The sequence below is a fragment of the Hypanus sabinus genome, chromosome 7 (genome assembly GCF_030144855.1).
Source record: "Hypanus sabinus isolate sHypSab1 chromosome 7, sHypSab1.hap1, whole genome shotgun sequence".
NCBI lineage: Eukaryota > Metazoa > Chordata > Chondrichthyes > Myliobatiformes > Dasyatidae > Hypanus > Hypanus sabinus.
Genome location: NC_082712.1, coordinates 20933092 through 21077270, shown reverse-complemented (window position 1 = coordinate 21077270; position 144179 = coordinate 20933092). Strand labels below are relative to the sequence as shown.

General features: G+C 46.4%; 1 protein-coding gene across 1 annotated transcript; it reads left to right on the top strand.

Annotated features, from left to right (window-relative positions):
- Positions 1-70648: 70648 nt before the first annotated feature.
- LOC132396604 (15-hydroxyprostaglandin dehydrogenase [NAD(+)]-like) lies at positions 70649-135093 on the top strand. The gene is made up of 7 exons (XM_059974291.1): positions 70649-70911; positions 71650-71773; positions 74894-75000; positions 85076-85172; positions 127667-127743; positions 130438-130601; positions 134723-135093. The coding sequence occupies exons 1-7, from the start codon at positions 70819-70821 to the stop codon at positions 134859-134861; spliced, it is 801 nt and encodes a 266-aa protein (XP_059830274.1). The 5' UTR covers positions 70649-70818; the 3' UTR covers positions 134862-135093.
- Positions 135094-144179: the final 9086 nt, after the last annotated feature.

The window sequence follows — 144179 nt, the reverse complement described above, 5'->3', positions numbered from 1 at the left end:
AGCACTTCCCTTAGACATGGGGGAACATCCTACCCCATCAACTCCCTTGCACATAGGGGATATTTTTGCCCCATCACTTCCTTTGGATAGAGGGGAACATCATATCCCATCACCTCCTTTGGACATAGGGGAACATCCTATCCCATCACCTCCTTTGGACATAGTGTAACATCCTACCCCTTCACCTCCTTTGGACATAGGGGAACAACCTACCCTATCACGTCCTTTGGACATAGTGGAACATCCTACCTCATCACCTCCCTTAGACATAGGGGAACATCGTACCGCAGCACTTCCCATGGATATGGGGGAGCATCCTACCCCATCACCTCCCTTGGACTTAGGGGAACATCGTACCGCAGCACTTCCCATGGATATGGGGGAGCATCCTACCCCATCACCTCCCTTGCACATAGGGGAAATTTCTACCCCATCACTTCCTTTTGACATAGGGATCATCCTAAGCCATTACTTACCTTGGACATATTGGAATTTCCTACCCCATCACGTCCCTTGGACATGGGGGAACATCCCACCTCATCACTTCCCTTGGACATAGGGGAACATCAAACCCCATCACCTCCCTTGCACATAGGGGAACTTCCTACACAATCACCTCCTTTGGACATAGGGGAACATCTTACCCCATCACCTCCATTGCACATTGGGGAAATTTCTACCCCATCACCTCCTTTGGACATAGGAGAAGATCCTATCCCATCATCTCCCATGGATAGGGGAACATCCTACCCCATCACTTCCCTTGCACATAGGGGTATTTCCTACCCAATCACATCCTTTGGACATCGGGGAAATTTCTACCCCATCACCTCCTTTGGACATGGAGGATCAACCTATCCCATTATGGCCCTTGGACATAGGGGAACATCCTACCCCATCACCTGGACTACGCATAGGGGAAATTTCTACCCCATCCACCTCCTTTGAACAGAGGGGAACTTCCTACCCCATCACCAACTTTGGACATAGTGAAACATCCTACCCCATGAACTCTCTTGCACATAGGGGAACATCCGACCCCATCAACTCCCTAGGACAAAGGGGAACATCCAACCCCATCACTTCCTTTTGACATAGTGGAACATCCTAACCTATCACTTCCCTTGGACATAGGGGAATTTCCTACCCCATCACTTCCTTTTTACATAGGGAACATTCTATGACATTACTTACCTTGGACATATTGGAATTTCCTACCCCATCATGTCCCTTGGACATAGGGGATCATCCGATCCCATCACCTCCCTTGGACATAGGGGAACATCCTACCCTATCACCACCCTTGCACATGGGGGAACTCCCTACCCTAAAACCTCCTTTGGACAGAGGGGAACTTCCTACACTATCACCTCCTTTGAACATAGTGAAACATCCCACCCCATCACCTCCATTGCATATATTGGAAATTTCAACCCCATCACCTCCTTTGGACATAGGGGAACATCCTACCAAATCTCTTCCCTTGGACATAGGTGAACCTCCTGCACGATCACTTCCCTTGGACATAGTGAAACATACTACCCCATCACCTCCTTTGGACATAGGGGAATTTCTTACAGCATCACCTCCCTTGGACATAGGGGAACATCCTACCCAATCAGCTCCCTTGGACATGGGGGAAATTTCTACACCATCACCTCCTTTGCACATGGAGGATCATGCTATCCCATTAGGGGAACATAGGGGAACATCCTACCCCATCACCTCCATTACACATATTGGAATTTCCTACCCCATCATGTCCCTTGGACATAGGGGAACATCCGACCCCATCACCTCCCTTGGACATAGGGGAACATCCTACCCTATCACCACCCTTGCACATGGGGGAACTCCCTACCCTAAAACCTCCTTTGGACAGAGGGGAACTTCCTACACTATCACCTCCTTTGAACATAGTGAAACATCCCACCCCATCACCTCCATTGCATATATTGGAAATTTCAACCCCATCACCTCCTTTGGACATAGGGGAACATCCTACCAAATCTCTTCCCTTGGACATAGGTGAACCTCCTGCACGATCACTTCCCTTGGACATAGTGAAACATACTACCCCATCACCTCCTTTGGACATAGGGGAATTTCTTACAGCATCACCTCCCTTGGACATAGGGGAACATCCTACCCAATCAGCTCCCTTGGACATGGGGGAAATTTCTACACCATCACCTCCTTTGCACATGGAGGATCATGCTATCCCATTAGGGGAACATAGGGGAACATCCTACCCCATCACCTCCATTACACATATTGGAATTTCCTACCCCATCATGTCCCTTGGACATAGGGGAACATCCGACCCCATCACCTCCCTTGGACATAGGGGAACATCCTACCCTATCACCACCCTTGCACATGGGGGAACTCCCTACCCTAAAACCTCCTTTGGACAGAGGGGAACTTCCTACACTATCACCTCCTTTGAACATAGTGAAACATCCCACCCCATCACCTCCATTGCATATATTGGAAATTTCAACCCCATCACCTCCTTTGCACATGGAGGATCATGCTATCCCATTAGGGGAACATAGGGGAACATCCTACCCCATCACCTCCATTACACATATTGGAATTTCCTACCCCATCATGTCCCTTGGACATAGGGGAACATCCGACCCCATCACCTCCCTTGGACATAGGGGAACATCCTACCCTATCACCACCCTTGCACATGGGGGAACTCCCTACCCTATCACCTCCTTTGGACAGAGGGGAACTTCCTACGCTATCACCTACCTTAGACATAGGAGAACATCCTACCCCAACACCTCCCTTGCACATATTGGAAATTTCAACCCCATCACCTCCTTTGGACAGATGGGAAAATCCTATCACATCACCTCCATTTGACATAGGGGAACATCCTACCCCATCACATCTCTTGGATATAAGGGAACACCCAACCTCATCACTTCCCTTGGACATGCAGGAACATCCTACCCCATCACTTCCCTTGGAAATAGGGAAATATCCTACCTCAGCACTTCCCTTAGACATGGGGGAACATCCTACCCCATCAACTCCCTTGCACATAGGGGATATTTTTGCCCCATCACTTCCTTTGGATAGAGGGGAACATCATATCCCATCACCTCCTTTGGACATAGGGGAACATCCTATCCCATCACCTCCTTTGGACATAGTGTAACATCCTACCCCTTCACCTCCTTTGGACATAGGGGAACAACCTACCCTATCACGTCCTTTGGACATAGTGGAACATCCTACCTCATCACCTCCCTTAGACATAGGGGAACATCGTACCGCAGCACTTCCCATGGATATGGGGGAGCATCCTACCCCATCACCTCCCTTGGACTTAGGGGAACATCGTACCGCAGCACTTCCCATGGATATGGGGGAGCATCCTACCCCATCACCTCCCTTGCACATAGGGGAAATTTCTACCCCATCACTTCCTTTTGACATAGGGATCATCCTAAGCCATTACTTACCTTGGACATATTGGAATTTCCTACCCCATCACGTCCCTTGGACATGGGGGAACATCCCACCTCATCACTTCCCTTGGACATAGGGGAACATCAAACCCCATCACCTCCCTTGCACATAGGGGAACTTCCTACACAATCACCTCCTTTGGACATAGGGGAACATCTTACCCCATCACCTCCATTGCACATTGGGGAAATTTCTACCCCATCACCTCCTTTGGACATAGGAGAAGATCCTATCCCATCATCTCCCATGGATAGGGGAACATCCTACCCCATCACTTCCCTTGCACATAGGGGTATTTCCTACCCAATCACATCCTTTGGACATCGGGGAAATTTCTACCCCATCACCTCCTTTGGACATGGAGGATCAACCTATCCCATTATGGCCCTTGGACATAGGGGAACATCCTACCCCATCACCTGGACTACGCATAGGGGAAATTTCTACCCCATCCACCTCCTTTGAACAGAGGGGAACTTCCTACCCCATCACCAACTTTGGACATAGTGAAACATCCTACCCCATGAACTCTCTTGCACATAGGGGAACATCCGACCCCATCAACTCCCTAGGACAAAGGGGAACATCCAACCCCATCACTTCCTTTTGACATAGTGGAACATCCTAACCTATCACTTCCCTTGGACATAGGGGAATTTCCTACCCCATCACTTCCTTTTTACATAGGGAACATTCTATGACATTACTTACCTTGGACATATTGGAATTTCCTACCCCATCATGTCCCTTGGACATAGGGGAACATCCGATCCCATCACCTCCCTTGGACATAGGGGAACATCCTACCCTATCACCACCCTTGCACATGGGGGAACTCCCTACCCTAAAACCTCCTTTGGACAGAGGGGAACTTCCTACACTATCACCTCCTTTGAACATAGTGAAACATCCCACCCCATCACCTCCATTGCATATATTGGAAATTTCAACCCCATCACCTCCTTTGGACATAGGGGAACATCCTACCAAATCTCTTCCCTTGGACATAGGTGAACCTCCTGCACGATCACTTCCCTTGGACATAGTGAAACATACTACCCCATCACCTCCTTTGGACATAGGGGAATTTCTTACAGCATCACCTCCCTTGGACATAGGGGAACATCCTACCCAATCAGCTCCCTTGGACATGGGGGAAATTTCTACACCATCACCTCCTTTGCACATGGAGGATCATGCTATCCCATTAGGGGAACATAGGGGAACATCCTACCCCATCACCTCCATTACACATATTGGAATTTCCTACCCCATCATGTCCCTTGGACATAGGGGAACATCCGACCCCATCACCTCCCTTGGACATAGGGGAACATCCTACCCTATCACCACCCTTGCACATGGGGGAACTCCCTACCCTAAAACCTCCTTTGGACAGAGGGGAACTTCCTACACTATCACCTCCTTTGAACATAGTGAAACATCCCACCCCATCACCTCCATTGCATATATTGGAAATTTCAACCCCATCACCTCCTTTGGACATAGGGGAACATCCTACCAAATCTCTTCCCTTGGACATAGGTGAACCTCCTGCACGATCACTTCCCTTGGACATAGTGAAACATACTACCCCATCACCTCCTTTGGACATAGGGGAATTTCTTACAGCATCACCTCCCTTGGACATAGGGGAACATCCTACCCAATCAGCTCCCTTGGACATGGGGGAAATTTCTACACCATCACCTCCTTTGCACATGGAGGATCATGCTATCCCATTAGGGGAACATAGGGGAACATCCTACCCCATCACCTCCATTACACATATTGGAATTTCCTACCCCATCATGTCCCTTGGACATAGGGGAACATCCGACCCCATCACCTCCCTTGGACATAGGGGAACATCCTACCCTATCACCACCCTTGCACATGGGGGAACTCCCTACCCTAAAACCTCCTTTGGACAGAGGGGAACTTCCTACACTATCACCTCCTTTGAACATAGTGAAACATCCCACCCCATCACCTCCATTGCATATATTGGAAATTTCAACCCCATCACCTCCTTTGCACATGGAGGATCATGCTATCCCATTAGGGGAACATAGGGGAACATCCTACCCCATCACCTCCATTACACATATTGGAATTTCCTACCCCATCATGTCCCTTGGACATAGGGGAACATCCGACCCCATCACCTCCCTTGGACATAGGGGAACATCCTACCCTATCACCACCCTTGCACATGGGGGAACTCCCTACCCTATCACCTCCTTTGGACAGAGGGGAACTTCCTACGCTATCACCTACCTTAGACATAGGAGAACATCCTACCCCAACACCTCCCTTGCACATATTGGAAATTTCAACCCCATCACCTCCTTTGGACAGATGGGAAAATCCTATCACATCACCTCCATTTGACATAGGGGAACATCCTACCCCATCACATCTCTTGGATATAAGGGAACACCCAACCTCATCACTTCCCTTGGACATGCAGGAACATCCTACCCCATCACTTCCCTTGGAAATAGGGAAATATCCTACCTCAGCACTTCCCTTAGACATGGGGGAACATCCTACCCCATCAACTCCCTTGCACATAGGGGATATTTCTGCCCCATCACTTCCTTTGGACAGAGGGGAACATCATAACCCATCACCTCCTTTGGACATAGGGGAACATCCTATCCCATCACCTCCTTTGGACATAGTGTAACATCCTACCCCATCACCTCCTTTGGACAAAGGGGAACATCCTACCCTATCACGTCCTTTGGACATAGTGGAACATCCTACCTCATCACCTCCCTTGGACATAGGGGAACATCGTACCGCAGCACTTCCCATGGATATGGGGGAGCATCCTACCCCATCACCTCCCTTGGACATAGGGGAACATCGTACCGCAGCACTTCCCATGGATATGGGGGAACATCCTACCCCATCACCTCCCTTGGACATAGGGGAACATCGTACCGCAGCACTTCCCATGGATATGGGGGAGCATCCTACCCCATCACCTCCCTTGCACATAGGGGAAATTTCTACCCCATCACTTCATTTGACATAGGGATCATCCTAAGCCATTACTTACCTTGGACATATTGGAATTTCCTACCCCATCACGTCCCTTGGACATAGGGGAACATCCCACCTCATCACTTCCCTTGGACATAGGGGAACATCAAACCCCATCACCTCCATTGCACATAGGGGAACTTCCTACACAATCACCTCCTTTGGACATAGGGGAACATCCAACCACATTACTTCCCTTAGACATAGGGGAACATCTTACCCCATCACCTCCATTGCACATTGGGGAAATTTCTACCCCATCACCTCTTTTGGACATAGGGGAAGATCCTATCCCATCACCTCCTTTGGACATAGTGTAACATCCTACCCCATCACCTGCTTTGGACATAGGGGAACATCCTACCCTACCACGTCCTTTGGACATAGTGGAACATCCTACCTCATCACCTCCCTTGGACTTAGGGGAACATCGTACCGCAGCACTTCCCATGGATATGGGGGAGCATCCTACCCCATCACCTCCCTTGGACATAGGGGAACATCGTACCGCAGCACTTCCCATGGATATGGGGGGCATCCTACCCCATCACCTCCCTTGCACATAGGGGAAATTTCTACCCCATCACTTCCTTTTGACATAGGGATCATCCTAAGCCATTACTTACCTTGGACATATTGGAATTTCCTACCCCATCACTTCCCTTGGACATAGGGGAACATCAAACCCCATCACCTCCCTTGCACATAGGGGAACTTCCTACACAATCACCTCCTTTGGACATAGGGGAACATCCAACCACATTACTTCCCTTAGACATAGGGGAACATCTTACCCCATCACCTCCATTGCACTTGGGGAAATTTCTACCCCATCACCTCCTTTGGACATAGGGGAAGATCCTACCCCATCATCTCCCATGGATAGGGGAACATCCTACCCCATCACTTCCCTTGCACATAGGGGTATTTCCTACCCAATCACATCCTTTGGACATCGGGGAAATTTCTACCCCATCACCTCCTTTGGACATGGAGGATCAACCTATCCCATTATGGCCCTTGGACATAGGGGAACATCCTATGCCATCACCTGGACTACACATAGGGGAAATTTCTACCCCATCCACCTCCTTTGAACAGAAGGGAACTTCCTACTCCATCACCAACTTTGGACATAGTGAAACATCCTACCCCATGAAATCTCTTGCACATAGGGGAACATCCGACCCCATCAACTCCCTAGGACATAGGGGAACATCCAACCCCATCACTTCCTTTCGACATAGTGGAACATCCTAACCTATCACTTCCCTTGGACATAGGGGAATTTCCTACCCCATCACTTCCTTTTTACATAGGGAACATTCTATGACATTACTTACCTTGGACATATTGGAATTTCCTACCCCATCATGTCCCTTGGACATAGGGGAACATCCGACCCCATCACCTCCCTTGGACATAGGGGAACATCCTACCCTATCACCACCCTTGCACATGGGGGAACTCCCTACCCTAAAACCTCCTTTGGACAGAGGGGAACTTCCTACACTATCACCTCCTTTGAACATAGTGAAACATCCCACCCCATCACCTCCATTGCATATATTGGAAATTTCAACCCCATCACCTCCTTTGGACATAGGGGAACATCCTACCAAATCTCTTCCCTTGGACATAGGTGAACCTCCTGCACGATCACTTCCCTTGGACATAGTGAAACATACTACCCCATCACCTCCTTTGGACATAGGGGAATTTCTTACAGCATCACCTCCCTTGGACATAGGGGAACATCCTACCCAATCAGCTCCCTTGGACATGGGGGAAATTTCTACACCATCACCTCCTTTGCACATGGAGGATCATGCTATCCCATTAGGGGAACATAGGGGAACATCCTACCCCATCACCTCCATTACACATAGGGGAAGTTTCTACCCCATCACCTCCTTTGGACATAGAGGAACATCCTACCCCATCACCTCCCTTGGACATAGGGGAACATCCTACCCTATCACCACCCTTGCACATGGGGGAACTCCCTACCCTATCACCTCCTTTGGACAGAGGGGAACTTCCTACACTATCACCTCCTTTGAACATAGTGAAACATCCCACCCCATCACCTCCATTGCATATATTGGAAATTTCAACCCCATCACCTCCTTTGGACATAGGGGAACATCCTACCAAATCTCTTCCCTTGGACATAGGTGAACCTCCTGCACGATCACTTCCCTTGGACATAGTGAAACATACTACCCCATCACCTCCTTTGGACATAGGGGAATTTCTTACAGCATCACCTCCCTTGGACATAGGGGAACATCCTACCCAATCAGCTCCCTTGGACATGGGGGAAATTTCTACACCATCACCTCCTTTGCACATGGAGGATCATGCTATCCCATTAGGGGAACATAGGGGAACATCCTACCCCATCACCTCCATTACACATATTGGAATTTCCTACCCCATCATGTCCCTTGGACATAGGGGAACATCCGACCCCATCACCTCCCTTGGACATAGGGGAACATCCTACCCTATCACCACCCTTGCACATGGGGGAACTCCCTACCCTAAAACCTCCTTTGGACAGAGGGGAACTTCCTACACTATCACCTCCTTTGAACATAGTGAAACATCCCACCCCATCACCTCCATTGCATATATTGGAAATTTCAACCCCATCACCTCCTTTGCACATGGAGGATCATGCTATCCCATTAGGGGAACATAGGGGAACATCCTACCCCATCACCTCCATTACACATATTGGAATTTCCTACCCCATCATGTCCCTTGGACATAGGGGAACATCCGACCCCATCACCTCCCTTGGACATAGGGGAACATCCTACCCTATCACCACCCTTGCACATGGGGGAACTCCCTACCCTATCACCTCCTTTGGACAGAGGGGAACTTCCTACGCTATCACCTACCTTAGACATAGGAGAACATCCTACCCCAACACCTCCCTTGCACATATTGGAAATTTCAACCCCATCACCTCCTTTGGACAGATGGGAAAATCCTATCACATCACCTCCATTTGACATAGGGGAACATCCTACCCCATCACATCTCTTGGATATAAGGGAACACCCAACCTCATCACTTCCCTTGGACATGCAGGAACATCCTACCCCATCACTTCCCTTGGAAATAGGGAAATATCCTACCTCAGCACTTCCCTTAGACATGGGGGAACATCCTACCCCATCAACTCCCTTGCACATAGGGGATATTTCTGCCCCATCACTTCCTTTGGACAGAGGGGAACATCATAACCCATCACCTCCTTTGGACATAGGGGAACATCCTATCCCATCACCTCCTTTGGACATAGTGTAACATCCTACCCCATCACCTCCTTTGGACAAAGGGGAACATCCTACCCTATCACGTCCTTTGGACATAGTGGAACATCCTACCTCATCACCTCCCTTGGACATAGGGGAACATCGTACCGCAGCACTTCCCATGGATATGGGGGAGCATCCTACCCCATCACCTCCCTTGGACATAGGGGAACATCGTACCGCAGCACTTCCCATGGATATGGGGGAACATCCTACCCCATCACCTCCCTTGGACATAGGGGAACATCGTACCGCAGCACTTCCCATGGATATGGGGGAGCATCCTACCCCATCACCTCCCTTGCACATAGGGGAAATTTCTACCCCATCACTTCATTTGACATAGGGATCATCCTAAGCCATTACTTACCTTGGACATATTGGAATTTCCTACCCCATCACGTCCCTTGGACATAGGGGAACATCCCACCTCATCACTTCCCTTGGACATAGGGGAACATCAAACCCCATCACCTCCATTGCACATAGGGGAACTTCCTACACAATCACCTCCTTTGGACATAGGGGAACATCCAACCACATTACTTCCCTTAGACATAGGGGAACATCTTACCCCATCACCTCCATTGCACATTGGGGAAATTTCTACCCCATCACCTCTTTTGGACATAGGGGAAGATCCTATCCCATCACCTCCTTTGGACATAGTGTAACATCCTACCCCATCACCTGCTTTGGACATAGGGGAACATCCTACCCTACCACGTCCTTTGGACATAGTGGAACATCCTACCTCATCACCTCCCTTGGACTTAGGGGAACATCGTACCGCAGCACTTCCCATGGATATGGGGGAGCATCCTACCCCATCACCTCCCTTGGACATAGGGGAACATCGTACCGCAGCACTTCCCATGGATATGGGGGGCATCCTACCCCATCACCTCCCTTGCACATAGGGGAAATTTCTACCCCATCACTTCCTTTTGACATAGGGATCATCCTAAGCCATTACTTACCTTGGACATATTGGAATTTCCTACCCCATCACTTCCCTTGGACATAGGGGAACATCAAACCCCATCACCTCCCTTGCACATAGGGGAACTTCCTACACAATCACCTCCTTTGGACATAGGGGAACATCCAACCACATTACTTCCCTTAGACATAGGGGAACATCTTACCCCATCACCTCCATTGCACTTGGGGAAATTTCTACCCCATCACCTCCTTTGGACATAGGGGAAGATCCTACCCCATCATCTCCCATGGATAGGGGAACATCCTACCCCATCACTTCCCTTGCACATAGGGGTATTTCCTACCCAATCACATCCTTTGGACATCGGGGAAATTTCTACCCCATCACCTCCTTTGGACATGGAGGATCAACCTATCCCATTATGGCCCTTGGACATAGGGGAACATCCTATGCCATCACCTGGACTACACATAGGGGAAATTTCTACCCCATCCACCTCCTTTGAACAGAAGGGAACTTCCTACTCCATCACCAACTTTGGACATAGTGAAACATCCTACCCCATGAAATCTCTTGCACATAGGGGAACATCCGACCCCATCAACTCCCTAGGACATAGGGGAACATCCAACCCCATCACTTCCTTTCGACATAGTGGAACATCCTAACCTATCACTTCCCTTGGACATAGGGGAATTTCCTACCCCATCACTTCCTTTTTACATAGGGAACATTCTATGACATTACTTACCTTGGACATATTGGAATTTCCTACCCCATCATGTCCCTTGGACATAGGGGAACATCCGACCCCATCACCTCCCTTGGACATAGGGGAACATCCTACCCTATCACCACCCTTGCACATGGGGGAACTCCCTACCCTAAAACCTCCTTTGGACAGAGGGGAACTTCCTACACTATCACCTCCTTTGAACATAGTGAAACATCCCACCCCATCACCTCCATTGCATATATTGGAAATTTCAACCCCATCACCTCCTTTGGACATAGGGGAACATCCTACCAAATCTCTTCCCTTGGACATAGGTGAACCTCCTGCACGATCACTTCCCTTGGACATAGTGAAACATACTACCCCATCACCTCCTTTGGACATAGGGGAATTTCTTACAGCATCACCTCCCTTGGACATAGGGGAACATCCTACCCAATCAGCTCCCTTGGACATGGGGGAAATTTCTACACCATCACCTCCTTTGCACATGGAGGATCATGCTATCCCATTAGGGGAACATAGGGGAACATCCTACCCCATCACCTCCATTACACATAGGGGAAGTTTCTACCCCATCACCTCCTTTGGACATAGAGGAACATCCTACCCCATCACCTCCCTTGGACATAGGGGAACATCCTACCCTATCACCACCCTTGCACATGGGGGAACTCCCTACCCTATCACCTCCTTTGGACAGAGGGGAACTTCCTACACCATCACCTCCTTTGGACATAGTGAAACATCCTACACCATCATCTCCTTTGGACATATGGGAACATCCTACGCTATCACCTACCTTAGACATAGGAGAACATCCTACCCCAACACCTCCCTTGCACATATTGGAAATTTCAACCCCATCACCTCCTTTGGACAGATGGGAAAATCCTATCACATCACCTCCATTTGACATAGGGGAACATCCTACCCCATCACATCTCTTGGATATAAGGGAACACCCAACCTCATCACTTCCCTTGGACATGCAGGAACATCCTACCCGATCACTTCCCTTGGAAATAGGGAAATATCCTACCTCAGCACTTCCCTTAGACATGGGGGAACATCCTACCCCATCAACTCCCTTGCACATAGGGGATATTTCTGCCCCATCACTTCCTTTGGACAGAGGGGAACATCATAACCCATCACCTCCTTTGGACATAGGGGAACATCCTATCCCATCACCTCCTTTGGACATAGTGTAACATCCTACCCCATCACCTCCTTTGGACATAGGGGAACATCCTACCCTATCACGTCCTTTGGACATAGTGGAACATCCTACCTCATCACCTCCCTTGGACATAGGGGAACATCGTACCGCAGCACTTCCCATGGATATGGGGGAGCATCCTACCCCATCACCTCCCTTGGACATAGGGGAACATCGTACCGCAGCACTTCCCATGGATATGGGGGAACATCCTACCCCATCACCTCCCTTGGACATAGGGGAACATCGTACCGCAGCACATCCCTTGGATATGGGGGAGCATCCTACCCCATCACCTCCCTTGCACATAGGGGAAATTTCTACCCCATCACTTCATTTGACATAGGGATCATCCTAAGCCATTACTTACCTTGGACATATTGGAATTTCCTACCCCATCACGTCCCTTGGACATAGGGGAACATCCCACCTCATCACTTCCCTTGGACATAGGGGAACATCAAACCCCATCACCTCCCTTGCACATAGGGGAACTTCCTACACAATCACCTCCTTTGGACATAGGGGAACATCCAACCACATTACTTCCCTTAGACATAGGGGAACATCTTACCCCATCACCTCCATTGCACATTGGGGAAATTTCTACCCCATCACCTCCTTTGGACATAGGGGAAGATCCTATCCCATCACCTCCTTTGGACATAGTGTAACATCCTACCCCATCACCTGCTTTGGACATAGGGGAACATCCTACCCTATCACGTCCTTTGGACATAGTGGAACATCCTACCTCATCACCTCCCTTGGACTTAGGGGAACATCGTACCGCAGCACTTCCCATGGATATGGGGGAGCATCCTACCCCATCACCTCCCTTGGACATAGGGGAACATCGTACCGCAGCACTTCCCATGGATATGGGGGGCATCCTACCCCATCACCTCCCTTGCACATAGGGGAAATTTCTACCCCATCACTTCCTTTTGACATAGGGATCATCCTAAGCCATTACTTACCTTGGACATATTGGAATTTCCTACCCCATCACTTCCCTTGGACATAGGGGAACATCAAACCCCATCACCTCCCTTGCACATAGGGGAACTTCCTACACAATCACCTCCTTTGGACATAGGGGAACATCCAACCACATTACTTCCCTTAGACATAGGGGAACATCTTACCCCATCACCTCCATTGCACTTGGGGGCACTCCCTACCCTATCACCTCCTTTGGACAGAGGGGAACATCCTACACTATCACCTCCTTTGGACATAGTGAAACATCCCACCCCATCACCTCCATTGCATATATTGGAAATTTCAACCCCATCACCTCCTTTGGACAGAGGTGAACCTCCTGCACGATCACTTCCCTTGGACATAGTGAAACATCTTACCCCATCACCTCCTTTGGACATAGGGGAATTTCTTACAGCATCACCTCTCTTGGACATAGGGGAACATCCTACCCAATCAGCTCCCTTGGACATGGGGGAAATTTCTACACCATCACTTCCTTTGCACATGGAGGATCATGCTATCCCATTAGGAGAACATAGGGGAACATCCTACCCCATCACCTCCATTACACTTAGGGGAAGTTTCTACCCCATCACCTCCTTTGGACATAGAGGAACATCCTACCCCATCACCTCCCTTGGACATAGGGGAACATCCTACCCTATCACCACCCTTGCACATGGGGGAACTCCCTGCCCTATCACCTCCTTTGGACAGAGGGGAACTTCCTACACCATCACCTCCTTTGGACATAGTGAAACATCCCACACCATCATCTCCTTTGGACATATGGGAACATCCTACGCTATCACCTACCTTAGACATAGGAGAACATCCTACCCCAACACCTCCCTTGCACATATTGGAAATTTCAACCCCATCAGCTCCTTTGGACAGATGGGAAAATCCTATCACATCACCTCCATTTGACATAGGGGAACATCCTACCCCATCACATCTCTTGGATATAAGGGAACACCCAACCTCATCACTTCTCTTGGACATGCAGGAACATCCTACCCCATCACTTCCCTTGGAAATAGGGAAATATCCTACCTCAGCACTTCCCTTAGACATGGCGGAACATCCTACCCCATCAACTCCCTTGCACATAAGGGATATTTCTGCCCCATCACTTCCTTTGGACAGAGGGGAACATCATATCCCATCACCTCCTTTGGACATAGGGGAACATCCTATCCCATCACCTCCTTTGGACATAGTGTAACATCCTACCCCTTCACCTCCTTTGGACATAGGGGAACATCCTACCCTATCACGTCCTTTGGACATAGTGGAACATCCTACCTCATCACCTCCCTTGGACATAGGGGAACATCTTACCGCAGCACTTCCCATGGATATGGGGGAGCATCCTACCCCATCACCTCCCTTGCACATAGGGGAAATTTCTACCCCATCACTTCCTTTTGACATAGGGATCATCCTAAGCCATTACTTACCTTGGACATATTGGAATTTCCTACCCCATCACGTCCCTTGGACATAGGGGAACATCCCACCTCATCACTTCCCTTGGACATAGGGGAACATCAAACCCCATCACCTCCCTTGCACATAGGGGAACTTCCTACACAATCACCTCCTTTGGACATAGGGGAACATCCAACCACATTACTTCCCTTAGACATAGGGGAACATCTTACCCCATCACCTCCATTGCACTTGGGGAAATTTCTACCCCATCACCTCCTTTGGACATAGGGGAAGATCCTACCCCATCATCTCCCATGGATAGGGGAACATCCTACCCCATCACTTCCTTTCGACATAGTGGAACATCCTAACCCAGGGGTCAGCAACCTTTACCACTGAAAGAGCCACTTGGACCCGTTTCCCACAGAAAAGAAAACACTGGGAGCCGCAAAACCCGTTTGACATTTAAAATGAAATAACACTGCATACAACGTTTTTTTTGCCTTTATGCTATGTATAAACAAACTATAATGTGTTGCATTTATGAAATTGATGAACTCCTGCAGAGAAAACGAAATTACATTTCTGCATGCAACAAAAACATTTTGAACTCCGAAAAAAAGACGTTGGGTTGAAAGTTACTTTTAAGTAAAATATTCAATGTCTATTTGAGTCCTTCTTGTATTTATGAAAAACGCCGAACTTAAATTTTCCGCCAGCAGCAAACCAAAAATAACGTCAGCCAGCTGTCATCCTGAAAAATGAAAGGACTATTTCACTGAACTATGAAAAAATATGAATATAAGTAAAATAATAGGCAATTAAAATATTTATCATACTTGGTTAATGGGATTTCTGCTCCTGGACCTCAGCGCACAGCGTCTGCACATCAGGGCTGTATGATGTCACCTTCATCTTTACACAGGATCGCAAGCTGTCATCTGTGAGGTTTTCAATATCACTCCATTTGTGTTTCTGAGCAAGAACGGCCTTCTGACGGGCAACATCTTCAAGGTCTGCTGTCAAGCGTCTAAACTTGGACACCCATATGTCTTTGTCGGCTATGTCGGCCAGTTCCATCTCAAGATCAAGATCACACCTGCCAATGCAGTCGTATTCAGTAGGGAAGGATCGATGCTTAAGGGAGTGACCGGGAAGGATAATGTGTTTTTTTCCTCTCTGAACTCACAGAAGCGTTTCCCAAACGATGTTTGCATTGCGATGATTGCAGAATGTAAATACTCCGAAATTATCATGTCGTGACCTTGTTTGAACTCTCTCAAATTGGGGAAGTGAGACAAAGTGCCTTTCTGTAAATCTCTGGCAAGCACTGTCAACTTGCGCTCGAATGCCAAAACATCCTCCAACATGTGCAGGGCTGTACGTCCTTTCCCCTGAAGAGCTGTGTTCAGCGTGTTCAGGTGCGCTGTCATGTCTACCATGAAGTGTAGCTTTTCCAGCCACTCTGGCTGTTCCAGCTCAGGAAAGGTGAGCCCTTTGCTGCCCAGGAAAGTTTTCACTTCTTCCAGACACGCGACAAAGCGTTTCAGCACCTTCCGTCTGGACAGCCAGCGATAAAAACACGTTGTAGCGGTGTCAGTAAACTGCAGTCAAAGATAGCTTTATTCGAACTAAACAGCCTTGCTTTTAAGCCTCCCTCAACCCAGCCCCCATGGACGCAGATGCTGCAAAAGACGCGTACTCACAAACCCCCGTAGGCTATCTCCCTTAGCCGGAATGCTGGCTAATTGTGAGCCGTTTCGGATGTGGCAGGAAATGTGTCGCTACACTTAGGTTGTACAAGATCACCATAATTACATTTCAAAAGCTAACAAACTAACATAAAATACATTTTAATTAAATACTGACCAATTATTTCCCAAAGCCACAGGGAGCCGCAGCACAGAGGTGAAAGAGCCACAAATGGCTCGGGAGCCGCAGGTTGCCGACCCCCGTCCTAACCTATCACTTCCCTTGGACATAGGGGAACTTCCTACCCCATCACTTCCTTTTTACATAGGGAACATTCTACGACATTACTTACCTTGGACATATTGGAATTTCCTACCCCATCATGTCCCTTGGACATAGGGGAACATCCGACCCCATCACCTCCCTTGGACATAGGGGAACATCCTACCCTATCACCACCCTTGCACATGGGGGAACTCCCTACCCTATCACCTCCTTTGGACATAGTGAAACATCCCACCCCATCACCTCCATTGCATATATTGGAAATTTCAACCCCATCACCTCCTTTGGACATAGGGGAACATCCTACCAAATCTCTTCCCTTGGACATAGGTGAACCTCCTGCACGATCACTTCCCTTGGACATAGTGAAACATACTACCCCATCACCTCCTTTGGACATAGGGGAATTTCTTACAGCATCACCTCCCTTGGACATAGGGGAACATCCTACCCAATCAGCTCCCTTGGACATGGGGGAAATTTCTACACCATCACCTCCTTTGCACATGGAGGATCATGCTATCCCATTAGGGGAACATAGGGGAACATCCTACCCCATCACCTCCATTACACATAGGGGAAGTTTCTACCCCATCACCTCCTTTTGACATAGAGGAACATCCTACCCCATCACCTCCCTTGGACATAGGGGAACATCCTACCCCATCACCTCCTTTTGACATAGAGGAACATCCTACCCCATCACTTCCCTTGGACATACTGGAACTTCCTACGCCATCACATCCCTTGGCCAAATTGGAACATCCTACCCCATCACCTCCTTTGGACATAGGGGAATTGCCTACCCCACCAACTCCCTTGGACATAGGGGAACATTCTACCGCATCACCTCGCTTGGACATAGGGGAACATCCCAGCACATCACTTCCCATGGACATAGTGGAAAATCCCACCCCAGCACTTCCTTGGACATCGGGGATCATCCTACCCCTTAAACTCCTTTGGACATAGTGGAACATCCTACCACATCACCTTCCTTGGAGATATGGGAACTTCATACCCGATCACCTCCCTTGGACATAGTGGAACATCCTACCCCATCACATCCCTTGGACATAGGGGAACAATTTACAAAATCACTTCCTTTGGACATAAGGGAACGTCCTACCCCATCAGTTCCCTAGGACAGAGAGAAACATCCTACCCCATCACATCCTTTGGACAAAGGGGTACATCCTGCGCCATCACCTCCCTTGGACATAGGGGAACATCCTATTCCATCACCTCCTTTGGACATAGGGGAAGATCCTACCCCATCACTTCCCTTGGACATAGGGGATCATCCTACCCCTTAACCTCCTTTGGACATGGTGGAACATCCTACCCCATCACTTCCCTTGGACATAGGGGAATATCCTACCCCTTAACCTCCTTTGCACATAGTGGAAGTTTCTACCCCATCACCTCGTTTGGACAGAGGGGACATCCTATCATATCATTTCCCTTGGACATAGGGGAACTTCCTACCACATCACTTCCCTTGGACATCAGGGAAAATCCTACCCCAACTCCTCCCTTGGACATAGGGGATGTTTCTACACCATCACCTCCTTTGGACATAGGGGAAAATCCAACCCCAGCACTCCTCTTGCACAAAGATGAATATCCTTCCCCATCACTTCCCTTGGACATTGGTGAACAACCTACCCCATCATTTCCCTTGCACATAGGGGAACTTCCTACTCCATCATATCCTTTGGAGTTAGCGGAACATCCTACCCCATCACTTCCCTTGGACATCAGGGAATATCCTACACCTTCACCTCCCTTGGACATAGGGGAACATCCTACCCCATCACCTCCTGTGGACATAGTGGAACTTCCAACCCCATCACTTCCTTTGCAGAAAGTGGAACATCCTACCCCATCACTTCCCTTGGACATAGGGGAACATCCGACCACATTACTTCCCTTAGACATAGGGGAACTTCCTACCCCATCACTTCCTTTTGACATAGGGAACATTCTACAACATTACTTACCTTGGACATATTGGAATTTCCTACCCCATCACTTCCCTTGGACATAGGGGAACATCCTACCCCATCACATCCCTTGGACATAGGGGAACATCCGACCCCATCTCCTCCTTTGGATATAGTGGACGTTTCTGCCCCATCACCTCCCTTGGACATAGGGGAACATCCTACCCTATCACCACGCTTGCACATGGGGGAACTCCCTTCCCTATCACCTCCTTTGGACAGAGGGGAACTCCCTACCCTATCACCTCCTTTGGACAGAGGGGAACATCCCACACCATCATCTCCTTTGGACATATGGGAACATCCTACGCTATCACCTACCTTAGACATAGGAGAACATCCTACCCCAACACCTCCCTTGCACATATTGGAAATCTCAACCCCATCACCTCCTTTGGACAGATGGGAAAATCCTATCACATCACCTCCATTTGACATAGGGGAACATCCTACCCCATCACATCTCTTGGATATAAGGGAACACCCAACCTCATCACTTCCCTTGGACATGCAGGAACATCCTACCCCATCACTTCCCTTGGAAATAGAGAAATATCCTACCTCAGCACTTCCCTTAGACATGGGGGAACATCCTACCCCATCAACTCCCTTGCACATAGGGGATATTTCTGCCCCATCACTTCCTTTGGACAGAGGGGAACATCATATCCCATCACCTCCTTTGGACATAGGGGAACATCCTATCCCATCACCTCCTTTGGACATAGGGGGCATCCTACCCCAGCACTTCCTTTGGACATGGAGTAACATCCTACCCCATCACCTCCCTTGCACATAGGGAAACATCCTACCCTATCACGTCCTTTGGACATAGGGGAACATCCTACCTCATCACCTCCCTTGGACATAGGGGAACATCGTACCGCAGCACTTACCATGGATATGGGGGAGCATCCTACCCCATCACCTCCCTTGCACATAGGGGAAATTTCTACCCCATCACTTCCTATTGACATAGGGATCATCCTAAGCCATTACTTAACTTGGACATATTGGAATTTCCTACCTCATCACGTCCCTTGGACATAGGGGAACATCCCACCTCATCACTTCCCTTGGACATGCAGGAACATCCAACCCCATCACATCCCTTGGACATAGGGGAACATCAAACCCATCACCTCCCTTGGACACAGGTGAACATCCTAACCCATCACATCCCTTGGACATAGGGGAACATCCAATCCCATCACCTCCCTTGCACATAGGGGAACTTCCTACACAATCACCTCCTTTGGACATAGGGGAACATCCTACCCCACCACCTCCTTTGGACATAGGGGAACATCCTACAGCATCATCTCCCTTGGACATCAGGGAAAATCCTACCCCATCACCTCCTTTGGACATAGGGGATGTTTCTACTCCATCATCTCCTTTGGACATAGGGGAAAATCCAACCCCAACACTCCTCTTGCACAAAGTTGAACATCCTTCCCCATTACTTCTCTTGGACATTGGGGAACATCCTATCCCATCACTTCCCTTGGACATAGGGGAACAACCTACCCCATCATTTCCCTTGCACATAGGGGAACTTCCTACTCCATCATCTCCTTTGGAGTTAGGGGAAAATCCTACCCCATCACTTCCCTTAGACATCGGGGAATATCCTACCCCATCAGCTCCCTTGGACATAGGGGAACAACTTACCTCATCACTACCCTCGGACATAGCGGAACATCCTACCCCATCTCTGCCCTCGGACATAGGGGAACTTTCTACCTCATCACCTCCTTTGGACATGGAGGATCATCCTATCCCATTATGGCCCTTGGACATAGGGGAACATCCTACCCCATCACCTGGATTACACATAGGGGAAATTTCTACCCCATCCACTTCCTTTGAACAGAGGGGAACTTCCTACCCCATCACCAACTTTGGACATAGTGAAACATCCTACCCCATCAACTCTCTTGCACATAGGGGAACATCCGACCCCATCACCTCCCTAGGACATAGGGGAACATCCTACCCCATCACCTCCTTTGGACATAGTGGAACATCCAACCCCATCACTTCCCTTGCAGAAAGTGGAACATCCTAACCTATCACTTCCCTTGGACATAGGGGAACTTCCTACCCCATCACTTCCTTTTGACATAGGGAACATTCAACGCCATTACTTACCTTGGACATATTGGAATTTCCTACCCCATCACTTCCCTTGGACATAGGGGAACATCTCACCTCATCAATTCCCTTGGACATGCAGGAACATCCTACCCCATCACTTGCCTTGGACATAGGGGAACATCCTACCCCATCACTTCCCTTGGACATAGGGGAACATCCGACCCCATCTCCTCCTTTGGATATAGTGGAAGTTCCTGCCCCATCACCTCCTTTGGACATAGGGGAACAACCTACCCCATTACCTCCCTTGCACATAGGGGAACATATTATCCCATAACCTCCCTTGGACATCGGGGAACACCATACCCCATCATCTCCCTTGCACAAAGGTGAAATTAATACCCCATCATCTCCTTTGGACATAGGGGAATTTCCAAACTCATCACTTCCCTTGGACATTTGGGAACATGCTACTCTATCACCTCCCTTGCATATATTGGAAATTTCAACCCAATCACCTCCTTTGGACAAGGGGAACAGCCTAACCCATCACCTCCCTTGGATATAGGGGCACATCCTACCGCATCACCTCCCTCGGTCATAGGGTATCTTCATACCCCATCACTTCCCTTGAACATAGGGGAACTTCCTAAGCAATCACCTCCTTTGGATATAGCGGAACATCCTACCCCTTCACCTCGCTTGGACATAGGGGATCTTCCTACCCAATGACATCCTTTGGACACAGGGGATCATCCCACCGCTTAACCTCCTTTGGACATAGTGGAACATCCTACCCCATCAACTTCCTTGGAAATAGGGGAATATCCTACCCCATGACCTCCCTTGGACATAGGGGAAAGTCCTACCCCATCACCTCCCTTGGAAATAGGGGAACACCCTACCACATCACCTTCCTTGCACATAGGGGATCATCCTGCCCCATCACTTCCCTTGGACATAGGGGGTCATCCTACCCCTTAATCTCCTTTGCACATACTGGAACATCCTATGCCATCACCTTCCTTGGAAATATGGGAACATCCTACCCCATCATCTCCTTGGACATAGGGGAACATCCTTCCCCATCACCTCCTTTGGACATAGGGGATCCTCCTACCCCAACACTTCCCTTGCACGAAGGGAAACGTCCTACCCAATCACCTCCTATGAACACAGGGGAACATCCTACCCCATCTCCTCCCTTCGACATAGGGTAACTTCCTACCTCAACACTTCCCTTGAACATAGGGGAACTTCCTAAGCAATCACCTCCTTTGGACATAGCGGAACATCCTACCCCTTCACCTCGCTTGGACATAGGGGATCTTCCTACCCAATGACATCCTTTGGACACAGGGGATCATCCCACCGTTTAACCTCCTTTGGACATAGTGGAACATCCTACCCCATCAACTTTCTTTGAAATAGGAGTATATGCTACCCCATCACCTCCCTTGGATATAGGGGGAAATCCTACCTCATCACCTCCCTTAGAAATAGTGGATCCTCCTACCTCAACACTTCCCTTGCACTTAGGGGAACTTCCTACCCAATCACCTCCTTTGGACAAGGGGAACAGCCTAACCCATCACCTCCCTTGGATATAGGGGAACATCCTACCCCATCACCTCCCTCGGACAGAGGGTAACTTCCTACCCCATCACTTTCCTTGCACATAGGGAAACTTCCTACCAAATGACATCCTTTGGACATAGGGGATCATCCTACCCCAACACTTCCTTGGACATCGGGGAACATCCCACGCCAGCACATCCCTTGGACACAGGGGATCATCCCACCGCTTAACCTCCTTTGGACATAGTGGAACATGCTACCCCATCAACTCCCTTGGACATCGGGGAACATCCTACCCCAGCACATCCCTTGGACACAGGGGATCATCCCACCGCTTAACCTCCTTTGGACATAGTGGAACATCCTACCCCATCACTTCCCATGCTCATAGGAGAAATCCCTACAAAATCACATCCTTTGGACATAGGGGAACATCCTACCTCATTACCTCTCTTGGACATAGGGGAACATCCTACCCATCACCTCCCTTGGAAATCGGGGAACAGCCTACCCCATCATCTCCATTGCACATAGGTGAACTTCCTACCCCATCATCTCCTTTGGGCATAGGGGAACTTCATACCCCATCACTTCCCTTGCACATAGGGGAACTTCCTACCCAATGACATCCTTTGAACATAGGGGATCATCCTACCCCATCAATTCCTTGGACATCGGGGAACATCCCACGCCAGCACATCCCTTGGACACAGGGGATCATCCCACCGCTTAACCTCCTTTGGACATAGCAGAACATCCTACCCCACCAACTTCCTTGGAAGTAGGGGATTATCCTACCCCATGACCTCCCTTGGACATAGGGGAAAGTCCTACCCCATCACCTTCCTTGGAAATAGGGGAATACCCTACCGCATCACCTTCCTTGGACATAGAAGATCATCCTGCCCCATCACTTCCCTTGGACATAGGGGGTCATCCTACCCATAATCTCCTTTGGACATACTGGAACATCCTATGCCATCACCTTCCTTGGAAATATGGGAACATCCTACCCCATCATCTACTTGGACATAGGGGATCCTCCTACCTCAACACTTCCCTTGCACTTAGGGGAACTTCCTACCCCATCATCTCCCTTGCACATAGGTGAACATCCTACCCCATCACTTCCCATGCTCATAGGAGAAATCCCTACAAAATCACATCCTTTGGACATAGGGGAACATCCTACCTCATTACCTCTCTTGGACATAGGGGAACAGCCTACCCCATCATCTCCCTTGCACATAGGTGAACTTCCTACCCCATCACATCATTTGGATAGAGGGGAACATCCTACACCATCACTTCCCATGGACATAGGGGAACATCCGACCACTTAACCTCCTTTGGACATAGTGAAACAACCTACCCCATCACTTCCTGTGCATATAGGGGAACTTCCTACCCAATCACATCCTTTGGACATAGGGGAACATCCTACCCTATTACCTCTCTTGGACATAGGTGAACATCCTACCCCATCACATCCCTTGGACATAAGGGAACATCCTACTCGATCACTTCCCTTGGACATAGTGAAACATCCTACCCCATCACCTCCTTTGGACAAGGGGAACAGCCTAACCCATCACCTCCCTTGGATATAGGGGAACATCCTACCCCATCACCTCCCTTGGTCATAGGGTAACTTCCTACCCCATCACTTTCCTTGCACATAGGGAAACTTCCTACCAAATGACATCCTTTGGACATAGGGGATCTTCCTACCCCAACACTTCCTTGGACATCGGGGAACATCCCACGCCAGCACATCCCTTGGACACAGGGGATCATCCCACCGCTTAACCTCCTTTGGACATAGTGGAACATGCTACCCCATCAACTTCCTTGGACATCGGGGAACATCCTACCCCAGCACATCCCTTGGATATAGGGGAACATCCTACCCCATCACCTCCCTCGGTCATAGGGTAACTTCCTACCCCATCACTTTCCTTGCACATAGGGAAACTTCCTCCCAAATGACATCCCTTGGACACAGGGGATCATCCCACCGATTAACCTCCTTTGGACATAGTGGAACATCCTACCCCATCACTTCCCATGCTCATAGGAGAAATCCCTACAAAATCACATCCTTTGGACATAGGGGAACATCCTACCTCATTACCTCTCTTGGACATAGGGGAACATCCTACCCATCACCTCCCTTGGAAATCGGGGAACAGCCTACCCCATCATCTCCCTTGCACATAGGTGAACTTCCTACCCCATCATCTCCTTTGGGCATAGGGGAACTTCCTACCTCATCAATTCCCTTGGACATAGGGGAACATCCTACTCCACCACCTCCCTTGCATATATAGGAAATTTCAACCCCATCACATCCTTTGGATAGAGGGGAACATCCTACACCATCACTTCCCATGGACATAGGGGAACATCCGACCGCTTAACCTCCTTTGGACATAGTGGAACAACGTACCCCATCACTTCCAGTGCATATAGGGGAACTTCCTACCCAATCACATCCTTTGGACATAGGGGAACATCCTACCCTATTACCTCTCTTGGACATAGGTGAACATCCTACCCCATCACATCCCTTGGACATAAGGGAACATCCTACTCGATCACTTCCCTTGGACATAGTGAAACATCCTACCCCATCACCTCCTTTGGACATAGGGGAATTTCTTACAGCATCACCTCCCTTGGACAAAAGGGAACATCCTACTCGATCACTTCCCTTGGACATAGTGAAACATCCTACCCCATCACCTCCTTTGGACATAGGGGAATTTCTTACAGCATCACCTCCCTTGGACAAAAGGGAACATCCTACCCCATCATCTTCCATAGACATAGGGGAAATTTCTACCCCATTACCTCCTTTGGACATGGAGGATCATCCTATCCCTAAAACTCCCTTGGACATAGGGGAACATCCTACCCCATCACCTCCCTTGCACATAGCGAACTTCCTATCTCATCACATCCCTTGGACAGAGGGGAACATCCTACCCCATCAGTTCCCTTGGACAAAGGGGAACATCCTACTCGATCACTTCCCTTGGACATAGGGGAACATCCTACCCTATTACCTCTCTTGGACATAGGTGAACATCCTACCCCATCACATCCCTTGGACATAAGGGAACATCCTACTCGATCACTTCCCTTGGACATAGTGAAACATCCTACCCCATCACCTCCTTTGGACATAGGGGAATTTCTTACAGCATCACCTCCCTTGGACAAAAGGGAACATCCTACCCCATCATCTTCCATAGACATAGGGGAAATTTCTACCCCATTACCTCCTTTGGACATGGAGGATCATCCTATCCCTAAAACTCCCTTGGACATAGGGGAACATCCTACCCCATCACCTCCCTTGCACATAGCGAACTTCCTATCTCATCACATCCCTTGGACAGAGGGGAACATCCTACCCCATCAGTTCCCTTGGACAAAGGGGAACATCCGAACCCATTACTCCCCTTCGACATAGGGTAACATGCTACCCCATCACCGCTCTTGGTCATAGGGGAAATTTCTACTCCATCACCTCCTTTGGACAGAGGGGAGCATCGATTCCCATGACCTCCTTTGGACATAGGGGAGTATCCAACCCCATCACATCCCTTGGACAGAGGGGAACATCCTACCCCATCACATCCCTTGGAGAAAGTGGAACATCCTTCCCCATCACCTACTTTGGACATAAGGGAATTTCCTACCCCATCAACACCCTTGGACATAGGGGAACATCCTACTGCATCACCTTCCTTGGACATAGGGGATCATCCTGCCCCATCACTTCCCTTGGACATAGGGGGTCATCCTACCCCTTAACCTCCTTTGGACATAATGGAACAGCCTATACCATCACCTTCCTTGGTAATATGGGAATATCCTACCCCATCATCTCCTTGGATATAGGGGAACATCCTACCCCATCACCTCACTTGGACATAGGGGAATTTCTTACAGCATCACCTCCCTTGGACAAAAGGGAACATCCTACTCGATCACTTCCCTTGGACATAGTGAAACATCCTACCCCATCACCTCCTTTGGACATAGGGGAATTTCTTACAGCATCACCTCCCTTGGACAAAAGGGAACATCCTACCCCATCATCTTCCATAGACATAGGGGAAATTTCTACCCCATTACCTCCTTTGGACATGGAGGATCATCCTATCCCTAAAACTCCCTTGGACATAGGGGAACATCCTACCCCATCACCTCCCTTGCACATAGCGAACTTCCTATCTCATCACATCCCTTGGACAGAGGGGAACATCCTACCCCATCAGTTCCCTTGGACAAAGGGGAACATCCTACTCGATCACTTCCCTTGGACATAGGGGAACATCCTACCCTATTACCTCTCTTGGACATAGGTGAACATCCTACCCCATCACATCCCTTGGACATAAGGGAACATCCTACTCGATCACTTCCCTTGGACATAGTGAAACATCCTACCCCATCACCTCCTTTGGACATAGGGGAATTTCTTACAGCATCACCTCCCTTGGACAAAAGGGAACATCCTACCCCATCATCTTCCATAGACATAGGGGAAATTTCTACCCCATTACCTCCTTTGGACATGGAGGATCATCCTATCCCTAAAACTCCCTTGGACATAGGGGAACATCCTACCCCATCACCTCCCTTGCACATAGCGAACTTCCTATCTCATCACATCCCTTGGACAGAGGGGAACATCCTACCCCATCAGTTCCCTTGGACAAAGGGGAACATCCGAACCCATTACTCCCCTTCGACATAGGGTAACATGCTACCCCATCACCGCTCTTGGTCATAGGGGAAATTTCTACTCCATCACCTCCTTTGGACAGAGGGGAGCATCGATTCCCATGACCTCCTTTGGACATAGGGGAGTATCCAACCCCATCACATCCCTTGGACAGAGGGGAACATCCTACCCCATCACATCCCTTGGAGAAAGTGGAACATCCTTCCCCATCACCTACTTTGGACATAAGGGAATTTCCTACCCCATCAACACCCTTGGACATAGGGGAACATCCTACTGCATCACCTTCCTTGGACATAGGGGATCATCCTGCCCCATCACTTCCCTTGGACATAGGGGGTCATCCTACCCCTTAACCTCCTTTGGACATAATGGAACAGCCTATACCATCACCTTCCTTGGTAATATGGGAATATCCTACCCCATCATCTCCTTGGATATAGGGGAACATCCTACCCCATCACCTCACTTGGACATAGGGGAACTTCCTACCCAATGACATCCTTTGGACATAGGGGATCATCCTACTCCATCACTTCCTTGGACATCGGGGAACATCCCACCCCAGCACATCCCTTGGACACAGGGGATCATCCCACCACTTAAACTCTTTGGACATAGTGGAACATCCTACCCCATCAACTTCCTTGGACATAGGGGAAAAACCTACCCCATCACCTCCCTTGGAAATAGGGGATCACCCTACCGCATCACCTTCCTTGGACATAGGAGATCATCCTGCCCCATCCCTTGGACATAGGGGGTCATCCTACCCATAATCTCCTTTGGACATACTGGAACATCCTATGCCATCACCTTCCTTGGAAATATGGGAACATCCTACCCCATCATCTCCTTGGACATAGGGGAACATCCTTCCCCATCACCTCCTTTGGACATAGGGGATCCTCCTACCCCAACACTTCCCTTGCACAAAGGGAAACGTCCTACCCAATCACCTCCTATGAACGCAGGGGAACATCCTACCCCATCTCCTCCCTTCAACATAGGGTAACTTCCTACCTCAACACTTCCCTCGCACATAGGGGAACTTCCTACACAATCACCTCCTTTGGACAAGGGGAACAGCCTAACCCATCACTTCCCTTGGATATAGGGGAACATCCTACCCCAGCACATCCCTTGGACACAGGGGATCATCCCTCCGCTTAAACTCCTTTGGACATATTGGAACATGCTACCCCATCAACTTCCTTGGACATAGGGGAAAATCCTACCCCATCACCTCCCTTGGAAATAGGGGATCCTCCTACCTCAACACTTCCCTCGCACATAGGGGAACTTCCTATCCAATCACATCCTTTGGACATAGGGGAACATCCTACCCTATTACCTCTCTTGGACATAGGTGAACATCCTACCCCATCACATCCCTTGGACATAAGGGAACATCCTACTCGATCACTTCCCTTGGACATAGTGAAACATCCTACCCCATCACCTCCTTTGGACATAGGGGAATTTCTTACAGCATCACCTCCCTTGGACAAAAGGGAACATCCTACTCGATCACTTCCCTTGGACATAGTGAAACATCCTACCCCATCACCTCCTTTGGACATAGGGGAATTTCTTACAGCATCACCTCCCTTGGACAAAAGGGAACATCCTACCCCATCATCTTCCATAGACATAGGGGAAATTTCTACCCCATTACCTCCTTTGGACATGGAGGATCATCCTATCCCTAAAACTCCCTTGGACATAGGGGAACATCCTACCCCATCACCTCCCTTGCACATAGCGAACTTCCTATCTCATCACATCCCTTGGACAGAGGGGAACATCCTACCCCATCAGTTCCCTTGGACAAAGGGGAACATCCTACTCGATCACTTCCCTTGGACATAGGGGAACATCCTACCCTATTACCTCTCTTGGACATAGGTGAACATCCTACCCCATCACATCCCTTGGACATAAGGGAACATCCTACTCGATCACTTCCCTTGGACATAGTGAAACATCCTACCCCATCACCTCCTTTGGACATAAGGGAACATCCTACTCGATCACTTCCCTTGGACATAGTGAAACATCCTACCCCATCACCTCCTTTGGACATAGGGGAATTTCTTACAGCATCACTTCCCTTGGATATAGGGGAACATCCTACCCCAGCACATCCCTTGGACACAGGGGATCATCCCTCCGCTTAAACTCCTTTGGACATATTGGAACATGCTACCCCATCAACTTCCTTGGACATAGGGGAAAATCCTACCCCATCACCTCCCTTGGAAATAGGGGATCCTCCTACCTCAACACTTCCCTCGCACATAGGGGAACTTCCTACCCAATCACATCCTTTGGACATAGGGGAACATCCTACCCTATTACCTCTCTTGGACATAGGTGAACATCCTACCCCATCACATCCCTTGGACATAAGGGAACATCCTACTCGATCACTTCCCTTGGACATAGTGAAACATCCTACCCCATCACCTCCTTTGGACATAGGGGAATTTCTTACAGCATCACCTCCCTTGGACAAAAGGGAACATCCTACTCGATCACTTCCCTTGGACATAGTGAAACATCCTACCCCATCACCTCCTTTGGACATAGGGGAATTTCTTACAGCATCACCTCCCTTGGACAAAAGGGAACATCCTACCCCATCATCTTCCATAGACATAGGGGAAATTTCTACCCCATTACCTCCTTTGGACATGGAGGATCATCCTATCCCTAAAACTCCCTTGGACATAGGGGAACATCCTACCCCATCACCTCCCTTGCACATAGCGAACTTCCTATCTCATCACATCCCTTGGACAGAGGGGAACATCCTACCCCATCAGTTTCCTTGGACAAAGGGGAACATCCTACTCGATCACTTCCCTTGGACATAGGGGAACATCCTACCCTATTACCTCTCTTGGACATAGGTGAACATCCTACCCCATCACATCCCTTGGACATAAGGGAACATCCTACTCGATCACTTCCCTTGGACATAGTGAAACATCCTACCCCATCACCTCCTTTGGACATAGGGGAACATCCTACTGCATCACCTTCCTTGGACATAGGGGATCATCCTGCCCCATCACTTCCCTTGGACATAGGGGGTCATCCTACCCCTTAACCTCCTTTGGACATAATGGAACAGCCTATACCATCACCTTCCTTGGTAATATGGGAATATCCTACCCCATCATCTCCTTGGATATAGGGGAACATCCTACCCCATCACCTCACTTGGACATAGGGGAACTTCCTACCCAATGACATCCTTTGGACATAGGGGATCATCCTACTCCATCACTTCCTTGGACATCGGGGAACATCCCACCCCAGCACATCCCTTGGACACAGGGGATCATCCCACCACTTAAACTCTTTGGACATGGTGGAACATCCTACCCCATCAACTTCCTTGGACATAGGGGAAAAACCTACCCCATCACCTCCCTTGGAAATAGGGGATCACCCTACCGCATCACCTTCCTTGGACATAGGAGATCATCCTGCCCCATCCCTTGGACATAGGGGGTCATCCTACCCATAATCTCCTTTGGACATACTGGAACCCTATGCCATCACCTTCCTTGGAAATATGGGAACATCCTACCCCATCATCTCCTTGGACATAGGGGAACATCCTTCCCCATCACCTCCTTTGGACATAGGGGATCCTCCTACCCCAACACTTCCCTTGCACAAAGGGAAACGTCCTACCCAATCACCTCCTATGAACGCAGGGGAACATCCTACCCCATCTCCTCCCTTCAACATAGGGTAACTTCCTACCTCAACACTTCCCTCGCACATAGGGGAACTTCCTACACAATCACCTCCTTTGGACAAGGGGAACAGCCTAACCCATCACTTCCCTTGGATATAGGGGAACATCCTACCCCAGCACATCCCTTGGACACAGGGGATCATCCCTCCGCTTAAACTCCTTTGGACATATTGGAACATGCTACCCCATCAACTTCCTTGGACATAGGGGAAAATCCTACCCCATCACCTCCCTTGGAAATAGGGGATCCTCCTACCTCAACACTTCCCTCGCACATAGGGGAACTTCCTACCCAATCACATCCTTTGGACATAGGGGAACATCCTACCCTATTACCTCTCTTGGACATAGGTGAACATCCTACCCCATCACATCCCTTGGACATAAGGGAACATCCTACTCGATCACTTCCCTTGGACATAGTGAAACATCCTACCCCATCACCTCCTTTGGACATAGGGGAATTTCTTACAGCATCACCTCCCTTGGACAAAAGGGAACATCCTACTCGATCACTTCCCTTGGACATAGTGAAACATCCTACCCCATCACCTCCTTTGGACATAGGGGAATTTCTTACAGCATCACCTCCCTTGGACAAAAGGGAACATCCTACCCCATCATCTTCCATAGACATAGGGGAAATTTCTACCCCATTACCTCCTTTGGACATGGAGGATCATCCTATCCCTAAAACTCCCTTGGACATAGGGGAACATCCTACCCCATCACCTCCCTTGCACATAGCGAACTTCCTATCTCATCACCTCCCTTGGACATAGGGGAACATCCTACCCCATCTCCTCCCTTCAACATAGGGTAACTTCCTACCTCAACACTTCCCTCGCACATAGGGGAACTTCCTACACAATCACCTCCTTTGGACAAGGGGAACAGCCTAACCCATCACTTCCCTTGGATATAGGGGAACATCCTACCCCAGCACATCCCTTGGACACAGGGGATCATCCCTCCGCTTAAACTCCTTTGGACATATTGGAACATGCTACCCCATCAACTTCCTTGGACATAGGGGAAAATCCTACCCCATCACCTCCCTTGGAAATAGGGGATCCTCCTACCTCAACACTTCCCTCGCACATAGGGGAACTTCCTACCCAATCACATCCTTTGGACATAGGGGAACATCCTACCCTATTACCTCTCTTGGACATAGGTGAACATCCTACCCCATCACATCCCTTGGACATAAGGGAACATCCTACTCGATCACTTCCCTTGGACATAGTGAAACATCCTACCCCATCACCTCCTTTGGACATAGGGGAATTTCTTACAGCATCACCTCCCTTGGACAAAAGGGAACATCCTACTCGATCACTTCCCTTGGACATAGTGAAACATCCTACCCCATCACCTCCTTTGGACATAGGGGAATTTCTTACAGCATCACCTCCCTTGGACAAAAGGGAACATCCTACCCCATCATCTTCCATAGACATAGGGGAAATTTCTACCCCATTACCTCCTTTGGACATGGAGGATCATCCTATCCCTAAAACTCCCTTGGACATAGGGGAACATCCTACCCCATCACCTCCCTTGCACATAGCGAACTTCCTATCTCATCACATCCCTTGGACAGAGGGGAACATCCTACCCCATCAGTTCCCTTGGACAAAGGGGAACATCCTACTCGATCACTTCCCTTGGACATAGGGGAACATCCTACCCTATTACCTCTCTTGGACATAGGTGAACATCCTACCCCATCACATCCCTTGGACATAAGGGAACATCCTACTCGATCACTTCCCTTGGACATAGTGAAACATCCTACCCCATCACCTCCTTTGGACATAGGGGAATTTCTTACAGCATCACCTCCCTTGGACAAAAGGGAACATCCTACCCCATCATCTTCCATAGACATAGGGGAAATTTCTACCCCATTACCTCCTTTGGACATGGAGGATCATCCTATCCCTAAAACTCCCTTGGACATAGGGGAACATCCTACCCCATCACCTCCCTTGCACATAGCGAACTTCCTATCTCATCACATCCCTTGGACAGAGGGGAACATCCTACCCCATCAGTTCCCTTGGACAAAGGGGAACATCCGAACCCATTACTCCCCTTCGACATAGGGTAACATGCTACCCCATCACCGCTCTTGGTCATAGGGGAAATTTCTACTCCATCACCTCCTTTGGACAGAGGGGAGCATCGATTCCCATGACCTCCTTTGGACATAGGGGAGTATCCAACCCCATCACATCCCTTGGACAGAGGGGAACATCCTACCCCATCACATCCCTTGGAGAAAGTGGAACATCCTTCCCCATCACCTACTTTGGACATAAGGGAATTTCCTACCCCATCAACACCCTTGGACATAGGGGAACATCCTACTGCATCACCTTCCTTGGACATAGGGGATCATCCTGCCCCATCACTTCCCTTGGACATAGGGGGTCATCCTACCCCTTAACCTCCTTTGGACATAATGGAACAGCCTATACCATCACCTTCCTTGGTAATATGGGAATATCCTACCCCATCATCTCCTTGGATATAGGGGAACATCCTACCCCATCACCTCACTTGGACATAGGGGAACTTCCTACCCAATGACATCCTTTGGACATAGGGGATCATCCTACTCCATCACTTCCTTGGACATCGGGGAACATCCCACCCCAGCACATCCCTTGGACACAGGGGATCATCCCACCACTTAAACTCTTTGGACATAGTGGAACATCCTACCCCATCAACTTCCTTGGACATAGGGGAAAAACCTACCCCATCACCTCCCTTGGAAATAGGGGATCACCCTACCGCATCACCTTCCTTGGACATAGGAGATCATCCTGCCCCATCCCTTGGACATAGGGGGTCATCCTACCCATAATCTCCTTTGGACATACTGGAACATCCTATGCCATCACCTTCCTTGGAAATATGGGAACATCCTACCCCATCATCTCCTTGGACATAGGGGAACATCCTTCCCCATCACCTCCTTTGGACATAGGGGATCCTCCTACCCCAACACTTCCCTTGCACAAAGGGAAACGTCCTACCCAATCACCTCCTATGAACGCAGGGGAACATCCTACCCCATCTCCTCCCTTCAACATAGGGTAACTTCCTACCTCAACACTTCCCTCGCACATAGGGGAACTTCCTACACAATCACCTCCTTTGGACAAGGGGAACAGCCTAACCCATCACTTCCCTTGGAAAAATGGGAATATCCTACCCCATCATCTCCTTGGATATAGGGGAACATCCTACCCCATCACCTCACTTGGACATAGGGGAACTTCCTACCCAATGACATCCTTTGGACATAGGGGATCATCCTACTCCATCACTTCCTTGGACATCGGGGAACATCCCACCCCAGCACATCCCTTGGACACAGGGGATCATCCCACCGCTTAAACTCTTTGGACATAGTGGAACATCCTACCCCATCAACTTCCTTGGAAATAGGGGAATATCCTACCCCATCACCTCTCTTGGACATAGGGGAAAATCCTACCCCATCACCTCCCTTGGAAATAGGGGATCCTCCTACCTCAACACTTCCCTCGCACATAGTGGAAATTCCTACACAATCACCTCCTTTGGACAAGGGGAACAGCCTAACCCATCACTTCCCTTGGATATAGGGGAACATCCTACCCCAGCACATCCCTTGGACACAGGGGATCATCCCTCCGCTTAAACTCCTTTGGACATATTGGAACATGCTACCCCATCAACTTCCTTGCATATCGGGCAACATCCCACCCCAGCACGTCCCTTGGACACAGGGGATCATCCCACTGCTTAACCTCCTTTGGACATATTGAAACATCCTACCGCATCACCTCTTTTGGACATAGAGGGATTTCTTACAGCATCGCCTCCCATGCACATAAGGGAACATCCTACCCCATCATCTTCCTTAGACATAGGGGAAATTTCTAACCCATTACCTCCTTTGGACATGGAGGATCATCCTATCCCTAAAACTCCCTTGGACATAGGGGAACATCCTACCCCATCCCCTCCCTTGCACATAGCGAAATTACTACCTCATCACATCCCTTGGACAGAGGGGAACATCCTACCCCATCACTTCCCATGGACATAGGTGGTCATCCTACCCCGTAATCTCCTTTGGACATAGTGGAACATCCTATGCCATCACCTTCCTTGGAAATATGGGAATATCCTACCCCATCATCTCTTGGACATAGGGGAACATCCTACCCCATCACCTCCTTTGGACATAGGGGATCCTCCTACCCCAACACTTCCCTTGCACGAAGAAGAAATTCTTACCCAATCACCTCCTATGGACACAGGCGAACATCCTACTCCATCACCTACCTTGGACATAGGGTAACTTCCTACCCCAACACTTCCCTTGAACATAGAGGAACTTCCTAAGCAATCACCTCCTTTGGACATAGGGGAACATCCTACCTCATCACCTCACTTGCACATAGGGGAACTTCCTACCCAATGACATCCTTTGGACATAGGGGATCATCCTACTCCATGGCTTCCTTGGACATCGGGGAACATCCCACCCCAGCACAGCCTTTGGACACAGGGGATCATCCTACCGCTTAACCTCCTTTGGACATAGAGGAACATCCTACCCCATCAGCTTCCTTGGAAATAGGGGAATATCCTACCCCATCACCTCCCTTGGACATAGGGGAAAGTCCTACCCCATCACCTCCCTTGGAAATAGGGGAACACCCTACCACATCACCTTCCTTGGACATAGGGGATCATCCTGCCCCATCACTTCCCTTGGACATATGTGATCATCCAACCCCGTAATCTCCTTTGGACATAGTGGAACATCCTATTCCATCACCTTCCTTGGAAATATGGGAATATCCTACCCCATCATCTCTTGGACATAGGGGAACATCCAGCCCCACCTCCTCTTTTGGACATAGGGGATCCTCCTACCCCAACACTTCCCTTGCACGAAGGAGAACTTCCTACCCAATCACCTCCTATGGATACAGGGGAACATCCTACTCCATCACCTCCCTTGAACATAGGGGAACTTCCTAAGCAATCTCCTCCTTTGGACATAGGGGAACATCCTACCCCATCACCTCGCTTGGACATAGGGGAACTTCCTACCCAATGACATCCTTTGGACATAGGGGATCATCCTACTCCATCACTTCCTTTGGACATAGCGGAACATCCTACCCCTTCACCTCGCTTGGACATAGGGGATCTTCCTACCCAATGACATCCTTTGGTCACAGGGGATCATCCCACCGCTTAACCTCCTTTGGACATAGTGGAACATCCTACCCCATCAACTTCCTTTGAAATAGGAGTATATGCTACCCCATCACCTCCCTTGGATATAGGGGAAAATCCTACCTCATCACCTCCCTTAGAAATAGTGGATCCTCCTACCTCAACACTTCCCTTGCACTTAGGGGAACTTCCTACCCAATCACCTCCTTTGGACAAGGGGAACAGCCTAACCCATCACCTCCCTTGGATATAGGGGAACATCCTACCCCATCACCTCCCTCGGACATAGGGTAACTTCCTACCCCATCACCTTCCTTGCACATAGGGAAACTTCCTACCAAATGACATCCTTTGGACATAGGGGATCATCCTACCCCAACACTTCCTTGGACATCGGGGAACATCCCACGCCAGCACATCCCTTGGACACAGGGGATCATCCCACCGCTTAACCTCCTTTGGACATAGTGGAACATGCTACCCCATCAACTTCCTTGGACATCGAAGAACATCCTACCCCAGCACATCCCTTGGACACAGGGGATCATCCCACCGCTTAACCTCCTTTGGACATAGTGGAACATCCTACCCCATCACTTCCCATGCTCATAGGAGAAATCCCTACAAAATCACATCCTTTGGACATAGGGGAAGATCCTACCTCATTACCTCTCTTGGACATAGGGGAACATCATACCCATCACCTCCCTTGGAAATCGGGGAACAGCCTACCCCATCATCTCCCTTGCACATAGGTGAACTTCCTACCCCATCATCTCCTTTGGGCATAGGGGAACTTCCTACCTCATCAATTCCCTTGGACATAGGGGAACATCCAACTCCACCACCTCCCTTGCATATATAGGAAATTTCAACCCCATCACATCCTTTGGATAGAGGGGAACATCCTACACCATCACTTCCCATGGACATAGGGGAACATCCGACCGCTTAACCTCCTTTGGACATAGTGGAACAACCTACCCCATCACTTCCCGTGCATATAGTGGAACTTCCTACCCAATCACATCCTTTGGACATAGGGGAATTTCTTACAGCATCACCTCCCTTGGACAAAAGGGAACATCCTACCCCATCATCTTCCATAGACATAGGGGAAATTTCTACCCCATTACCTCCTTTGGACATGGAGGATCATCCTATCCCTAAAACTCCCTTGGACATAGGGGAACATCCTACCCCATCCCCTCCCTTGCACATAGCGAACTTCCTACCTCATCACATCCCTTGGACAGAGGGGAACATCCTACCCCATCACTTCCCTTGGACAAAGGGGAACATCCGAACCCATTACTCCCCTTCGACATAGGGTAACATGCTACCCCATCACATCTCTTGGAGAAAGTGGAACATCCTTCCCCATCACCTACTTTGGACAGAAGGGAATTTCCTACCCCATCAACACCCTTGGACATAGGGGAACATCCTACTGCATCACTTCCTTGGACATCGGGGAACATCCCACCCCATCGCATCCCTTGGACAGAGGGGAACATCCTACCCCATCACATCCCTTGGAGAAAGTGGAACATCCTTCCCCATCACCTACTTTGGACAGAAGGGAATTTCCTACCCCATCAACACCCTTGGACATAGGGGAACATCCTACTGCATCACTTCCTTGGACATCGGGGAACATCCCACCCCAGCACATCCCTTGGACACAGGGGATCATCCCACCGCTTAACCTCCTTTGGACATAGGGGATCATCCTGCCCCATCACTTCCCTTGGACATAGGGGGTCATCCTACCCCTTAACCTCCTTTGGACATAATGGAACAGCCTATACCATCACCTTCCTTGGTAATATGGGAATATCCTACCCCATCATCTCCTTGGATATAGGGGAACATCCTACCCCATCACCTCACTTGGACATAGGGGAACTTCCTACCCAATGACATCCTTTGGACATAGGGGATCATCCTACTCCATCACTTCCTTGGACATCGGGGAACATCCCACCCCAGCACATCCCTTGGACACAGGGGATCATCCCACCACTTAAACTCTTTGGACATAGTGGAACATCCTACTCCATCATCTTCCTTGGACATAGGGGAAAATCCTACCCCATCACCTCCCTTGGAAATAGGGGATCCTCCTACCTCAACACTTCCCTCGCACATAGGGGAACTTCCTACCCAATCACATCCTTTGGACATAGGGGAACATCCTACCCTATTACCTCTCTTGGACATAGTGAAACATCCTACCCCATCACCTCCTTTGGACATAGGGGAATTTCTTACAGCATCACCTCCCTTGGACAAAAGGGAACATCCTACCCCATCATCTTCCATAGACATAGGGGAAATTTCTACCCCATTACCTCCTTTGGACATGGAGGATCATCCTATCCCTAAAACTCCCTTGGACATAGGGGAACATCCTACCCCATCCCCTCCCTTGCACATAGCGAACTTCCTACCTCATCACATCCCTTGGACAAAGGGGAACATCCGAACCCATTACTCCCCTTCGACATAGGGTAACATGCTACCCCATCACCTCTCTTGGACATAGGGGAAATTTCTACTCCATCACCTCCTTTGGACAGAGGGGAGCATCCATTCCCATGACCTCCTTTGGACATAGGGGAGTATCCAACCCCATCACATCCCTTGGACAGAGGGGAACATCCTACCCCATCACATCCCTTGGAGAAAGTGGAACATCCTTCCCCATCACCTACTTTGGACATAAGGGAATTTCCTACCCCATCAACACCCTTGGACATAGGGGAACACCCTACCGCATCACCTTCCTTGGACATAGGGGATCATCCTGTCCCATCACTTCCCTTGGACATAGGGGGTCATCCTACCCTTAACCTCCTTTGGACATAATGGAACAGCCTATACCATCACCTTCCTTGGTAATATGGGAATATCCTACCCCATCATCTCCTTGGATATAGGGGAACATCCTACCCCATCACCTCACTTGGACATAGGGGAACTTCCTACCCAATGACATCCTTTGGACATAGGGGATCATCCTACTCCATCACTTCCTTGGACATCGGGGAACATCCCACCCCAGCACATCCCTTGGACACAGGGGATCATCCCACCACTTAAACTCTTTGGACATAGTGGAACATCCTACTCCATCAACTTCCTTGGACATAGGGGAAAATCCTACCCCATCACCTCCCTTGGAAATAGGGGATCCTCCTACCTCAACACTTCCCTCGCACATAGGGGAACTTTCTACACAATCACCTCCTTTGGACAAGGGGAACAGCCTAACCCATCACTTCCCTTGGATATAGGGGAACATCCTACCCCAGCACATCCCTTGGACACAGGGGATCATCCCTCCGCTTAAACTCCTTTGGACATATTGGAACATGCTACCCCATCAACTTCCTTGCATATCGGGCAACATCCCACCCCAGCACGTCCCTTGGACACAGGGGATCATCCCACCGCTTAACCTCCTTTGGACATATTGAAACATCCTACCGCATCACCTCCTTTGGACATAGAGGAATTTCTTACAGCATCACCTCCCATGCACATAAGGGAACATCCTACCCCATCATCTTCCTTAGACATAGGGGAAATTTCTAACCCATTACCACCTTTGGACATGGAGGATCGTCCTGTCCCTAAAACTCCCTTGGACATATGGGAACATCCTACACCATCCCCTCCCTTGCACATAGCGAACTTCCTACCTCATCACATCCCTTGGACAGAGGGGAACATCCTACCCCATCACTTCCCTTGGACATAGGGGATCATCCTGCCCCATCACTTACCATGGACATAGGTGTTCAACCTACCCCGTAATCTCCTTTGGACATAGTGGAACATCCTATGCCATCACCTTCCTTGGAAATATGGGAATATCCTACCCCATCATCTCTTGGACATAGGGGAACATCCTACCCCATCACCTCCTTTGGACATAGGGGATCCTCCTACCCCAACACTTCCCTTGTATGAAGAAGAAATTCTTACCCAATCACCTCCTTTGGACATAGGGGAACATCCTACCTCATCACCTCACTTGCACATAGGGGAACTTCCTACCCAATGACATCCTTTGGACATAGGGGATCATCCTACTCCATGACTTCCTTGGACATCGGGGAACATCCCACCCCAGCACAGCCTTTGGACACAGGGGATCATCCTACCGCTTAACCTCCTTTGGACATAGAGGAACATCCTACCCCATCAGCTTCCTTGGAAATAGGGGAATATCCTACCCCATCACCTCCCTTGGACATAGGGGAAAGTCCTACCCCATCACCTCCCTTGGAAATAGGGGAACACCCTACCGCATCACCTTCCTTGGACATAGGGGATAATCCTGCCCCATCACTTCTCTTGGACATATGTGATCATCCAACCCCGTAATCTCCTTTGGACATAGTGGAACATCCTATTCCATCACCTTCCTTGGAAATAGGGGAACATCCAACCCCATCTCCTCCTTTGGACATAGGGGATCCTCCTACCCCAACACTTCCCTTGCACGAAGGAGAACTTCCTACCCAATCACCTCATATGGATACAGGGGAACATCCTACTCCATCACCTCCCTTGAACATTGGGGAACTTCCTAAGCAATCTCCTCCTTTGGACATAGGGGAACATCCTACCCCATCACCTCGCTTGGACATAGGGGAAATTCCTACCCAATGACATCCTTTGGACATAGGGGATCATCCTACTCCATCACTTCCTTGGACATCAGGGAACATCCCACCCCAGCACAGCCTTTGGACACAGGGGATCATCCCACCGCTTAACCTCCTTTGGACATAGAGGAACATCCTACCCCATCAGCTTCCTTGGAAATAGGGGAATATCCTACCCCATCAACTCCCTTGGAAATAGGGGAACACCCTACCACATCACCTTCCTTGCACATAGGGGATCATCCTGCCCAATCACTTCCCTTGGACATAGGGGGTCATCCTACCCCTTAATCTCCTTTGCACATACTGGAACATCCTGTGCAATCACCTTCTTTGGAAATATGGGAATATCCTACCCCATCATCTCCTTGGACATAGGGGAACATCCTACCCCATCACCTCCCTCGGACATAGGGTTACTTCCTACCCCAACACTTCCCTTGCACGAAGGGAAACTTACTACCCAATCAACTCCTATGGTCACAGGGGAACATCCTACCCCATCACCTCACTTGGATATAGGGTAACTTCCTACCTCAACACTTCCCTTGAACATAGGGGAACTTCCTAAGCAATCACCTCCTTTGGACATAGGGGAACATCCTACCCCATCACCTCGCTTGGACATAGGGGAACTTCCTACCCAATGACATCCTTTGGACACAGGGGATCATCCCACCGTTTAACCTCCTTTGGACATAGTGGAACATCCTATCCCATCAACTACCTTCGAAATAGGAGTATATCCTACCCCATCACATCCCTTGGATATAGGGGAAAATCTTACCCCATCACCTCCCTTAGAAATAGGGGATCCTCCTACCTCAACACTTCCCTTGCACATAGGGGAACTTCCTAAGCAATCACCTCCTTTAGACAAGGGGAACAGCCTAACCCATCACCTCCCTTGGATATAGGGGAACATCCTAAGCCATCACCTCCCTCAGACATAGGGTAACTTCCTACCCCATCACTTCCTTGGACATCGGGGAACATCCCACGCCAGCACATCCCTTGGACACAGGGGATCATCCCACCGCTTAACTTCCTTTGGACATAGCGGAACATCCTACCCCATCAACTTCCTTGGAAGTAGGGGAATATCCTACCCCATGACCTCCTTTGGACATAGGGGAAAGTCCTACCCCATCACCTCCCTTGGAAATAGGGGAACACCCTACCGCATCACCTTCCTTGGACATAGGGGATCATCCTGCCCCATCACTTCCCTTGAACATAGGCGAACTTCCTAAGCAATCTCCTCCTTTGGACATAGTGGAACATCCTACCCCATCACCTCACTTGGACATAGGGGAACTTCCTACCCAATGACATCCTTTGGACATAGGGGATCATCCTACTCCATCACTTCCTTGGACATCGGGGAACACCCCAACCCCGCACATCCCTTTGACACAGGGGATCATTCCACCGCTTAACCTCCTTTGGACATAGTGGAACATCCCACCCCATCACCTCCCTTGGAAATAGGGGATCCTCCTACCTCAACACTTCCCTTGCACATAGAGGAACTTCCTACCCAATCATCTCTTTTGGACAAGGGGAACAGCCTAACACATCACCTCCCTTGGATATAGGGGAACATCATACCCCAGCACATCCCTTGGACACAGGGGATCATCCCACCGCTAAAACTCCTTTGGACATAGTGAAACATGCTACCCCATCAAATTCCTTGGACATCGGCCAACATCCCACCCCAGCACATGCCTTGGACATAAGGGAACATCCTACCCCATCATCTTCCATAGACATAGGGGAAATTTCTACCCCATTAGCTCCTTTGGACATGGAGGTTCATCCTATCCCTAAAACTCCCTTGGACATAGGGGAACATCCTACCCCATCCCCTCCCTTGGACATAGCGAACTTCCTACCTCATCATATCCCTTGGACAGAGGGGAACATCCTACCCCATCACTTCCCTTGGACATAGGGGATCATCCTACTCCATCACTTCCTTGGACATCGGGGAGCATCCCACCCCAGCACAGCCTTAGGACACAGGGGATCATCCCACCGCTTAACCTCCTTTGGACATAGAGGAACATCCTTCCCAAACAGCTTCCTTGGAAATACGGGAATATCCTACCCCATCACCTCCCTTGGACATAGGGGAAAGTCCTACCACATCACCTCCCTTGGAAATAGGGGAACACCCTACCTCATCACCTTCCTTGGACATAATGGATCATCCTGCCCCATCACGTCCCTTGGACATGGGAGGTCATCCTACCCCTTAATCTCCTTTGGACATACTGGAACATCCTATGCCATCACCTTCCTTGGAAATATGGGAACATCCTACCCCATCATCTCCTTGGACATAGGGAAACTTCCTACCCAAACACCTCCTATGGACACAGGGGAACATCCTACCCCATCACCTCTTTTGGACAAGGGGAACATCCTACCCCATCACCTCCCTCTGACATAGGGTAACTACCTACCCCATCACTTCCCTTGCACATAGAGGAACTTCCTACCCAATGACATCCTTTGGACATAATGGATCATCCTACCCCATCACTTCCTTGGACATCAGGGAACATCCCACGCCAGCACATCCCTTGGACACAGGGGATCATCCCACCGCTTAACCTCCTTTGGACATAGCGGAACATCCTACGCCATCAACTTCCTTGGAAGTAGGGGAATATCCTACCCCATCACCTCCCTTGGAAATAGGGAACACCCTACCGCATCACCTTCCTTGGACATAGGGGATCATCCTGCCCCATCACTTCCCTTGAACATAGGCGAACTTCCTAAGCAATCTCCTCCTTTGGACATAGTGGAACATCCTACCCCATCACCTCACTTGGACATAGGGGAACTTCCTACCCAATGACATCCTTTGGACATTGGGGATCATCCTACTCCATCACTTCCTTGGACATCGGGGAACATCCCACCCCAGCACATCCCTTTGACACAGGGGATCATTCCACCGCTTAACCTCCTTTGGACATAGTGGAACATCCTACCCCATCAACTTCCTTGCAAATAGGGGAATATCCTACCCCATCACCTCTCTTGGACATAGGAGAAAATCCTACCCCATCACCTCCTTGGATATAGGGGATCCTCCTACCTCAACACTTCCCTTGCTCATAGGGGAACTTCCTACCCAATCACCTCCTTTGGACAAGGGGAACAGCCTAACCCATCACCTCCCTTGGATATAGGGGTACATCCTACCCCAGCACATGCCTTGGACACAGGGGATCATCCCACCGCTTAAACTCCTTTGGACATAGTGGAACATGCTACCCCATCAACTTCCTTGGACATCGTGCCACATCCCACCCCAGCACGTCCCTTGGACACAGGGGATCATCCCACCGCTTAACCTCCTTTGGACATAGTGAAACATCCTACCCCCTTAATCTCATTTGGACAAAGAGGAATTTCTTACAGCATCACCACCCTTGGACATAAGGGAACATCCTACCCCAACATATTCCTTAGACATAGGGGATATTTCTAACCCATTACCTCCTTTGGACATGGAGGATCATCCTATCCCTAAAACTCCTTTGGACATATTGGAATATCCTACCCCATCAACTCCCTTGGAAATAGGGGAACACCCTACCGCATCACCTTCCTTGGACATAGGGGATCATCCTGCCCCATCACTTCCCTTGGACATAGGGGGTCATCCTACCCCTTAATCTCCTTTGGACATACTGGAACATCCTATGCCATCACCTTCCTTGGAAATATGGGAATATCCTACCCCATCATCTCCTTGGACATAGGGGAACATTCAACCCCATCACTTCCCTTGGACATAGGGTAACTTCCTACCTCAACACTTCCTTTGAACATAGGCGAACTTCCTAAGCAATCTCCTCCTTTGGACATCGGGGAACATCCCACCCCAGCACAGCCTATGGACACAGGGGATCATCCCACCACTTAACCTCCTTTGGACATAGAGGAACATCCTACCCCATCAGCTTCCTTGGAAATACGGGAATATCCTACCCCATCACCTCCTTTGGACATAGGGGAAAGTCCTACCCGATCACCTCCCTTGGAAATAGGGGAACACGCTACCGCATCACCTTCCTTGGACATAGGGGATCATCCTGCCCCATCACGTCCCTTGGACATAGGGGGTCATCCTACCACTTAATCTCCTTTGCACATACTGGAACATCCTATGCCATCACCTTGCTTGGAAATATGGGAATATCCTACCCCATCATCTCCTTGGACATAGGGAAACATCCTACCCCATCACCTCCTTTGGACATGGGAGATCCTCCTACCGCAACACTTCCCTTGCACGAAGGGAAGCTTCCTACCCAATCACCTCCTTTGGACAAGAGGAACAGCCTAACCCATCACCTCCCTTGGATATAGGGGAACATCCTACCCCATCACCTCCTTTGGATATAGGGGATCCTCCTACCGCAACACTTCCCTTGCACGAAGGGAAGCTTCCTACCCAATCACCTCCTTTGGACAAGAGGAACAGCCTAACCCATCACCTCCCTTGGATATAGGGGAACATCCTACCCCATCACCTCCTTTGGACATAGAGAAATTTCTTACAGCATCACCTCCCTTGGTCATAAGTGAACATCCTACCCCATCATCTTCCTTAGACATAGGGGAAATTTCTAACCCATTACCTCCTTTGGACATGGAGGATCATTCTATCCCTAAAACTCCCTTGGACATAGGGGAACATCCTACCCCATCACCTCCCTTGCATATAGCGAACTTCCTACCTCATCACATCCCTTGGACAGAGGGGAACATCCTAACCCATCACTTCCCTTGGACAAAGGGTAACTTCCTACCTCAACACTTCCATTGAACATAGGGGATCATCCTACTCCATCACTTCCTTGGACATCTGGGTTCATCCCAACCCTGCACAGCCTTTGGACACAGGGGATCATCCCACCGCTTAACCTCCTTCGGACAAAGAGGAACATCCTACCCCATCAGCTTCCTTGGAAATTGGGGAATATCCTACCCCATGACCTCCCTTGGACATAGGGGAAAGTCCTACCCCATCACCTCACTTGGAAATAGGGAATCCTCCTACTTCAACACTTCCCTCGCACATAGGGGAACTTCCTACCCAATCACCTCCATTGCACATAGCGAACTTCCTACCTCATCACATCCCTTGGACATAGGGGAACATCATACCCCATCTCCTCCCTTGCACATAGCGAACTTCCTACCTCATCACATCCCTTGGACAGAGGGGAACATCCTACCCAATCACTTCCCTTGGACATAGGGAATCATCCTACTCCATCACTTCCTTGGACATCGGGGAACATCCCACCCCAGCACAGCCTTAGGACACAGGGGATCATCCCACCGCTTAACCTCCTTTGGACATAGAGGAACATCCTACCCAATCAGCTTCCTTGGAAATAGGGGAATATCCTACCCCATCACCTCCCTTGGACATAGTGGATCATCCTGCCCCATCACTTCCCTTGGACATAGGGAGTCATCCTACCCCTCAATCTCCTTTGGACATACTGGAACATCCTATGCCATCACCTTCCTTGGAAATATGGGAACATCCTACCCCATCATCTCCTTGGACATAGGGAAACTTCCTACCCAAACACCTCCTATGGACACAGGGGAACATTGTACCCCATCACCTCTTTTGACATAGGGTAACTTCCTACCTCAACACTTCCCTTGCACTTAGGGGAACTTCCTACCCAATCACCTCCTTTGGACAAGGGGAACAGCCTAACCCATCACCTCCCTTGGATATAGGGGAACATCCTACCCCATCACCTCCCTCTGACATAGGGTAACTTCCTACCCCATCACTTCCCCTGCACATAGAGGAACTTCCTACCCAATGACATCCTTTGGACATAAGGGATCATCCTACCCCATCACTTCCTTGGACATCGGGGAACATCCCACGCCAGCACATCCCTTGGACACAGGGGATCATCCCACCGCTTAACCTCCTTTGGACATAGAGGAACATCCTACCCCATCAACTTCCTTGGAAGTAGGGGATTATCCTACCCCATGACCTCCCTTGGACATGGGGGTAAGTCCTACCCCATCACCTCCCTTGGAAATAGGGGAACACCCTACCGCATCACCTTCCTTGGACATAGGGGATTATCCTGCCCCATCACTTCCCTTGAACATAGGCGAACTTCCTAAGCAATCACCTCCTTTGGACATAGTGGAACATCCTACCTCAATACTTCCCTTGCACATAGGGGAACTTCCTACCCAATCACCTCCTTTGGACAAGGGGAACAGCCTAACCCATCACCTCCCTTGGATATAGGGGTACATCCTACCCAAGCACATCCCTTGGACACAGGGGATCATCCCACCGCTTAAACTCCTTTGGACATAGTGGAACATGCTACCCCATCAACTTCCTTGGACATCGTGCCACATCCCACCCCAGCACGTCCCTTGGACACAGGGGATCATCCCACCGCTTAACCTCCTTTGGACATAGTGAAACATCCTACCCCATCATCTCATTTGGACAAAGAGGAATTTCTTACAGCATCACCTCCCTTGGACGTAAGGGAACATCCTACCCCATCATATTCCTTAGACATAGGGGATATTTCTAACCCATTACCTCCTTTGGACATGGAGGATCATCCTATCCCTAAAACTCCCTTGGACATAGGGGAACATCCTACCCCATCCCCTCGCTTGCACATAGCAAACTTCCTACCTCATCACATCCCTTGGACAGAGGGGAACATCCTACCCCATCACTTCCCTTGGACATAGGGTAACTTCCTACCTCATCACTTCCATTGAACATAGGGGATCATCCTACTCCATCACTTCCTTGGACATCTGGGTTCATCCCACCCCTGCACAGCCTTTGGACACAGGGGATCATCCCACCGCTTAACCTCCTTTGGACATAGAGGAACATCCTACCCCATCAGCTTCCTTGGAAATTGGGGAATATCCTACCCCATGACCTCCCTTGGACATAGGGGAAAGTCCTACCCCATCACCTCACTTGGAAATAGGGGATCCTCCTACTTCAACACTTCCCTCGCACATAGGGGAACTTCCTACCCAATCATCTCCTTTGGACAAGGGGAACAGCCTAACCTATCACCTCCCTTGGATATAGGGGAACATCCTACCCCAGCACATCCCTTGGACACAGGGGATCATCCCACTGCTTAAACTCCTTTGGACCTAGTGGAACATGCTACCCCATCAACTTCCTTGGACATCGGGCAACATCCCACCCCAGCACATCCCTTGGACACAGGGGATCCTCCCACCGCTTAACCTCCTTTGGACATATTGGAATATCCTACCCCATCACCTCCCTTGGACATAGGGGAAAGTCTACCCCATCAACTCCCTTGGAAATAAGGGAACACCCTACCGCATCACCTTCCTTGGATATAGGGGATCATCCTGCCCCATCACTTCCCTTGGACGTAGGGGGTCATCCTACCCCTTAATCTCCTTTGGACATACTGGAACATCCTATGCCATCACCTTCCTTGGAAATATGGGAATATCCTACCCCATCATCTCCTTGGACATAGGGGAACATTCAACCCCATCACTTCCCTTGGACATAGGGTAACTTCCTACCTCAACACTTCCCTTGAACATAGGCGAACTTCCTAAGCAATCTCCTCCTTTAGACATAGGGGAACATCCTACCCCATCACCTCGCTTGGAGATTGGGGAACATCCCACCCCAGCACAGCCTTTGGACACAGGGGATCATCCCACCGCTTAACCTCCTTTGGACATAGAGGAACATCCTACCCCATCAGCTTCCTTGGAAATAGGGGAATATCCTACCCCATCACCTCCTTTGGACATAGGGGAAAGTCCTACCCGATCACCTCGCTTGGAAATAGGGGAACACGCTACCGCATCACCTTCCTTGGACATAGGGGATCATCCTGCCCCATCACGTCCCTTGGACATAGGGCGTCATCCTACCACTTAATCTCCTTTGCACATACTGGAACATCCTATGCCATCACCTTCCTTGGAAATATGGGAATATCCTACCCCATCATCTCCTTAGACATAGGGAAACATCCTACCCCATCACCTCCTTTGAACATGGGGATCCTCCTACCGCAACACTTCCCTTGCACGAAGGGAAGCTTCCTACCCAATCACCTCCTTTGGACATAGAGGAACATCCTACTCCATCAGCTTCCTTGGAAATACGGGAATATCCTACCCCATCACCTCCTTTGGACATAGGGGAAAGTCCTACCCCATCACCTCCCTTGGAAATAGGGGAACACGCTACCGCATCACCATCCTTGGACATAGGGGATCATCCTGCCCCATCACTTCCCTTGGACATAGGGGGTCATCCTACCCCTTGATCTCCTTTGGACATAGTGGAACATGCTACCCCATCAACTTCCTTGGACATCGTTCCACATCCCACCCCAGCACGTCCCTTGGACACAGGGGATCATCCCACCGCTTAACCTCCTTTGGACATAGTGAAACATCCTACCCCATCATCTCATTTGGACAAAGAGGAATTTCTTACAGCATCACCACCCTTGGACATAAGGGAACATCCTACCCCATCATCTTCCTTAGACATAGGGGATATTTCTAACCCATTACCTCCTTTGGACATGGAGGATCATCCTATCCCTAAAACTCCTTTGGACATATTGGAATATCCTACCCCATCAACTCCCTTGGAAATAGGGGAACACCCTACCGCATCACCTTCCTTGGACATAGGGGATCATCCTGCCCCATCACTTCCCTTGGACATAGGGGGTCATCCTACCCCTTAATCTCCTTTGGACAAACTGGAACATCCTATGCCATCACCTTCCTTGGAAATATGGGAATATCCTACCCCATCATCTCCTTGGACATAGGGGAACATTCAACCCCATCACTTCCCTTGGACATAGGGTAACTTCCTACCTCAACACTTCCCTTGAACATAGGCGAACTTCCTAAGCAATCTCCTCCTTTGGACATAGGGGAACATCCTACCCCATCACCTCGCTTGGACATCGGGGAACACCCCACCTCAGCACAGCCTTTGGACACAGGGGATCATCCCACCGCTTAACCTCCTTTGGACATAGAGGAACATCCTACCCCATCAGATTCCTTGGAAATACGGGAATATCCTACCCCATCACCTCCTTTGGACATAGGGGAAAGTCCTACCCGATCACCTCCCTTGGAAATAGGGGAACACGCTACCGCATCACCTTCCTTGGACATAGGGGATCATCCTGCCCCATCACGTCCCTTGGACATAGGGCGTCATCCTACCACTTAATCTCCTTTGCACATACTGGTACATCCTATGCCATCACCTTCCTTGGAAATATGGGAATATCCTACCCCATCATCTCCTTGGACATAGGGAAACATCCTACCCCATCACCTCCTTTGGACATGGGGGATCCTCCTACCGCAACACTTCCCTTGCACGAAGGGAAGCTTCCTACCCAATCACCTCCTTTGGACAAGAGGAACAGCCTAACCCATCACCTCCCTTGGATATAGGGGAACATCCTACCCCATCACCTCCTTTGGACATAGAGAAATTTCTTACAGCATCACCTCCCTTGGACATAAGGGAACATCCTACCCCATCATCTTCCTTAGACATAGGGGAAATTTCTAACCCATTACCTCCTTTGGACATGGAGGATCATCCTATCCCTAAAACTCCCTTGGACATAGGGGAACTTCCTACCCCATCACCTCCCTTGCACATAGCGAACTTCCTACCTCATCACATCCCTTGGACAGAGGGGAACATCCTACCCCATCACTTCCCTTGGACATAGGGTAACTTCCTACCTCAACACTTCCATTGAACATAGGGGATCATCCTACTCCATCACTTCCTTGGACATCTGGGTTCATCCCACCCCTGCACAGCCTTTGGACACAGGGGATCTTCCCACCGCTTAACCTCCTTTGGACATAGAGGAACATCCTACCCCATCAGCTTCCTTGGAAATTGGGGAATATCCTACCCCATGACCTCCCTTGGACATAGGGGAAAGTCCTACCCCATCACCTCACTTGGAAATAGGGGATCCTCCTACTTCAACACTTCCCTCGCACATAGGGGAACTTCCTACCCAATCATCTCCTTTGGACAAGGGGAACAGCCTAACCTATCACCTCCCTTGGATATAGGGGAACATCCTACCCCAGCACATCCCTTGGACACAGGGGATCATCCCACTGCTTAAACTCCTTTGGACCTAGTGGAACATGCTACCCCATCAACTTCCTTGGACATCGGGCAACATTCCACCCCAGCACATCCCTTGGACACAGGGGATCCTCCCACCGCTTAACCTCCTTTGGACATATTGGAATATCCTACCCCATCACCTCCCTTGGACATAGGGGAAAGTCTACCCCATCAACTCCCTTGGAAATAGGGGTACACACTACCGCATCACCTTCCTTGGACATAGGGGGTCATCCTACCCCTTAATCTCCTTTGGACATACTGGAACATCCTATGCCATCACCTTCCTTGGAAATATGGGAATATCCTACCCCATCATCTCCTTGGACATAGGGGAACATTCAACCCCATCACTTCCCTTGGACATAGGGTAACTTCCTACCTCAACACTTCTTTTGAACATAGGCGAACTTCCTAAGCAATCACCTCCTTTGGACATAGGGGAAAATCCTACCCCATCACCTCCCTTGGAAATAGGGGATCCTCCTACCTCAACACTTCCCTCGCACATAGGGGAACTTCCTACCCAATCACCTCCTTTGGACAAGGGGAACAGCCTAACCTATCACCTCCCTTGGATATAGGGGAACATCCTACCCCAGCACATCCCTTGGACACAGGGGATCATCCCACTGCTTAACCTGCTTTGGACATAGTGAAACATCCTACCCCATCACCTCCATTGGACATAGAGGAATTTCTTACAGCATCACCTCCCTTGGACATAAGCGAACATCCTACCCCATCATCTTCCTTAGACATAGGGGAAATTTCTAACCCATTACCTCCTTTGGACATGGAGGATCATCCTATCCCTAAAACTCCCTTGGACATAGGGGAACATCCTACCCCATCCCCTCCCTTTCACATAGCGAACTTCCTACCTCATCACATCCCTTGGACAGAGGGGAACATCCTACCCCATCACTTCCCTTGGACATAGGGGAACATCCCACCCCTTAACCTCCTTTGGACATAGAGGAACATCCTACCCCATCAGCTTCCTTGGAAATAGGGGAATATCCTACCCCATCACCTCCCTTGGACATAGGGGAAAGTCCTACCCCATCACCTCCCTTGGAAATAGGGGAACACGCTACCGCATCACCTTCCTTGGACATAGGGGATCATCCTGTCCCATCACTTCCCTTGGACATAGGGGGTCATCCTTCCCCTTAATCTCCTTTGCACATACTGGAACATCCTATGCCATCACCTTCCTTGGAAATATGGGAATATCCTACCCCATCATCTCCTTTGGACATGGGGTTCCTCCTACCGCAACACTTCCCTTGCACGAAGGGAAGCTTCCTACCCAATCACCTCCTATGGACACAGGGGAACATCCTACCCCATCACCTCCCTTGGACATAGGATAACTTCCTACCCAATCACCTCCTTTGGACAAGAGGAACAGCCTAACCCATCACCTCCCTTGGATATAGGGTAACTTCCTACCCCATCACTTCCCTTGCACATAGGGGAACTTCCTACACAATGACATCCTTTGGACATAGGGGATCTTCCTACCCCATCACATCCCTTGGACATAGTGAAACATCCTACCCCATCACCTCCATTGGATATAGGGGAATTTCTTACAGCATCACCTCCCTTGGACATAAGGGAACATCCTACCCCATCATCTTCCTTAGACATAGAGGAAATTTCTACCCCATTACCTCCTTTGGACATGGAGGATCATCCTATCCCTAAAACTCCCTTGGACATAGGGGAACATCCTACCCCATCCCCTCCCTTTCACATAGCGAACTTCCTACCTCATCACATCCCTTGGACAGAGGGGAACATCCTACCCCATCACTTCCCTTGGACATAGGGGAACATCCCACCCCTTAACCTCCTTTGGACATAGAGGAACATCCTACCCCATCAGCTTCCTTGGAAATACGGGAATATCCTACCCCATCACCTCCTTTGGACATAGGGGAAAGTCCTACCCCATCACCTCCCTTGGAAATAGGGGAACACGCTACCGCATCACCTTCCTTGGACAAATGGGAACATCCGAACCCATTACTCCCCTTCGACATAGGGTAACATGCTACCCCATCACTTCCCTTGGACAAATGGGAACATCCGAACCCATTACTCCCCTTCGACATAGGGTAACATGCTACCCCATCACTTCCCTTGGACAAATGGGAACATCCGAACCCATTACTCCCCTTCGACATAGGGTAACATGCTACCCCATCACATCTCTTGGACGTAGGGGAAATTTCTACTCCATCACCTCCTTTGGACAGAGGGGAGCATCCATTCCCATGACCTCCTTTGGACATAGGGGAGCATCCAACCCCATCACATCCCTTGGACAGAGGGGAACATCCTACCCCATCACTTCCCTTGAACATAGGCGAACTTCCTAAGCAATCTCCTCCTTTAGACATAGGGGAACATCCTACCCCATCACCTCGCTTGGAGATTGGGGAACATCCCACCCCAGCACAGCCTTTGGACACAGGGGATCATCCCACCGCTTAACCTCCTTTGGACATAGAGGAACATCCTACCCCATCAGCTTCCTTGGAAATAGGGGAATATCCTACCCCATCATCTCCTTGGACATAGGGGAACATTCAACCCCATCACTTCCCTTGGACATAGGGTAACTTCCTACCTCAACACTTCCCTTGAACATAGGCGAACTTCCTAAGCAATCTCCTCCTTTAGACATAGGGGAACATCCTACCCCATCACCTCGCTTGGAGATTGGGGAACATCCCACCCCAGCACAGCCTTTGGACACAGGGGATCATCCCACCGCTTAACCTCCTTTGGACATAGAGGAACATCCTACCCCATCAGCTTCCTTGGAAATAGGGGAATATCCTACCCCATCACCTCCTTTGGACATAGGGGAAAGTCCTACCCGATCACCTCGCTTGGAAATAGGGGAACACGCTACCGCATCACCTTCCTTGGACATAGGGGATCATCCTGCCCCATCACGTCCCTTGGACATAGGGCGTCATCCTACCACTTAATCTCCTTTGCACATACTGGAACATCCTATGCCATCACCTTCCTTGGAAATATGGGAATATCCTACCCCATCATCTCCTTGGACATAGGGAAACATCCTACCCCATCACCTCCTTTGAACATGGGGATCCTCCTACCGCAACACTTCCCTTGCACGAAGGGAAGCTTCCTACCCAATCACCTCCTTTGGACATAGAGGAACATCCTACTCCATCAGCTTCCTTGGAAATACGGGAATATCCTACCCCATCACCTCCTTTGGACATAGGGGAAAGTCCTACCCCATCACCTCCCTTGGAAATAGGGGAACACGCTACCGCATCACCATCCTTGGACATAGGGGATCATCCTGCCCCATCACTTCCCTTGGACATAGGGGGTCATCCTACCCCTTGATCTCCTTTGGACATAGTGGAACATGCTACCCCATCAACTTCCTTGGACATCGTTCCACATCCCACCCCAGCACGTCCCTTGGACACAGGGGATCATCCCACCGCTTAACCTCCTTTGGACATAGTGAAACATCCTACCCCATCATCTCATTTGGACAAAGAGGAATTTCTTACAGCATCACCACCCTTGGACATAAGGGAACATCCTACCCCATCATCTTCCTTAGACATAGGGGATATTTCTAACCCATTACCTCCTTTGGACATGGAGGATCATCCTATCCCTAAAACTCCTTTGGACATATTGGAATATCCTACCCCATCAACTCCCTTGGAAATAGGGGAACACCCTACCGCATCACCTTCCTTGGACATAGGGGATCATCCTGCCCCATCACTTCCCTTGGACATAGGGGGTCATCCTACCCCTTAATCTCCTTTGGACAAACTGGAACATCCTATGCCATCACCTTCCTTGGAAATATGGGAATATCCTACCCCATCATCTCCTTGGACATAGGGGAACATTCAACCCCATCACTTCCCTTGGACATAGGGTAACTTCCTACCTCAACACTTCCCTTGAACATAGGCGAACTTCCTAAGCAATCTCCTCCTTTGGACATAGGGGAACATCCTACCCCATCACCTCGCTTGGACATCGGGGAACACCCCACCTCAGCACAGCCTTTGGACACAGGGGATCATCCCACCGCTTAACCTCCTTTGGACATAGAGGAACATCCTACCCCATCAGATTCCTTGGAAATACGGGAATATCCTACCCCATCACCTCCTTTGGACATAGGGGAAAGTCCTACCCGATCACCTCCCTTGGAAATAGGGGAACACGCTACCGCATCACCTTCCTTGGACATAGGGGATCATCCTGCCCCATCACGTCCCTTGGACATAGGGCGTCATCCTACCACTTAATCTCCTTTGCACATACTGGTACATCCTATGCCATCACCTTCCTTGGAAATATGGGAATATCCTACCCCATCATCTCCTTGGACATAGGGAAACATCCTACCCCATCACCTCCTTTGGACATGGGGGATCCTCCTACCGCAACACTTCCCTTGCACGAAGGGAAGCTTCCTACCCAATCACCTCCTTTGGACAAGAGGAACAGCCTAACCCATCACCTCCCTTGGATATAGGGGAACATCCTACCCCATCACCTCCTTTGGACATAGAGAAATTTCTTACAGCATCACCTCCCTTGGACATAAGGGAACATCCTACCCCATCATCTTCCTTAGACATAGGGGAAATTTCTAACCCATTACCTCCTTTGGACATGGAGGATCATCCTATCCCTAAAACTCCCTTGGACATAGGGGAACTTCCTACCCCATCACCTCCCTTGCACATAGCGAACTTCCTACCTCATCACATCCCTTGGACAGAGGGGAACATCCTACCCCATCACTTCCCTTGGACATAGGGTAACTTCCTACCTCAACACTTCCCTTGAACATAGGCGAACTTCCTAAGCAATCTCCTCCTTTGGACATAGGGGAACATCCTACCCCATCACCTCGCTTGGACATCGGGGAACACCCCACCTCAGCACAGCCTTTGGACACAGGGGATCATCCCACCGCTTAACCTCCTTTGGACATAGAGGAACATCCTACCCCATCAGCTTCCTTGGAAATTGGGGAATATCCTACCCCATGACCTCCCTTGGACATAGGGGAAAGTCCTACCCCATCACCTCACTTGGAAATAGGGGATCCTCCTACTTCAACACTTCCCTCGCACATAGGGGAACTTCCTACCCAATCATCTCCTTTGGACAAGGGGAACAGCCTAACCTATCACCTCCCTTGGATATAGGGGAACATCCTACCCCAGCACATCCCTTGGACACAGGGGATCATCCCACTGCTTAAACTCCTTTGGACCTAGTGGAACATGCTACCCCATCAACTTCCTTGGACATCGGGCAACATTCCACCCCAGCACATCCCTTGGACACAGGGGATCCTCCCACCGCTTAACCTCCTTTGGACATATTGGAATATCCTACCCCATCACCTCCCTTGGACATAGGGGAAAGTCTACCCCATCAACTCCCTTGGAAATAGGGGTACACACTACCGCATCACCTTCCTTGGACATAGGGGGTCATCCTACCCCTTAATCTCCTTTGGACATACTGGAACATCCTATGCCATCACCTTCCTTGGAAATATGGGAATATCCTACCCCATCATCTCCTTGGACATAGGGGAACATTCAACCCCATCACTTCCCTTGGACATAGGGTAACTTCCTACCTCAACACTTCTTTTGAACATAGGCGAACTTCCTAAGCAATCACCTCCTTTGGACATAGGGGAAAATCCTACCCCATCACCTCCCTTGGAAATAGGGGATCCTCCTACCTCAACACTTCCCTCGCACATAGGGGAACTTCCTACCCAATCACCTCCTTTGGACAAGGGGAACAGCCTAACCTATCACCTCCCTTGGATATAGGGGAACATCCTACCCCAGCACATCCCTTGGACACAGGGGATCATCCCACCGCTTAAGCTCCTTTGGACATAGTGGAACATGCTACCCCATCAACTTCCTTGGACATTGGGCAACATCCCACCCCAGCACATCCCTTGGACACAGGGGATCATCCCACTGCTTAACCTGCTTTGGACATAGTGAAACATCCTACCCCATCACCTCCATTGGACATAGAGGAATTTCTTACAGCATCACCTCCCTTGGACATAAGCGAACATCCTACCCCATCATCTTCCTTAGACATAGGGGAAATTTCTAACCCATTACCTCCTTTGGACATGGAGGATCATCCTATCCCTAAAACTCCCTTGGACATAGGGGAACATCCTACCCCATCCCCTCCCTTTCACATAGCGAACTTCCTACCTCATCACATCCCTTGGACAGAGGGGAACATCCTACCCCATCGCTTCCCTTGGACATAGGGGAACATCCCACCCCTTAACCTCCTTTGGACATAGAGGAACATCCTACCCCATCAGCTTCCTTGGAAATAGGGGAATATCCTACCCCATCACCTCCCTTGGACATAGGGGAAAGTCCTACCCCATCACCTCCCTTGGAAATAGGGGAACACGCTACCGCATCACCTTCCTTGGACATAGGGGATCATCCTGTCCCATCACTTCCCTTGGACATAGGGGGTCATCCTTCCCCTTAATCTCCTTTGCACATACTGGAACATCCTATGCCATCACCTTCCTTGGAAATATGGGAATATCCTACCCCATCATCTCCTTTGGACATGGGGTTCCTCCTACCGCAACACTTCCCTTGCACGAAGGGAAGCTTCCTACCCAATCACCTCCTATGGACACAGGGGAACATCCTACCCCATCACCTCCCTTGGACATAGGATAACTTCCTACCCAATCACCTCCTTTGGACAAGAGGAACAGCCTAACCCATCACCTCCCTTGGATATAGGGTAACTTCCTACCCCATCACTTCCCTTGCACATAGGGGAACTTCCTACACAATGACATCCTTTGGACATAGGGGATCTTCCTACCCCATCACATCCCTTGGACATAGTGAAACATCCTACCCCATCACCTCCATTGGATATAGGGGAATTTCTTACAGCATCACCTCCCTTGGACATAAGGGAACATCCTACCCCATCATCTTCCTTAGACATAGAGGAAATTTCTACCCCATTACCTCCTTTGGACATGGAGGATCATCCTATCCCTAAAACTCCCTTGGACATAGGGGAACATCCTACCCCATCCCCTCCCTTTCACATAGCGAACTTCCTACCTCATCACATCCCTTGGACAGAGGGGAACATCCTACCCCATCACTTCCCTTGGACATAGGGGAACATCCCACCCCTTAACCTCCTTTGGACATAGAGGAACATCCTACCCCATCAGCTTCCTTGGAAATACGGGAATATCCTACCCAATCACCTCCTTTGGACATAGGGGAAAGTCCTACCCCATCACCTCCCTTGGAAATAGGGGAACACGCTACCGCATCACCTTCCTTGGACAAATGGGAACATCCGAACCCATTACTCCCCTTCGACATAGGGTAACATGCTACCCCATCACTTCCCTTGGACAAATGGGAACATCCGAACCCATTACTCCCCTTCGACATAGGGTAACATGCTACCCCATCACTTCCCTTGGACAAATGGGAACATCCGAACCCATTACTCCCCTTCGACATAGGGTAACATGCTACCCCATCACATCTCTTGGACGTAGGGGAAATTTCTACTCCATCACCTCCTTTGGACAGAGGGGAGCATCCATTCCCATGACCTCCTTTGGACATAGGGGAGCATCCAACCCCATCACATCCCTTGGACAGAGGGGAACATCCTACCCCATCACTTCCCTTGGAGAAAGTGGAACATCCATCCCCATCACCTCCTTTGGACATAAGGGAATTTCCTACTCCATCAACACCCTTGGACATAGGGGAACACCCTACCGCATCACCTTCCTTGGACATAGGGAATCATCCTGCCCCATCACTTCCCTTTGACATAGGGGGTCATCCTACCCCTTAACCTCCTTTGGACATAATGGAACAGCCTATACCATCACCTTCCTTGGAAATATGGGAATTTCCTACCCCATCATCTCCTTGGACATAGGGGAACATCCTACCCCATCACCTCCTTTGGACATGGGGATCCTCCTACCCTAACACTTCCCTTGCACGTAGGGGAACTTCCTACCCAATCACCTCCTTTGGACAAGGGGAACAGCCTAACCCATCACCTCCCTTGGATATAGGGGAACATCCCTCCCCAGCACATCCCTTGGACACAGGGGATCATCCCACCGCTTAACCTCCTTTGGACATAGTGGAACATCGCACCCCATCACTTCCCGTGCACATAGGGGATCTTCCTACCCAATCACATCCTTTGGACATAGGGGAACATCCTACCCCATTACCTCTCTTGGACACAGGGGAAATTTCTACACCATCACCACCTGTGGACATAGGGGAACACCCTACCACATCACCTCCTTTGGGCATAGGGGAGCATCCAACCCCATCACTTCCCTTGGACATAGGGGGTCATCCCACCCCTTAATCTCCTTTGGACTTAGTGGAACATCCTATGCCATCACCTTCCTTGGAAATATGGGAATATCCTACCCCATCATCTCCTTGGACATGGGGGAACATCCTTCCCCATCACCTCCTTTGGACATAGGGGATCCTCCTATCCCAACACTTCCCTTGAACATAGGGGAACTTCCTAAGCAATCACCTCCTTTGGACATAGGGGAACATCCTACCTCATCACCTCACTTGCACATAGGGGAACTTCCTACCCAATGACATCCTTTGGACATAGTGGAACTTCCAACCCCATCACTTCCTTTGCAGAAAGTGGAACTTCCTACCCCATCACCTCCTATGGACACAGGGGAACATCCTACTCCATCACCTACCTTGGACATAGGGTAACTTCCTACCTCAACACTTCCCTTGCACATAGGGGAACATACTACCCCATCACTTCCCTTGCACATAGGGGAAATTTCTACCCCATCACTTCCTTTTGACATAGGGAACATTCTACGTCATTACTTACCTTGGACATATTGGAATTTCCTACCCCATCACTTCCCTTGGACATAGGGGAACATCCTACCCCATCACTTCCCTTGGACATAGGGGAACATCCTACCCCATCACTTCCCTTGGACATAGGGGAACATCCCACCTCATCACTTCCCTTGGACATGCAGGAACATCCTACCCCATCACTTCCCTGGACATAGGGAAACATCCTACCCCATCACTTCCCTTGGACCAAGTATAACATCCTACCCCATCACTTCCCTCGTACATAGGGAAATTCCTGCCCCATCACTTCCCTCATACATAGGGGAACATCCTTCCCCATCACTTCCCGTGTACAATAAACACCATTCCGGCTTGGACTTTTATCATTATTCTTTCCCTATCTCTGGTTCAAATGCCTGGAACTGTATATACTTGCATCGATATGGGAGTTCATTAAACATAAAATATCGGATAGTACAGCACACTACAGGCCATTCAGCAGATGATGTTGCACTTACCTCTTCACCTACGTTAGCTTCAATCTAGCCCTTCGTCCTACAAAATCTTCCACTTTCTCTATAATCGGTGTGCTTTTCTGAGAGTTTCTTAAATGCTGCTAGAGTAGGGATTCCCAACCTGGGCTCCATGGACCCCTTGGTTAATGATAGGGATCCATGATATAAAAAATGCTGAGAACCCCTACCTGAGAGTGTCTGCCTCTGGCACCACCCCTGACAGGGCATTCCATGCACCCACACACTCTGTAAAGAACTTACAACTTCCCCTATACTTTTATTCAATTAACTTAGCCGAGGAGTTCCCAACCTTTTTTATGCCATGGACCTCTACCATTAACTGAGGGGATGCAAACCCCAGGCTTAAACCTTGCATTAGGCACGTCCACCCTGAGAATAGGTCTCTTGCTATCCACTCGTTTTATGCCTCTTATCCATATAGTATACCTCTATCAAGTCACCTATCATCACTCAAAAGAGAAGAGCCCTAATTTGTCCAATCTATCTTCACAAGACATACCCTGCAGTGAGGCAGCATCCAATAAAAATCTCTTCTGCACTCTCTCTAAAGCTTCCATATTCCTCCGATAATGAGGCAACCAGAACTGAACACTATATTCCAAGTGTGGTCTAATCAGGGTTTTGTCGAGTTCTTGAATTCAATCACAGACTAGTGAAGGCCAACACACCAGACACCTTAACACTTCAGACCATTTCGTCTACGATCTCAAGTATTGTAATTAAATGGTTATTGATGCACAAATCCTATAATTTTGCCGCTACAGATGCTTAATTATTAAAAATATAACGTATCTTTAGACTACATTGGCGTTGGTTAGAGAACTTGAATTGCTCCCTTAACATCTGTATTTAAAGCACACAAACTGAGGCTTTATAAGGCATTAGTTTTACCGCAGTAGGAGTATTGTGAGCAGTTTTAGACCCCTTATCTAAGAAAAGGTTTGCTGGCATTGGAGAGGGTCCAAAAGAGTTCCACGAGCATTATTCTGGGTGTGAAAGGGTTAATGAATGAGGCGTGTTTGATGGCTCTAGGTCTGTACTCACTGGATTTTAGAAGAATGAGGGGAGAGTTCATTGAAACCTATCGAAAATTGAAAGGCTTCAATAGAGAGAATGTAGAGACGATGCTTCCTATAATGGGGGAGTCTAGGAGCAAAGGATTGGTGATAACATATTCTCTTTGCTGACGGTCAACACTGATGCACCTCAGGGATGTGTGCTTAGCCCACTGCTCTACTCTCTGTATATACATGACTGTGTGGCGAGGCATTGCTCAAATACCATAGAAAAATTTGCTGACAATACAACCATTGTTGGTAGAATCTCAGGTGGTGACAAGAGGGTGTACAGGAGTGAGATATGCCAACTAGTGGAGTGGAGCCACAGCAACAACCTGGTACTCAATGTCAGTAAGACAGAAGAGCTGATTGTGGACTTCAGGAAAGGTAAGACGAAGGAACTCATACCAATCCTCAAAGGGACTAGAAGTGGAGGGAGTGAGTAGTTTCAAGTTCCTGGGTGTCAAGATCTCTGAGGAGCTAACCTGGTCCCAACACATTGATGTAGTCATAATGAAGGCAAGACAGCAGCTATACTTTATTAGGAGATTGAAGAGATTTGGCATGTCAACAAATACACTCAAAATCTTATATAGTTGCACTGTGGAGAGCATTCTGACAGGCTGCATCACTGTCTGGTATGGAGGGGCTACTGCACAGGACCGAAAGAAGCTGCAGAAGGTTGTAAATCTAGTCAGCTCCATCTTGGGTACTAGCCTACAAAGTACCCATGACATCTTCAGGGAGTGGTGTCTCAGAAAGGCAGCGTCCATTATTAAGGACCTCCAGCACCTAGGGCATGCCCTTTTCTCACTGTTACCATCAGGTAGGAGGTACAGAAGCCTAAAGGCACACACTCAGTGATTCAGGAACAGCTTCTTCCCCTCTGCTATCTGATTCCTGAATGGACTTTGAAGCTTTGGACACTACCTCACTGTTTTCAATATGCAGTATTTCTGTTTTCACAATTCAATATACGTAATTGATTTACTTGTTTATTTATTATGTTTTATTTTATTTTTTTCTCTCTCTCTGATAGACTGTGTATTGCATTGAACTGCTGCTACTAAGTTAACAGATTTCACAGCACATGCCAGTGATAATAAACCTGATTCTGATTCGGACATAAGTCTCTAGACATTTGATAATTACACTACAAGATAATAATACAACCAATTAGAGAGTCGTAGTCACAGAACAACAAGCACAGATACACGTTCTTCGGGCCAACAAGTCCACGTTGATCATGTTGTTCACTTAATTTCCTATTTTCGGCCCATATCTCTCCAGGCTTCTTCCGTCCATGTAACTATGCAAATGGTTCTGAAATGATACTATTTTATTTGGGTCAACCACTTCCTCTGGCAGCTTGTTCCATACACTCACCACCCCCTTCATGTAAAAGTTGCCCCTCACATCCCATTTAAAATTTTCCCTTCTCACCCTAAATCCCTGGTTTTGGATTCCACCACCTTGGGGAAAAGATTGTTGATGCTCATCTTGCCTTCCATAATCTTAAACACTTCTATAAAGTTTCTTTTAATTAAATTCTTCTAAAAGCAAATGGATATTTTCTTAATCTTGCAACGGAATTTTTACCAATTAATATATTTCCCAACTGGGAAATAAATTTTACCAATTTTACCAATTAATATATTTCCCAACAGACAGGGTGGAGGGCACAACGAGAGCCTATGGTAGAGGTTTTGCTGGCTGCTCACTTTGCAGAACCTACTCTTTCCTTGGCATTACAGGAGCTGCAAAGAGTCATCAGGACTGGCACAGAGGCTGCTGAGCGAGCCGCCAGCTGGTCATGGATCAAGAGGCGTGAGCTATGGATCAGTGCTGCTGGGACACAACCCTGGTCGGGTCACCTGAGTGAGAGTGTCTGATTTTGAAAGACCCAGAACACCCGATGACCGCAGTAACAATGTATCCCAGCACATCTTAGGATGTATCCTAGCATTATTGTCAAAGTACATATATCTTACAATATACTACCCTTAAATTCATTGTCGTGCAGGCACTTACAGGAAAAAGAAGTACAATAGTATTGATGGAAGACTATGCATAAAGACTAAAAAACAACCAGTGTGCAAAAGAAGGGAAACTGTACAAATAAAAAAAAAATGAGAAATGAGTTGTATAGAGTTCTTGAGAGTGGGTCTATAGGTTATAGAATCAGTTCAGAGTAATGGTGATTGAAGTTATCCATATTGCTCCAGTAGCAAGATAGTTGTAGGGTAGTAACTGTTCCTGAACCTGATGGTGTGGGTCTTTAGGTTTCTGGACTTCCTGCCCAAAGGTAGTAGTGAAAACTGGGCATAGCCTAAAAAACTGGGAATAGAGGGATAGCTAGAGTTTAGGATGGTGGTGAATATTGGTAGCACAGGTTGAAGTGTTTGATGTTGCAGTGTTACGTACCCTGTAACTGGGTGTCTGACCAGCAGAGAAAGAAGAATCCGTTGGAGTCTGGTGGTACTGTATTCAAAAGTGTTTATTAGTAAAATGAGCAAATCAATACCAATAATGCAAATAAATATATAACACACATTAGCAATAATAAACATAAAAGTGTAGGAATAATAATAAATAATAATAAACAAGCTCTATCAATGTCTAGGGGAAACTGAATTGTCATAGAAAAGTATAAAGTTCAGTTCAGTTCATGAGTACGGAGAAATGTTAATGGGCAAAATGGTAGAAGATAAATAACCCTTGCAGAAGTTATAATACAGTAAATCAACAAGTCTCTCTCCCCTCTCTTATCTGTAGCAGAAGTTCTTGCATGTTTTTTATCTCCCTCTCTCATGAGCAGCATAGCAACAGTAATGGCTCATGATTCGCGGGAGGGGGATGGGTAACTGCACCCCATTGTCCATCAGAACTGTTCATCACTCATAACGGCAGTGAGCTTGGCGATTAGCTGCAGACATTTCATCCTCAGTGTGCAGTTGTTGGTCTTTTTCTCTGGGAGCTTACGTTTATATAGGCTCCTGTTTAATTGCCTCCGCTCTGATGGGTACCTTTTCTGTCAACCTTTGAATTCTATTGGCTCAAGTTTATTTGGCTCTTGGGGCTCATAGAGTATGATTATTTTGATGTTTGTTTACAGTTATCATTAGAAAATTATGCTTCTAAAAATTCTTATGCCTGTTTATGGTTGCCTATGCCAGAACACCTGCAGTGACCAGTTAAAGTGGTGTCATTCTCGGTCTTTATATATTGAGATCAGCAACAGTGCATCACGTCTGCCAGTTTGTGATCCTGTAAACAAGTTGGTGGCTCGGGTGTTTTTTGATGCATGAGACAAATGCTCTAGCAATTGGAAAATTTTATGCTGCTCATGGAACTTTCATTCATACTGCTGTCAAGTTAATTTTAACAGCCTTGGCACAGGAACTAAGTTTCACAGAGCATAGTTAAAATAGCATCAGGGTCGTAGTGACATCAGGAAAACTATTCCCGATCTGAAAACTTTGCTCAGCAACTTAATTGACCTAGAATGTGGTTGCAGGATGGAATGGAACCACTGAGTGCTTTTAGGGCATTTATAACCTTGTTCTGTTGGGACTTACAATTGTCCCTAAAATAAGAAATAATGTTCATTAAGCATTGAAAAAAAATTGATTGGTATTTCAGGAGAGGCCTGATTATTATCATTCATTTTATTTGACACTCAGAGGTGTCACATATTTGCCCACGTCCAACCTTTCTCTCTTAAAGGTGCTAGTTCAAACATTTAAGTTATTTTCATTACCATAAGACTATACCTGCCCATACCTGAGTCTTGAATACTTTATGAGATTAGAAAATGGCAATTAATTTGCAACATGCATGGAGGCTTCGAAGAACATTAACTCAGCGGCCACTTTATTAAGTACATATGTGCACCTGCATGTTAACGCAAATATTAAATCAACCAATCAAGTGTCAGCATCTTAATGCTTAAAAGCATCTGGACATGGTCAAGAAGTTCAGTTGTTGTTCAGACGAAACATCAGAATGGGGAAGAAATATGACCTATGTGACTTTGGTCATTGGTGCTAGATGGGGTGGTTTGAGTATCACAGAATCTGCTGATCTTCTGAGATTTTAATGCACAACAGTCTTCAGATTTTACAGAAAAACAAAATATATCCAGTGAGAGGCATTTAAGTCGATGAAAGTGGCTTAATAATGACAGTTCAGAACAGAATGGCCAGACTGGTTCAAGTTGACAGGGGGGGGTGATAGTAACTCAAATAGCCACACTTTGGTACAGTGATATGTAGAAGGACATCTCTAAATGCATAACACATTGAACTTTGAAGAGGATGGGCTACAGCAGCAGAAGGCCATGAACAGACATGTGTGTAATTATGTCAGAATTGTAATGGCATAATCATAAGACATAACCCTGTTTGAATTTCAGGGAGGATTGGATAAATGGAACTGTTATGAATAAGTATGGTTGAGAAGGATATGGGCAAACCAATTTCAAATATGACTAGCTTAGGAGTATACCTTGATTGGCATGGATATGTTGGCTGAGAGGCCTGTTTCTGTGCTACACTACTCTATTTGAAGACATTAAGAAGCCTGGGCCTCTGGAATTCCCTTCCTCATGAATGGACCATATTGATCAATCATAATATTTCCAACTCACTGATCATCAACATAGTAAGATGAATTTCACTATATGTTTCAATGTACATGTGACAAATATAGGTATAATATTAAATCTGGAAAAAAACAGTACACCTTATCTCCCTGTTCTGTCTTCTTTACACCCATGAATGTGCAGTTGAGGGCAGCTTCAATACCATCAATATGACAATATCACCTAAGTTAGCTGAATCACAGTTGCTGAATCAAGCAGGACTGAGATAGAACACCCGGTTGAGTAGTGCTGCAACAATAATCTCTTAGCCTCAACGAAATCAAATAACTCATCTTCGAATTTTTGGGTGGTGGGGTGGAGATATGTCTCTACTAAATGAGGTGTAAGGCACTCCTTCCCTCCACTAGCCTGCAGGTCACCCTTGGACAAGGTGTAGAACCTGCTTAGCCACCACCCCCCCCCACCCCCCACGATTAGGGTCGTGTGAAGCCATTGGAGCAGGTGGTGGATGATTGTATCAGCAGCCGGTACATATCACACGTCCTGGTTATGCGGTCACTCAAAAAAAGGGATCGATTGAGTGGACAGTCAGAGAATATTCCACGGATGTAAATCGCATAATTTTACAGAGTTTGGAGGAATGTTTATGAGACCTGTCAGGGGTACGTGTTTTTTTTTACAGAATGGTGAGTGCATGGAGCACCCTGTCAGGAGAGGTCATGGAGGCAGATACATTAGGGATATTTTAGAAACTTGTAGATGGGCATATAGATCATAGACAGATGGAAGGCTAGTTAGGAGGGAAGAGCTAGAGTGATCATTGAGTAGGTTAAAAAGGTCAGTACAACATTGGTGGGCTGAAGGGCCTGTAATGTGCTGTAGTGTTCTAGTTCTAGATATTCTTTTCCTGATCTGACCTGCAAGCTCTAATTGCACCTCAGCAACAGAAAACTATGTAAGACTTACCAACAATTGCTTCTTATTGTGATCATGCACTAATGTCTTTTTAGCACAGATTCTTTTCTTCTTTGTCTTGTATAAGTTATATTTTGAATTTATATTCTGTGTGTTGTCTGAATCCATATGCCTGTCATCCTGCTGCTCATTGTATCTCATTGTACTTCATTGTATCTCATACGTGTGCATAGGGCAATAAACACAACTTGACTTTAATTCAATTCAGATTAAATTGTGTTTAATTGTCATTCAACCATACATGAGTACTCATGAATATAGCCAAATGAAACAGTGTGACTCTGGGGCCAAGGTGCAAAATACAGTACCAACAGCCATACATGGCACAAAGCACACACACGATAGCAAGCAGAAGTCATATCATGATCACACAATAAGAGTCCTAAACTGGCATATCAAACATGGGGGGGGGCAGCACCAACTCCATCATGGACCAACTTGCATCATTGAACCTTGAGACCACAAATTCAAAATCAGCTCCAAGGATTTGAATATCAAATCTCAGCTCAGCTCCAGCAGAGTGATGATTTGGAGCTTCACTTACCAAACCAAAGGATGTTAACAAATTGCGTGAAAAGGCCCGTTTATCTCCCTTGTCCAGGCTATTACTTATCACTCAAAAACCATTGCCAAAACAAACAACACACACAAAATACTGGAAGAACGCAGCAGGCCAGGGAGCCGCTATGGAAAAAAGTAAACAGACAGGATGTTTCATACAAGACCCTTCAGCAGGGCTGGAGAAAAAAAAAGAGAAGTCAGAGTTAGAGAGCAGGGGAGGAGGAGGATGGGGACGAGATGATAGGTGAAATGGGGTGGGGGGTAAAGTAAAGAGCTGGGAAGCTGGTGAAAGAGATACAAGGCTGGAGAAGGGGTTAATTTAATAGGAGAGGACAGAAGGCCATGAAGAAAGAAAAAGGGGGAGGAGCACCAGAGAGAGGCAATGGGAAGGCAATGAGATAAGGTAAGAAAGAGAAAAGGGGGATAGGGAATAGAGGCGGGGGAGGGGGGAGGGGCATTACCGGAAGTTTGAGAAATCGATATTCATGCCATCAGGTTGGAGGCTACCCAGACCGAATATAGATGTTGCTCCTGTAATCTGAGTGGGGCCTCATCGCGACAGTAGAGGAGGCCATGGATAGACATGTTGGAATGGGAATGGGAAGTGGAATTAAAATGGGTGGCCACTGGGAGATCCCACTTGTTCTAAATGCTCAGCTTAGTGCTCTCCCCATCTAAGTCGTGTCTCACCGATATACAACAGGCCTCTCCGGGAGCACTGGATACAGTACAATATACAGGACTGACACTAACTTACTGCCCTCTGCTGTGCCTGTTGTCTTGTTTATTACAATGCCTGCACTGTTTTGTGCACTTCATCCAGTCCTGGGAAGGTCTGTGGCCTAGTGTAGTTTTTTCTGTGTTGTTTTTACGTAGTTCAGTGTAGTTTTTGTATTGTTTCATATAGCAACATGGTCCTGAAAAATGTCTCGTTTTTACCGTGTACTGTACCAGCAGTTATGGTCGAAATGACAATAAAAATGTGACTTGACTTGAGTATCCCAAACAGACTCAGGGGGGAAATGTCGCCTCACCTGCAAGGACTGTTTGGGGCCCTGAATGGTAGTGAGGGCGGAGGTGTAGGGGTGGGTATAGCACTCGTTCCACTTGCAAGGATAAGTGCTAGGACGGACGCTGGTGGGGTGGCATGAGGGCAGATTTGTGCGAAGTGACTGATCAGCCCCCGCGTCCAGCACGGTAATTCTCGGTCATTACCGCCATCTCCACCACCAAACTCACCTTACCGTGCTCTTTTCCACAGATGCCGCCTGAGCTGCTGAGTCCCTCCAACAATTTGTTGCTTGGATGTCCGGCATTTGCCGATGGTCTTGTTTGGAATTTATCATGGTTGTGTTCGTGCTGTCTTGCCGCGGGCAAGATTGTTGTTCTCTTTGTCCACAAGTCAACAGTAACTACACTTAACAAAAAAATATACGACATTGAGCTGTGTATTGATTACGACTTCCCGGGAACCTGTGATATACGTTTTGAAATTGTGGAACGTGACAGTGGCTGGCAAAACCAGCGGTTATTGTCCATGTCTTATTACCTTCCGTAGATGAAGCTGAGCGTCCTGCTTGAATTGTTGTGGTCCTGCTGGTGAAAGTTCTCTCAGGGTGCTATTTTTTTTAGAAATACAACGAGGAAATGGTTCTTCCCGATCAACGAGCCGCACCACGCCGCCCAGCAAACCACCTGTTTAACCCTAATCTCATCACGGTTCAAAAATATACTTTATTCAGAAATATTACAAAATAAAATTATTTACAAAAAGCCATTCGTTGACTTTCAGTCCTGATACAAAATAAAGATGTTTACGAAAAAAAAATCATTCGTTGACTCTGAAACCTTAGTCAAGAATAAAATCTATTTACAATAAAACCTGGCGTTGACTCTCACTGCTTTACGATCTTTACCTTTCCGCATTTCCAGCCACTCCTGTGGAACGATGTTGATTCATCTATCCACACCGCTGATGAGGGGTATTCTCCTCCCCACCCGACCCCTCCCACTCCCGCGGGTGTTTGGGGTGGAGGAGGAGACCGGACCACCCGGAGGGAACCCATCCCCCGGCTACGCTACCGTGGCGCCCTGCAGGGGTCGGGTAAGACGTTGAAATGTTTTGTCAACGTAACAAGGAAGGACTGATTACCCCGTTGTAGACGTCTGATATCTGAAATAACAAAATAAAATCTTGGTAAAACTCAGCAGGTCGGGAAATAGCAGCAGAGGACAACCACGATCTCCTCTCAATTCGCGGAGCCTTCTTTCGGAACGAAGATTGGGAAAAAAAAGAAGCACGTGATACAAACATTGCGAGTTCACAGAGAGTAAACCGAGGGAGGGAGGGAGAGAGAGAGAGAGAGGGGAAGAGCTTTGCTGAACTTTGTGGAACACAAAAGTCACTGCCCCTGAACTACGAGAACGGGCTCTCGCTCTTTCCGGCTCCTTGCGTGCTTTAAAGGCTCCCCGCGCCGAGAACTGCGAGCACACCGAGGCTGCCGATGGCTCTCAGCGGCAAAGTCGCGCTGGTGACAGGAGCGGCGCAGGGGATCGGCAGGGCGTTCAGTGAAGAGCTGCTCCGGCAGGGCTGTAAGGTACCGGCGGGGATGCTGACCCCCTTCCACTCACATTGTGGCACTCCATTTGCCTTCTATTCTCCCTCCCTCCCTCCCTCCCTCTCTCCACTGCGCCGCGCTTCCCCTCTGTACACGACCGCTCTCTGCACATTTCTCCAGTGTTCCTCCTTATCCCTTCTGTTCTTTTTCTCCATTCGTCCCCATCTTCACTGCATCCTTCCTCTCCTCTTGCTCCATTCCTTCTCCTTCCCTCTGGTCTTTTCCCTCATCCCTTCATTCTTTCACAACATTCCCGATTCACCCATTCCCCTTCCGTTTCTTCTGCATTCCCCCTAAACATGCTCTCTCATTCCTTCTCTGTGTTCCCTCTGTAGTTACACCTTCATTCCCTCCTTTTCTTTCTCTGGCCTCTCAGCTTATTTTTTCCCTCTTCCTCCCCCCTTTTTTTAATTCTCACCATTTATTGCCTCTGTTGTGTGACTGTTTCCCTCACCCCACTGTTCTTTTCTCCTCTACTCCTACTGTGCTCTCTCCCCATCCTTCCTCTCTTCTCTGTCCACCTATCCCGCCCCCCCCCACCATCACACCCTTTCACCTCTGCACTGCCGCTCTCTGCCCACTCGTTCTACACTCCTTCATCCTTATTTTGACCGTCTCCTCCATCCCCCCCCCCCCACCCCCGTCCTCTCCGTTGTCCTGTTCGCTCCTCGCTTTTCCACTCATTCACTGCCTTCACCCTCCTGTCCCAAATCCCAGGTCGTTCTCCTGGATGTGAACGCAGCTGCCGGTGAATCCTGTAAGAGTGAATTGGATACGGAATTTGATAGTTGCAGCACTTTGTTCATTGCCTGTGACGTGGGATCTGAAGAACAGTTGAAATGTAAGTGGTGAAGGGGGACATCTGGACCTCTTTGATAATACAGTGGATTCTGGTTAATTGCAACACTGGAACCCGTATATTTTTGCCTAATTAAGTGGCTGACATTTCAGAGAAATAGTTAAAAACGTATTTTTTTTAAAAAAATAAACTGAGTGACATATTTAAATAGAATGCAGAAACAATTAGAACACTATCAATACTACTACAGTGTACGAGTTCCTAGTAGTTGGTTTGGGGGGGTTGTTCATCATATTTGATGATGGCAAGAAGCTGTGCGGGAAGGTTCTTAAAGTGGAAAGTCCACTTCACCCTCTCGACCTCAGAGGTCCAGGTTCAGTGGTAAGATGGTTGTCACAACTGGGATCCATAGTTGCAGTGGTTGACCATGGCTACTTCCGTGCCCCCCCCCCCCCCACCGTACACTTCCATCTCCAGAGCTTTCCTGGTCGTTGGGTCTCACTGAAGGTCTCATTTGCCCAGTGTGCCAGAGCTGACTTCACATCCTGGGACAGGCATGTCACGATCCCGCTGATGGCGACCCTCACCCAGTTTAACACACTTTATGAATTGGTGTACCAGGGTGTGCCCCTGTTGCATGCAAACAGCGCTTTGGAGCCACGGGAGCTGCTGTGTTCATTTGACTGACTATAAATGAACAAAATCAGTGCAGACACCTAGTGTAGATAATCGACTGTCTTCAGACAATTTTTGATAATTGCATCCTCCAAATCTTCATTTTAATTGTAACATTCAACATGATTGTCGATACCTTCAAATTCTTTGTAGTGCCTGACTTGTTGAAATAGTGAAACCGTTTTACTTTCACTCCTGGCCGTATTTGGCATCTCCAAGCCTGAGTGCTTGAAATCGCAGTGAGCAAAACAGTTCCGAATTGTTTTCCTGCCTATTTTACTTTTCAAACAGAAGCATACGCAACGGATGCTATTTAAAAACTGTTTGCTCAAAGCACGGTCTAACAATTGCACACAACTGACGCTAGTTAGAAACTGTTCAGCAAGTTCCGCTTAAACGGCATAGTGTTCCAAGTAAATGAAGAGAATCTCAGCTATTTCCTCAATTAGTTTTTGTTCTTTTAAGAGTTATCATGAATAAGCAGCTGCCCTCATTAACCAATGGCCCAGTTAACCGAAATCCTCTATAATTCTAACTTTCACATAGCCTGAAGCAAGTAGGAAAGACAGGTTGAATCTTAATTTGATCAGTAACACAGTGTAATCAATTGGAGATATCTGCAGGTTAATAATTGCAACAGTGCAGCATGTATGTAATTTCAGTAAATGTCAAGTACATGCTGACGCACCCACACACACCTCTTGTATTAATATTTGCCCAAAGTATTTTCTGATGCATACTTAGACTTGTACCAAACAATCCTGATGATGTTAATTTTCTTACATCATTTAAACTCTTCATGACTTGAACTGTAGGTAAAATATTGAATGATATGGCTCAGGAACAGATCTTTCAGACTACATCTGTGGCAAAACGATGCCAAATGGAACCAAATCTGCCTTCACATGATCTATATTCTTCCATTTCCTGTAGTTTCATGCGTCTGCCTAGCAGCCTCCTAATGGACCTGATTCTATCGGCTGCACTTCCATCCCTGGCAGCTCATTCCAGGGGCCCAGCCCTCTCTCTGGGTAAAACATGCCCACACATCTCCTTTATGTGCACCTTCTCTAGTATTCTACCCTAGGAAGATTATTTTAATGACTTCCATACACGGGTTTACATTGTACTGCTGCCGTAAAACAAATTTCATGCTGTTTAATCAGTGACAATAAAGTTGATTGTTTTCCTCAATATTTTTACATAATGTTTAGCACGGTAAAATTAGCATTTTCTTCTCCTCAATAGATCAGGGCACACCCCACCCGCTCTGCAAGTAAGAAGCATGTAGATCCAAACTCGCATTGTCAGGCTGCTAAATGTGATGAACCAATCTTTGTCAAATGGGATAAGTCTAGATGAGTGCTCGATGGTCAACGTGGACTGGGGGGCCTGTTTCCATGTTGTTCTACTCCATGATTTTATAGCACATAGATCAGCACAGGCTCTTCAGCCCCTGATGTCGTGCTGACCTTTTACCCTACACCAAGGTCAAGACATACCCTTCCATTTTTCTTTCATCCATGCGCCTTCCTAACAGACTCGTATATGTCCCTAATTATCTGCCTCTACGACTACTTGCAGCACGTTCCAAGTAGCTATCATTTTCTGTGTGTTTTAAAAAAAAACTCGATCTCTGGCACTCCCCCCCCCACCCCCCACACTTTCCTCCAAACATCTTCCAAGTTATGCCCTCTCAAATTAGCCATTTCTGCCCTAGGGAAAAGTGTCTAGCTATTTACTCATTCTATTCTTATGGTCTCCTACACTTCTGTCACCACCCTCTACTTCAAAGAAACAACCTCAGCTCACTTAACCTGTCCTCATAAGACATGTTCTCTAATCCGGGTAAATCTCCTCCGCACCCTCTCTAAAGCTTGCACGTCTTTACTGTAATGAGGTGAACAGAGTGGATCACAATACTTCATATGTGGTCTAACCAGAGTTCAGAATCCAAATATTGCTGGAGTATGTGGTAAAATGTGTTTTTACAGCAGCAGTGCAATGCAGTACATAATAAAAACATGAATTACTGTGAACATATATCGATAATAATTAAATAAGTAATGCAAAAAAAAAAGTAGTGATGTAGTGTTCATGAGTTCAATATCCATTCAGAAATTGTATGGCAGAGGAGAAAAAGCTGTTCCTGAATGGTTGAGTGTGTGCCTTCAGTCTCCTGTACCTCCTTCCTGATGGTAGCAATGAGAAGAGGGCACGTCCTGGGAGGTGGGAGTCTTATAGAGCCTCATCATTTCCTCGCAGCTTTTGAACTTAACTCTTCCACCCCCTCACCACTTATGCATTTATATTTATTGTGTTTTTTTATTATGTGTCTTAGTGTGATTTTTTAAAAATATATACACTGCATCAGTTCCGGAGTAGCGATACTGTATTTTGTTCTCCTTTACACTTGTGAACTAGAAATGACATTAAACATTCTTCAATCTTACTATTCTGTGGTTCTATCCCATATTGATTTTTTAGGTGCTTTTACGAAAGCATTTGAATGCTTTGGAAGTCTGGATATATTGTGCAATAATGCTGGAATTAACAATGAGAACAACTGGGAAAAGACGATCAACGTAAATTTGGTAAGAACACAGTGTCCCCATGTTATGCCATTGAAAAAGGTAAAATTGTTTCAAAAATTTTATCAACCACAACAAGCTGCACATTTAATTCCCAGGTTCATTTATTATCAAAGTACGTATCCATATACAATGGCGAGGTTCGTCTTCTGCAGGTAACCACGAAACAAAGAAAGAACATGCAGGTCATTCAGAGTGTAACATCAAACCCACCCCCCTGCACAAAAAAGAACGGCATCCTGATCTTCAACCTCCAAACCCCACTCCCCCTGCACAAAACAGAGCAAGAACGTTGATTCCAAAACCCCCTTCCCCACAAAAAAACACACCAAAAACATCATCCCCCAAACTCCCACCCCTCGCACTACAAAACAGAAAGGAGCAGGCGAAAAACACAGAATATAAAAACCGCAAGTCTGGAAAAGTCCAGTCTGTAAGCGCAGTAGTCCAATCCATGACACAGAACCACCATCGTCAAAAGAGAGAGCTAAGCAGAGGCCTACCCACCTGCCACAGTGAGCCATACAGCAGTAAGACATGTCATATCCAGTGGATATATTTTGGGAGAGGGGCTGGTGGGGTGGTCTGGGGACTGAAGATGTTGGAGGCAGGATGTCGGTGAGGCTGGAAGAATCCTGAACTGAGGGTTGGAGGTGTGTGCGTATAGATTTGTTTTGCAGCTGCTGGCCTGTGGCTGTTTGTGTTGTTGAGCTGAACATCGTGGGCACACTATCTTGATGCCAGAGTGTGCGATGGCCAGCACAGCCTTGGGTTGAACTGGTTGTTTATGCAAATGACGCCTTTCACTATACACTCACTGAGCACTTTATGCGGCACACCTGTTCATTAATGCAAATATCTGATCAACCAATCATATGGTAGCAACTCAGTGCATAAGAGGTTCAGTTGTGGCTCAGACCAAACATTAGAACAGAGAACAAATGTGATCTCAATGACTTTTATTGTGGAGTGATTGTTGGTGCCAGATGGGGCAGTTTGAGCATCTGAGAAGCTCCTGATGTACTGGGATTTTCACACACATCTGTGTCTAGAGTTCACAGGGAATGAACCAAAAAGGGGAAAAAATCCAGTGAGTGGCAGTTTTGTGGGTAAAAACACCTTGTCAATGGGGGGGGGGGGGGGGGGTCGGGGGAAAATTGCCAGACTGGTTCAAGCTGATAGGAAGATGACAGTAAATCAAATTGTCACGATGTGTGCTAGCAATGTATGAATTCAAGTGCAGAAGAAAGACAGACTCCAATGTAGAAATGGCAACAGGAGTTGATAATAATTCCAGAAGAATGCCTAAGGCTCAGCCAAGTGACACTGCAGTGCTAGAATACACGGTTAATGCTACTCAGGAATCCGCTTAAATAATGCAAGTGATGTGACATCTAAGCCTATCAAAATAAACTTGGCAAGCATAAACAGAAAGCAACATGAGGCCGCATTACACATGAGAGAAACACAAGGAACTCTACGCAACTGATGCATTGTTAAAAGAACAATTAACCAATTCAGGTGCTTCTAAAGATCTCGGAGCCCAATGACCTCTGGGTCACTGTACAGGCCGGAAGAACTCATTTTCCAAATTAGCATCTGTTACAACAGTGGTGTGCGGAAGAGCATCTCTGAACACGCAACACATCCAACTGGAGGCAGTGTGGAGTTTGTGCTCAATTGGGAGCCCTCTAGTGTCCAGCTGGCAGAAGGACAGACTCGATTGCCAAGAGCTGTACCAACAATTTGAATGTTAACACAAGCGAATCTGCCGATGCTGGAAATAAACAAAAACACACAATGCTGGCAAAACTCAGCAGGCCAGACAGCATCTATGGGAGGAGGTAGTGACGACGTTTTGGGCAGAAACCCTTCATCGGTAGTGAGAAGGTAGCAACGAGAAGTGCAGGGTGTGGGAACTATAAGTTTGGTGGCTGTGGATGGGAGATCTCCCGAGCTGATGAGATCGGAAATGGTTTGGGAGACAATGGACTGGTGCTCCCTAGTGGGGTCATGGTCCAGGGGTAGATAAGAGGAGGTGTCAGCGAGTTGTCATCGTGCCTCCGCTATATACAGGTTGGTGCGCCAGACAACAACAGCACCCCCCTTATCAGCGGGTTTGATGGTAAAGTTGGGATTGTTGCGGAGGGAATGGAGAGCAGAGCGTTCAGAGTGGGTAAGGTTGGAATTGGAGCAAGGGGTGGTGAAGTCGAGACGGTTAATGTCCCGACGGCAATTAGAGATGAACAGATCCAGGGCAGGTAGAAGTCCTGGGTGGGGAGTCCATGAGGAGGAGGAGGGTTGGAGATGGGAGAATGGGTCATCGGTGGGGGTGGGTGAGTCCCTACCGAAGAAGTGGTCTCAAAGGCGGAGCTGGCGGAAGATGAGCTCCACGTCCTGCCGCACGCGGAACTCACTGAGGTGAGGACGAAGCGGGACAAAGGTGAGGCCCTTACTAAGGACAGAGCGCTCAGCCTCAGAGAGAGGAAGGTCGGAGGGAATGGTGAAGACCCGGCAGGGTTGAGAGCTCTGGTCCGAAGGGGGTGGGAGGCTGGTGGAGCTAGCGGGGAAGGGGTGGGGGTGTTTGAATATTACTCAGAGACTTAAACTATAAATGTGTTTTCTTGAGTATGATGTATGTTTTCTTTTTCTTACTCTTGGATGTATGTTATGCACCTGGGCCCCAGAGGAATGCTGCCTCATTTGACTGTATTCGTGTATGGTCTGAACGATGATTAAACTTAATTTGATCCTTAAAGTGGATGGGCTACAGTAGCAGAAGACCACAGACATTCAGTAGCCACTTTTATTAGGTACTTAAGTGTACACTGACTGTATGTTTCAATGTAAAATATAGAAACATAGAAAACCTACAGTACAATACAGGCCCTTCAGCCCACAAAGCTATGCCAAACGTGTCTTTACCTTAGAAATTACGTCATGTTACACATAGCCCTCTATTTTTCTGAGCTCCACATACCTGTCCAGGAGTCTCTTAAAAGACCCTATCATATCTGCCTCCACCACCATCGCCAGCAGCCCATTCCATGCACTCACCATTCCCTGCATTTATAAAAGAAACTTACCCCTGACATTTCCTCTGTAACTACTTCTAAACACCTTAAAACTGTGACCCCTCGTTCTAGCTATTCCAGCCCTGGGAAAAAGCCTCTGATTATCCACATGATCAATGCCTCTCATCATCTTGTACACCTCTATCAGGTCACCTCTCATCCTCTGTCCCTCCAAGGAGAAAAGGCCGAGTTCACTCAACCTATTCTCATTAGGCATGCTCCCTAATCCAGGCAACATCCTAGTAAATCTCCTCTGCACCCTCTCTAAGGTTTCCACATCCTTCCTGTAGTGAGGCGACCAGAACTGAGCACCTCTTCAAGTGGGGTCTGACCAGGGTCCGATATTGCTGCAACATTAACTCTTGGCTCCTAAGCTCAGTCCCATGATTAATGAAGGCCAATGCACCGTATGCCTTCTTAACCACAGAGTCAACCTGCGCAGCTGCTTTGAGCATCCTATGGAGTCGGACCCCAATATCCCTCTGATCCTCCACACTACCAAGAGTCTTACCATTAATACTATATTCTGTCATCATATTTGACCTACCAAAATGAACCACTTCACACTTATCTGGGTTGAATTCCATCTGCCACTTCTCAGCCCAATTTTGCATTCTATCGATGTCCCACTGTAACCTCTGACAGCCCTCCACATTATCCACAACACCTCCAACCTTTGTGTCATCAGCATATTTACTAACCCATCCATCCACTTCTTCATCCAGGTCATTTATAAACATCACAAAGAGCAGGGGTCCCAGAACAGATCCCTGAGGCACATCACTGGTCACCAACCTCCATGCAGAATATGACCAGTCTACAACCACTCTTTGCCTTCTGTGGGCAAGCCAGTTCTGGATTCACAAAGCAATGTCCCCTTGGATCCCATGCCTCCTTACTTTCTCAATAAGCTTTGCATGGGGTATCTTGTCAAATGCCTTGCTGAAATCCATATACACTACATCTATAGCTCTACCACCATCAATGTATTGTGATAAATATCTGAATCTGACTAAAAAAGACATTTACAGACAAGGTGTGTGTTACATCATTAAAAAATTAATCGAATTGAAGGGATTTCATTGGCCGAGTTCATCAAAGTTTGCAGCATTGTGTGTGTGGCTTGTGTCAACTATCTCATGAGGGCTTTACAACCTGTAACTGTTTTGTTGATAATGCATGGGTTCAGCAGTTAGCACAGCAGCTCCAGGTTCAGTCCTGATCAACTGTTGATTGTGTAGTGTCTGCACATTCTCCATACTTTTTAACTTTAAAGTCAAGTTCTTTTCATTGCCATTCAATTATACACATATACAGCTGAACAAAGCCGTGTTCCTCCGGGGCAAATTATAAATCACATTATCTACAGTAGCACACAGCACACAGGGTCAAAAAAGATAATATTAGCACGTCACTGAGTGACACGCCTGAAGACTGATGTCGCATTTCTACAAGAACAAGCACGTAGGAGTTCCTCATCGCATGCTGGGTCAGTCGTGCTTTAACTCTCATCTGAAGGCATGCTTGTTGGCTGATTGTTGGTAAATCTAATCTTCAGTGTCAGAAAAAGTCAAAGCAGGGATTGTAAGAGGGAATAAGCTGCAGGGCCACTAGAGAGGGTTAGTGGAACTAATAGGGCTGGCGTTGAGCAAATCTATTAAATGTATTCTATTAAACCTTTTGGGACTACAATCGCTGCAATCTGCAGCCTGTAATTTCCCTTTTGAAATTTTGCTTTTGACCTCGCTGAACAACTTGGCATTTTTTTGAGTTATCCTGGAGGATTCAGAGGACTGGGGTTTCAGGAATGCAGGTACAGCCATGGCGGCTATTACCAGAGTGTACTTGAGGCCTGATCGAACCTTTGGGCTGAATCGAAATGGCAAGGCCCAGACCAGGGAGAGTGAAACTTGAACCGATGTTTACTCAATCTAATCAACTTCAAAATCTCGTGTTCTTTCTTGGTTATAATCGGAATAAATTCATAAATTCACTGAATTGTTTCCTCTGAAATGGATGTAGACTGTGGTAGCTTTCTTCAAACACCAGATATTGCATTTGTAATTCCTGTTTGATGGCTGATAGAGCCACGGTTCTAGGTACGTTTGGAGTCTGTTATACTGCCGGACTGTCTCTTTCCTCTCAGCTTAAGGTATAGTTTACTGGGGAATCTAAGATCATGAACAGTTTTGATCGTGTTGCTATCGTGATGCTTCCACTTATAAGAAAGAGTGTAACTCGATACCCTTATAAGTATATCCAGTTGGGAACTTGGTCTATTTCTTTACCCAAGAAGTACTGAGAATATGACACTCCCCACAGAGGAATGCTTGGTATGAACAGTGTGTATATATATATATATATATACCTGTGAGAAGGCTGGACATACAGAACTGTGCAAAAGTCTTAGGCACATATGCATATAGCTAGGATGCCTAAGACTTTTGCACGGTACTGTAGTAACTTTATGTATTGCACTGTACTACTAATGCAAAAAAATACAGATTTCATGACGTGTGAGTGGCGATAAACCTGATTCTGATATGGGTCTCAGTTATGGACTGAGAGTGGGAAGGGGGCAGGGAGAGGGGATTCATGGTTGGGAGAAGGGGGAGGGAGAGGGGAGAGAGTGGGAAGGACAGAGAGACATTCTGTAATGGTCAATAAACCAATTGTTTAGAGTCAAATGACCTTGCCTGGTGTCTCAGGGCTGGACGTGTCAGCAAACACACCACCCCCACCTCTGACACTCCTTATCTGCCACCTGTCCCACACCCTCCTGCGGCACTCTACTCACACCTCACTGAACATTCTTCGCTCCCTCCAGATTTACAAACTCACTCTCCGCTCCATGTTGATAAATACAATACTGTGCAAAAGTCTTAGACGCCCTAGCCATATATATGTGCCTCAAACCTTTGCACAGTACTGTATATATGAGGTGGAGCAGAACAGAGAATTATGCTGATAGATGGGATGAGTGGAACAGAAATACTAGGATGGATTTGGAGGGCTGACTTGCCTGTTGCTGTGTCCTTTTATTACCTCTCTGAATCCGAACTATGCCACCCCTCAACCTTCAGGCTCTTGAACCAGCATGATAACCTCACTTATCTCAACACTGGACTGATTCCACAACTTATGGACTCACGTTCACAGAGTCTACACTCATGTTTTTTTGTCTTATTGGTTTATTTATCTGTTTGTCTATTTATGTATTTATCTGTATTTGCACTGCTTGTCTTTTGAACATTGTCAATCTTTGCAGTTTTTTCATTGACTTTATTGTATTTCTTTGTTCTACTGTGAATGCCCATAAGGATATAAATCTAAGGGTATAAGTAGGTATCTAAGGGTATAAGGGTATAAGTATGGTATATGGTGATCTTCATGTACTTTGACAATAAATTTGCTTTGAACTTTGATATGCACTGAAATCTGGCCTTCAAGAAAAGACTGATTTCATTCCCAAGAAATCTTGATTTTTTTTAGAGTTCTGGTAACTGTCTCTTTGTCAGAAAACAAACATAATTCTGTGAGTTTCTGAAGCAATCTGCAACACCTCTCTGTCACTCTCCAACCCAACCCCACTCAAACAATAAGTGATTGAGATTTGTTTGTTGTACATATGCATTCTTAACTCTAGAGAAATTATTCTGTGTTTTGTATCCTCCTTATTTTACTGTGAAATTAAACACTCTATTGTGTTGAGGGAAAAAATACCAATCATATCCATCAAGAACTCGTAGCGTAGAAGGTTGTTGTAGGTTTCAGTGGGACATTGGCGGATGGAGAGTTGCTTTTCATTAGTCAGGGGATTGAGCTTGAGAGCCCTGAGGTAATGTTTCAATTTTATAAATCTCTCATTAGAATGGGAGAGCATGGTCAAGTGGTTAAGGCGTTGGACTAGCGATCTGAAGGTCATGAGTTTGAGCCCCAGCTGAGGTAGTGTGGTGTGTCCTTGAACAAGGCGCTTAACCACACGTTGGTTCAGTCCGCCCAGCTGAAAATGGGTACTGGCAAAATGCTGGGGTTTAACCTCATGATAGACTGGCGTCCTATCCAGAGGGGGCCGCATACTTTCAGACGCTTCAGGCCACCGAAACCAGCGTAAGCACCAGCCTGATGAGCCTATGAGGTGCAGGACAGACTTTAACTTTTATTATTAGAATGGGTGCAGAGGAGATTTACCAGGATACTGCTTGGATTACAGAGCGTGTCTTGGGTTGAGTGAGCAAGGGCTTTTCTCTTTGAAGTGAAGGAGGATGAGAGGTGACGTGACAGAGGTGTACAAAACGATAAGTGGCGTAGCCAGAGACTTTTTCCCAGGGTGGAAATGGCTAACATAATTTTAAGGTGATTGGAAAGAATAGGTGAGGGAGGGGTGATGTCAGATGTACTTTTTTGTACAAAGAGTGGTTAGTACATGGAATGTGCTGCCAGGGGCAAATACAATAGGAATATTTAAGGCAATCTTAAATCTGTACATGGATTAAAAAAAAATGGAGGTCTTTGTGGGAGGGAATGGTTAGATTGATTTCAGAGTAGTTGAAAAGTTGGCAGAATATCGTGGGTCAAAGAGCCTGTAAAGTGCTGTGCTATTCTGTATTTATTGTTGACTCAGTGGTATTAATAAATATTGTTAAAGCTCGATTTGATGTTACAATCCAATTCATTTAATTAAATGGAAAAATAAACAAATCAACTGTTTATACAAAGCAGCTTCACAAAGTAAGCTGACTAGTATGGGAGAAAATCTTGGTTGTGATCCAAGATATTTGAAAACTGATACAAGTAGCTTTGCAGTTCCTTAGCTGTATTTTTCAAAATTAGGAATTCACATTGGGTATAATTATTTATTCATGTAAATACAAAGAAATCTTCACTGTGTCTGCATTAGTTCATCCCACCAATTTAGTTTGTGACCCTGATACTTTCCTCAGAACCTTTTCGAAAGTTGCAGTGAAGCCTCCTTCACCCATACATTCCCACACTTTAGACTTTACATTCCAGATCATGACAGCTTTAAGTTTAAAAACAAGCTTAAAACAAATCCCTCATATGGGAATCTTTTCAGGAATTATCTTTATCCACGTCTGGTAGGGACACACCACTGCCCATGAATGGAAAAGCCTACAAACAGTAGTGAATTCAGCCCAGTCCATCCCAGGAAAAACCCCTGCCCACTATTGGGCACATCTCCAAGGAGTACTGCCTTAAGAGATCCATCATCACCGACCCTGCCAACCAGGCCATGCTCTCTTCTCCCTGCTGCCATTGGGAAGGAGGTACAACAGCCTTCAGGTTCAGGAATAGTTTTTACCCTTCAACACTTACAGGCTGCCGCCAGCACAGCTTTGGACTGTGTTGGTTATTCATCGACTCAAACAACACATTTCACTCTTTTTAAAGTACATGCAACAAATAAAACTAATATTTATCTTTAGGTGGATGTACCTGTGCCTCCCGTTATTTAGCAGACCAGATCAGACAACTCAATTCAAGGTCTAAGGCCTGTCACTTAGACTAAGTTCCATAGAGAGTTCACCACTATAGCAGAGACTGTGTGACTGGAAATGACGCAAACAAACGTGAAATCCAGATGCCTTTTTTCCAATAAGTTTAGCTTGTGCTTGTTACAGAGTAATAGGAACCATAGAACACTACAGCACAGTACAGGCCCTTCAGCCCTCCATGTTGTGCTGACCCATATAATCCTTTAAAAATAAGTACTAAACCCACACTACCCCATAATCCTCCATTTTTCTTTCATCCGTGTCCCTGTCCAAGAGGCTCTTAAATACCCCTAATGTTTCAGCCTCCACCACCATCCCTGGCAAGTCATTCCAGACACCTACAACCCTCTGTGTAAAAAAAAACTTACCCCTGATGTCTCCCCTAAACTTCCCTCCCTTAATTTTGTACATATGCCCTCTGGTGTTTGCTGTTGGTGCCTTGGGAAACAGGTACTGACTATCCACCCTATCTATGCCTCTCATAATCTTGTAGACCTCAATCAAGTCCCCTCTCATTCTTCTACGTTCCAAAGAGAAAAGTCCCAGCTCTGCTAACCTTGCTTCATATGACTTGTTCTCCAAACCAGGCAACATCTTGGTAAATCTCCTCTGCACCCTCTCCATAGCTTCCACATCCTTCCTATAATGAGGTGACCAGAATTGATTGCAATACTCTAAGTGCGGTCTCACCAGAGATTTGTAGAGTTGCAACATGACCTCTCTACTCTTGAACTCAATACCCCTGTTAATGAAGCCTAGCATCCCATAGGCCTTCTTAACTACCCTATCAACCTGCGGAGCAGCCTTGAGGGATGTATGGATTTGAACCCCAAGGTCCCTTTCTTCATCCACACTCTTAAGTAAGTTCATCCACACTCTTAAGGAATGGGAAAAATAAAGAAAAGTCTCACTGACGTTTCACACAACAGTCCAAATCTACTTTTGGCAATAGCCTATGATCAACACTAGGAGACAAAATTAAACACACCTCTTTTCTATTTTCTTTACCACCGCGATGAGGCCCCACTCAGGTAGCCTTCAACCTGATGGCATGTACATTGCTTGAATTTCCAGCTATAAACCCCAGCCCTTCACCATTCTCCATTCCTGTTTCCCTCTCTCATCTTATCTCCTTACCTGCACATCACCTCCCTCTGAGGCTCCTCCTCCTCCCCTTTCTTCCATGGTCTTCTGTCCTCTCCTATAGCTCTTTCACCAACCAACTTCCCAGCTCTTTACCCCACCCTTCCCCCTCTCCTGGATAGACCTATCACCTACCACCTTGTACTTCTCTTTCTTCTAGTCCTGATGAAGCGCCTCGCTCAAAACATCAGCTGTTTTCTCTCATCTATAGATGCTGCCTGGCCTGCTGAGTTCCTCCAGCATTTTGTGTGTGTTGCTCTATTTCACTAACCCAGTTTACTGGAGAGCAACTTAATTTTTAAAAAAGATTGCTTGATTGAAAATATGCTTTTCTTTAAATGCCAGACATCTGTGATCCGAGGAACGTACTTAGCTTTGGACTACATGAACAAACAGAATGGTGGGAAAGGAGGAATTATAGTGAACATAGCCTCTTTAGCAGGTGAGAAAATATTTATGATTCTTTTAGTTATAATAAAATATATACAGTGAAAGCCACTGTGAACTTTGAAAAGAGGGCTTTTCTCCCACCTGGATGGTTTCTGCTCTCTACTGTATCATTGAGAAGTATTTGAATTGTTTTTAATTCCTCTGGATTTTCTTCACTATTACATTTGAAGAAGCTTTTAAAGGCTCTACCTCTGAACTTGTTAACTTTAGTAGGCTGCCCCATCTCAAACCTTGTTCTTCAGTTGCAACATACTTTCTCAAGAACCTGGTGGGAGTTGGGATATGTAATCAAGAGATTCTCCCTGGAGAGCATTGAACAATGGATTTGAGTCAACAGTTCTCTCAGGGTTTGAGAGATTCTCCAAACATGTCATCCATCCGGTTCAGATTGTGTTATTTTCCCTAAGCAACAGGACAAATCCCTTGAGATTGAGAAGCGACCCTGGAATTAAAAGTAACAGTTGTAGTCTTCCCTTCTCTTGGTTTTTGTCATTAAGTATGTTCTTCTTTGCTTTTACTTTCAATAACATTAAGATGAAGGGGTCATAAAGAGAGCTTGTGACACATTGTTCTTCATCAATCGAAGTATTAATTGCAGGAGTTGGGCTGTTATGTTGACGTTGTACAAGATGTTGGTGAGACAGAATTTGCAGCACTGTGTGCAGTTCTGATCACCTACCTACATGAAATATAAGTCTGAACAAATAGAGAGAAAATTTACAAGGGTGTTGATGGGACTTGAGGACCTGTGTTAAAGGGAAAAGTTGAATGGGTTAAGACTTTATTCCTTGGAACGCTGGAGAGTGATTGGAGATTTGTTAGAGTTCTACAAAGTTATGAATCATGTAGGCTTAGTTAGACTAGAACAAGAGGTCATGGGTTAAGAATCATATGGTGTAATATTTAAAGGGAAAATGAGCAGGAATTTCTTCACTCCGAGGATAATGTGAGTGTGGAATGAACTGCCAGTGAAAATTGTGGACATATGTTCCATTTCAACATTTAAGAGAGATTTGGATAAGTACATGGATGGGAGGGATATGAAGGGCCACAGTCCAGGTGGGGGACAGTGGGGCTAGGCAGCATTAACAGTTTGGCATGTTTTAGTTGGGCCAAAGTGTCTGTTCCTGTGCTGGAGAACTCTGGCTATAATAGAGCTTTTTCTCTGGACCTCAGTCTTGAGATGACATAACTCACTTCTGTTAGTTTTGTTACATACTGGATGTATTGTGAGTTCCTTTTTTCCAATCAACGAAGCCTTGAAGGCAAGACCTGTATTGCATAGCACTTTTCAACCACAAGACAGTTCAAAGTGCTTTCCATAAAACAAAATATAAAAATCAGTCATCAAACTTCAGACAATATAAAGAGAATCAAATCACACATAAAGTTATAGGGTAGGAGATTCTAATTAAAAGCTACAGCGAAAAGTTTTAAGCCTCGATTTAAAAGAGCTTAAGGTTGGGGCAGACTTCAGCTCCTCTGGAAGATTATTCCAGATATGTGGAGCATAGTAACTAAAAGTTGCTTCACTCTATTTAGTTTTGACCCTGGGGACAATAAGCAGACCCGTCCCAGATGACCTGACAGCTCAAGAAGGTTCATAGTGCAGCAAGGGATCGGACACCAGCTTCATTCGGAGCAGTCTTCGAGATGGCTGATGATCATATTATGAATGTGGGCAGAAACCAGAGCACCTGGAAGAAACCCACGCGGTCTTGGGGAAAGTATACAGTCTCTTTACTGACAGTGGCGGAAATTGAACGCTGATGCTGAAAAGTGATGCACGAACTGCTACACTACTGTGTTGTGATAACGCAGTCAAGTCAGAGCACTGTTTGGAGTAAAAGTGTCTCAATGGGCCCTGCTGAAGTATTTCGGCCCGAAACACTGACTGTACTTTTTTCCATAGATGCTGCCTGGCCTGTTGAGTTCCTCCAGCATTTTGTGTGTGTTGCTCGGATTTCCAGCACCTACAGACTTACCCTTGTTTGTCAATATTTCCTTACTTCTCTCACTCTTGTCTGGACTAGAAACAGGCCCTGTAAAGTTTTCTTTGGAGTGGCAGAGATAGAAATCTGATAGAAGTTTATAAAGATTATGAGAGATGGATGTAGAGTAGATAGACAGTACTTTTCTTCCAGAGTAAGAATGGTTAATACTGGAGGGAGTGCATTTAAGGTGAGAAAGACGTGCTGGGTAGTTTATTTTAACACAGTGGTGGGTGCCTGGAATGGACTGTCGGGGTGGTAGTGGAGGCAGATAAAATAGAGACATGCATGAGTCTTTTAGGCACATGAATGTGCAGAGAATGGAAATGTTATGGACATTGTGTAGGCAGAAGCATTTAGTTAGGTTGTGGCGGCTCATTTCCTAGCGTATGCGAACCGACTCACAATTAGATAGCCTACGGGGGTTTGCGAGCACAGAGCTTTGGAGCCTCTTCGCCATGGGGGGCCGGTTGACAGAGGCTTAAAAGTGAGGCTGAAGTTTTCGAATAAAGTTTTTCCTTCGACTGCAGTTACCGACTCCGTGTCGTAATTTTAGCGCTGCGTGTAGCACACCGCTACAATTGGTGACCCCGACGGTCCAAACGATTTTTGGACCAGAAATGACCGACGCCGCCTCTGTTCATGCGGTTTCGTTGAAACTGCCGGGTTTCTGGACACAGCGCCCGGACCTATGGTTCCAGCAAGCCGAAGCCCAATTCCACGTTCGCCGGATCGCCTCAGAAGACACCCGCTACTACTACGTGGTGAGCTCCCTCGACCAGGACACAGCTGCCCAGGTCGCGGAGTTCGTACAGTCGCCCCCGGCAGACGGCAAGTACACGGAATTCAAAGCCCTGCTCCTCAGGACTTTCGGACTCTCACGGCGCGAGCGGGCTGCCCGTTTACTGCACCTGGATGGCTTGGGCGACAGACCTCCATCGGCTTTAATGAATGAGATGTTGTCTCTGGCCGAGGGACACACAGGCCTCATGTTTGAGCAGGCATTCCTGGAGCAGCTGCCCGAGGACATACGCCTGCTGCTGTCCGACGCGGATTTCAGTGACCCCCGGAAGGTGGCAGCCCGGGCGGACTTGCTGTGGAACGCCAAAAAGGTGAGCGGGGCGTCCATCGCACAGATCTCCCAGCCACGCTCCCGGCAGCAAACCAGTCCAGGCCCGGCCGCAGAGCCCACTAACCCCCGGCCCAATGACCACTGGTGCTTCTACCACCAGCGGTGGGGCGCAGAAGCCCGCTGTTGCCGCCCGCCCTGCAAGTTCCCCGGAAACGCCAGGGCCAGCCGCCGCTGATGGCTACGGCGGCTGGCCATCGGGATAGCCTCCTGTATGTGTGGGATAGAAGGTCGGGACGCCGGTTTTTGGTCGATACTGGGGCTGAGATCAGCGTTTTACCTCCGACAAGTTACGACACCCGCAGCAGGGCACCGGGTCCCCCCCTGAGGGCCGTGAATGGCAGCACAGTAAGGACCTATGGCACCCGTCAGGTGCAGCTACTGTTCGGCCCCAGCCAGTTCACGTGGGACTTCACACTGGCCGCCGTAGCCCAACCGCTTCTGGGTGCGGATTTTTTGCGAGCTCACAGCCTGCTGGTTGACCTGCCCAGGAAGAGACTGGTACACGCCGAGACCTTTCAGACGTTCTCCCTGGGCGCGGCCCAGTTGCCAGCCCCTCACCTCGGCTCCATCACGCTGTCCGACAACGACTTCACCAGGGTCCTGGCTGAGTTCCCATCGGTTCTGGCACCGCAGTTCACAGCAGCCATGCCCAGGCACGGCGTACAGCACCACATCCCGACACAGGGACCACCCCTCCATGCCCGTGCTCGGCGGCTTCCCCCGGACAAGCTCCGACTGGCGAAGGAGGAGTTCCAGAGAATGGAGGAATTGGGGATCATCCGGCGGTCCGACAGCCCCTGGGCTTCCCCCCTGCACATGGTGCCCAAAGCGACGGGGGGCTGGAGACCGTGCGGCGACTACCGCAGGCTGAACGAGGCTACCACACCGGACCGCTACCCTGTGCCGCACATTCAGGACTTTGCGGCAAACCTGCACGGCGCCCGGATCTTCTCCAAGGTCGACCTTGTCCGAGGGTACCATCAAATCCCGATGCATCCTGACGACGTCCCCAAGACGGCTCTCATCACCCCGTTTGGCCTCTTCGAGTTCCTCCGCATGCCGTTCGGCCTGAAGAATGCCGCACAGACGTTCCAGCGGTTAATGGACGCGGTGGGACGGGACCTGGACTTCGCGTTCATCTATTTGGATGACATCCTCATAGCCAGCGGCAGTCGTCAGGAGCATCTGTCCCACCTCCGTCAACTCTGCGCCCGACTGAGTGAGTACGGTCTTACAATCAACCCTGCCAAATGCCAGTTCGGACTTGATACCATTGACTTCCTGGGCCACAGGATTACTAAAGACGGGGCAACCCCTCTGCCCGCTAAGGTAGATGCGGTCCGCCACTTCCCCCGACCCACCACGATCAAAGGCCTTCAGGAATTCGTAGGTATGGTCAATTTCTACCGCCGCTTCCTCCCTTCAGCTGCCCGGATCATGCGCCCCCTGTTCGCCCTGATGTCGGGTCCGAGCAAGGACATTACCTGGGACGAGGAGTCCGCCGCCGCTTTCGTTCAAACGAAGGAAGCTTTGGCTGACGCCGCAATGCTAGTACATCCCAGAATGGACACCCCTACCGCCCTCACAGTGGACGCATCAAACACGGCAGTCGGTGGGGTGCTGGAGCAGCTCATCGCAGGTCGCTGGCAACCCCTGGCGTTTTTCAGCAAACACCTGCGGCCACCCGAGCTCAAGTACAGTGCTTTTGACCGGGAACTGTTGGCGCTCTACCTGGCAATCCGGCATTTCAGGTACTTCCTAGAAGGTCGGCCCTTCACCGCGTTCACGGACCACAAACCGCTTACCTTTGCGTTTACGAAAGCATCCGACCCCTGGTCATCCCACCAGCAACGCCACCTGTCCTACATCTCTGAATACACAACGGATGTCCGGCACGTCTCGGGTAAGGACAATGTCGTGGCGGATGCGCTCTCTCGCCCTACCGTTCATGCCCTTTCCCAAGGGGTAGACTTTGAGGCACTGGCAGAGGCACAGCAGGTAGATGAGGAGATTCCGAGTTACAGGACTGCAGTCTCTGGTTTGCAGCTCCAGGACCTCCCCGTGGGCCCAGGTGAGAGGACCCTACTCTGTGACGTCGCCACCGACCAGCCCCGTCCGGTCGTCCCCGCAGCCTGGCGGCGACGTGTTTTCGACTCCATTCATAACTTGGCGCATCCCTCCATCCGGACAACTGTCCGGATGGTTTCCAGCAGGTTCGTTTGGCACGGACTCCGCAAACAGGTCAGTGAATGGGCCAGGACGTGCATGCACTGCCAGACGGCCAAGGTTCAGCGGCACACCAAAGCCCCACCGCAGCAGTTCCATCCCGCCCACCGGCGTTTCGACCACATTCATGTGGATATCGTGGGCCCCCTGCCAGTGTCGCGCGGAGCGCGTTACCTCCTGACTGTCGTGGACCGGTTCACAAGATGGCCAGAGGCGGTCCCGCTCACCGACACCACCTCCGAATCTTGCGCCCGAGCCCTGATCGCCACCTGGATATCCCGCTTTGGTGTACCAGCCCACATTACCTCCGACAGAGGCGCCCAGTTCACCTCCAGCCTGTGGTCAGCTATGGCCAGCCTTTTGGGGACTCAGCTGCACCACACCACTGCCTACCACCCACAGTCGAACGGGCTAGTGGAGCGTTTCCACCGTCACCTGAAGTCGGCCCTCATGGCCCGCCTGCGAGGAGCCAACTGGGCGGACGAGCTTCCCTGGGTCCTTCTCGGCATCCGCACAGCGCCCAAGGACGACCTGCACGCCTCGTCGGCCGAGTTGGTATACGGCGCGCCCCTGGCCGTCCCCGGGGAGTTCCTACCAGCCCCGAGGGGGCAAGAGGAAGAACCCGCTGCAGTCCTGGGCAGACTTCGCGAGAAGCTCGGTAACCTGGCCCCCATACCCACTTCACAGCATGGGCGGCACCCGACCTGCGTACCCAAAGACCTACGGAACTGTAAGTTTGTGTTTGTACGAAGGGGCGGGCATCGGCCACCGCTGCAGCGGCCATACGAGGGGCCGTTTACGGTGCTCCGGAACAACGGGTCCACGTTCGTGCTGGACGTTGGGGGGAAGGAGGAGGTTTTCACGGTGGACCGCCTCAAGCCGGCCCATGTGGACCTGGCGCAACCGGCCGAGTTTCCGGCGCCTCGGCGCAGAGGCCGACCTCCCAAGCAGGTTCTGGCCCAGGCTGTGGACATTGGGGGGTGTATCGCCGGTTCTGGGGGGGGGTTATGTGGCGGCTCATTTCCTAGCGTATGCGAACCGACTCACAATTAGATAGCCTACGGGGGTTTGCGAGCACAGAGCTTTGGAGCCTCTTCGCCATGGGGGGCCGGTTGACAGAGGCTTAAAAGTGAGGCTGAAGTTTTCGAATAAAGTTTTTCCTTCGACTGCAGTTACCGACTCCCGTGTCGTAATTTTAGCGCTGCGTGTAGCACACCGCTACAAGGTGTTAAATTGAGCCAAAGGGGTAGTTCCTGTGCTGGTACTTGTTCTGTGTTCCAATGCACACCTCACACTCCAGAGGCAATTTACAGTGGCCAATTAACCTAACAACTCTCACATTTTAGAGATGCGGGAGACCTGAGATGACAGGGGAACGTGCAGAGGATCTGTGAGGCAACATCTTAACCAACTGTAAACTTCAGTAATTTCATCAGCCTTATCACTGTATTGCCTGAAAGATGGTGTTTTGTGATATTAAGTCGTATTTTATAGATCAGCACGAGAAAACCTACAGAAGTTGGAAATGCAAAGCCATTCACAGGAAATGCTGCAGGAACTCAACAGGTCAGGCAGCATCTGTAGAAATGAATAAACAGCTGATGTTTTGGGCCGAGACCCTTTTTCAGGACTGATGAAGGGTCTGGGCCCAAACTGTCAAATGTCTATTCATTTCCATAGATGCTGCCTGACCTGCTGAGTTGCACCAGCATTTTGTATATGGTACTCTTGATTTCCAGCATCTGCAGAATCGCTTGTGCTTCTGTTTTATTTTCACCTTCAGTGAAGCCTTGACTGAGGGAAAAGGTGTCTGGTGATGAGTATGCTGGCAAGAAAATGATTCTCAGGGTTGCATATGGTAATGAATTTACGTTGAACTTGAAAATTTCAACCTTGGCACAAAACTAGTGTAGTGATGAACAGCCACGTTAGTTTCAGAGCCCTGGACCACATATCAGGGCACTAGACAATGACTAATAGTGTCCCAGCCAATTTTTTTCTGGGGGAAAAAGAAGTGAACTGATGTCAGCCTTTCTCCACAAAAGCAAACCTAGCACTGAGGCCCCTCTTGTTATTAGTTAGCTATGCCCAACCCCAGATTCTAGAAGTAGATATCTTGTTTTCAATTTGGTCACGCCAATGATGAGAGATAAAGTGGAAATGTCTTAAGCATACGTGGAGGTTTAGAGTAATACAGCTCAGTAACCTGTCCTTTGGCTCATCTTGTCTGTCTTAATGCCCAAGTAAGTTTGTTCCACATTGTGGGTAATTGACCCATGACCCTCTAAACTTTTCCTATCTATGTACCTGTCCAAGTATCTTAGTTTGCTATTGTACAGTACTGTGTATGTATATATATTTATAGTAGCAGGGTACCCATCACTTTTTGCATAGTGGAGCAGAGAGCAAGTTTGTGCATTTGGTGGGAGCAAAGGATGTTGGGAATGGAGAGGTGGAGTGCCTCAGGAGGGGTGTGAGGCAGGTGGCAAAGAGGAGTGCCAGTGCTGGGGGTGAGGGGTGGTGCAGGTGCAGACACACCCAGTCCTGTGACACCAGGTAAGGTCATTTGATTCCAAACAACTGGTTTATTAATCATTACAAAATGTCTCTCTGGTGCACCCCACTCCCTCTTCTCTACCTTCCCACTCTCAGTCCACAATATAGACCCATATCAGATTCAAATTTATCATCACTCACATATGTCATGGATTTCTTTTTGTGGCAGCAGTACAATGCAATACACAAAATTGTGACAGTTCTGTGCAAAAGTTCATGGGCCCCCCGAGCTATATATGCGTGCCTAAGGCTTTTGTACAGTAGTGTACTTTCCTCAAGCACTTCCTCTAGCAGTTCATTTTATATACTCATCATTCTCTGTATGAAGATGTTGCCTTCTCAGGTCCATTTTAAATATTCCCCCTCTCACTTTAAACTTATGCCCTCTCATTTTTGATTCCCCTTTCCCTGGGTAAAATATTTATCCATCTATCTGTATGCAGCCTTCTCACCACTATCAATGCCCCTTCGGATTTTATACACCTGAGTAGAGTGACCCCTACATCTCATACACACCAATGCCTGCCTAGCCTCTCCCTATAACCCAGGTCTTTGAACTTTGAACATGAGGGATAACTTCTCTCAACGTCACTCACCTCAACACTGATCACACAATGTATTGTTTTGCCTTCAACGGCTCTTCAATTCATGATCTCGATATTTATTAACACGAGAAATTCTACAGATGCTGGAAATTCAAAGCAACACATACACGATGCTGGAGGAATTCAGCAGACCAGGCAACGCCTATTGAGAAGAATAAATGATTATTCATTTCCTAACCTGCTGAGTTGCCCCAGCATTTTATGTGTGTTGCTCTCAATATTTATTGCTTATGTATTTATCATTATTATTTTCTTTCTTTTTCCTCCGCATATGCGCACATTTTATTATCTTTCGTACATTGGTTGCTTGTCTTTGTTGTGTGTGGTGTTTCATTGATTACATTGTGTCTCTCTGAATGTCTGTAGAAAATGAATCCCAGTGTTGTAGCTGGTGATATATATGTACGTCAATAATAAATATACTTTGAACTATCTTGTAAATATTTTTTGTACTCTTGGTAGCTTAATAACATCTTTCCTATAACAGGAGAACTGAAAAGCTTCTTTGAAGAAATACAATATTCCCACTGACTTATGGGCATTAAAATTACATATGCTGGAATTCTGCAATAAAAGAATGCTGGAAACACTAAGTGGGTTAGGTTGCCCCTGTGGAAATGTTTTGGGTCAAACCCTTTTGTCAGAACTAGATAGGAGTCTAAGTAGCTTGTTGAACTACAGGGAGTGTGGGTTCCAGGATGCTTCTGAGAGTTAAACTAAATTGACCATGAGGATAAAGTAAACAAGGCTAGAATCAGAATCAAGTTTATTATCACTGATCTATGTCATGAAGTTTGTTTTGTGCAGTAGTACAGTGCAATACATTAAATAGACTATAAATTGAAGTAAGAAATATAAATTCTGTAAGTCATGCAACAATAGTGAGGTCATGTTCTTGTGTTCATTGTCTGTTCAGAAATCTGATGGCAGAAGGGAAAAAGCTGTTCCTAAGACTATGAGTGTATGTCTTCAGGCATCTGTACTTTCTCTCTGTTGGTAATAATGAGAAGAGGGTATATCCTGGATGGTAGGGGCCCCTAATGATGGATAGTGGGTTTTGAGGCATCGCCTCTTGAAGATGTCCTTGATGGTGGGGAGGCTAGTGCCCATGATGGAGATGGCTGAGTTTATAATTCATAGTCATAGCATAATATAGCACAGAAAGAGACCTCTTCCATGCCGACCACAACATCCTCCCTAGTAGTCCAAGTTGCCCATGTTTGACCATTAACCTTCCAAGACCCTCCTCTCCATGTATCTATCCAAAAGTCTCCTAAGTGTTGCAATTGTGTTGACCTTGACCAATTACTCTGGCAGCTCATTCCAGGTACTTGCTGCCCTTTAACATTTTGAAAGCAGAGTATATATCGTATCACTTTTATGTTTTTAAAAATGCAGCAACAGTTATCAATTTAATCATTAGGGTCTGTCCCAAACCAATTTCTGGATTTCTATCCAAGACTGGTTCAGGAAGAGTTCATGACTGAAATCAGCCTGTGGTCTCTAAACGCGATGCCACTCTCATTCCAACAGTTGCAAAAATTGTTGATAGAAATTTATTGGTTTATTGGTTGGCAGCATAATGGCAGCATAACAAAGGTTGCAGAGTGATCTGGACCAGCTCGAAAAATAGGCTTAAAATGGCAGATGGTATTTAATAGAGACAAGTGTGAGAGGTTGCACTTGGGGAGGACAAACCATGGTAGGACTTGCATGGTAAGCAGTAGGGAACTAAGGAGTATGGTAGTACTCCTTGCATTCCCAAATGGAAGATGAGTTGCTTTGGCTCAAAAGTCCAGAAGAAATCTTGAGATCATTCTTCAGGAAGGCACAGAAACCCTCGACAAGCAGCAGAGGGAGTGGACCTTCTCATAAACCAGAGACTCATCCAGCTTGTGAAGCACCTCTTGCCCCATCTATGGAAAAGTCTACTATTTCTATATTGCTCTCTTTGGACACCTGAGAACTCTTATAACTGGGTCACAAATAGGCCATCCTTGATCCCTAGGGACTGTCTAAGTAGAAGTAGTCTACTTTTTTAATAATTTAAATATTATTTTTTAAAAAAATATTTGTAGGTGTTTTCAAGATTTGAATAAGTTTGCTTGTCCTGCATTTAAAACTTACCATACTTCAAACTGAAGACTAGTTTTCTTTGCCTTAGCTAAGACTGAGTTAATCTATGTTTGGGGTGATACTGTAGAGATACGTCTACCAAAGGAGGTGTAAGGCACTCCTTCTCTCCACTAGCCTGCATTTCATCCTTGAGCAAGGTTTAGCACCTGCTTACCCCCCCCCCCCCAATGATCAGGGTCACATGAAGCCTTGGGAGTGGGTGGTGAATAGTTGTATGAGCAGCTGGAGCATATTAAAAGTCCTGCTTCTGTGACCACTGTTACCAGACAGACAATATCTGAAGACTATTGACAATGGTTTGGTCCACCTCGTCTTGTCACGCACTGTCCTGAAGAAGGCAATGGCAAACCACTTCTGTAAGAAAAAAATTTGCCAAGAACAATCATGGTCATGGAAAAGCTATAATACCGCAGATGATAGAGCATGGCACATAACAAGGATGGTGAATCTATGTTTGGAGAAGAGGTCTTGATATTTGAACATGCTATGAAAGAACTATAGATAACCATCAAGTTGAAATCTGCTACACTCAAAGAGAAACCATATATTACGTTATTTATATAACTTCCATTTCCCATGTTTGGTTTATCTCAACTCAAGTCATGACTGTTCAAGAACTTACTCAGTACAGGCTAAATATAATCAGCATGAGCTCACTGTGAAATATTTGTATATTTTTTCTGTAACTCTCTTCTTATCGTTCAATCAATTACGCCTCTGCTTAAAGATTGCGAATGGCATGATAAACATAATTTTCTTGTTCACCCTGTTTGGACCTCTCCCTTTTTTAACACTATGAAATGTCCAGTTAGCCTTGTTCCAAAGAAAGCAGCCCAATATATTCACAAGAGTAAAATTCAGCAGCCCAAGTAACATCCTCATAGGTCTCCAGCGCGCCTTCTCTAGTGAACATTCAGTATGCAAGTCCCGGTGACCTATGAAGACAGGAAGAATGGTCCTGGTTCCTACTGGCTCCACAAGAGTCTAAGTTTGAAAAGTTCATTTTTATTTTTGTGAAAGATCTGAATCAATTATAGCACTGACCTCCTGTACCTAATAAAGCATCCACTGAGTGTATGACGTGGTCTTCCGCTGCTTTAGCCCTTCCACTTCAAGCGTCAACATTTTGCGCATGCAGTGATGCTCTCCTGCACAGCACTGTTACACAAGGTTATTTGAATTACTCTCACCTTCCTGTCAGCTTGACTCAGTCTGGCCGTTCTCCTCTGACTTCTCATAAACAACGCCTGTAAGCCAGTAGAATTTCCGCTCACTGGAGGGGTTTTTTTCTGCGTTTTGCACCACTCTCTGCAAACTCTACAGACTGTTGTGCGTGAAAATCCTGGGAGTTCAGCAGTTCCTGAGGTACTAACCACTCCATTTGGTACCAACAATAATTTCACGTTCAAAGTCATTTCTTCCCTATTCTGGTGGTTGACTTCAACAGATGAAACTCTTGACCCTGTCTGCATGCTTTTATGTATTGAGATGCTGCCATATGACTAGCTGATTAGATATTCACATTAATAAGTGGGTACCTAATCATGTGGCCACTGATTATGGCCAACTCACAGATGAAGTCGCCTCACCTGAAAGGACTGTCTGGGGCCCTGAATGGTGGTGAGGGAGAAAGTGTAAGGGCAGGTGTAGCACTTGTTCCGCTTACAAGGGTAAGTGCCAGGAGGGAGATCGGTGGAATCACTTCAACTGTGAGTCAGCTGGTGTGGTATACTGTGTCCGGTGCTCTTGGTGTGGCCTTTTATATATTAGTGAGACCCAACGCAGACTGGGAGACCATGTCACTGAACACCTTATGCTCTGTCCGCCAAAGAAAGCAGGATCTCCCAGTGGCCACACATTTTAATTCCACATCCCATTCCCATTCTGATATGTCTATCCATGGCCTCCTCTACTGTCAAGATGAAGCCACACTCAGGTTGGAGGAACAACACCTTAAATACCAGCTGGGTAGCCTCCAACCTGATGGCATGAACATTGACTTCTCTAACTTCCGTTAATGCCCCTCCTCCCCTTCTTACCCCATCCCTGATTTATTTATTTATTCCCCTCTCCTTTTTTTTCTCTCTCTCTACCTCTCTCACAATCACTCTTTGCCTGTTCCCCATCTCCCTCTGGTGCTCCCCTCCTCTTCTTTCTCCCTAGGCCTCCTGTCCCATGATCCTTTCCCCTCTCCAGCTCTGTATCCCTTTCGCCAATTACCTTTCCAGCTCTCAGCTTCACGCCACTCCCTCCTGTCTTCTCCTATCATTTTGCATTTCCCCCTCCCCCGCTACTTTCAAATCTCTTGCTATCTTTTCTTTCAGTTAGTCCTGACAAAGGGTCTCGGCCCGAAATGTCAACAGTGCTTCTCCCTATAGATGCTGCCTGGCCTGCTGCGTTCCACCAGCATTTTGTGTGTGTGTAGGGAGAGAGGAATCATGGTTGGGGAAAAGGGGAAGGGAGGGGGAGGGAGCAGGAAGCACCAGAGAGACACTCTTTAATGATCAATAAACCAATTGTTTGGAATCAAATTATCTTGCCTACTGTTCTTGGATCAGTGTGCCTGCAACTGTGCCACCCCCTGGCCCTGGCACACCCCTCCTGCAGAGCTGCGCCATCACCATTCCCAACATCCTGTGCTCCTGCCAGATTTATAATCTTGCTCTCCGCTCCACATTGAAAAACACAGCACTGTGCTGAAATCTTAGGAACCCTAGCTGTATATAGCCAGAGAGCAGTGAATCAGTGGAATGCTTTACCACAGACTGCAGCGGAGTCCAAGTCCATGGGTATATTTAAGGTTGAGGTTGATCGTTTCTTGATCTGTCAGGGCATCAAAGGATAAAATGAGAAGACAGGTGTATGGGGTTGAGTGGGATCTGGGATCAGTTATGATGGAATGGCTCGATGGGCTGAAAGGCCTAATTCTGCTCTTGTATCTTATGGTCTTTTGCATGCCTAAGGGTTTTGCACAATACTGTACAATGAAGGATTTCCATTGCCATACTTGTTACCACTGTTGAAACATTTACAGAGAAATTTCTGTTTCTGCTGATGGAAAGGAAAATAGCTTCGTCTTTTTTTTAATATTATGGCAGAAAAAGGCTTCTCACTGCATTACAACTCATAAGTGGGAGGATGTGTCTTCTGACTGGAAGGCCTACTGGAGATTGTGACAACATTGAGTGCCATGGTAACGTGTCAGTAAGTGCGACGCTTTCACCACTTGAGACATCAGAGTTCAGAGTTCACTTCCGGTGCTGTCTGTAGGGAGTCTCTCCATGACCATGTGAGTTACCTCCAGGTTTTTCAGTTTCGTCCCACAGTCCAAAGATGAGGGGTCAGCAGGTCGACTGGCCGTTGTAAATTGTGCTGCGATTAGGTTAGTGTTAAATAGGTGGGCTGCTGGGTGTTGCAGCTTATTGGGCCAGAAGGGCCTGTTCCACACTGTATCTCTAAACAAAAATGTTCACATTATAAACATAAATTAAATGTATATTATATAAAAGGCATACAAGAAAGTATGCAATTTGAACAGTGTCCGTTATTGTACCAAGTGGCTGTACTGTTGCTGTAGTGAGGTTGTGATTAGGGTTGTACGGGCCTGTTCAAGAACTGAATCCTTGTTCTTGAACCTGGTGGTGTGGAGCTGAAGATTTCTGTGCATCCTGCCCGGTAGCTGGTGTACTAAGATGGCACGGCCAGGATACTGGGGATCTTTGATGATAGGTGCTTAGGCAGCGCCTCTTGTAGATACTGCTGATGTTTTGGAGGGATGTGCCCACGATGAGTTTGGCAGGCTTCACCAGTCTCTGCAGCTTCGAATTGCCATACAAGACCATGTTAACAGTACACCTGTTGAATTTTGTTAAGACTAGTTAATATACAAAATTATGAGGGGTATAGATAGGGTAAAAATGCAAGCAGGCTTTTTCCACTGAAGTTGGGTGAGACTAGAACTAGAGGTCATGGGTTAAGGGTGAAAGGTGCAAAGTTTAAGGAGAAGATGAGAGGGAACTTCACTCAGTGTGCTGAAGAAGCTGCCAGCATAAGTGGTGGATGAGGGTTCAATTTTAGCATTTAAGAGAAATTTGGATAGGTACAAGGATGGGAGGGTATGGAGGGCTATGGTCAATGGAACTAGGGAGATTAACAGTTTAACACAGTGCCAAAGGGCCTGCTTCTCTGCTGTAGTGTTCTAGGACACTATGACTCTGGTTTTGGACCTACTGAATATCCTGCTGGCATGCCTTGCTTGCAATTTAATCCAAGTGCTGAATTTGGCCAAGGCTCAAGCATTCTGTTAATTCTTGCTGCAGACTAACTCTAACCAAATAGCAGGCAAAGCAGGAAAACTGTTAGCAATCTTAACTTCAAAAGTGATAGCAAATCATTCAGAAAATAATTGTAGGACTGAAGAAAGGCAGTAGATACAGTGGATTCCTATTAATTGGGTCATCAGTTAACCAGGAGTTCCGTTCATTTGGGACAACTTTAAAGGAACAAAAACTGATTGGGAAAATAACCAGGATTCCCATCATTTGGGACACCAAGTGATTAATTGGGACAGGGAAACTGTTGGTGAACAGGTTCTAAACTAGCATCAGTTGCATGTGTTTATCGTAAATAAGTAGTGATTTTTGTCACTGATAGTTGGTGAGAAATACGCAGTGAGACAATTCAGAACAGATTTATTCAATGTGGTTTCAAGCATTTATGCTTGTAGTTGCCAGAAATGGCCTGGAGTGAAAGTGAAATGATTTCACTATTTGAGCAAGTTAGGAACTACGGAAAATTTAAAGTTATTGACACCCATCTTGAATATTACTATTAAAATGAACATTTGGAGGCTGCAATTATCAACAGCATTGTATGAAGGCAATTATAGGTGTGTATGCCAATTGTCTTCATTTACAACACAGATAAATTACTCTGTCGATAAGTATTAGGAATTAATTAACAGTTTTATAATAGTGCATTAGTATCGATGGTGTTCAAATGTATTCTGTATTTCATTTAAATACATAATTTGTTACTTAGTTTTTTTTATATACCTTATTAACTATTTCCATGAAACTTCAGCTAATCTGGGCAGCTTCTTAGTTGGAACAAAAGATGCTGGTCCCAATGTGTCTCACTTTACTAGAGTCCACTGTGTTTGTAAAAGGGAAATAATACTTGGTTGTCTAAGAATAAGCCAGGTATGGGCCGGTGAGCCTGACATCTGCAGTGGGAAACTTACCAGAAGATATTCTAAGGGACTGGATATGAGTATTTGGATCGACAGGGACTGATTAGGGATAGTCAACATGGATTTGTGCATGATAATTTGTGTCTGACCAATCTTCTAGAGTTTTTTGAGGAAGTTACCAGGAAAGTTAATGAAGGCTAGGCAGTGGATGTTTAAGGGACTTCAGCAGGTCCTTTAACAAGGTCCCGCATGGGAGGTTGGTCAAAGAGGTTCAGTCGCTTGGAATTCATGATGATGTAGTAACTGGGATTGGCTTCAAGGGAGAAGGTCTATGTTCTCACTCCAACTACCCCTATTCATTCATTGTAAAAGTAACCTTATTTGCATCTTATTCCCCATGGTTACCTTGGTTTTATTCAGCTACAGAAAGCAATTATAAAATTAAGTTCTGTAGAGAGGTCTTCATTGCAAGGGGGTTGGAATAAAGAGTGTTGCCTTGGTGGAACCACACCCAGAATACTGTGCACAGGTCTGGTTTCCTCACTGTGCCACAGTAGGACTGAGACAATGGTGCACTGGATTGGAACAGAGTAGGATAGGTTGAGATAAGAGGACAGATTAATCAGACTGGGTCCTTAATCTCTTGCATTCTGAAGAAGGATGAGCACTTTGAAACTAGCACAACACCCAAGAAGCTGGACCAAGTAGAACGTTTCCCCCCATTGGGGTTCATTGAGTAGAGGTCAGCTACTGTGAACAGAGTTGTGAAGGAGTTTCTTCAATTAAGATTGTTAGATCTTCAGAATCCTTAGACTAAAAGGGTTGTGGAAGCTCCGTTAATGAGTTTATTTAAGATCGATCTTGGGAGTAAGGGAGCTAGCATTAGTGCTCGGGTAAAAGATCAGTCTTGATCTTAGTGGATAAGAAATCAAGAACTGAGAGTCATATTCCTTTTGCTATTCTTGATGCCCATTGTTCATATTTACGTATGGAGGGAGTAAAGGAGATGGTGTTGGTGCTCAGGTAAAATATCGAACTTGATTTTACAGAATATGGACCTACAACTAAGTTGCCTATTCTTCCGCGATTGCTAATAAGCTTATGGGATATTCTGATAAATTCAGATCAGAGCTGATTAGTTTGTTGTCATTCACACCAAGGTGCTAGGAAAGTCCTCGTTGACATAAAGCTTACAGTCCAATTGTACTAATTAGCTCATTGTACTAATAAACACAGTATTGACTATAAAGCAACAAAACGGTGCAAAGATTGTAGTGCTGCTTGAAATAGTGCAAAAAGAAATGCAATGTGGTAATAACAGAATAGAATTTAAGGGCCTAAGAATGTGGCAACGAGGAGATTATATGACAGAGATGGCTTGTTCAGAATTCAGTATTTATACTTTAAGTCTGGTTGCCCAGGATTTCAAACTGATATATTTTCTCCTAGAACGTAGAATAGAGAAAAGGGACTTGCTCGTGTGGCAGGTATCCTTAATGATGCTGTTAGCATTTCTAATGCAACTCATTGTGAAGGTGGGCTGGATGGAAGGAAGTAAGAAGCCTGTGATCGACTGGGCAGTGTTAACCACTCCCTCTGCAAGTCCAGCCCGCATAGCGTGGGAGTGGTGGATGTGCCAGTGTAACCCAGACAGTCCCAGTCATTTCAGACATTGTGGCTGAGCTTCCAATGCTTCTGAGGTGTCTACTGGTCGTCTGAGGAAGCGGTACAAGTTGCATGAGGAAGATAAATGAGGATGCCCACTGTAACTTTATTTATTTATTGTTTTATTGTCGCCAAACAATTGATACTAGAGCGTACAATCATCACAGAGATATTTGATTCTGTGCTTCGCACTCCCTGGAGTACAAATCAATAGTAAATACAATGAAAATTTAAATTATAAATCATAAGTAGAAAATAGAAATGGGAAAGTGAGGTAGTGCAAAAAGACCGAGAGGCAGGTCAGTTTGGAAGGTACGACCCAGATCTGGGTCAGGATCCGTTCAGCAGTCTTATCACAGTTGGAAAGAAGCTGTTCCCGAATCTGGCCGTACGAGTCTTCAAGCTCCTGAACCTTCTCCTAGAGGGAAAAGGGACAAAAAGTGTGTTGGCTGGGTGGGTCGTGTCCTTGATTATCCTGGCAGCACTGCTCTGATAGCGTGCGGTGTAAAGTGAGTCCAAGGATGGAAGATTGGTTTGGGTGATGTGCTGGGCTTTGTTCATGATCTTCTGCAGCTTCTTCCGGTCTTGGGCAAGACAACTTCCATACCAGGTTGTGATTCACCCTAGAAGAATTTCTATGGTGCACCTATAAAAATTAGTGAGGGTTTTAGGGGACAGGCCAAATTTTTTCAGTTTTTTCAGGAAGTAAAGGCACTGGTGGGCCTTCTTGGCAGTGGACTCTGCTTGGTTAGACCAAGTCAGGTCATTTGTGATCTTCACCCCAAGGAACTTAAAGCTTTTGACCTGTCCCACCTGCGCACCACCGATGTAGATGGGGTCGTGCGGTCCTTTGTCTTGCTGACATTGAGGGAAAGGTTATTGTCTTTGCACCATGCCACCAGGTTCTTAATTTCCTCTCTGTACTCAGACTCATCATTACCCAAGATACAGCCTGCAATTGTGGTGTCATCAGCAAACTTATATATTGAGTTTGATGGAAACTTGGCTACACAATCATGGGTGTACAATGAGTACAGCAGGGGGCTGAGTACACAGCCTTGTGGGGCACCGGCACTCAAAGTGATTGTAGAGGAGAGCTTGTCCCCTATTTTTACAGCCTGGGTCCTGTCTGTGAGGAAGTTGAAGATCCAGCTGCAGATCTGAGTGCTAAGACCCAGGTTCTGGAGCTTAGGATTCAGCTTATTTGGAATGATGGTATTAAAGGCAGAGCTGTAGTTAATGAAAAGTAACTTTACATATGTGTCTTTATTCTCCAGGAGTTCTAAGGAGGAATGTAGTGCCAGAGAGATGGCATCTGCCATTGACTTATTGCTCCAGTAGGCGAATTGCAAAGCGTCGAGTTTGACCGGTAGGCTATGGTTGATGTGTGCCATAACCAATCACTCAAAGCACTTCGTGACAATTGATGTCAGAGCCACAGGTTGATAGTCATTCAGGCATGTCACCTTACTCTTGTTGACAGTGGGATTATCATTGCCTTCTTAAAGCACGAGGGGATCTTAGACTGAAGCAGGGAACAGTTGAAGATGTCAGCAAACACTCCGGCTGGCTCGCTTGCACAGGCCCAGAGAACTTGTCCCAGGACGCCATCTGGGCCTGTTACCTTCCTTGGATTTATCTTCAGGAAGGCTCTTCTAACGTCCTCCTCGGTGACGATGAATCTCCATGCCACCAGGTCCGGTTCATCCGGAGGGGGCAGGACGCTCCTCTTCTGTTCGAATCTTGTGTAGAATACATTAAGTTTGTCAGGAAGAGAAGCACTACAGTTATTGATATTCCCAGCCTTTTCTTTGTGCCCAGTGATCTCATTTAGACCCTGCCATAGTCTACTGGCAACCCTCTGGTTAGCCTGGGCTTCCAAATTGGCTCGGTATTACCTCTTGGCGCCCTTAACGGCTTTCCGGAGTTCTTTAGAGAGCAGTTCCCAAACTGTGGTCCATGGACCGCTCAGTTAACGGTATGGGGTCTATGGCATAAAAAAGCTTTGGAACCCCTGCTTTAGATGGGGTAAGGAGACTTATAAAGGTACTGCCTGGACTAGAAAACATGTTTTATGAGCTTAGATTGGTCAAGGTAGGACATTTCTCTTTAGAGCAAAGGAGCATGGGAGGTGACTTGATAGAAGAATACAAGATGATAAGAGACATAGATTGAGTAGACAGACAAAGGCTTTTTCCCAGCATGGAAATATCCAATATAAGGGGACATAATTTTATATTGATTGTACGAAATTTTAAACAGAATGTTAAACTACAAAGAAATTTGGCCACAGAACATTTTTTTTCTCATAGATCTGACATTATCTGGAGTTTTTTTTTGTTTTCTCCCCCAACATTCTTTGTAAACTTCCGAGACTGTTGCTCATGAAAATTCCAGGAGATCGGCCATTTCTGAGATACTCAAGCCATATCCCATCTGGCACCAACAATCATTCCACAGTCAAAGTTTCTTAGATCACATTTCTTCCCCATCCTGATGATTGACAACTGAACTTCTTGACCATGCCTGCATGCTTTTTTGCATTGAGTTGCCTCCACATGATTGGCTGATTAGATATTTGCATTATGAGTGTATCTAATAAAGTGGCCACTGACTGTAAATCGTATATAATTTATCATCTGACAGTAAAGAGAGGGGGGATTAGCTGCAAAATCAAGAGATTAATGCTAAAGAAAAGACACTGTCAGTCATAAGCCCATGGTATTGCACGAAGTGGTTTGTAGTGTCCTATTGGGGAGGTAGGTTTGTAGATTTTTGATATCTGAAAGTTGGTACACACATCAGAAAGGCACACAAAACACCGGAGGAACTTGGTGAGTAAGGCAGCATCAATCACCAGTAAACAAGAAGGATCTCGGCATGAAATGTTGACTGTCCATTTCCCTCCACGTGTTCTGCCCGACCCAGTGAGTTCCAACTGCATGTTGATCCAGTTTACAACATCTGCACTCTCTTGTGTTGACATTAGAAAGACCTTGGCTTGCAAAAAGGTTTTAAAGGATAGCAGTATCTTAGATCTTCTCCTCGTATCGCTGAGGGTTAAGAGGCTGAGAGGCAATTTGACAATGGTAATCAAAGCTGACATTGTTTTAATATTTTATAGGCGGCTATGCTGTACCAATACAAAAACACTGCCAGCCAACTTACATGGGACAATCTCTTGCAAGTAGGAATGAGATAATGGTTCAATAAGCTGCTATTGCAACACTGGTTTTAGAATAAATATTAACTCAAATTACCCTCTTGCTCTATTTTAATAAATCATGATGGTTCATTAAAGCTTCACTTTCAAGAACCTCGGGGCTAGAGTTCAATATTTCATTTGGAGAATTTATTTACCTAAATTTTTTCAATGTATTTGCACTCTTTGTCATCATTTACACTTTGGATGTTGGCCAGTTTTTGTTTGTGTGTAGTTTTTCATTGATTCTATTGTATTTCTTTGTACCATTGTGAATGCCTGCAAGAGAATGAATCTCAGGGGAATATATGGTGACATGTACAGTACATACTGTGATAATAAATTTACTTTGAATGTTGAACTTTATTTGGAGGTACAGAACGGTAACAGGCCTGTCCAGCTCAGTAAGCCTACGCCACTAGTTATGCCCATGTGACCAGCTAACCCACTATCTATATCTTTGGAATGTGGGGGAAACCGGAGAACTTGGAGGAAACGCACAGGGTTGCAGAAGAATGTACAAACTCCTTACAGACTGGCAGAATTGAACCCAGGTTGCTGGCATGTTAATAGCATTACACTACGGTGCCGCCCCAAATAGGGCAACACTGCTGGTGTTTTCCCTACATTTCTTTGCCAAAGCCTCTGGAGGAGTCCTTGAATTCACTGAATTTCTGTCTTCGAGATGAGGGTGAGATCAGCTGAGTTGCAGCTTATTACTCAAAGCCATAAGGAAGGAGATACCAGAGGTGGAAGGTTTGTTCAAAGTAAATTTAGTATCAAAGTATATATATGTCCCCATATACAACCCTGGGATTAATTTTCTTGCGGGCATACTCAATAAACCCATAAAATAATAACCATAACAGAATCAATGAAAGACTGCCCAACTTGTGTGTTTATCCAGAGTGCAAAAGACAACAAAAAGAAAGAAATAATATTAAATAAATAAGCAGAAAGTACCGAGCACATGAGAGAGTCCTTGAAAGTGAGTCCATTGGTTCTAGGAACATTTTAATGATGGGTCAAGTCAAGTTGAGTGAAGTTGAGACCCTTTTGTTCAAGAGTCTTTTGGTGGAGGGGTGATAATTGTTCTGAAAATCTGGCAGTGTGAGTAATTAATGGATTTTTAAAAAAGGTTGAACGGAAACTAGAGAGTCTCCTTTCACAGTTTCCATGATATACTGAGCTGTTTCCACAACTCTCTGTAGCTCTTGACAGTCATGGGCACAGCAGCTGCTGCACTAAACTGTATTGCATCTGAACAGGGTGTCAGTAAAAATTGGTGAGGGTTAAAAGAAACTTGCTAAATTTCTCCTCAGCAAATTGATATGCTGGCTGACTTTCTCGGCTGTGGCATCTGCATGGTTAAACCAGTACAGACTATTTGTGATCTTCACAGGTAGGAGCTTAAAACTGGCCAGTTGGCTCACATTCAGAACAGTCAATGTAAACCGAAACCCGCTGAGGTCAATGATTAGCTCTGTTGTTCTGCTGACATTGGAGGATAGGTTGTTGACAGGACACCACGTCACGAGGTTATCTACTCTCTGCACTCTGAGTCATCATTATTTAAGATATAGCCGACTATGGGTGGTATCATCTGCAAACGCAAGAGTTCCCAACCTTTTTTACGCCATGGACCAATACCATTAAGCAATGGGTCCAGCTTGAGAGCCCCTGTCGTAGATGGAGTGAGAGCAGAATCGGCTGTGAGTGTCCAGAGAGCAGAAATGGGGAATGAGGATGCACCATAGTGTGACGGGGCACTATGGTAATATTTAGCGCAACACTATTACAGCTCAGGGCATTGGCGTTTGGAGTTCAGTTCCGATGTTGTCTGGTAGAGGTTGTCTGTATGAACTTACTGTGAACATGTGGGATTCCTCCCACTGTCAAAAGACTGGCCAGTAGGTTAATTGGTGATTGTAAATTGTCCTGTGGTAAGACTAGGGTTAAATAGGTGCATTGCAGGGCAGTGTGGCCCATTGGGCTGGAAATAAAATAAATAAAAATAAAGTAATAATCGTGTGAGAAGTAGTTGCTGACTATTCTTACTGATTGCGGTCTGCTGGTCAGGAAGTTGAGGATCCAGTTGCAAAGGGAGGTGTTGATCCCTAGGTCTACGGGGTTAGATACAACGGTAAGCACAAAACAGCAGAATGGTGGGAAGGGGGAAGTGCAATTTGAAGTCATGCAAAGACAAATGCCAAAGTGACAATGAAGAAACAACTGAGAGTGGTGGAATTAAGAACCTGAATGCTTGCCGTCCCATGTTCTTGCTGAACTTGACTTGCCGGTTCGGGAGATGCTGTAGATTAGCCTGCTTAAGTAACTGCTTGCACGCTGCACTGGGAGGAGGAAGTGAATATTTAGGCTTTTTTTTTACATACTTCGGTTGTGAAAAGGACTATATGTTCAAGAAAACAGGAAGTAATGTTTTGCAAATGGACATGCTGCAGACAGCTTTAACCCCAGAAATTGTACACTCTAGTTTGACCTTTCATTGGCTCAATTGTACCTCAACTGGTCTGGACTCAAGCGAGTGTGCAGATACTGGAAATCCAGAGGAACACACACAAAATGCTGGAGGAACTCAGCAGGTCAGGCAGCATCTATGGAAAGGAATAAACAGTTGACATTTTAGTCCAAGACCCTTCATCAAGACTGGTAAGGAATGGGGGAGAAGCATTTCCTTTCCTTTTATGAACCATTTCCCCTACTGGATAGTCAGCATAAACACAGAGGCCCAAAGGGCCTAATTTTGTACAGTATGAGTCAACAATTCTATATTCAGAAATTTATAAAAAGACTAGCCTCTGGGCTTAGAAACCCAATTGGTGTTCATGACCTTCAAGGACAGTGAAATGTGTCATTTACATCAACAATCAACAGAGTTTGAATACCTGCTGGGGGCAGCAGGCAATTGTCACCATGCTTCCACCAACAACATAGCATGCCCACAAATTACTAATCCTAACCCTTCTGTCTCTAAATTAATTTTGTTTCTCACATGTACATTGAAACATCAAATGTGAAATGCCTTTGGAACGTGGGAAGAAACCGGAGTACCCGGAGGAAACCCACGCAATCGCGGGGAGAGCGTACAAGCTCCTCACAGACAGTGGCGGAATGCAGAATTAGAATCAAAATCGGATAATATCATCGGCATGCGTCGTGATATTTGTTAACTTAGTGGCAGCAATACAGAGAAGTACAGAAAAAAAATCAGTTACAATAAGTATATGTATTTATATTAAATACTTAAATTAAAAATAGTGTAAAGCAGAAATAATGAAAAAAAAGTGAAGTAGTGTTCATGGATTCATGTCCAATCAAAAATCCGAGGCAGAGGGGAAGAAGCTGTTCCTGAATCACTGAGTGTGTGCCTCCTTCCTGACGGTCACAATGAGAAGAGGGCATGTCCTGGGAGAAAGGGATCTTTAATAATTGAACCCTGATTGCTGATTGTTGGCACTGTCTGTGTTACACTACCGTGCTGTCCCAATAAATGTAGCCATTCTCCATGATATTCATATTCTGTAGATGAATAATTAATCCAAATTCTTCATGGCTGTGGAAATGGATTCCTGACTGAACTCTTTGAACGTTGATAAACTACAAGGATTTGCATTCACAAAAAGGCTGCGCACGGTTTAGTTTTTGAGAATGTATTCATTTGTGTCACTGGTAGGACTGTTGTTTTTTTTAAATTCATGATTTCTATTTCCAGTCCAAAAGGAGAGTCTCATCTTGAAACGTTGGCTGTCATTTTCCACAGCCGATGCCACTGACCGGCTGATTTCCAACAGCATTTTGCTGCTCCAGATTCCAGCATCTGCAGTCTCTTGTATTTGCACTAGTGCTAAGTGGTTTATTAGTTAAGGTTTGAGGATCAATTTATTTATGTATTTATTTATTGAGAAACAACGCAGAACAGGCCCTTCTGGCCACTTGAGCTGAGCTGGCCCAGCAATGCCCCGATTTAATCCTGTCCTATCACTGGACAATCTATAATGGCCAATTAACCTCCCAACCAGCAGCTGTTTGGACTGTGGGAGGAAACCCATGTGGTCAAAGGGAGAACACACAAACTCATCGCATGCGGTGGCAGGAATTGAACCCTGGTCGCTGGTCCTGTAAAGTGTTGTGCTAGCCACTATGATAACATGCTGCCCCAATTCTGACTGTAAGACATAGGAGCAGAATTAGGCTATTTGGCCCATCAATTCTGCTCCGCCATTTCATCATGTCTGATACAATTTTCCTCTTAGCCCCAATCTCCTGCCTTCTCTCCGTATCCCTTCATGCCCTGACCAATCAAAAATCCATCAGCCTCTGCCTTAAATATATGTAAAGGCTTGACTGCTACAGCTGCCTGTGACAAAGAATTCCATGGATTCACCACTCTCTGGCTAAAGAAATTCCCCCTCATCTCGATTCTAAAAGGACTACTCTGTATTCTGAGGCTGTATCCTCTGGTCTTAAATGCTCCCATCCTCTCCATATCCACTCCGTCAAGGCCTTTCACCATTCAATGAGGTCACCCCTCATTCTTCTGAAATCCAGCGAATACAGGCCCAGAGCCTTCAAATGTTCTTCATGTGACAAACCATTCAATCCTGGAATCATTTTCATGAACCTTCTTTAAACCCTCTCCAGTTTCAGCACATCCTTTCTAAGATGAGGGGCCCAAAACTGCTCTCAGTACTCCAAGTGAGGCCTCACTGGTGCTTTCAATGTTACATCCTTACTTTTATATTCTAGTCCTCTTGAAAGGAAAGCTAACGTTGCATTTCCCTTCCTCACCACAGACTCAACCTGCAAGTTAGGGAATCCTGCACAAGGACTCCCAAGACCCTTTGCCCCTAAGTTTTTTGGATTTTGGCTCCATTTAGAAAATAGTCAACCCTTTCATTTCTTCTACTAAAGTGCACAACCATACGGTCATACACATCCCGACACTGTATTCCATCTGACATTTCTTTGCCCATTCTCCTAATCTGTTGAAATTCTTCTGTAGCCTCTCTACTTCCTCAAAACTACCTTCCTCTCTACCTAGCTTCATATTTTCTGCAAACTTTGCAACAAAGCCATCAATTCCATCATCCAAATCACTAATTTATAATGTAAACAGAATCAGTACCAACACAGACCCCTGCGGAACACCACTAATTACTGGCAGCCAGCCAAAGAAGGCTCACTTTATTTCCACTCTTTGCCTCCTGCCAATCAGCCTGTTTTATCCATGCTGGAATCTTTCCTGTAATACCATGGGCCGATAGCTTTTTAAGGAGCCTTAAGTGTGGCACCTTGTCAAAGGCCTTCTCAAAATCGAAGTACACATTAACCGACTCTCTTTTGTCTATCCTGCTTGTAATTTCTCCAAAGAATGCCAACAGATTTATCAGCCAACATTGTCCCTTGAGGAAATTATGCTGACTACGGCCTGTTTTATCATGTGCCTCCAAGTACCCTGAGACCTCATCCTTAATAATTGACTCCAACATCTTCCCAACCACAAAGTCTAACTGCCCTATGGTTACACAAGTGAATCTGCAGATGCTGGAAATAAATAAAAATACAAAATGCTGGCAGAACTCAGCAGGCCAGACAGCATCTATGGGAGGAGGTAGTGACGACGTTTCGGGCCGAAACCCTTCATCGGGAGTGAAGGAACATGGGATGGTCGAGGAGGGATAAGAAGTGGGGGAAGGGATGAAGTAGAGAGCTGGGAAGTGATAAGCTGAAGGGAAATGGGCTGGGGGAAGGTGGAGAATTATGGGAAATAAAAGAGAAAGAAATGTAGGGCTTGGGGAGATTATAGTGAGGGGGAAAAGAGAGAGAAAGAGAACCAGACTAAAATTATAGATAGGGATGGGGTAAGGGGGGGGGGCAGGGGTATCAACAGAGGTCTGTGAGTTGAATGTTCATGTCAATGGAGTTCTGTGACTATGGTTTCCTTTCTTCTGCCTCTCTCCATTCTTGAAGAATAGAGTGACATTTACAATTTTTCAGAATCATTCCAGAATCTAGTGAAAGATCATTACTAATGCCTTCACAATCTCTTCAGCCACTTCTTTCAGAACTCTGGATTGTACACCATCTGGTCCAGGTGACTTATCTTACTTCAGACTTGTCAATTTTCTAAGAACCTTCTGTCTAGTTACGGTAACTTCACACACTTCATGCCCCCGACATCTGGAGCTTCCACCACACTGCTAGAGTCTTCGTCAGTGAAGACTGATGCAAAATACTTATTCAGATCATCCACCATTTCCTTGACCCCATTGCCACTGCTCCCGCAGTGTTTTCCAGCAAAATCTACTGGAGAGTCTGATATCCACTCTCACCTTTACACTTTATGTATCTGAAGAAACTTTTGGTAACCTTTTTAAAATTATTGGCTAGTTTACTTTCATACTTCATCTTTGCCTTACTGACTTTTTTAGTTGCCTTATGTTGGTTTTTAAAACCTTCCCAGTCCTCTAACCTCCCACTGACTTTTGCTCTAATATATGCCGTCTTTTTGACTTTTAGGGTGGCTTTGACTTCTCTTGTTAGCCACGGTTGTATTATCTTTCCTTTAGAATACTTCTTCCTCTTTGGGATGTATATATTCTGTGCCTTCCAAATTGCTTCCAGAAATTCCATCCGTTGCTGCTCTGCCATCATCCCTGCCAGTGTTCTTTTCCAATCAATACTGGTCAACTCCTCTCTCATGCCTCTGTAATTCCCTTTACTCCACTGTAATACTAATACATCCAACTTCAGCTTCTCCTTCTTAAATGTCAGAGTGAATTTGATCATATTATGATCAGCTGAGGTTTCTTTTACCTTAAGTTTTGTAAACAATTGCACAATGCCCAGTCCTCTAGTGGGCTCAACCACGAGTTGCTCTAAAAAGCCATTAAATAGGCACTCTAGAAATTCCCCCTCCTGTAACCCAGCACTAACCTGATTTTCCCACCTACCTGCATATTGAAATCACCCATGACTATTGTAACATTGCCATTTTGGCATATATTTTCTATCTCCTGTTGTAATTTGTAGATCACATTCTCACTCCTGTTTGGGAGCCTGTATACAACTCCTATCAGGAATTTTTTTACCATTGCAGTTCCTTAACTCTATCCACAACAATTCAACACCTTTGGATCTATGTCACCTCTTTCTGCTGACTTGATTTCACTTTTTTACCAACAGAGCAACACCATCCCTTCTACCTTACTGCCTGTCCTTTTCATATTCTTTCCTTTTTGGATATTTAAGCTCTTTCAGCCATGATTCAGTGATGCCTACAATACAATACAGGCCCTTCAGCCCACAAAGTTGTGTTGAACATGTCCCTACCTTAGAAATGACTAGGCTTAGGACGTTGCCTGGATTGGGGAGAATCCATGAGAAGGTTGAGTGAACTTGGCCTTTCTCCTTGGAATGACAGAGGATGAGAGGTGACCTGATAGAGGTGTATAAGATGATGAGAGGTGACCTGATAGAGGTGTATAAGATGATGAGAGGTGACCTGATAGAGGTGTATAAGATGATGAGAGGTGACCTGATAGAGGTGTATAAGATGATGGTTGCCACAAGAGGACACTGGTTTAAGGTGCTAGGGAGTACAGTAGGTACAGAGGAGACGGCAGGGACAGGTTTTTACGCAGAGTGGAGAGTGCATGGAATGGGTTGCTGGCAGTGGTGGTGCAGGCAGATACGATAGGGTCTTTTAAGAGAATTTTGGATAGGTACATGGAGCTTAGAAAAACAGAGGGCTATCATATCTGCCAATCTGCAACTGTGCTGCAAGTTCATCTACCTTCCTCTGTATACTGTGCACGTTCAAATACAACACCTTCAGTCCTGTTTTCACCCTTTTCAATTTTGTCTGCCTTTTACATTTCAACTCATCCTGTTGCCTGCAATTTGCCCTGTCAACAGCCTCTCCTCACTATAAATTGCCTGTTTTTAAGCCTGCTCCCTCATCTTCAGCACTATTTTCCAGTATTCCAATGATGGAATGAAAAATATGCTGCTCTGGACACTAGTCACAACATGCTCAACCTTTGGATTCCTAACTTTGGCATCTTACCAACATCTGCTTCCACAACATCTCCACTAACTGGTTTGGCACGTCCATCTCCATCCCCCTGAAGCTCCAGTTTAAACCCCACTGTACAGCATTAACAAACCTTCTAGCTAGGAAATTGGTCCTCCAACATTTCAGCTACAAGCCACCCCTTCTGTACAGGTCCCACCTTCCCTAGAAAGAGAATCCAGTGATCTAAAAATCTTATGCCCACCCCCTCCTAAACTAACTCCTTAGTCACGTATTAAGCTGTATAATCTTCCCAGTTCTGGCCTCACTAGCATACAGCATGGGCAGGAACACTAAGATCACAACCCTGGAGGTCCTGCCCTTTAAGTTAGCTTCCAACTTCCTGAACTCCCTTTGCAGAACCTCAGCAATTGTCCTACCTATGTCATCGGTAGCTACATGGACCATGACTTCTGGCTGTTCACCTCCTACTTAAAAATGCTGAGAGCTTAATCCAAGGTATCCTGGAACCTGGCACCTGGGAAGCAACATACCATCCAGGAATCTCGTTCTTGCGCGCAGAACCTCCTATCTATTCCTCTAACTGATGAATCCCCTATCACCACAGTGTGCTTCTTCTCCTCACTTCCCTCCTGAGTCACAGATGCAGACTCAGTGCCAGAAACCCAACCAGTGTGACTCGCCTTTGTTAAGTCATTCCCTCTGACAATAGTCAAAGTGATATACCTGTTGTTGAGGGGGATGGCCACAAGGGCTCTCTGCACTGACTCCTTAACCCCTTTTCCCTTCCTGAAAATCACCCAGCTTCCTGCATCCTGCACCTTTGATGTGACTACCCCTCTATATGACCCCTTCAGCCTGATGAATTATCTGGAGTTTATCCAGTTCCGGCTCTAACCCCTTAATGTTGTTTGTTAGAAGCTGTAGCTGGATGCACTGTACACAGTTGTAGTCATCAGGGACACTGGGGTTCTCTCTGCCTTCCCACATCCTGCAATTTCATTATCCCATCCAGTCCCTACTGTTAGCTGAGCAGATATAAAGGAGAATTAATAAAAAGAGCTTTTCCTTCCTTTGCTTTCTCTGAGTGAAGCCCCTCTTTGTTGAAGCTTTACGATCACCACTCTGACTATGTCCGCTTGCCCCTTCTCTGACTAATCAATCCCCAATGCCGATTGGTCACTGGCCAAAACTCTATTACGCTGCTGAGACCCACTCTTCCCCTTTATCCTCGGATAGTGGAGCAGATTGAAGCCCCCTTCTCTCCAAACTTCCAATTTCTGGATTGGCTGCTGGTCAAAGCTCTATTTTGTGGGTCTGGATCATATATTGGCCAGCCAAGTAGGGAGAGGAGAGCACTTCCCCGAAGATCATTAATGAACTAGCTGTTTTGTTGTATATGAAATAATAACAACCCAGAAGTTTCAAATTCAGGAATAATTATGTTTAATTGCATAATCTGTTAATTACTTGAATTTAAATTCTCTAGCAACCATTGTGGGAATTTAAGAAACATTGCTGCATCATTGATGCAGATTTTTCACTGGATCATTAACTTCACCACCATGCCAGCACAGTGCCTGTCAGTGGTTCTGTTTTTCATTGTAGTGGTCTATATGGCTGCTCGACTTCATGAATCTCTCCCGAGATTTAGAGTAGGTTTAATGCGATATCTCATTATTAGACCTGGCACTGTTGTAGAATTTGAAAACTTAAAGACTCAAATCTCTCTTTAAGGAAAAAGAGATCTGGGTAAACTATTTTTGACCCATCTATAGACACAATAGATTTCTGCAAATACTAGAGATCTTGAGAAACCCATACGAAATGCTGGAGGAACTCAACGAGTCAGGCAGCATCTAAAGCAGGGGTTCCACCGAACCCTTGTCTAAAGGTATTGATCCATAAAAATGGTTCTAGATCTAGAGGGAAATAAGCAGTCAGCATTTCAGGCTGTCACCCTTATCTCAGAGAGGAAACAGTTGAGAGAGAATCTCACTGAACTCCCATTGAAGGGAGGAGTTAAACTTCTCCACAGTAGGCATACATCAAAGAGATTTCGTAATAGAGCACCAAATCATAAACACTAGAGACCCTCCTCTACCAAGTTAATTAATTTTTGAATTGGGCTATGAGCTTATTGTTGAGTGATTCAGTAGCCCAAGATTTCTTGCCCACATGTTGTGCTGCACCAATTATATTAGTTAGCAAATGGCCAACTTGAACTAATCTCTTCTGCTTATGTAATGTCCATAGCCTTCCATTTTCTTCATATTCATGTGCCTATCTAAACATCTCTTAAAAGTCACCGCTGTATCTGCAGTGCATTCCAAACACACACCACCAAATACTTGTCCTTCATATCTCCATTAAAATTTCCCCCTCTCATCTTAAGTGTATGTTCACCAATTTTTGTGGTCAATTAGTTCAACAACATCTTTATCATGGTTTTCAATTCACTTTTCTTTCAGTAATTAAGGTTGTTTTTACTTCCTTCATTACTTAATGCCAACAAGTAGTTAGGTTCATGTGGTAACAAGCATTTTGGTGGCTTCTTTCCAAGAGTGAATTGCTTAGTCATATTGCAACATCAAACTGTACTTGGAGAGTCTCTTGCTGTGGGGGTTGACTCCAAACTGTACACCAGATCTTAAACAGTTGAGAACTGGCTCCACAGCACCTTGGGAACTTGCTTGGCAGTCAGTCCAAGTTCAGATGGAAAAGCTTCAACTTTAACAGCTCCTCTTTTGGCCTTCACAAAACATTTCAAGCAGAAAAGGAGTGTATTCTGAAATGATAACCATCAGTAGTTGTTTGTTTTAATTAAGAGCAAACATTCTTTGTGAATAATGGTTCCTTTTTGGAAAATTCTGTTGACCCCTTCAACATCCAACCAGAAACTTTTTCTCTTCCAGAAACTTGATTCTGGTGGTGCTAGTCACAAGAAATCATGTCACATGTGCCCTTGGTGATCCACTGCTGCTCCTATTTTCTTCTGTTGTTGTCAAACTAGGCATAAACAATTAAGCCACAATGATCTTGTATAAAATACTAGCTTGGACCTCTCTAGAGTATTATGGCCATTTTGGGGTATTGTTCTTTAGGAGAGGGTGCAGAAGAGATTTTTCTGGATGTCTATTTGAGAACAGGTTGCGTGAGCTAGGGCTTTTCTCTTTGGAGTGAAGGAGGATGAAAGCTGATGACGGAGGTGTACATGATGATAAGAGGCTGCTCTCTTATGGTCATCACCCATTCTGGGGTATAGGCCACCAACAGCAGCTCATTATCTTCTGTCCTTTGCCAGTCTTTCCCAGGTGTAGCCCATCTCTGAAGATCCTTTCTTTCCCAGGGATGAAGTCTTTGGAGCTTCTGGCGGTGTTTCTGTAGCGTTAGGTTTTTACATGATGGGGTTGCTAGTCTCGTGCCCAACCCTCCTCCTTTTTCAGCCAGGCTTGGGACTGTCCATGGTGGAGTTGATAAGAGGCATAGATCAAGTGGATAGCCAGAGACTTTTTCTCAGGGTAGAAATGGCTGAAACGAGGGGGCATAATTTTAAGGTGATTGGAGGAAAGGATAGGGAGGATATCACAGGTAAGTTTTTTTTTTACAAAGAGAGTGCTGGGTGTGTGTAATGCCCTGCTAAGGGTAGTGATAGAGGCAGATACATTAGGGACATTTAAGAAACTCTTAGATAAGCACATAGATGATAGAAAAATGGAGAGTTATGTAGGGGGGGAAAGTTAGATTGATCTTAGAGTAGGTTTTAGTAGAAGTCAAGTGCCAAAGGAATTCTCCCTCGTTATCCTGGTAGTAGTGAGCATTCTGTCATTGGCAAATGTCAAACTGGCACTGCAATGTGATCAGTAGTCACAAATCAGCACACCTTGACGCCTTCCTGATCATCGCGGGGAACTTCAACCAGGCTAGCTTGACGAACTCTGACTAATTACTATCAGCGTGTTACCTGCAGAACCAATGGAGCCAGCATATTTAATCGCTGTAATACCACCATCAAGAACATTGCACATCATCCCATGCACACAGAGGTTTCCTTTTACTCATGGTATCCTGCCAGAGGCTGAGGATTGCAGAACAAGCAGTGAGCACCATTGAAGTGTTGTCAAGGGAGGCAGAGGAGAGCTCTCAGGATACTTTGAATCAGTGGTCTGAACAATATTCAGGGATATATGATGGCAGAATATAGTGTTAAAGGTAAGACTTGGCAGTGTGGAGGATCAGAGGGATCTTGGGGTCCAAGTCCATAGGACGCTCGAAGCAGCTGCGCAGGTTGACTCTGTGGTTAAGAAGGCATACGGTGTATTGGCCTTCATCAATCTTGGAATTTAATTTAGGAGTCAAGAGGACCCTGGTCAGACCCCACTAGGAGTACTGTGCTCAGTTCTGGTCGCCTCACTACAGGAAGGATGTGGAAGCAATAGAAAGGGTGCAGAGGAGATTTACAAGGATGTTGCCTGGATTGGGGAGTATGCCTTATGAGAACAGGTTGAGTGAATTCAGCCTTTTCTCCTTGCAGTGGCGGAGGATGAGAGGTGACCTGATAGAGGTGTACAAGATAATGAGAGGCATTGATCGTGTGGATAGTCAAAGGCTTTTTCCCAGGGCTGAAATGGTTGCCACAAGATCTTTGGATCTGAGTGAATATGCCAGTATTGTTACGAACTTCATCGGGACCTCTGCAGAAGAGTATGTCACTTTGAGAACATACCAAATCTTCCCAAACCAGAAGCCCTGGAGGTTCACAGTCTGCTGTGGGTCAGATCTGTGGCGTTCAAGACCAGTGATCTAATACAGTACAAGAAGTCCAGGTACGACTTATGGAAGGCCATCGTGAGAGCAAAACAAATCCCACGAGAAGATGGAGGCACAATTGGATGCTTGACAACTGAGACAGAGTTTGCATGTCATTTCTTCCTATAAGGTGAAAGTTTAATGGTTGTGATGCTTCACTCCCCAATGAGCTCAATGCCTTTTATGCACACTTTGAAAGGGAGTATAACACTACAACCTGCGTGAATCCCCACATCATCTGGCAACCTTGTGACCTCTATCTCAGAGGCCAGAATATCTTTCAAAAGGGTGAACCTCTTACTAGGCATCAGGCCCCACTGTGTTCTGAAAACCTGTGCTAACCAACTAACTGGCTGGAATGTGCAAGGACATCTTCAGCCTCTCATTGCATATCAATAACAGCAATCAATTTAATAATTTATAAACCAGCAGTCCTGGGCGGACTTGATTTTAGTGGAGTTAGCATCACACTGACAATAGGATAGTGACTTGCTGATAAAGTCAAGCAAGATTTATTATTAGTGTCACATGACCTACCTCGCCCTCCTTGTAGGCTGCAGGCACTGTGGCTTTGTCTGAACTACAGAAGCACAACATGGGGAAAAGAAGAATGGAAGACAGCAGGAAAATATCTTTTTTCTACTATTTGTCTAAACACTTCCTCAAGCACTACCAAGCCAACACAGGCATAACAACTTCTTGCAGCTGCAAAAGATTTTGCTTAGGCCACGTTTGGAGTATCAAGTGCTGTTCTCATTGCCCTATTACAGGAAAGATCTTCAAGGTTCACGGTAAATTTATCGTCAAAAGACATGTATGTCACCATATACTATCTTGAGTTTCATTTTCTTGCAGGCGTTTGCAGTAGAACAGAGAAATATAATAGAATCAATGAAAGATTTCAAGTGAAAACTGGCAATGACCAATGAACAGGAAAAGATGAGCTCTGCATAGACAGATAGACACTCAGGGTAGACACTGAGATCATGAATTGTGGAGTCCCTAGGTGGTGGAATCAGTTCAGAGTTGAGGTGAGTACAGAAAGGGTAAAGAACAGGTTTACCAGGGTGCTGCCTGGATTAGACAATGTGAACTTTAAGGAGAGGTTGGACAAACATTTGTTTTCTGTGGAGTGTGAGAAGTTTTAAAGGGAGACCTGATGGAAGTTAATAAAATTATGAGTCATAGATATAGGGTGGACAGTCAATATTTTTCATAGAGTGGAGACAAGGAAGACTAAAAGGCATTGCTTAAGGTGAGAGGAGGACATTTTACAATGTTTGAGTGTTAGGTGCCTGGAGGGTGCCACTAGTGGTAGTGAAGGAAACAGATACAGTGGTGCTGTTTATAAGGTTTTTAGATAGACACATAAATATACAGGGCTATAGATTATGTACAAGGAGAAGGGATTTACTTTAATTTAACATTGTGTTTGGCACAGATGTTATGGGCCAAAAGGCCAAGCTGTGAGTTGCACTGTTGTCCTATACTCTGTGGTTAATGACTCCACTGCTAAGCACTGCGAACAAAGGGGAAGATTAAAAACAGTGACTGGAAGGAACTCAGGCTCTAACATCTGCAATTTTTATTTTCATTTTAACTGGACTAAAAGCGTATAAATTCCAAAAATAAATAAGTGCTCCAAAGAAAAGGAATAATGAGGTAATCACAAGAGATTCTGCAGCTGCTGGAAATCTTGAACAACTCACACAAAATACTGGAGGAACTCAGCAGGTCGGGCATCATCTACAGAGGGAAATAAACAGTCAACACTTCAAGTAAAAATCCTAGACCATTCTGAAATCTGATGGCAGAGAGGAAGAAGCTGTTCCTAAATTGCTGAGTGTGGGTCTTCAGGCTCCTGTACCACCTCCCTGATGCTAATAGTGAGAAGAGAGTATGGTCCAGATGGTCAGGGTCCCGAATGATAGATGCTACCTTCTTGAGATATCTCCTTTTAAAGATGTCCTTGAAGGTGGAGGGGATTGTGCCCATGACGGAGCAAGTTAAGTCGATAATACTCTGAGGCTATGTTGCTCTGCAGCCTCAGGTCATCATGTTGAAGGTATTTATTTGTTTTTCATCCCATCAACTCCTTCTGTGGTGGACAATTCCACCCTGTGTGAGAGAGGAAATGTCAGATCACCTAAGTCAAAAATCGCTTACCTGTTATACTTAAACTGTCACCCCAACTCCTGTACTTCCCACTCATTGGGAACATCCGTGCTGTATCTATCCAGTCGTACAGCACAGTATGAGGTCCTTCAGCTGACATTGACCAAGCTGATCATCAAAGTTAGTCCTATTCACCACCATTTGTCTGATAGCTTATAAACCTTTCCACTGAGACCTGCCTTACTCTTCACCCTTTCGGGAGGCCTAGAATATAAAAGCAAGGATGCATTGTTGAGGCCTTATAAAGCATTGGCAAGGCCTCACTTGGAATATTGTGAGCACTCTTGGGCCCCTTGTTTAAGAAAGGATATGCTGACATTGGAGAGGGTCCAAAGGAGGTTCACAAAAATGATTCTGGGCTTGAAAGCTTCGTCATATGAGTAGTGTTTGATGGCTCTGGCCCTCTGCTCACTGGAATTCAGAAGAATGAGGGGTGACCTCATTGAAACCTATTGAAAGATGAAAGGCCCTGATCAAGTGAGGATGTTTCCCGTGATGGAAGATTCTAAGGCTAGAGGACACAGTCTCAGAATAGAGGGGCACCCCTTTAGAAAGGAGATGAGGAGGAATTTCTTTAGCTAGAGAGAAATGAACCTGTGAAATTTGTTGCCACAGGCAGCTATGGAGGCCAAGTCATTGGGCATATTTAAGGCAGAGGTTGACAGATTCTTCATTAGTCAGGGGCATGAAGGGGAGAAGGCAGGAGATTGGAGCTGAGAGGGAAAATGTATCAGCCATGATGAAATGGCAGAGCGGAGTTGATGAGTTCAATAGCCTACTTTTGCTCCTATATCTTATGGTGAATGTGACTCTGTCTGATTTTCATCATAATTCTGCTTTTTAATAAAAAACCGAAAATGCTGGTGATATTCATCAGAGTCTCCTTCGAGTTTACTATCCTTCAGAACGAAGGCTCAATAAAAGCTCTTCACACTGAGATGTTATCTCGGTTTCTCTATCTGTAGATGCTGCCTAACCTGCTGAGTGTCGCCAGCATTTGTCACTTTAATTTCAGATTTCCAGCATCTGCATTAATTGACTTTCTACCTGAGGGGTTGTGTAGTCCAGTTTGTGAAAAAGTGTATCCTACAAATGCTGGCAACGTTTATGGAAAGGATCTATGCAAACTCCTTCTCTCCGGTCTAAATATACCGCTGTCTTCCTAACCAACAGACCTCAGATAGTCAGGATGCAGAACTGCTCCTCCCTCCCCAACATGAGTGCCTCCCAGGTCTGTGTGCTGAGCCCCGTGCTGTATACTGTGCTCACTCATGACTCCATGGCCAAACAGCTGAGGAATCGCATTGTCAAGTTTGCCGATGACGTGATAGTGGTGGGGTACATCATCAACAACAGTGACATTGCCCACAGAAAGGAGGTGGAAGGGCTTGAGCCCTAGTGCCAGGCAAGTAACCCCTTGCTCAATGCCAACAAGGCAAAGGAGGTGGTTATCTTCAGGAGAACTCGCACTCCTCTTTACATTGGCCCAACTGAGAGCAGTTTCAAACCACTGGGAGTGCACTTCTCACACAACCTCTCGTGGTCCCACAACACACCCTACACAATCAGGAAAGCTCACTAACACCTGTACTATCTGAGGAAGAGAGCTGGACTATGCATATTCGTACTTGCATCATTCTATAGATGTACAGAGAGAAAATCCTAATACGCTGCATCACTGCATTGTATGGAATCTGCCCTGCGATGGATGGGAAGACTTTACAATGACTAGTCAAAACTGCCCAGGGCAACACCAGCACCAGTCTACCCAACATCAAGGACATATCAATTCAAGAATTCTGTCTATTCAAGAAGGAGCTAGATAGATATCTGATGGATAGGGGAATCAAGGGATATGGGGACAAGGCAGGGACTGGGTATTGATAGTGAATGATCAGCCATGATCTCAGAATGGCGGTGCAGACTCGAGGGGCTGAATGGTCTACTTCTGCACCTATTGTCTATTGTCTATCTATTGTCTATATCTTCAGAAATGTGCCAGAAAAGGGCCAGTAACATCATGAACGATCTCACCCACTCCGCTCATGGACTGTTTGTCCCACACCCTTCAGGAAGAAGGATATGTAGCATCCATGCCAGGATCACCAGATTCAAACGGTTACTTTCCCCAAGCAGTAAGGCTGATCCACCTCTCCACACACCCCATCAGCACTACTTTATCATTTCCTGTCAATCACCTTACATACAGACACTCCAGTGCCTAGCATCACTGTATGGGTTGTTGATTAGCCAGGGCATCAAAGAGTATGGGGAGAAGGTAGGGGAGTGGAGATGACTGGAAGAATTGGATCAGCCCATGGTTGAATGGTGCAACAGACTCGATGGGCTGAATGGCCTACTTCTACCCCTATATCTTACAGTCTTATGGTCTTATACAATAAATTTATGTATATAAGCTATTTTATGTATCTATAATATATTGTGTTGTTTTTTTATTGTGTTTTTTATTGGTTTTTAATTGGTGCTGCATCAGATCCAGAGCATCAGTTATTTCATTCTCCTTTGCACTAGTGGATTGGAAATGACATTAAACAACCTTGAATAAACAGTCACACCTCAGGGCCGGGGAGGGTCTCGGTTTGAAACTTTGGTTGTTTATTCTTTCAGCAGTTGCTGCTGACCTGCTGAGTTTCTCCTGCATTTTCTATGTGTTTCTCTGGATCTCCAACATCTGCAGAATCTCTTGTGCTTATCCTGCAAATAGCATGCTAAGCACGAGCCAGATTGGAAGGAGTCATTTAACAGATTGACATTGGCACAAACCAGAAATTTCTGCTGCTTGTGCTCTTTGCCTTATGCGAGAAGCCTAGGGACGCATAAATAACTAACCATGCCAACTTCCAGGATATGTATTAGTCAGTAAATAGAAACACTTACTCAAGCAATCCCTTTTATCTATCCACTGATCCAATTTTGTGTGATAACTCTTCTGTTTTGTCAATTACTTTATCTGTTTCTGAACTTGATTTCAAGAGTTAACAGGAAAAAGAGTAAACAGAGAGAACAGCAAGCAAGGCAGCATTTCTGTGGCCAGATTATAAAGTACTACATCACCCACAATGATTTAGTCTTGGCCATGAATTATATGGATAAGATAGTTACATAATTATTGTATGTAGTTCTGGCCACTCCATTATCAGAAGGATGGCATTCGAGGCTTGGCGAAGAGTGCCAAAGGAGATTAGCAGGATGCTGCCAGGATTTGAGGACATGTATCATAACAAGAGGCTGGGCAACCCTAGGTTGTTTCCTCTGCAGTGACAGAGGCATAGGGGAGATCTGATAGAGGTTTATAAGATTTTGGGCGGCATAGAGTAGACAGGCAGTATCTTTTTACAAGGGTTGAAATGTCTAATCCCAGAAGGCACGCATTTAAGGTGAAGGGCTAATTTCAAAGGAGATGTGAGGGGCAAGGCAAGTATTTTTCCCACACAGAATGGTAGGTGACTGGGATGCATTGCCTGGTGTGATGATAGAGGCAGATACATTAGAGACTTTTAGGAACGTGAGAAATCCTGCATATGCTGGAAATGCAACCCACACAAAATGCTAGAGGAGCCCAGCAAGTCAGGCATCTATGGAAGTGAATAAACAGTTGATGTTTCATCCCAAGATGATTCTTCAGTACTGGAAAGGAAGGGAGAAGATGCTGCAATAAAAAGTTGCGGGAAGGTGATAGGTGATGCCATATGGGTAAGAAAGGTAAAGGGCTAGAGAGGACGGATTCTGATAGGAGCAGAGAAAGAACCATTTTTTGAAAGGGTAGGAACATTCTTATCTCAGCACAAGAGGTGGTTGTGGACTGGCATTTTGGAATGGGAATGTGAATTAAAATGTTTGGCCAGCAGGAAATTCCACTTTCGGCCAATAGAACAGAGACGCTCAATGAAGCAGGACCCCATTTTACGACAGGTCTCACTAATGTAGAGAAAGCTGCTTTGGAAGCACTGGACACAATAGCCAACCCCAACGGATTCGCAAGCGAAGTGTTGCTGAATAGAGGTGAGGGAGGAGGTGAATGGGCAGGTTTAACATTCTGGCCACTTGAAGGGATAAGTGCCGGGAGGGAGACTGGTGTGGAGGGATGAATGAGGAAGGGTATCATGGATCCCCGCAGAAAGCAAAGCGGGATGGGGGAGGGGGCGGTAAAGATATGTTTTGTGGTGGATTCCTTTGGAGATGGTAGAAGTAGTGGAGGATGATGTGTTGGATATGGAGGTTCATGAAGTGGTAGGTAGGAACAAGAACTCTATCACGATTAAGGCGGCATAAAGATGGGTGAGCCCGGAAACTTTAAAGAGGCATTTAGATAGGCATCTGAATGTGAGGAAATAGAAGGATATTGTATAGGCAGAAGAGATTAATTTAGTTAGCCAGCCATTCAATCGTTAAGTTAATTGATTTGGCACAACAATGTGGGCTGAAGGGCCTCTTTCTGCATGGTACTGTTCTACGTGGAGTGTTAATAGATTACAGCAATGTATTCTGCTTCTGCCGTACTGAAGTGAAATTTGAGCAAACGTTTCACGTTGTCCTCCAGAGGTCAAAGCCTCTTGTCCTTCGGGTTGGTGGAACAAGGTGCAGATCTAATCGTGCCATTCCAAAGGGCTTTAGAGTTAATGTCTTTTAGCTCCTTTTAGCTTTTCACTATGATCTGCAAGCATTTGTAATTGGGTCTGCCACATTGCAATTATTTATCTCTGAGTATTGACAGTTTATGAGCTTATGAATGCATCACTGAATTAGATAAAATTCTAAAATTTACAGGTAAATTTACATAATTAGTAGCTTTTGTACAATTTGCGAAGGACAGTTCTCCTGATAGTATGCACCCAGTCTCATTTTCTTTTTGTTTTCCTTTCTAATTTCACAAAACTGTATTATGTCTTTCTGAAGAAATTTGTTTCTCTCACTCTCACAGAGTAATGCAACATGGTCCAATGGGTCCATGCCAAACACGTCATCCTGCCTGCTATTCCCAGTTGCCTATGTTCAGGCCAGAACCATCCAAGCCCCACCACTCCATTTGCAAGTGATTCCTAACCATTGCAGTTGTAGCTGTGCCAACCATTTCTCATTCCAGACCCAGTCTACCCTCTGTGCAAAGAAGTTACCTTTCAGGTCTCTTTTAAATTTCTCGCTCTTATCCCGTATCTGTGCACTCCCCAACCCTAGGGAATAGACTATGATCTTTGTCGGTAGCCTTCATGATTTTATAAACTTCTACGAGGTTACCACTCATTCTTCTACACTTCAAGGAATAAAGATCCAGTGTGGACAGCTACACCCGATATCTTAGGCTCTCCAGTCCAGATAATACACTCGTAAGTCTCTCGTAAATCCTCTCCAGCTTGACTTTCTTATAACAGTCTTACTAAGACTGTATTCCATGAGCAGCCTCATCTTAATCCTTAACCTCTTGTTTATAATTCCTTCTGCATTTTGGAAGGTTTAATCATGAAATAACTCTTGAAAGGGTAAATGCAAGTACAAACGTGTAGATGTGAGACTGATTTATAAATAATAATGGAATTTTAATTACATGCTGCCGAAGCTGTACAAACTCCATTGAGTCTTCATATCTCAGTTTTTAAAATCACAACACCCACCCCATTCCTTCTCCAAGTTTTCATCCAAGGGCTCCAGTTCTAGACTCTTGCCCATCCCAGATTTTCTTTGGAGGCTGCGCTTTCAGCTGCCTCTACACTTGTCACTCTAGACTCTTTCGCTAAGACTCTCTCCCTCTGTTTCCCTTTTGTTGCTAAGCTCCTTAAATTGACCCCTTCCCCATCTCGAAGTCCCTGTCTGGCTCAGTGTCAAGTTGTTTTTGATTGTGCTCTCGTTAAACACCATGAGGTAGTTCACCATGAAACAGATGTTGAATAATTCCTTGTTGCCCTTGCTCTCACAGAACATAAACAGGCCCTTTGACCCAGCTAGAATATGCAGAACTACTATTCTGCCTAGTCCCTCAACCCACTCCAGAACCATAGGCCTCTATCCCACTCCCACACACACATTTATCCAAGCTCCTCTTAAATTTTGCAATCATGCCTGCATCCACCACTTCTGCCGCCTGTTCAGTCCACACTTGCACCACCCTCTGAGCGAACAAGTTCCCCCTCAGGTTCACTGCAATGGGTGGAGCGCCACAGAGGTTTACGGGACAGGTGGCTGAGACAGAGGGCTGGGGTGGGGTGGGGGTGGCGCAGGAGCAGGCACACCCAGCCCTGAGACACCAAGCAAAGTCATTTGATTCTAAACAATTCCTTTACTGATCATTACAGAATGCCTCTCTGGGGCATTTCCCAACTATGACGAAGGGTCTCGGCCCAAAACATCGACAGCGCTTCTCCTTATAGATGCTGCCAGGCCTACTGTGTTCCACCAACATTTTGTGTGTGTTGCTTGAATTTACAGCAGATTTCCTCATGTTTCCCAAACATGATTCCCCTCTCTCTGCCCCCTTCCCACTCTCAATCCACAACAGAGACCCAGATCAGAATCAGGTTTATCATCACTCACATATGTCACAAAATTTGATTTTTTTTTTGCGGCAGCAGTAGAGTGTAATACATAAAATTACTACAGTACAGTGGAAGTGTCTTAGGCATCCTAGCTATATATACTGTATGTGCCCAAGACTTTTATATGGTACTGTATGCTACCTATTTGTTTCAGCTATTTCATCTCCTTGCTTTGTTTTGTTTTATCCTTTCAGGTATATACCCAGCGCCGCATGGGCCAGTGTACACAGCCACAAAGCACGGTGTAGTTGGCTTCACCAGGGCAATAGCAGTGAGTACACACAAGTCGTCATGTCCTCCCACAATCATTAACCTCCCCTGCTCGACTTCTTTCTCTTGTTAATATTTAATGTAGCTGATTAAATCAGCAGTTAAAGTGCCGTGTTCACTGGTCACGTGGATTTCAGCGCGGGGGAACTTTGCCCGGCACGCTGATGCAGGGTTCCTTCACCCTGCCCTACCAGCAGGCTTTAGATCTACCTCATGGCTAGCAGCCCCTGCTGCTTTTCATGTCAACAGGTTCCCGTTCTCTGTACCTGCTGATCTGCTGCGCTGCATATCGAAGCAGAAACCCTTCCCGTCCAGGAACCTGCACAACTGGTTTCACGGAGGCCACTTAACGGAGCATGCTGTTCACCCGCTTCTCCTGGATTGGCTTTGCAGCAGTTTGTAGAAGGGCTCTTAATGCTGAAATCACCAGATCACTAAAACCCCAATTGTACTAGTTGTTTGGTTCCTTGTTACAGCCCGGGGTGGGGGTGGAGGGGCAGAGTGCAGTGGTAGTGGGGGTGAACTCCCACTACCTATTCAGAACATAAGATATAGGAGTAGAATTCAGCCATTTGGCCCATCAAGACTGTTCTGCCAGTCCGTCATGGCTGATCCATTTTTCCTCTCAGCCCCGATCTCCTGCCTTCTCCCCACATTCCATCATGCCCCCAATGATCTGCATCTCAAATAGCCTCTGACAACCAAGTCCGGCTCCTGGCCTTCACACGTTGCTCAGCTACTAAGCCCGACGGAAACGTTTCTACCGACAGGAGAAGGGCAAAGGCAGGCTACTGGCACCTTGAAACCAGTTACTTTGGGCAGATGGTGCTTTTCAGCTGTGGTTGGCAGTTCATCTAGTAGAAGGAAAACTCTGATCTCAAATCTCTGCTGCCTTGTGGCTATACCCACTCATGGGGAAGGCTTTGGGAGTAAACCCCAATGAAAAGTCTGGAGCTGAGACCCCTAAGGCAGCCTTAAGTTGATTTCAGCATTGATTGGCAACTCCTGTGACACCGCTGGTGCCAAACTGTATCCGTCTCTGCCATTCCTTTGGATTCATCAGTTGCGTGGAGAGAGGGTTATACAGGCAACTCTCCATATTGTACTGCCCTGACTCGTATATCGTGCAGACAGCAGGGACGCTACATCCGTGTTGACCCCAACTAATGAACGGCCTCAAATGGGTGTTAAGTGACTTCAAGCCATTTAAGTTTCACTTAGTCAGTTCACACTGTTGCTTCCTAGCACTAGGAGATTAGTAAGTTTTGCTAATGAAACCCTCACAAATACTGGAGAAACTCTGCAAATCAGGCTGCATCTTTGGAGGGAAGTAAACAGTTGATGTTTCAGGCTGAGAATCTTCATCAGGACTGGAAATGAAGGGGGAATTGTTCCCTTCAGCTGCTCATCACCTCTGTCTGGTACCTGTCCTCTTCCCCTTTCTTCCATGGTCCACTGTCCTCTTCTAACAGATTCCTTCTTCTCCAGCCCTTTATCTCTTCCACCTACCACCTCCCGGCTTCTCACTTCATCCCCCCTCTCCCATTCACCTATCTTCCCCCTCAACTGGCTTCACCTATCACCTGGAAGGTTGTACTCCTTCCCCTCAACCCACCTTCTTACTCTGTCTTCTGCCTTCCCTTCCTTTCCAGTCCCGACGAAGGGTCACGGCCCAAAGTGGTGACAGTTTATCACTTCATAGACCTGCTGAGTTCCTCCAGCACTTTACATGAGCTGCTTAAGATTCCCAGCATCTCCAGAGTCTCTTGTGTTTATGAATCTTGCTTATGAGTGTTATCGACACTATTGGAGATATAGTTGAACAGAGGTTAAATTATTGGACTGTAGTCATGCAGTAATCTTTGTTTTGACTGAATCTCCACATCGAGTTCTCAACCCTCTGAGAGAAAAGATCTCTTTCTCATCTCAGTCCAAAATGGCCTACCCCTTAATTTGACATCACAGTCCAGGGTACAGTCTTGTTGGAATAACCTTGTTGGCTATAGACATTCAAGATGTAAGCCCACCATTGTCTTTACACTAGGAATAAAGGCTGTAAACCTCCAAAAGAACCACAACCTTCTTGCTGGTTTTGGAGGTTTGCATGCCCTAATAACCCAGAAAGCTATGTTGACTGAAGTCAAGGCTTTATGCTTTGGCTTTTGGTATGGTCACCCATGCCATACAGGTCAGAGGGTAGAGGCCAGACAAAGAGTGGTCCACCGGTCCTCCAGGTCGGAGGTTCATCTCAGGGCTAATAACGGACTGATAAAACAAAATTGTTGCGGAAACAGCAATGAAGAATCCTTCCACACCTGAGTGCAACGATATTCCCGAGTCTCCACCCGGGGCTTGCGTGACTGACAGTAGTGAAAACACAAAGGAAGCTACTGACGTGATGAAGGAACTCTGGATGCTGCGAGAGATGGAGGACCTTCACTGCTGCCCAAACGCCAGTGCTGTAATAGGCAATAGGTAAGTAAAAGAGTGTAAAGGGCTAATCTCAGAAACAAAATGGCTTCCCAGCCTATTTGTGCATAGTAGAAATTCTCAAGGTGAGCAAAACTTCCAGCTTCTTCTTGCCTTAGGAATCTCGCAGAGTTCCATCTGTTGACCTTTACTTGCCTCAGGTTGTGTGTGCTTAACTTGACCACTTGGCATGGCAGGTTGGTAACTCCAGTGTCTTTGCTTTCAGGCCACATCAAAATTGGCGGGCTACGGAGTCCGGGTCAACACCATTTGTCCAGCTTTTGTGGACACTCCCCTGCTTAACTCCGTGAACAGCAAGGAAATGATGGGGAAGTATTACATGTTCAAGGACACTGTCAAAGAATTGATTGATCACTATGGTATATTAGAGTAAGTACATCTTGAGAGATGTTTATGTAGATATCAAATAGAAAATCTGGGGAAGTATCAATCGGTGAAGTGTTATCTGTTAAGGGTGAAACAGAATCATCGTTTTAGGTCAATGACTGTTACATAAAAATCAGATGAAGATCTGAGGTAAAAGCAGTTTATGTTGGGGGAGACAGGTGGACAGAAAGGATTAAGGAAAACCTTCATTTACCCCAACAGACCACCCATTTTAATTCTACCTCTCGTTCAGGCACATTGATCCGTGGCTTCCACTACCACCACAAAGAGACCAATCTAAAGTTGGAGGAGCAACACCTCATTTCATCTGGGTAGCCTTCATACAGATGGCATGAACATCGATTTCTCTAACTTCTGTAATTTCTCTCCCCTCCTCACCTTTTTTTCTGTTCCAGTTCTCTACTCTGGCTTCCCTCTTACCCCTTCTCCTCACCTGCCCATCACCTCTGTCTGTGTTCCTCCTCCTTCCCTTTCTTCCGTGGTTCACTGTCCTATCAGATTCATTTTTCTTGAGCCCTTTACCTTTCCACCTATCACCTATCACCTCCCAGCTTCTCACTTGATCCACCCTCCCCCATCCACCTGGCTTCTCCTATCACCTTCTAGCCTACCATCCTCCTCCTCCCCCACCTTCTTATTCTGTATTCTTCCCCTTCCTTTCCAGTTCTGATGAAGAGTCTCACCCTGACATATCAACATTTTATTTCCCTTCTTTAAATGCTGCGTTGACCAGCTGAGTTCCTTCAGCATTTTGTGTGAGTTGCTGGGGAATAAGAGAAGTTCCGAGACAACAAGGTGGCCCCAGCTGGTGAAGGTGCTGTTTCTTACTCCAGTAACTTGAGTTCAGTCCAGTGTGTGTGTGTGGAGTTCGCATGTCGCCCTGTGACCATGTAGCAGCAGAAAACATGCAGCTTAAGTGGCCACTTAAAATTAGCTTAGTATAATTACAGTACCAGCAACCGGGGATCAGTTCCTGCCGCTGACTGTAAGGAGTTTGTATGTTCTCCCCATGACCATGTGTGTTTCCTCCAGTTGCTCCGGTTTTCTCTCACAGTCCAAAGATGTACCAGTTGGTAGGTTAATTAGTCATTGAAAATTGTCTCACAATTAGACTAGAGTTAAACCTGGGGTTGCTCAGTGGCACTGCTCGAAGGTCCTATTCCACGCTGTAACTCAGTAATTACCCGAACTGTGTGGGTTTGTAGTAGAATCCAGGGAGAGTTGTGCAGGGAATGCTGGTGTTAGTATACGTATGTGTTTGCTGGTTGGCACAGGCTCTGTACACCAAACGGCCTGTTTTTGTGTGGTATTGTCTATGTAGAGATCAGGAGCAAAGGGGATGATGAAGCTAGTGTTACGTGATCAGGGGAAAGATTTTAAAAGGATCTGAGGCACTTTACCCGAGGGAGTGGTGTACATCATACTATGCAAATATCTAAGGCACATATCTATAGCTATAGTGCTTTTGCACGGTACTGTATTCACAACGTGGAGTAGAGAGTGAGTTTGTAAATCTGGCGGGAACAAAGGATGTTGGGAATGGAGAGAGAGGGGCACTGCTGGAGGGGTGCCAGGGGTGGGAGAAGGCCCGGTACAGACACACCCAGCCATGAGGCATCGTGCAAGGTCATTTGATTCCAAACGATTGGTTTATTGATCAGAGAGCACTATATGAGGTCATTCTTAGCCTCAGCCATTAGGCTCTATAATCAGTCAACCTATAGTCGGGGAAGTAATGATCCCCTCCTGTTAGACTGTTTGCGATAACTTATTTTTTTTATTCTTTCTTCCGTCTCTTCTAATATTTGTGTATTGTTACTGTAATATCCTTTGGGATCAATAATGTATTGATCTATCTGTCACAGAATGTCCCTCTGGTGCTTCCCGTTCCTGCCCTCTCCCTTCCCCTTTTTTCCAATTATGATTCCCCTCTCTCTGACCCCTTCCCACTCTCAGTTCATATCAGATATAGACCTGAATCCTCTAGATACTATAGAGAGAGTGCAGAGGAGATTAACAAGGATATTGCGTGGATTGGGGAACATGCCTTGTGAGAATAGGTTGAGTGAACTTGGTCTTTTCTGCTTGGAGTGACAGAGGATGAGCAGTGAACTCAGCAGTGGTGAGAGGCATTGATCATGTGGATAGTCAGAGGCTTTTTCCCAGGGCTGAAATGGCTAACATGAGGGGCATAGTTTAAAGGTGCTTAGAAGTAAGTACAAGGGGGATGTCATAGGTAAGCTTCACACACAGAGCATGGTGGGAGCGTGGAATGTACTGCCAGCAAAGATGGTAGAGGCGGATACAATGTGGTCTTTCAAGAAGCTCTTAAATAGGTAGATGGAGCTTAGAAAAATAGAGGGCGATGCGGTAGGAAATTCTAGGAAGCCTCTAGAGTGAGTTACATGGTTGGCACAACATTGTGTACTAAAAGGCTTATAATGTGCTGTAGATTTCTATGTTTCTATATATCAGAATCAGGTTTATGCTATGCAATTTGTTTTTCTTTGTGGCAGCAGTGCAGTGCAATACATAAAATTACTGCAGTACTGTGGAAGTGTCTTGGCCACCTTAGCTCCACATATTTGCCTCAGGCTTTGGCAGCATACTACGTGGAGTGACTTGCCAGTGCAAGAGTGATGCAGGTACAATAACAAGGATGCTTGGACAGTTACGGCATCACAATGGACGTGCAGTGAAAGTGGACAAATGACGAGCAGTGTCCACAGTGAGATGAAATGGAGATCAAGAGTTTATCTTTTAGTGTGTGAGGGCTCCATTCACAGTGGGATAGAAGCTCTTCTTGAGACTGGGGTTACTGACTCTCAGGATTTTCGGTCTTTTGCCCAACGGGGGAGTGGGGGAAGAGAGATTGATTGGGGTGGGAGTGGTCCTTAGGTCCTCAGCGGGCTTACGGTTTATGTTGGCTGCTGTGCGCAGTCAGAGGGAAGTGTAGGTGGAGTCAATGGAGGGGAGGCTCATTAAACATATTCATTGATCAATAGGTAGGGTAGTGGTTAGTGTAACACTTTACAGCACCAGCGATTGTGAATTGGAGTTCAATTCCCACGGTTAATTGTAAGAGATTGTACTTCTTCACACATGTTTCCGCTGGGTGCTCCACTTTCCTCCGATATTCGAAGGACACATAGATTAGAGTTACTGAACTTTTGGTGCAGGAAGCATGGCAACATTTCCGGCTGTACCCAGCTTGTCCTCAGACTTTATTGATCATTCAGACAGGTAACGTACAGTACATCATGAGAATTATTCCAAGAATGAAAGGGTTACTATGTGAGGAACATCTGGCAGTTCTTGGGCTGTATTCCCTGGAGTTCAGGAGAATGAGGGGGGATCTCATGGAAATGTTCCAAATATTAAAAGGCTTGAACAGGTTAGATAAGGCAAAGTTATTTCCCATGGGAGGGGAGTCTAGGACAAGAGGGCACAACTTCAGGATTGAAGGACATCCATTTAGAGCAGAGATGTGGAGAAATTACTTTAGTCAGAGGGTGGTAAATCTGTGGAATTTGTTACCATGAGTGGCTGTGGAGGCCAAGTCATTGGGTGTATTTAAGGCAGAGATAGATAGGTACTTGATTAACCAGGGCATCAAAGGGTATGGGGAGAAGGCAGGGGAGTGGGGATGTCTGAAAGAATTGGATCCGCTCATGATTGAATGGCGGAGCAGACTCAATGGGCAGAATGGCCTACTTCTGCTCCCATATCTTATGGTCTTATGTTTTGGTGTTCCAATGTAAATGTGACAAAGAAACATATCTTCAGATCTATTGGATTCCACCACCTTCTCTGTCAGCATATTCCAGATACTCTATGTAAAACTATAGGTTATCTTCTATTTGAGCCAGACCCAAGCAAACAATTTCTTTCAGATTATTTGTCAATTGATCCTTGAATTTAGGTTAGCACAGGTACATTTCACATAAAGGCGTTATCTAATCTCTAGATCACAGAGATAACTTGTACATCGGTCATGACAGTAAATAGCAGAACCCATTTTAAATTGCTTAATAGGACTGATTGTTTCTGCATGCAGATAAATGTATTTTTGTCTTATCCTCCATTTTATTTGAAACTTCCAGCCCTTCGTTAATCGTTCAGGGACTGATGAAAATAATTCAAGAGGAAGACTTGAATGGAGCAGTAATGAGAATAACCAAGACAAAGGGAATCCACTTTGAAAACTATGATTCAGCTCTGATTCAGCCAGCACTAAAGTAAACTCCCGGCTGTGCCCTGCCGGGAGCGCACTATCTGAACAGAGAACTCAACGGAGCAAAAAGAACTTTGCTTTGGCACCTATGCAACTGATAGTGCACACTTGTTCCTGGGTGTCCTTTCTCTTTGGTTTAAATTATTTATTAATTAATTGTGTTATTGCAGTCCTGAAATGTAAGATCGTTGAGGATTCCTTCAGCTAATTTTGATGTAAATTAAAAGCAGCTTGATTCTTGATGCTCCTTCTATAGTCAAGGTCATCTGGGCATTGTATACTTCAGGATAATTCCAGATCTGCACAAACTTCAGGCTGAAATGACAGATAATCATTCAAACTGCATCAAAATTATTATGGTGCCTTTAATATAATATTGTCATAATCATTTTTATGTGCCATGTCGTATGACGTGGGCCATCATGGTCTTCCATCCATGACCAGGATTGCTTTTGGAAAATTTTATCTGCCGAAGTGGTTTGTCGTTCCCTTCTTCTGGGCAGTGTCTTTACAAGATGGGTGACCCCCATCATTCTCAATGCTCTTCAGCGACTGTCTTCCTGACGTCGGTGGTTGCATAAACAGGACTTGTGCTGTGCACCAGCTACTCATATGACTATCCACCACCGGCTCCGATGGCCTTACATGACCCCGATTTGTGGGGGTGGGTGGTTGGTGTCGCTAAGCAGGCACTACATCTTGCCCAAGGGTAACCTGCAGGCTAACGGAGGAAAGGAGCACCTTACACTTCCTTTAGTAGAGATATATCTACACCCCGTCACCTATTTAATATAACAGGGAAAGCAAAATTTTAGAAAAAGTGACTGGAAATTCTGGTGGGAAACATAGGCTTTAACGGGCATTTTAGAGGAGGGAAAGTTTAAGTTTTGCCAAGGTACCTGTGAGATCAATATTTGTAAGGCTGAGGAACCTCATGGCAGTGTACCTCATTACCTCTCTACCCAGGATTACCCATCATTGTCTGCAGTCTGAGTGCTGTGGGGTAGATATGTTTACCAACCAGCTCTCTGGAAGGGACAAAAGGACAGATGTTCTTTGCCAGCTGCCCCAGTGAATTGGAGAATTCCAGCCATTTAGTTCAGAGTTTCGTAAGGGATAAAAATTTACAGTGTCTTTCCTAAAGATGATACCCGTGAGAGAAAGAGGAGCTGTGTAAAGCTTTATCCTTTCCCTGTGAGATTAGGAATGGAGATTTCCTAATGAAGAGATGAAGAGATTTGAAAACTGTACATTTAAGCGTTTCAACATTAAGTAGGTTACTCTGGAAAACGAGGAAGTAGGCTCCTCCAACTTATTCTGCTCAAACTATTCTTCCCTCCCCACCAACATCTTTTTCTTATCAGGCCACTTAAGTGAAAATCAAGGATCACAAGCTTCTACCGGGTCTATAGTTTGACATTTAAAGTCTTGCTATCTCCTACTGTTTCCTTTTGGTGTCATTTTCACACTGGGACCAAAGATTACCGTATCTTTTAACAAAGGCAGCAAAAGTAACTTGAAGTGATTATTTTGTTCAAAGCAAACACGTTAGCTCCATAATATTTCCTCATTGATAATGTTATCTGGCTTTCATGAGGTCTTTTCAAAACACAATAGATTCTGAGATGCTGGAAATCCAGAGAACACACACACAAAATGCTGGAGGAACTCTGTAGGTCAGGCAGTATCTATGGAGGGGAATTCTGAGCTGAGACCTTTTATCAGGATTTGCTTTGTTTTTATGATTAATGAAAAAGCTAAGTATGAACGAGCAATATCCACAACCTGGAAACAATTTTTATCAACCTGATAAAGGCTCTCAGCCCAAAACATCGGCTGTTTACTCTTTTCCATAGATGCTGCCTGGCCTACTCAGTTCCTCTGGCATTTTGTGCTTTGATTTCCAGCATCTGCGGGTTTTCACTTGTGTGTGGAGTTGTAAGCTTTTAATTTGATCTTTAATTTTTTTTTTAGCCATTTTTGCCCAGAAGTTAAGTGAACAGTTTGATGGAGAGAAGGGGAATTATTTGAACCTAAGCTGTGGCAAAAAGAAAGCAGTGGGATCTGAGGAGAAGATTTATGTCTTATTCAGTACTCGTCCACAATGACTCTAGATAGAACTAGGATCACACTCCATTGCACAACATTCATGAGAGATGGCTGAGATTATGTTTATCCTGGTGATCTTTGTTCAGGTCAAGTACATTTTAGACTGTAAAATATAGGAGCAGAATTAGGCTGATCTAATTTTCCTGTCAGCCCCAATCTCCTGCCTTCTCCCCATATCCCTTCATGCCCTGAACAAACAAGAATCTGTTAACCTCTGCCTTAAATATACATAAAGGCTTGGCCTCCACAGCTGCCCGTGGCAATGAATTTCACAGAAAAAAATCGATTGCTGGTCAAATATCCAGCATTGCATTCCCTTTGGTAGGAAATTTAAATTCAATTATTTAAATCAATCCAGAATAAGAAGTGAAAGTCAGTAATGGTGACCACACACTGCCAGAAAGTTGTTAAAAATCTATCTGGTTTATTAATAAACATTCAGTGGCCATTTTATGAGGTACACCTGTACACCTGATCTTTAATCTAACTATCTAATCACATGGCAGCAACCCAATGCATAAAAACATGCAAGTGTTTATTTATTTATTTAGCAATACAATGCAGTGTCAGCCTTTCCAGCTCCTTCCCAGCATCCCCACAACCTCAATTAACTCTATCCTAATCATGGGGCAGTTTACAATAAACTATTAAACTACCTGATACATCTTTGGACTGTGGTTGGGAACCTGAGGAAAGCCCACACATCCCACAGGGAGGATGTACCGAGACTCCATACAGAACGGAGCTGGAATTGAACTCTGAACTCTGGAACGCCTCGAGTTGTAATCGCCTCGCACTAACTGCTACATTACTGTGGTGCCACGGTCAAGAGGTTTAGTTTTTCAGTCAAAATGGGGAGGAAATGTGATCTAAGTGACTTTGGCTGTGGAATGATTGTTGGTGCCAGATGGGGTGGTTTGAGTATCTCAGAAACCACTGAGCTGCAGGGATTTTCACACACATCATTCTCCAGAGTTTACAGAGAATGGTGAAAGAAACAAAAAAACATCCAGTGAGCAGCAGTTCTGTGGGTGAAAATGCTTTGTTAATGAGAGAGGTCAGTGAAGAATGGCTGGACTGGTTCAAGCTGACAGGAAGGTGACAGTAACTCAAGTAACCACACGTTATAACAGTGGTGTGCAGAAGAGCATCTCTGAATGCACAACACATTGATCCATGAAGTAGATGGGCTACAGCAGCAGCTGAGCACTAGATATATAAGGAAGGATACCTCTTGGTGACTCCAGACCCACCCATCAATACAATTTATTCTTAACTGCTGTCTAAAATGGCAATTCAAGGTATCCAGTCTCCAGGACAATTCAGGAATGGACAGCAAAATACATACCTTATGAGTGAATGCACCCCAATGTTACAGCAATTCAGTGTAACAGAAATTCACTCTTGAAGAATTCACTAAAAAAGGATTGAGAGACAATAAGAATCCACTCTTACGAAATATATAATAGAAAACGTAACTAAATAAGCACAAAATGCCAAAAAAATTAACCAACTTTTACAATTTCTATCAAGGGTTTGTGTTACGGAACAAGGCGATGTACATTTTTTTTAGGTGTGCAATCCCTCCATAACTGAGTTCAGTCTGAACAGGGAAAAGGAGAGCTGGAGCAGAAGAGACTGCGGGAAGTGGTGATTGTGCAGGGATACAGACATGAAGTAGAAGGTCAGCCACAATCTTGTTCAATGTCGGAGTGAGCTGGCTTCCTCTGCTCCTCATTCTTATTTCTGTTAACTGTCCTGGATGTACTACAATAACATTTACACAAACTACTCAGAGAAACGTGGGGATTTTACAGAACCGACATGTCACTGTTGCACCAAAACTCTGCCCTGTGAGAGACCCATCCCTGAAAAACATTCCACCAACATGGTGGCTAGAGAAGGTAGAATAACAACATTTAAAAGACACTTGGGCAGGGAGGTAGTTACGGAAAGGGAGGGATATGGGCCAAATGCTAGCAAATAGGACCGGCTTAAATGGGAATCTTGATCAGTATGGACCATTTGGGCTGGAGGGTCTGTAGATGATTAGAATATACAGATAAATTGCCAAAACTGTTTGATAAAAATAAAATTTACCTGTTTCTGTGAATTAAGATATTATTGTACTATCTTAACTGCTGTAAAGTTGAATTGATCAGCTGAACTATATTAAAGCTAGTTGCCATGACTACAATGACACACATTGGGCTGTAAAATATTTATGAGCTAAGTAAATGATTATTTTGGAAGTGACTAATATTCCTACCACAGGCAAGAATAACTGAAAATGTATGTTGTTGCTCTTGTCTGGGACCTTGGTGTTCGCCAGCACCCTGATGTTGACGGCATTTATGTGTACTGTTGTAATAGTGGGTCATGTATTGCCAGTCTAGAGTAACTACGTGGTTGTGAAATTGGGTGGCAGCCAGCCGACTGTGTCAATGGCTATTTCCGCATTATAACAGAGTCAAAGTTGAGCATGTATGCACAGGTTCAATGAAAAACATACTTGCTCCAGTATTACAGGCACATAGAATCTGAGATTCAACATTCACAAGAAAACATTGACATTCATTATACAAGAAAGAACACAATCAGAACAAAACAAAAGATCCATTGTAGTGTAAACTTTCAGTGTTGCTGAACACTGGGTCACAGGGTCACAGACAACACTACAGCACAGTACAGGCCCTTCTGCCCAAGATTTTGTACCAACCATTTAACCTACTCCAAGATCATTCTAACCCTTCCCTCCGACATAGACCTCCATATTTTCTCTCATCCATGCGCCTATTTAAACATTTATTGACATACAGTGCGGAATAGGCCCTTCTGGCCTTCAAGCCACACCACCCAGCAATCCCGATTTAACCCTAGCCTAATCACAGGACAATTTACAATGACCAGTTAACCTGCCAACTGGTACATCCTTGGACTGTGAGAGGAAACTGCAGCACTCAGAGGAAACCCCCAAGGTCATGGGAAGAATCTGCAAACTCCTTGCATCAGCAGGAATTGAACCCAGTGGCCTGCACTGTAAAGCATTGTGCTAACCACTCTAATGTATGCAATTACTCTGGTGTCTCTAATGTATCGGCCTCAACCACCATACATGGCAGCACATTAAATGCACCTACCACTCTCTGCAAAACACGTATGTCTGATGTTCCCCTTCCGACTATACTTTTCATCAATCGCCTTAAAATTATACCCATTTTGGTATAACCTCCTGTACCAGCCTGGCAGACTCAATGAGCCCCCTGATGCCCTATCCCGGGGAGCGTGTGCTAGCGCACAGCTTGACCAGCTATACGCCCTTCATGCACATCTTTGCCATCTGGGGGTCACCCGATTTTACCATTTTGTGAAAGCCCGGAACCTGCCGTGCTCCCTGGAGGACATCAGGACAATGACCAGGGACTGCCAAATCTGCGCTGAGTGCAAACCGCACTTCTACCGTCCTGACACGGCGCAACTTGTCAAGGCCACCCGCCCTTTTGAGCGACTGAGTGTTGACTTTAAGGGCCCCCTTCCCTCCACCGACCGCAATGTCTATTTTCTCAATATTATCGACGAGTACTCGCGGTTCCCATTTGCCATTCCCTGCCCCGTCACCACTAACACGTCCGTCATAAAAGCCCTGCTCCAGCTCTTCACTCTGTTCGGATATCCCTGCTATATCCACAGTGATAGAGGGTCCTCCTTTATGAGTGACGAGCTGCGCCAGTACCTGCTAGCTAGGGGCATTGCTACTAGTCGGACCATGAGTTATAATCCCCGGGGAAATGGACAGGTGGAGAGGGAGAATGCCACAGTGTGGAAGGCCACACTTTTAGCCCTTAAGTCAAAAGGGTTGCCGGTCTCTCGATGGCAGGAGGTCCTCCCCGAGGCACTCCACTCTATCCACTCCCTGTTATGTATGTCCACCAATGCCACCCATCACGAGCGTCTATTCTCTTTTCCCAGGAAGTCTGTCACTGGGACCACCCTACTGGTTTGGCTGATGTCCCCAGGGCCAGTGCTGCTCCGGAAACATGTAAGGAGTAATAAACACTCCCCGCTGGTCGAGGGGGTTCACCTTCTACATGCGAACCCCCAGTATGCTTACGTGGTCTTACCTGATGGGTGGGAGGACGCTGTCTCCGTCCGCGACCTGGTGCCCGCAGGAGCAGCAGACCACTACCCCAAACACTCCACAGTAACTATGAACCCTGTACCTGAGATGACACCACACACACCAGGCCCCACACAGACTCCTCACGACACTCATATACCGGGCGTCTCACACGCGTATATACCAGGCGCCTCGCACATGCGTGAGGGATCACTGACGCCTAGTGGGCTGACACCTCCAGTTAGGCCGGAACCAGCACAACCTCCGTCTCCGGTGCAATCACCACCACCGGCATCTGTGCAATCACAGCCGGTGCTACGTAGATCGCAGCGACAGATTCGACAACCTGATAGACTTAACCTGTAAGAAACTTCACCACATGGGGTCTCTTTTTAAAACAAAGGGGGAGTGAATGTGGTGAACTACATATACCTGTCTGGACACGCCCCATGCTGACTGCTCCTGTGGCTCCTCCCACGGACTCCAGTATAAAGGCGATCAAGGCCTGAGCCCGGCCTCTCAGTCTCCAGGATGTAGTACGGTGGTCACTCACTGCTTGTTCCTTCTTCCAGTCAATAAAAGCCGATATCTCGCCTTTACGTCTCAGAGTGAGTTATTGATGGTGCATCACCCTTCCGACTATACTTTTCATCAATCACCTTAAAATTATACCCATTTTGGTATAACCAGTTGTGTCAGTTGGTTCAAGAACTGAGTGGTTGAAGGGCAGTTGCTGTTCTCGAACCCGGCAGTGTGGGATTTCTGTGCGTGCTGCCCAGTGGTTTCGGTCAGCATGGCGGTGATCTTCAATGATAAATTTTGCCTTCTCGAGGTAGCACATACTGTAGATGCTGGTATTAAAACAAGGTGAGTATGTTAACTGATTGGGCTTGTATCAAATTTTGCACTCTATATGTTTAATAACTTCTTTATTTCATTTAACATGCAAAGTTAGATGAGCAGTGTGAATTTAACAGGTTTTCATATATTGACTATTAATAGAAGTTTCTCACAGCTCCAGAATCAAGCTCACTGTGGGCTTCCCAGCACTTTCCTTTAATAATTTACAGAGGGCAAACAACTACATGTTCATATAATTTATTTTCCTCTCTTGTTAAAATACATTAGATATGATACAAGATACTGAAGCATAAGAAAATACATTTGACCCCAGTTATAGCATTATATTCTTGTCATTAAGGAAGGACAGACAAAGTAAAGGGAGATCTATGGATCATGCATGAAGCAGGCACAAGAGTTTTTAGAAGCGTGATTCTCTTCTGATAACTCCAGAAACAAACATATCGAAGTAGATGCCATCTACGAACCTGTAAGAGCCAGTAGAACTCAAAAGGTCAACTGAAGGGTAGCCAATCAGGATCAAGGCAAGTGATCGGGGCCAATATAAACACGGGCACGCCCAGGGAGAAACACCAACAACTGTGCACTGAGGATGTCACCTCGACTGGTGATGAAACATCTGTAAGCTAATTGCTAAGCTCAGCTTAGCAACATCAAAGATCTACAAAGTACCAACAGGGAGGTAAAGCCTCTGTCGCGTGGTTTCACAAGGACAATAGTGAAAGGCCAATATTCCAATAAATTTATTCAAAAGATCGTATATGCCACCATATACTGCCTTGAGATACATTTTCTTGTCAGCATTCACAGGAGAAGGGAAGAAATGCAATAGAATCAATGAAAAACTACACAGACTGACAGGAACTAATGTGCAAGAGAAGTCAAACTACGCAAATATCAAGAATAATCAACCAATCAATAATTTTTTAAAACAAAATACACTTTATTCAAAAATAAAATTATGTACAATAAACCATTCAATGACTCTCAGTCCTTTACAAATGATTCCATTACAGTCTTTACATTCCCACACTTTTGCCACCCAGGTGGCACTGTGTTACTTCATATTTACATACATTTGTTCAGGGGTATACACCCCACCCCCCTACCCCTCGACTCCCGCGGGAGAAGAACCCTAGACTGTGGTCCTTCCCCACCCGGCCCTTGCGGTGGCTGCACCAAGTTTGAGTGCGTCCACCAGCACGTACTCCTGCAGCCGATAATGTGCCAGTCGGCAGCATTCCTCAACCAATCGATAGTCAGACAGGTAGTTACTGCTGAGAACACAAGTTGTAGAGCCCTTGAAAGTGAATCCATAGGTTGTGGAATCAGGTTACAGTTGAGGTGAGTGAAGTTATCCACACTGGTTCAGGAGCCTGATGTTTGTAGGGCCCTGAAACTGGTGATCAGGCCATTCCCTCAACTTTCCAGTGTGCAGTTAACCCATATATTACTAAATCTACTTAATTTCCGTGCCTTTTTTGTTTATGTGCAAAATTAACACCAATCACTATGAGGTCAGGATGAAAAGGATGCAGAATTCCTACTGGGTGGTCTAATTAAGTTGCTTAGATGATTGAAAGATTCGATCAAAAGCAACTATTTCCTTTAGTGAAAGAGGATATAAAACTAGTGTTTGCTTGCTGGGGTAATACCAGAAAACAATTATCACTTACATGAGAAAATCTGCAGATGTTGGAAACCAAAGTGGAAAATGTAGAGTTAGATAAGTTTCATTCAGACACTATTGATGATGGGTGGGATACAAGCACAGCATAATGCTTTACAGCAGCAACGAAAAGATCAGGGATCAATTGTCGCCACTGTGCAAGCAGTATTTACCTTCTCCTTGTGAGTTTCTCCAGGTACTCCAATATTCTAAAGGCATGCAGGTTAGGGTTAGTAAATTATGAGCATGATATGTTGGTGCCAAAAACTTATTGACACCTGCAGACTGCCTCCAGCACATTCTTGATGCAAACCGTTATTTTACTGTATATTTTGACGTGCATGTGACAAATCAAGTGTATAATCTTTAAACTACCCAAATGACACCTTCAATAATACTGTGCCCAGCTTCAGTCACGAAGGCACAAAAACAAGTGGAGGATGGGTGGGATGGTGGTTGTTGGCCTGTGTGTGAAATCTCTGACTCATCTGCTGGATACAATTTTAGATTTTGCTATTAATTATGAGTATCTGGACTTGCCTCCAGTGGGGCCAGCACACAGACTTGGTG

Bases quoted from the DNA above. Each gene is read 5' to 3' on its own strand.
- LOC132396604 (XM_059974291.1), top strand. From the start codon at position 70,819: ATGGCTCTCAGCGGCAAAGTCGCGCTGGTGACAGGAGCGGCGCAGGGG. The intron at 75,001-85,075 runs GTAAGAACACAG...TTTAAATGCCAG, and splicing joins AGACGATCAACGTAAATTTG to ACATCTGTGATCCGAGGAAC. The intron at 127,744-130,437 runs GTGAGTACACAC...CTTTGCTTTCAG, and splicing joins GCTTCACCAGGGCAATAGCA to GCCACATCAAAATTGGCGGG.